Raw genomic sequence first — 121,896 nt, 5'->3', positions numbered from 1 at the left:
CAACGGTGACCGATTTATATACCAACGTCTCCAGAATGGGATTCTTACTGTGTAACACTTTAAAGATAAAAAAAACACATTCAAAAGTTTTTTTGTGAGTTTATTATCTCTCGTTATTAAAAGATAACATTACTAATTTTTTCTTATATTACTTAAAACTTTCGTATACAGGTGCATAATTTCAAGAATGATAACTTGTACTAAACAAAAATATCCTAAAAGCAAACAATCACGCAAGTTTAACAATCACGGTTATCTATAAAAAAACTGAATCGAGACCCACTTTTAGAAGGGGAGTAAACAGGTGAAGAAGTGAGTACGAACATATCTTTATTTACGTATCATTCTTGCATACATGTACTTCATGCAATTACATTATAATACAAACATAAAATCATATGCAAGACCATTCTTTTAAAGAATTATTGGAGACTGAATTAATTTCTATACACATCACAAATTTTCTATCATATACTATTATTGTATTAAGAAAGGTTAAAAAAAAGAACAATATGATGTGTAAAAACTGAGAAACTGGGCTTTTAATGGCCGAAAAACTGACATAAAACTGGACAATTACATTAACAAAACTGAAAGGCCAAAAAAACACCACTAACGTGTATCTAATAGAAATGGTTTTAGAAAAACAAATATTATAACAGATCAGTCTGTTATAAACTGATTAATACCAAACTCCCTTTAAAACATAATTGTCTACTATAGTCTTTCAATATTCCACATATAGTACCATACATAAATACACTCTTCGGCTATTTAACAGTAACATGGAAATAATTCCACGTATAACAACTCGGTGACCTTGACCTTGGGTTTAATGGGCTGAAAAACATTATATTTCTAAAAAGTCCTAAGCTTATTTCCTCCAAAGCCAATAGTTCCTGGTTCGACGTTAATTGTATTCACCGAATTCTCAATATATTTGATATTTGCTTAAACATGTATCTTTAAGCTTAGTAATACAATTAGACTTAGGCAAAGGAACATCCATGTATACAAACTCATTACAATCATACACATTCATAAGAGATGTCATTCTATAATGCCAGTTTCTATTACTGTTTAGATAACCGTACTTAAAACATTTATAACTCATCCTATTTTCTTGCATAAGTGAGTATCGAACCCATAAATTTGGAACACATTTCAACACGCAGATACTAATGTCAGTTTTCGCAGAAATACGCAGTGTAAGCTTGGAAAGCATTTCAAAAATAAAAATCATGCATTTTCAGCACGTTAGTTACATCGATTGCACGCGTTTTTTCTCCCGTAAATACTTTGGCGTATCCGTTCAAAAAGTAGGTTTTATGCAAGGAAGTGTTTTGTCAACATTATGATGAAAAAATGTCCAACTCGTGGATAGAAATACGTAAAGAAAGACAATTACCTAATATTCTCTATTTATCACCATATTTAATTCTTGGAATTGATGATTTTTATTCATTAACATGCAAAATATCATGTAGACATATCTTAAAAATGTACGGATGTAGGGAAATATATCTGCTTAGAAACGGCAACAACGTCTGAAATATGATGAATAAAATTTTCAAAATCGATAACATGCATATGAGGCAAATTACTGGAAGTTAAAACGTAATAACTAGAAAGATCATGTGTTCAAACATACCACTACACACTGTCAACCAGCTAAATAAATGCAATATTTTGTATTCTAATATGGCTAACAATGCTTTAATCATCACAACGATGTTATGTTGACATCACGCCAACGTGATATTTAGTACGCATCAAGAAATAGTCCTTTCAAATTTCACGAATTTTACTTAATAACATGTTTTAAACGAAATGTCACATTGCACAAATGTTTTGATTAATTTATACACTTACTAAAATGTTTTGATTAATTTATACACATACTAAATTAGTTATTCGCATTGCTGAATAATTCGCAATAATTTTCGCTCGGACTGAATTCTGCCGCAAGACGTATTACCGTTTCCGGTCCTGGCGTGTTTTAACAAATACCTTCTACTGGCGCCATGCTTGCGTGAAGAAACATTTCCATTTTTTAATATAAATTTTACAATATGAGAATCAAAATAATTTATAACAAAACAGTGCTTTGTCACTGTACACCCGGGAAGTTATTACGCCCGACGTTAACCGCTCATCGTGTATTAATAGAGATAAAGCACTATTTTGCTATAAATTATTTCTTAATTCTAATAAGATTGTCTCTGGTAAAACATACGAACGCCAGAATGACGTTACGTTAACGTGCGATCACGTCAGTGTTTTTGTTGCGACTGTATTTTATCTACTGTTTTAAATTAAGGGTATATTAGAATCTAAATAATGCATAGCAAAATCGTGTTTAAACATTATTTATACACTTGGTCGGTAATACATCGTACATTTAATTTCACTCGGGCTGCGCCATCGTGAAAATTATTACGCCTGACGCAGTACCACCCATCGTGTATAAATAATGTTAAAACACTCTTTTGCTATAAATTATTTCTAAATAACTATGTCCACTTCAGTCTTGAACAAGAGTTGTCACTATTGATGACAAATGCCCACAAAGCTCGCCCAAGAATGATACAGCTGTATGCGTAAAAAATCATACATCATTTTGTGACTTTGACCTAAGAGACCCGGGTCATAAGCGTGACAGACATTCTCAATATGGTTAACATTTGTTTAAAATTATTTTCATATCCCTTTATAAATGGCAGAGTTATGAACCAGATAAAAAAAACTTTTGCTTCTCAATGTGACCGTGACCTTGTAGCTACGGGTCTGGATCTTGCGCATGACACGTCGTCTCATTATGGTAAACATTTTTGCAAAGTTATATGAAAATCCATTCATGGAGTTACAGCCCGGACAAGAACTAGAGATGCTTTTGAGAAAAGCGCATGTCTCCCACAACTTCCCCTATAGATCCATAAATTAAAAGTGCTTTGGCGTATTTGGCTTGTTATCGAACTTGGCTAAGGTCTTATGCCCAAACACATTTTGTTCAAGTTTGGTGAAGACCGGATGAGAAATGTTCGACTTAGTGAGCGGACAAGAGTAAAAAGGCGGATTTTTCGGTAATTCAAGGGCCGTAACTCCGAAATGCCTGAACATATTTTACTAGTTATCACATCCGACCGAGGTCTCATAGTCAAAGACATTTTGTTCAAGTTTAGTGAAGATCGGATGAGAAATGTGCGACTTAGAGTTTGGACAAGAGTAAAATGGCTGATTTTTCAGTAATTCAAGGGTCGTAACTCCAAAATGCTAGGACCGATATGGCTAGTTATCGAACTTGGCCGATGTCTTATGGTCAAACAAGTTTTGTTTAAGTTTTGTGAAAATCGGATGAGAAATGTTTGACTTAGAGCGTGTACAAGCTTTGTGACACACACACACAGGCACACGGACTGGAGTAAATCAATATGTCTCACACAGCACTATGTTGTGGGAGACATAATTAACCGGACGCACGCACGCACGGAAGGACAGTGCGATTTTAATATGCCCACCTTTGGGGGCATAAAAATATATTTATTTATTGACAATGTTATGTACAAATCAGGCTTGTTTGATTTGAAACCTGTTGAGTGTGTGTTCTGTTCCATTCCTGTCATCATAAATTCTGTAAAGCCTACCTGTGTCAGTGTATTTGACACCAACACATTTTCCAGGACGATAAAATCCAGTATTGAAACAACTTGTCCCGGCACTGAGGGCAGGATTCAATCGGTAATACACACTTTCCCCTGCATTCGGGCAATACATGTCGTCATGTAGCAGGTTGTCATTAAACTGTTCCAGAGGAAACATTCTTCTATGTAGCTCCTTCCTGTCAACGCGACTGTTATTAGATCTTTTCCTCTCCTGCAATTATTTTATGAAAGGAATAAGTACAAAACACGGCTCACGTGACATATACCGCAGCCGATACATTTTACGCAATGTATTTTCGTCGCACAGACAAATTTATACGCCAAAAATTAACCAGTTAAAGTTAGTGTGTTTTAAATCATGCATTGCATTCAGATATGAAATACATCTAAGAGCAAGATTTGATGAATGTGACGCTTGGCTACAATACGAGTGCCTGTTGAAAAGATCGATGTTGAAGAGTAATTTTCCTATACACCAAATAAGCGTAGGAAACATTAGTGAGTTAATCAATGATGTTGTTTGAATCATCAATACTTGAACATTCTGTTTACGTATGACATTAGTTTACGTTTCTTAAGCTTTGTTCTAATGGTGACATATAGAGGCACATACTACGTTTTATCCTCATTTCTTTTGTTTATCACATAATAAATGTTTAACGTTCTTATTATTTTTTCCACATACGCCGTGTAGATAGCTCACAAGACGACTACGTCACGATGAAGCACATCAATAACATGTTTCGATAAATGCAGGATAACTTTATGTTTTTGCATAGGCAAATCGAATAAGCAAATTTTTCTTGCTTCTTAAATAGATTATGATATGTACAAACCATCTCTAGCTTAGGTTCCACCACCCTAGGGCGTCGTATGACGGTCCCCGTAAACAAAAGTGTTGAAACACTCTTTTGCTTTAAATTATTTCAGAACTAGAAGCTCATAAATTTTCCTTTAATAACCTTTCAAAATTATTTCTTCAACTGGTTATTGATGTTAAAATATCATCTATTCTTTCTTTTATTCTAATTCAGTTTTAATAGTACACGTGAAACACTGTCCATTTCTTTGATAATGTCACTTTTATTGCAGTGAAACGAAATTACAATCTTCAATAATAGTTGCCCTCTACATTTGACCATCCTTAGTGAAACACTGGCAAGGGAAAACCTAATTAGGTTATTACGATCAAAGAAGCTTGTATTTATACTCACTGATTCATTTCCAGCGTTTTCTTCATTTTCCACAGATTTGCGCTTCCTCCATTTTTCAATGTATTCATTAACTGTTAGCTGTTTAACAAGAAAAATAACAAAAAATCTAAACATGAATTTTATAAAGTCAACATTAAACAGTTTAGAAACACAGTTATGATTTACGGGTAGTTAAAACGTAAGACATTATGGTGATCTTTGCTTTAAGTCTAATAGACCATGATCCTGTTTGCGCCGCCGACCAGACAGAAAATAAACAAACTGAAATTAAGTGTTACATTTTATCTTGCTTTTTGTATTGTACATTTGTTGTTTTTGCTGTGTTTGTACACCGAGAAGTCTTAAACAATTGTCGTACAAATTTCCTTTACTAGAAAAGCATTATAGCCCTTCAATGTATTCCTACTAAAGGCGGATATGGTGAAAATGATAATTGCTTTTAGTCTCTAAAACATGTATGCCATTTGTAACACATTTTAAATTCCATTTCATATGCGGCTATTGTCTGATACTTGAAAAATCATACTGTTCGAAACACTACTTCCCTTCTTAAGACGTCCATTTGAAAACATTTTTGGTATGACAGGCGTGGACTGCTATTCATAGCAGAGAGCATTTCATCGAAAAAGGACATTTACTTAATAATTAAAATGCATGAACATTTGTTTTTATCCATAGTAGAGTCAAACTGAAAATAACTTAAATACCGGTCGGGTTATTTGATGAACGGGTATAGTAATGTATAACTTAAAAACTTATTCTAAATTCATTATTCCTCCAACTATGATTCGTGTAGGCTAGATTTAAACAGCGCTTTACCAAGCAGACATACTTTTTTGTAATGACGTAAAACAATACGTTTATGATGTGTCCTTACATTTAGATCTGTTCCCTGTGGCTTATCCACTTCAAATTCCCTTGGCTCGACATCTTCTTTCACTCCCTAGAATATATTTTTAAATATTGCTAATTTGCTTTTTTACTTCAAATATAAATAATAGAAATACGCGTTGAACTTTGTCAAATTCAGTCAAGTTTGTTGTTGATTCTATTTGGTAATATTTATGTTATACAGAATTAAATAAAAAACTGACACGTTCTATACGTCAACAGTTGTGAAAGGAGTAATTCAAACTACATGTAGATAAGACTAAGAGGTTATCATACAGGGCTGGTGCACTTTAAAGCGACATTGGCAGACTATGATTATTTAGAGCTATTACCCAGAGGAAATGTTATAAAAATGCTCTTACGATAAAATTTCTTTCCTCTGGTGTTCCTGTTGCCAGTGGGATAGGCGCCTCGCTATCATATACCTTTAAAATAAAGTTTTGTGAAAATGGTTATTTAACCAATTGTACTTGTAATACTTTTAACTGTTAAAACATAATAATAATTAAAATTAAGGTGAAAACGAGACTGTTCCGAGTTACCGCGAAAACAGAACATGCATGTATAAGTTCGCATGCTTATTCTTTAGATATTTGACAATGATTAAAGTCAATCGCTTATCCACGCTAATTTCAATACATTATTTAAGAAATTATTTGTAGCAAAAACGCGTTAAAATATAACATTTCACTGATTTTGTTTTCATTTTAATCAGTTTAATTTCGTATTAAAACTGTCTTACCACAATGTCTCTTTGTTCTCCTCGGGATGTTTCAGTCCGTGGTATCGGCGACTCTCTGTCATATATCTAGGAAGAAATAAGGAGAAATGACAAAAACAGGCGTAATGAGTACAAAATTACTTAAAATTGATTAAATATAAACAGCACGGCTAGTTTCTTAAGCTATTTTAACCCATGTTTTATGGATGGTAAAACAAGGCCAAACTATAATATGAGGATAAAAAAATGTTACTGAAATTTTTGTTTCTTTGTATTGTTACAACAATAAAACAATAATTTATATATTTTACCTGCTTTACTGTTTTTTCTGTGCAATTTGCGTTAGGTGTTAGATGCACAGGTGTTAGTGCTGGCATTGAAATTGGTGTCCAGTTGTATTTAATACCGTCTGACCTTTGACTTCCTAAAGAAAAGGATTTCTTTACAATGCTATAACACTCATTAAATCCATAACATGTAAAAGAGGTAAGCGGCGGAGATAATAAAACATGCTGTTGCGTAAGTTTAAGAATTGAAATAATATATAAAATCAGCTTATATGATGTAATTTACTTTTCGATCACTATTTGCAACTAAAGGGTGACATAAAAAGCTGGTTTCTGTTGCAAACTTGTTCGTACGCATGTAAAAAATGCTCGCACATAAATTGGTTAATATGTTCAATTTAATGTTTAATCATTGGGAGTGAAACGATTAACGGTTTGGAATGGAATAATGCCATTGCATCATTTTGGTATTACAGAATTGAATGTAGTTCTTTAACACAGGTAGTTTTGTATTCAACTTTGACAGTAACATAGATTTAAATACCAGTTATGTTCCGTTCAGTCACCGGATGCATACTAATTTCGCTCTCGACAAAAACTGTGTCTGAAAAATTAAGCAAAAATTACGTTTTAAATGCCAAACTAAAACATTACAGAAGCATTATTTTTTCATTTAAACTGTTTTAATTTCGACTTTGGTAGCAACTATAGACTATTCTCTCAAACTACGGGGGACTCCACGTCGTCATAATTACATGCAGATGGTATCTTGTGTGGTATAGCAAGAAAGTGTTATACCGGTAATGAAACTATGCAATTTAGGTGAGATTTCTGCATCCTCCGGTCATAATGGAAACTGTCGAGACCAGACACACAAGGAAAACGCGTGCCGACTTTAATTTCATGTACTAGATCTAAGTTTTCTTTCTTTTTTAAAAAAAATTTGTTATCGGTGATTTATTATGTTCATTTGACAATTCATTATTGTCAGACATTTTCATAAAACATTACGCTTCAGTTAGGGTTTGAAGATAAAACGTTTAAGTAAACTGTGTACTTACACCTAATTTCTTCTTCGCTGTTAGTACCGGCCTCCGCCACCTCTCCATATACTTCTTCCATATCTGCAAATGAGAGTAGCTGGTAACATTTGAGAAACAAATCTCCTCTGGTAGACATTATTAATGGGCAGAAGTGATGATAATAAATGTTTAATTTATACACATCTCAGCGGGCACTGAAATTGTAAATATCTTTGCCCAGTAATTCAGAACTTTACATTTCGATGTATTGCTTTAAATACACATAAGAAAAGAATCTAAAGTTTTGTACCAATTTGTTACTTTATCTCGCATCATGCGATTACATAGCGGATATTACATGCGTGTCTTCTTCATATCGAATATAAATTAAACTAGTTAAATAAAATGATAAAATGCGAGGCTCTGCCGAGCATTTTATCAATTTTATTTAACAAGTTTATCAATGTGAAAAGTTACAAATACAATATTCTTTTTATCACATGTTAGCTTTTCCTGCCGAAACATAAACAAAATCTGCTTCCTTCCACTATATAAATAAGTCAAATTGACCAACGTGCCCGATACTGTAAATAACGTCGACGTCAACGCTTTATTACACTAGCGTATTGTTGTTATGTAATGGCTTTATTACAATGCCGTGCCGTCAAACATGTGATAAAACTAAATACAACACACATTTCTTTATTAAACATTTTCTAGCATAAAACTGCTGATCTTGTATTTTTGAGGCCTGTTTTAACAGGAGAGAAAATGTGTGTTAAAAGAGAGATTCTCGCGCTCACGTGCTGTTATAACACCTATAGCAGAGCGTAAACGTATTACGGATAATTCAATTAAAAACGACGTCAACGTGAAAGTTAGCGCATGTTATTTTTCCTCGGGATCCGTTAGTACCCTTCTGCAGGTGTAACATCACGAAAAACATGCGTTATCCCTACATTCTTTTGATGTTTTTTTTTTTTTTAAACATATTTCATAAATGGTTATCTTCATAAATTTATTTAAAAAGATAATCTAATCTTTTGTATTTTTCTTCTTTTGTTTTTATACATAAAAAGATTAATAATTGGACTTTAAAGAACAATGAAATATTCAATTTTGAGGTTACCAGATAAAGCCTTAGTTGCAACAAACACATTATCGACCACGTCATCATGATGAATATCCTCTGTATCGCCTTCTACGTCTAAATGCGCCGTTTTTAAGAATTCCTTCTCTTCTGCTGTGAGAGATGCATAGGGAACCTTGATGATGAAATAAAATAGAAGAATTGAGTACTGTTATGAATTTCAACATCTAGTTATATCTTCAAAAGCATGTACAAAATAATCCAAGTTTTCAATTTGATTTAATGATGTTTCTTAAATTTCAGGGTTATTCCACATGATGTTTTCATCACTGTTGAGAACATTCGAGTAAACATTAAACAAAAGACAATTACCTTATCATCTACGGGTGTAGCAAAATTTGGCCTTTTAAAAAACTTTTGGTACGGTGTTGAAGGCCTGGTAGATCTGTGTATTCTGTTATTGTAACTGTAGTAAAATTCGGGTAACTGTGAAACCCAGTTCCTCTCATCGACCATCTTATGCCTGAAGTAATCAGTCATTGTTCTATTGAACCGTTCTACTCTTCCTTGAGACTGTGGATGGTAGGGTCTTCCATGCATCTGTATTGCTTCAAACTCCATCACAACATCAGCCAGATCAGAGTTTTTAAACTCTCTACCATTATCTAAACAAAATTGCTAGTATACATTTGATTTATACATTGCGAACTAGTTGTGTCAGACAGGCCGATTAAATGAACAATGTTATAAACTGTGTTTGTAAAACAGATATAAAACCTAATATATTCTGCTAAAGATACAGATGTTATTTCACAAGTAAAAAAGAACATGCAGAAAAAAAACGGATTGTACATTAGTAATGTGTGTTGTCAGATAACTTTTGTTTGATACTATGACGTAATAATTGCAACGTAAAGACCTTTTAGACTTGTTATATATGAATCAGACCATGTTATAACAAATCTAAAGTCACATACAGGCATAAACGTCATCTGTCTTTTAGGCGTATGGTCTTGTGGAATTACCAACCACCCAAGCTTCCTCAAACGAAAGGTTTCAACGACCTGAGTGATGTTTCGAACCAACAGAGAAACCGAGATGATAAATGCTTTTTATATAAATGAAAATTTATGTTATCGTTACCACAGTAGCATTTTCATTGCAAAGAGCTGTAGAGTTTGTATGGACACAAATAGTTTTATTTTGCCATAAAGTCATCCTAAACAGATGCTCATCTTGAATATTTAAGAAAAAAATATTTAATTAAAAGATATTCAAAAACTAGATGTGTGTCCATATGACACAGGCGCCTCCCCACCCCCTTCCCCCCACACACTGCAACATGGTTTTATGACTCATTTTAAATATTTTTTAAGATGTTTGCAAAACAAACTTTTAAGAACCGTATGTGTATTTTTCACTTAGTTAGCCATAACTCTAGCCTAGCTGAGTAAATACCTTAAAAGAACATTTCACAGGCTATAAAACAGTCCTCTAATGTTTTCTGAGTAAGTCTGGACAAGAAGTCTGGTTTTATTTAATGAAAAAAATTAAAAAACAAAATAAGTCAGGGGTCATAGCTCCTACACGACTTAATGAATCCGGACGCGAAACCCCAGGTGCACAACTACACATGCTGACCAACATTCCTGTAACCTTTGGTGACTCTAGGTCTTTAAAGTTGTGTGATTCTACGTCAAATGCTTTTGGAGCTAAACGTGACACAACACTACATTGACAATTTTTACAAAGTCAGGGGCCATAACTCCTACATAAGTTGGAAGGACGGACGGACGCACGGTCCGATGGACAAGATCTATATGCCCCCACCAATCATGGGGACGGGGGTGGGAGTGGGGCACAAAAATTCTTCATTTTGAAGCTCTCTATATAAATATGTTTAATGCGTGTTTACCTGACTGAACTATTCGAGGAGCTCCGTACATGTATATAAAGCTGATTACGGCCTTGGCAACTTCTTTTGATGTCTTGCTCTTCAAAGCTTTGCCAAACCCAAATCTCGAGTAGCAATCTACTATGTTTAAAACATAGTTGTAACCTCTACAGGCAGGCATCTTCTTCAAGTCAATTTGCCATCTGCTGTTTGGGTATGTCGCTGGTACAGGTCTTCTGGATCTTGTTGTCTTTGGTAAATCTGCAGCACAGTTACACTGGTGGCATTTTATCTGCAAAGAATATTTTATTTAAATGCATGAAACAGAAAAAAATGGCATTTATTCTTCAATGTACCCTTTACAGTTTTTGCATATGAATTATAAAATGACGTAAAGACTGGCATTCTGTGCTTATATTGTTTTACGCCTTTCTCTTCTGTATTTATTTCTAAACAGATGTTTTTGAATTATTATAAGTAAAAGAAACTATGCTACATATAAGCAATAATACGTGTTATTAGAAATGCGAGTTATCAAAAGTATCAGTTTTATGTAATTCAGGTGAGATTACCCAATAATAATTATAAGTATGTATCAAATTTCATAGTATTGTAACTTTAGTAACATAACTCCAGAGCGCCCAGTATTTAATGCCAATATACATTCTGACAAGGTATGTTGAACATTGCATATAAATGCTCAAGTTAAGGTAGTTCTGCACATTTGGATCAATACAAAAAAGATTGCAGCAAATAATCAAAACACTGATAATAAGAAAGCAGTTTCTCTAAATTCAGAATTTGTAAAAATGATGATACTGTCTTGTGAAAAAATATAAAACAATTTGCTGATAAAATGGCGGAGAAATTTTTTCTTTGATTCCGAATTGTACGGAACCCTTTTAGAGTGCTCCATACAACACAAACATTCAACATAAAGTGTGTCTTCAGAAGCATACGAAAATTACATTATTTTCTTCGAAACTGCATGGCTGATTAATAGTCTAAACAATAAAAACCATGATTTTGAAACAACAGAACCACGTGATGATGTAAAACCGTAGGTGGACAGACTAATTTCAGTTTGACCCATACTTTTTTGTCATTTTTATTTTCACAATACAACTGTTTATTCATAATGAAAATAGGAAAAAACATTTCTAGAAACAGTTTTTTTTCAAAATTCAACAATATGTTCTTTAAGTTATGTGTTTTTTCCTTTGAATAAAAGTTTACAAAAGTGAATGTGAAACCAGATTTATTGTAATAATATTTTATTACAAATATGACAATGAATGAAATAAGTTCTGATTAAATTAGTAAAAAGAATAAACCTTATTCGGTGGTCTTTATGCATAGATTCTACTTTGGTTGGAGTTAAAAAAAAAAAAAAACAACGAAAAATTATGAAAATGTTGAAAAATCATTTTAAGCAACTGTGGGTGTTTTCAAAACAAACTTTCACAAATACAAGCCTTGTGACCTATTGTTTTTATTTGTTCATTGTTTTCAGCACAAATTTTCCTGACATTTTACTGATATTAAGGCAGAATTGTATACTTCATGATACATACCTCCGTCTTGAAAATTGTCTTAACGTGTTCCCTCTGTATCGGAAATATATGCCTCCGCAAGCTTTCATATACGGCGTCAGGTTTCCTGTGGTCTATTTCGTGATTCTTCTGCAACAAACTTATCAACTGCGGTTTCCTAACACATTGCCTATGACTTTCAGTGTTGTCTTGGCTTTTTCGATAAAGTTTATTTTCATCTTTATCATAAAAATACTTCTCTAGGATTTGTTTTATTTTCCTTTCATTACAGTCTGTTAACTCTGACAGTTTCTTTGGTCCCCATTTGGGATTGCTGGATTTCTTTTGGGCTACTGTAGTAATTAGATCAAATTCAGCCCAGAACCATTCAGGGTTTAGGTCTTTTGTCACTGGTTTTCTTTTTTTTACTGTGAGCCGAAAGGTGTCGGGAGATTGATCCTCCATCTTTGATAATGAACATCAAAGCGTGCGGCTAATTATGACGTCAAAATATCATGACGTCAGTGTGTTTGCTTACGAATGACGTCAATTTCGCAAACATTTGGACGTTGCGTACGTTGTTGGGGACCATCGGGAATTTGTAAATTTCTTACAATTGACTGTTTCATGAAATTCGTTTTAGAAATATGGTTGTTTATATTCTTATATCATCAGAAAGGCAAAACAATCGCCCTGCTAGTAAATGTGATCACATTTACGTTAGATAATTAGTATAAATTTAATTCGACATAGAATAATAGAAAACATCAGAAAAACGTCATGTAAGATGTAACAGAATTTACCAGTGCGCATTATTTAACGTCTTGGTAACTTCATCAAATTATTTTTTTCTGCCAAATAAGAAGACTCGGTTACGTGACGTCCAAAACATATTACGTCATTTCAGTCATTTGCTGTTCAAGGCTTCCTGTAACAAACCGGAAGCAAAATACCTACCCAACTAACAACGTAAGATTTTATTTCTTTCCGCGACCGGATTTGTTAAAAGTTCGGTATTTTCTTTAACTATTGTAGACTTTCTATAATGCTTTTTTTTCTACAAAAAGTACATAAATTCAACCTTTGGAATAGTACGTTTTTGTCCCATTTTGACTTTGATTTTGGCGTTTGATATATGTGTATACTTTAATCTAGTCGCAATGTCACACGTGTCAAAAATGCCAAAAAAAAAAAAAAAAAAAAAAAAAAAAAGATAAAAAATAAAATTACCGTTACGTTTGAAAACTAAATAATGTATACGTGTTACAATTGTATCCGGACATTGCAATATATTTCACTGTCTGATAACTAATTTGATTTTAATTAAGATCAATTTTAAATTAGAATGAATGATTCACCGATACGTTCTTTCTCCACTATCGGAACGACATGATGTATGAAAACTGTAACCCAAACACCCCAAGTAATCCTTGTAACGCCAAAACGGTTAAATAGGTTACGCTAATGTACGCTAACAATGAGGGTAACGTCTTTACGATTATAGACTGGCCACCGTTGTGACTAACAATATAAATCGGCCGTCGTTGTGGAATCAGCCATCGTTGTGGAATTTAAAAATCGGCCTTCGTTATGTTTTCAATTCGGCCATCGTTGGGGAAATCGGCCACCGTTGTGGAATTTAAAAATCGGCCTTCGTTATGTTTTCAATTCGGCCATCGTTGGGGAAATCGGCCACCGTTGTGGGACTAGCCACCGATATGAGACCTACATATATATTTCGCTCCGTTACCCATTTCATGAATATCACTTATAGCAATATTTTAAAAATGTAATATAATGTTAAAATTTTAAGAAAAAAGTATTAACTATAACATTAAATATCATTCAGATTTTTTGAAAGGTAATTATCAAGAGATATAAAAAATATCAAAACCCGTGCTAAATATTTATTTAGTTCAGTCAGTTTCTTTTTTCTTTTTTTTATGGTTGGGTGTACTGACACAATTTTAGGTCATATGGCGACTTTCCAGCTTTGATGTTGGAGGAAGACCCCAGGTGCCATTCAGTGCATTATTCCATCACGAGCGGGCACCCTTCAACTTTACTTGTGTCAAGGCTCTCTCTATTCATATAAATCATCATAAATATTTATTTATTTCCATTTTTTTTTTTCATTAAATTTCGGATTTTTTTCAATTCGATTTCTTTTTATACGGACAGTTTTTTTTTCTATTTGGTCCACGTCATTCACAATATACTTGTATGAAGCTCCAAAAAATTCAAATAAATCGTCAGATTTATCTTTCTGAAATATCTATAACTTTGGGATTGTATGAAATTTAAGGAAATTATATTTCTGTTTATATAGATATTTTGTGAAATTCGATCAGTAGCATTCAAAATATACTTGCATAAAGATTGACGAAAGTCAAATAAAGTCAAATAAATCATCAGATTTATTGTCCTAAAACAGAAATTAAATCAGAATATTCATAATATTTCAGAGTATCTTAAATGCAAAGGAAATTTGGGAATTTCATTGAAAAATAAACGTAAACTAAATTGAAATTTAATTTCAAAATTTCATTTACATTATATTCACTTTGGTCTAAATACATTCAAAATTTACATGTTATGTGAATAATATTTAATCTTGTATAAAAGACCAAAATTCATGCAGTGTGTGTCTTTTTTCAACTGATAAACAGCATCATTTATAAATATAGTGAATATTTTGAAAATGATGCTATAAAATTATAAGATATATTTTTGAGGACATCTACATTAGTTGAAAAACATATCGATGTGAAATCTTTAGCCCTTTACAGCTACACATATAACGCAATCGGGTAAACATAACTCCAATTTAGTTCTCGAAAGCATTTAGAATACATTTGCCTGCCTAAAAGAAGCATGTTCCTGAAATGTGTGCAAATTTGAAAATAGAATATCTCTGTGAATTTCATTTTTGATGAATTGATTCAAACAATTAAAAATTAAACAAAGATCACGGACAAAGATTAAAGTCACACTTAGGAGTATCATACAGATTTATGTCTTAGGCGGACACATTTGCGTACACACTGTAACATTGGGGTAAAGTAATTTCCTTCAACTATTTAAGGATAATAATCAGAGACAAACACATAAGATAATATATTTGTAATTGTAAATATGTAACAATGCTACGGTTTTAGTGGTCATAAGTTCGTGTATATCTTCGTTTACTTGGACTTAACTCTGTTCTTGCTCTAATAATAATTTGTTTATTTGTAGTTAATATCTTAATGACCAAGTTTTTGTTATGATGTTTTGTCATTGTGTCTTGTCAATGCCATTTTGTAACATATGTCCGCTAAATTGGTGCTAGTTGGCATGTTTGCGTGTTAAACACTTAGCCTCACGTTAACACACTCGAATTTTCACAATCATGCATGCAATTTACGTCAGGATTTAATTGTTCTTATTGTGATGGTAGTTAAAATGAAATTAAAATTATTTTTGTCTAAATGGCAGATAAAATATGGTTTCTATAGTAAGATAAACCTTTGATAGATAATACAATTTGTAAAAAGTCTGATTTGTCACTGGAACAGAACAACAACATATGTTAGCAAATTATTTGATCGTTTGTTTTAGGATTTTTTTTTGATTGATGAATACAAACAAATACTATTTACTTTTCGGTACAATGTTTGTTGATTCATTGCTGTATCAATTAAGCATATATTTTATCGTGATAACCCACATTTGCTGAGATAACATGATAATCAACGATTTTGCCTTTCTGTCTAATATCTGTACACATGTCTCTGGATTTAGTTTGTAAATCCAGAAGTTTTATTTGATGTTATGACGATTTGGGTCTCATAGGGAAATAATTGCCCATTGCCTATTTCCTATTACATATCTTAAAATGAATTCTTAGTATGATTTCAAAGTTGATCTTTTCGATGGTGTGTTTTTTTTTTCTACCATGGGGTTTTGCTAACTGTTGAACATATGTGGGATGTTTTCTCGCACTTAAGGAATATTGGGAGCAATACCTTTTACACATTAAAATAATATATTTTATGACATTATTTCGTGTCGGATAAAACACTTTTGAAAAACATCCCGTATACGTTATATACCTTTAATTTCGTCAAAATAAATATTAAAGTATTATTTAAATAATGTCAAAATACGATTAGTAATAATATACGACAAATGCCTGCTCCCACCGCCCACAGCCCCTTCCTCACTTGATAATTATAACATGAACCTTGTACAGTTAAACCTTTAAAAGTTAAAACAAAGGTCATATAAATTAAAACTATGACTTAAAAATATCAATACTTACATTAAAAGTAAGATATGTGCAGGATTCTTACGATTAAATTACCAAAAACCACAATTAATTGCTTTCACACGCGATTTACATACTACATGCCCTCTTTTCTTTGAGACTGGAACCTTTTTATCACGCTGATTTTTTTTTTACTGGGAAAATATACTAACAAAAGTTAGCGTTTTAAGAAAAAGGCAGTTTGACACGCGATCAAGGTCATGTTCAATTTCAACTTTTTTCTCAATTGTAAGCAACCTTTAGGGAACCAATCAACAAAGACACACAAAGGAGTTTTTTTGTTATTTTGCTAGTGTTATTTAAAGGCGAAACTAAAAGTTTGATGGTTACTTTCGATTTTTTTACACAAGAGCTAACTACTCCTCGACATTATATTAAAGCTAAAAGTGTACGCTCTCACTTTTAAAGGAAATAATTAAAATAATAAGATTTATTTTCGTTGCTCTAATGTTAAATGGTCTAAAAAATACTCATGAAAGAAACATTTACCACTACTTAATAGTTCATATTTGTTTATTTTGCATGAACCGTTTGGACGCCAACGGTACGCTCGACGGTAAATTCACATTTCTACCGCTCACTGCCTTTGGTATGTGAGATCGAATCCCGTAAATCATTTTTTGTTGTTATTAGCAACATAACGTATTTTTTTTTTTTTTTTGTAATAAACACTGTTGGTAGTATTTTAGTAGCGAGTTAAAATACTTTGAACCAACTATCCGGGATATTTTCTTTCATAATTGTAAATTATTCTTTTATTGTATGTCTGTGATTCATTATAAAACGTGTTTTTGTCCTTCTATAGAAAAATGCCGATGATGTAGATTTCGTGTAAGCTTACAGTCACGGAGTACTATTTATTAATTGTAGAATTGACTACACTATATGGGCATGTAGCAATACTAGGCAACACGTGCGCAAGGTATAATTATTACAGGCTGACGTACTGATTTGTATAAAAACATATGCGCACGTATTTACATATAAATAAGACTAGTTATAAACAAGGGAATACCGGGTGCTTTTATTATCAGTAACTATAAAATGTACCTGTATCGAAGTATTAAATTTTAACTACCAAATTTCCAAAGTTGAGGAAAATCATGTATTACTTGATGTGTGTGTTAAAATATCTATTGTTATTTCAAACATAATGTTTTAAAAAACACATCTGCTAACGATATCCCATTTTCAGGAATTTTATTTAAGCAGTGTATTTCTTCTGTCTATGAAAATATTTTTCCATGTTAACTGCTGACAATGTTTAGCAGAAAAAAAAACGCATTTCAAAGGTATTCACAGTGGTCCTCACTCTCTTCATCATACAGGATAAGAAATAAGATTTTCACACATTTTCAATCCTAATATACAACAATCTTATCTGTACCCAAATTGAGACTAGTAGCCCCTTTTATAATTATCCAAAAATACTTCCTTTAATAATTTTGTAAGCAAAAGTCAAAACATTACAGTTTAGTTGATATTATATCTAATATTGAGTGCAAAACCAGGCAGGTCTACAAATAATCTAGTTAGGATTTCAGTGTTTACATATTGTTAATGAATCGCAGTTATTAGAGACTTTGTAAAATTAGTCAATTTTAACAGTCTTAAATAAAAGATAAGTCTACGGTTTATAGTAATTTCCTTATTGAATGAAACAATACAGATTATTCAAAATAATGCTAAGTGTTGTTTTCTCGCTGCACAGATATTTAAAACTCTTGTTTCACAGTTCTCGTGTAACAGTTCGCATGCTGAACAGGACGTAGTTTATTGTTTAATGGAATAATACCCTTGAGAAGAAAATTGATATGCTATAACAGTGGTGGGATATACGTATTTTTATAACTACGTATTGAAAACATAATAGAAATGAAGAAATTTGACATCTTCAATTGAAAATGACATGATAAAAAGGAACCAGGAAAGTAAGGGATCGGCTCATCGGATCGCTTGAATGGCATGAGCTTTGCCCAAGTTCATTGCCTGAATTCATTTGCCACAAACATTTTTTAAAAACTTTTAAGGTTCCTTAACATGAAAAGCTGTCTAGAAAAAAAATGATACTCATATGAATTTATGGCAATGTCCCCAGTAGGATCTAGCCCAAACGTAACGAGATAAGTAATGCCTCTTCAATGGGAAGTAGTTAATACTAAAAATAAAAATAATATTCATTAATTACTATTGTTGTTATTATGTATAGTACTTTTGATCCAGTCAGCAGTACACTTGATAATTAGAGCCATATATGCATCTAGAAATAGTGCTTTCAAGTTTAATCTTAAGTTTTATTTAATAGCATGTTTACAACGAAATATCACATCGCATGAGAGCTTTGATAAATTTACATGCATAATGTGTTGGCTATTTCGCCATTATTTTCGCACAAACTGAACTCGTACAAAACAAGTATTGCAATTGTTAGTCCTGGTTGGTATAAATAAAGGGGCGTGACGACCTACCATCTGGCGTCATGCATCCGCGTTCTATCGTATTTGATCTACATTTCATGCTGAAGGAGATATTAGAATGGAAGAAATTGATAGCAAACCCGTGTTTGAACACTATTTATACACTCGGGTTGTCATTGTGTCGTTTGATAAACAAAATACGAATTAAGCAAGTAAAACTGATACCTCCAGCAAACCAGAAAACGATAATACACTACGTTTCAATTAAATTGCTAGAAAACAAAAAGAAAAAACAAATTTTGAGGTTAAGTTATGAAACGGAAATAGTTAAATTCTCTAAATAGAAATAAACTTCGTAACATGAAAAGAAATTTTAATTCACAAAATTCAATATGAAAAATACTGAAAAACATATTATTAATAAGCTACACTAATAATATATTTAAAATGCGAAAATGGTATTCTCAAACACATGTCAATTTTATGTTTGTTTCAAACTTTTATTTCTGTATAATAAAATAACCAAATATTTGCATTTTGGTATTTATATTCAAACATAATGTTTACATTAAATGATTTATTTTTGTCACAAAATAAGTGCTCTTGTCCTTCACTTATGATAAGAAATACAGTTCATACAATTTGCATTACTTATGTTAGAGAAGTAGAGATATACTATAACGTGTTAGAGAACTAAATATTGATTTTTCGTTTTTTGTTTTTCCGTGGCAGAGAACACACTCACTAGAGAATTGTAACTACAATTTGTATCCTTGCTATCCTTGGCTCACAATTGAATATCTCAATTGAACCTTAAATTCATGTTCACTTCTGTATATCTCTTTGCCTTTTGGTCCACTATCCTATGATTTTTAGCCGATCCCATTTAATCTCACGAGCGCATCCCATGTTTTTCTAGGCTGCGATGTTGAAATAATTTGATAATCTAAATAGATCTGAAGAGCTTTCATTTATTCATATGAAGGTAAATGCAAAACATTCAGTTGATGATTTGTGATGAGATAAAATTTGATTTTGATGGAAAGATTTTTTACCTGTTAATTCAATTATTGAGCTACATGTATTGATATTATATCACTTAATATATACACAGTTATATGTCGTATCTTATACGATTCGTAAAATTCTGTTCATAAAACATGACCTCCGAAATTAAACAATTAGCTGGACATGCACATCATATTATCAAACAGTTCAAATATATGAAATGGCTGATACTTTACATGATGAACTATTTGTTTCAGTAGAACCTCTCATGTATTAACGTGAGAAATGTGGTGTACAAAGAAGTCAATTCACGTAATGTTAATGCACGATTTTAATTTTTGCAAATGCTTTTCGAGGGACGGACATATATTATCTTTGCGCAGACGGAAATCTGGAATATGTGTCGTTTCTTAAATAATTACCTCTTTTTATAGCATATAAACAAATCCACGAATGGATTGAACGCGTGTTATCTATGCGATTGTTTGTTTGTATATTTGTTTTCTTTGAACAACATTAGTGTTTTCGGGAAATATCAGTCTTTATCAAATGTCTCTCGAAATTCATAAAAAATGAAAGCTTTTTACTACTATAGTACTCGTCCTAACAATGTATTCATACTTAAAATAACCCGAATGTTTAGCCGTCATTCCTGAAATTGTGTTGCTGATGATCAAGATTTTTTAATGATGTTTTAAAGAACGAGAAAAAAATTATCTTTTTGATAGTCTTCTCGATTTCTCTATTTAGTCTCTGTTACAAACATTGCCAGGGGCTCCTGCAGACGTAAATATACCAAATTTAAAAAAATGTACATTGTCCCGACAACGTGATACACCAATAGAATAATAGAAGGCGTTTGAAAAAAAAAAAAAAAAAAAAAAAAAAAAAATAAAATATATATATATATATATATATATATATATATATATATATATATACATATATTAATGCTGCAGTTAGAAGAAGTCCTGCAGAAAAAAAATATATATAGTGAATATATCTTGTATCAATTATATTTGTGTAAATTATTAGTTATACCTCTCAGAAATTATGTGTATCATAGTTGGTAGTAATATGATATACCCGAATTATCAGCTAAAATAACACAAATACCAACTATTAAAGAAGATATCGTTGTTTATACGAAAAAGGCAATGATACAAGTCAAATAATTTGTTTGTTTGTTTGTTTGTTTTAGGTTTAACGCCGTTTTCCAACTGTATTTCAGTCATGTAACGGCGGACAGTTAAACTAACCAGTATTTGAATTTATCCGTAGAAATCATTCATCTTGATGACAGTGAACATATCTTTTGAAACATTTTGCAAATAGAATTGGTTTAGAAAACAAAATATGCCTATATTGTATTGGAAGACATATAGAGGTAAATAATTTGACTTCATTGTGTCTAAAATCATTAGTCCTCCACCTCTGATTCATGTGGGGAAGTTGGCTGTTACTTGAGGAAAACAGGTTTGTACTGGTACATAATCCAGGAATACTGGTTAGTTTAACTGTCCGCCGTTACATGACTGAAATACAGTTGGAAAACGGCGTTAAACCTAAAACAAACAAACAAACAAACAAACAAATTATTTGACTTGTATCGTTGCCTTTTTCGTATAAACAACGATATCTTCTTTAATAGTTGGTATTTGTGTTATTTTAGCTGATAATTCGGGTATATCATATTACTACCAACTATGATACACATAATTTCTGAGAGGTATAACTAATAATTTACACAAATATAATTGATACAAGATATATTCACTATATATATTTTTTTTCTGCAGGACATCTTCTAACTGCATATATATATATATATATATATATATATTTTTTTTTTTTTTTTTTTTTTTTTTTTTTTTTTTTTTTTTCAAACGCCTTCTATTATTCTATTGGTGTATCACGTTGTCGGGACAATGTAAAATTGTTTTAAATTTGGTATATTTACGTCTGCAGGAAACCCTGGCAATGTTTGTAACAGAGACTAAACAGAGAAATCGAGAAGACTATCAAAAAGATAATTTTTTCTCGTTCTTTAAAACATCATTAAAAATCTTGATCATCAGCAACACAATTTCAGGAATGACGGCTAATCATTCGGGTTATTTTAAATATGAATACATTGTTAGGACGAGTACTATAGTAGTAAAAAGCTTTCATTTTTTATGAATTTCGAGAGACATTTGATGAAGACTGATATTTCCCGAAAACACTAATGTTGTTCAAAGAAAACAAATATACAAACAAACAATCGCATAGATAACACGCGTTCAATCCATTCGTGGATTTGTTTATATGCTATAAAAAGAGGTAATTATTTTAAAAAACGACACATATTCCAGATTTCCGTCTGCGCAAAGATAAATATGTCCGTCCCTCGAAAAGCATTTGCAAAAATTAAAATCGTGCATTAACATTACGTGAATTGACTTCTTTGTACACCACATTTCTCACGTTAATACATGAGAGGTTCTACTGAAACAAATAGTTCATCATGTAAAGTATCAGCCATTTCATATATTTGAACTGTTTGATAATATGATGTGCATGTCCAGCTAATTGTTTAATTTCGGAGGTCATGTTTTATGAACAGAATTTTACGAATCGTATAAGATACGACATATAACTGTGTATATATTAAGTGATATAATATCAATACATGTAGCTCAATAATTGAATTAACAGGTAAAAAATCTTTCCATCAAAATCAAATTTTATCTCATCACAAATCATCAACTGAGTGTTTTGCATTTACCTTCATATGAAATAATGAAAGCTCTTCAGATCTATTTAGATTATCAAATTATTTCAACATCGCAGCCTAGAAAAACATGGGATGCGCTCGTGAGATTAAATGGGATCGGCTAAAAATCATAGGATAGAGGACCAAAAGGCAAAGAGATATACAGAAGTGAACATGAATTAAAGGTTCAATTGAGATATTCAATTGTGAGCCAAGGATAGCAAGGATACAAATTGTAGTTACAATTCTCTAGTGAGTGTGTTCTCTGCCACGGAAAAACAAAAAACGAAAAATCAATATTTAGTTCTCTAACACGTTATAGTATATCTCTACTTCTCTAACATAAGTAATGCAAATTGTATGAACTGTATTTCTTATCATAAGTGAAGGACAAGAGCACTTATTTTGTGACAAAAATAAATCATTTAATGTAAACATTATGTTTGAATATAAATACCAAAATGCAAATATTTGGTTATTTTATTATACAGAAATAAAAGTTTGAAACAAACATAAAATTGACATGTGTTTGAGAATACCATTTTCGCATTTAAATATATTATTAGTGTAGCTGATTAATAATATGTTTTTCAGTATTTTTATATTGAATTTCGTGAATTAAAATTTCTTTTCATGTTAAGAAATGTATTTCTGTTTTGAGAATTAAACTATTTCCGTTTCATAACTTAACCTCAAAATTTGTTTTTTCTTTTTGTTTTCTAGCAATTTAATTGAAACGTAGTGTATTATCGTTTTCTGGTTTGCTGGAGGTATCAGTTTTACTTGCTTAATTCGTATTTTGTTTATCAAACGACACAATGACAACCCGAGTGTATAAATAGTGTTCAAACACGGGTTTGCTATCAATTTCTTCCATTCTAATATCTCTTTCAGCATGAAATGTAGATCAATACGATAAACGCGGATGCATGACGCCAGATGGTAGGTCGTCACGCCCCTTTATTTTATACCACCAGGACTAACAATTGCAATACTTGTTTTGTACGAGTTCAGTTTGTGCGAAAATAATGGCGAAATAGCCAACACATTATGCATGTAAATTTATCAAAGCTCTCATGCGATGTGATATTTCGTTGTAAACATGCTATTAAATAAAACTTAAGATTAAACTTGAAAGCACTATTTCTAGATGCATATATGGCTCTAATTATCAAGTGTACTGCTGACTGGATCAAAAGTACTATACATAATAACAACAATAGTAATTAATGAATATTATTTTTATTTTTAGTATTAACTACTTCCCATTGAAGAGGCATTAACTTATCTCGTTACGTTTGACTAGATCCTACTGGTACATTGCCATAAATTCATATGAGTATCATTTATTTTCTAGACAGCTTTTTCATGTTAAGAAACCTTAAAAGTTTTTAAAAAATGTTTGTGGCAAATGAATTCAGGCAATGAACTTGGGCAAAGCTCATGCCATTCAAGCGATCCGATGAGCCGATCCCTTACTTTCCTGGTTCCTTTTTATCATGTCATTTTCAATTGAAGATGTCAAATTTCTTCATTTCTATTATGTTTTCAATACGTAGTTATAAAAATACGTATATCCCACCACTGTTATAGCATATCAATTTTCTTCTCAAGGGTATTATTCCATTAAACAATAAACTACGTCCTGTTCAGCATGCGAACTGTTACACGAGAACTGTGAAACAAGAGTTTTAAATATCTGTGCAGCGAGAAAACAACACTTAGCATTATTTTGAATAATCTGTATTGTTTCATTCAATAAGGAAATTACTATAAACCGTAGACTTATCTTTTATTTAAGACTGTTAAAATTGACTAATTTTACAAAGTCTCTAATAACTGCGATTCATTAACAATATGTAAACACTGAAATCCTAACTAGATTATTTGTAGACCCGCCTGGTTTTGCACTCAATATTAGATATAATATCAACTAAACTGTAATGTTTTGACTTTTGCTTACAAAAGTATTAAAGGAAGTATTTTTGGATAATTATAAAAGGGGCTACTAGTCTCAATTTGGGTACAGATAAGATTGTTGTATATTAGGATTGAAAATGTGTGAAAATCTTATTTCTTATCCTGTATGATGAAGAGAGTGAGGACCACTGTGAATACCTTTGAAATGCGTTTTTTTTTCTGCTAAACATTGTCAGCAGTTAACATGGAAAAATATTTTCATAGACAGAAGAAATACACTGCTTAAATAAAATTCCTGAAAATGGGATATCGTTAGCAGATGTGTTTTTTAAAACATTATGTTTGAAATAACAATAGATATTTTAACACACACATCAAGTAATACATGATTTTCCTCAACTTTGGAAATTTGGTAGTTAAAATTTAATACTTCGATACAGGTACATTTTATAGTTACTGATAATAAAAGCACCCGGTATTCCCTTGTTTATAACTAGTCTTATTTATATGTAAATACGTGCGCATATGTTTTTATACAAATCAGTACGTCAGCCTGTAATAATTATACCTTGCGCACGTGTTGCCTAGTATTGCTACATGCCCATATAGTGTAGTCAATTCTACAATTAATAAATAGTACTCCGTGACTGTAAGCTTACACGAAATCTACATCATCGGCATTTTTCTATAGAAGGACAAAAACACGTTTTATAATGAATCACAGACATACAATAAAAGAATAATTTACAATTATGAAAGAAAATATCCCGGATAGTTGGTTCAAAGTATTTTAACTCGCTACTAAAATACTACCAACAGTTTTTATTAAAAAAAAAAAAAAAAAAACGTTTTTGCTAAAAACAACAAAAAATATTTACGGATTCGATTCACATACCAAAAGGGCAGTGAGCGGTAGAAATTAATTTCCGTCAGCGCCCTTTGGGTCCAAAGGGTTCATGCAAAATAAAAAAAAATTTAATATTAAGTGGGGTAAATGTTTCTTCATGATTTTTTTTAGCCCTTTAACATAAATAGCCCCCGGGTTTTTTTTTTTGCCCGCCGGTATTTGAAAATTTCAGCCCATATTTACCGTTTTACAAAAAATAAATTTTCCCAAATTTTTTCTTTAAAACCCCCATTTTAAAAAGAAATTTTTAATGATATCTTACTATTTTTTTTGTTAATCAGTACAGAAAATTACTTTTGCCATGGCAAAAGGGGTTTTGCCATGGAAAATCTGTCTTTTCCCATGGCAAAAAAAATTCATGATTTTGCCATGGAAAAATTTGCCGGGAAATTTTTTTTTTCATTTTTTTAAAAAAAGTGTTTTAAACTTTTTTCCAAAGAATGTTTTGGGTAGAAATATGTTGTTTAAAATTCGATAACTCATTTTCTTTTTTGCCATGGAAAAAAAGGCCAGGAAATTTTTCCCATAAAATTCTGCCAGGCAATTTCCCTGGAAATTTTGCAGGGAAATTTTCCCATGGAAAATTCGCATGGAAAAATTTTTACCTGGTGTTTGCATGGCAAGATTTTGCCATGGAAATTTAAATTTATTTCTCAAAAATTTTAAAGGAAGTTTGTTTTTTTTGTGACATGAAATAAAATACTGACAAACAGAGAAGATTTTAATTTTTGTGTTGGACATTTAAATCCAGCACAAACTTGACATGGGGTTGTTTCACCTTACTGGGAAAAATTCTGATTGATTTTCAGTGGAAAAAAAGTATTTTTTTTACCCCTTTGTTTTTTTTGAAAAAAAATTGTGAAATTTTAATTGTAATATCATAAAAAACGAAATCTTGACAAATTTTTTTTTCTGTTTAAACAATACATAATTTCTCGATTTACTTAAAAAAGTAATTTTCTTCGTTTAATATGAAATACGATATTAATTTATTATCCAGATCTAATCTTTGATTTTATTTGACTCGGGATTTTTTTAGGCTTGGATAATCTAACCCCGCACAAGAAATGAAAAAATCCGAATAGAAATTTTAGCGCTTTAAAGTTTTCTTAATCTTTTCTAAATTTAATTGCGAACATGGGGTATTTAAGTTTTCCGGAAATGTTGTGAATCCTTTTTATAATAACAAAAAAAAAAAAAATTGTATCAATGTTTGTGCAACATGCTATGTTATATTGAGCTTTTTGCAATACCCTAAAATCACCCCCCGGGCTTATAATGCGTTTTTGTCGCCGTCATGCCCCGCATTATTTTTACGTCACTGTCGTACTTTTAAATTCAGGATACCTATCGAGGCAGATAGCGCATTTTTTGGGAAATTTTAAGTTCGGGCAAGCGAATTTTTAATGCATCGGGCAATTTGTTTATTTATATGAAATTATTTTAAATACGTACTTAAACACAGGACTTTTTTTTGGGAGGATAACCTTAAATTGTTGTTTATGAATGGAAGGGGAAACCTTATTTTACAATCGACTATGTCCTACACGTTTCGCGGGGAAATTGTATTTAATTGGTTTTAGCATGACCAAGTTATTATTTTATTATCTCTTATTATTTTTATTTTTCATCATCACATCATCATTTTTATCTCACATCATGAAAAACCGGGTAAAAGGGCGCTTCACTAAAAAAAACCAGCCACACATGGCGAGAAATTTGAATATTATACTTTTGAGTTTGAAATTATTAAAATTTCGTCTCTTTTTTAAAGTTTTCTCAAAAATTTTTGCATGCCCCAGTATTTTCTTTAAACATGCCCGTTAGGGGTACGTTGGCAAATGATTCTGACTCATCGATGTTTTTTTGAATAATAAAAAACATTTTCAGTCTTCTTTGTTTAGTATGGAAATAAATGGGGGCGTGTTGAATGTGCTATTAACGAATGTAAAGGGTCATATAATGCCCATATTTTTTTTTTCAGGTATCAGAACATATGTTTTTACGTCAATTTTATAGAATAAAAAAGTATTTTCCACAAACACGGTCCCAAACTTTTTGATTTTTCACTGAGGAAGACGTATCCGCTTTAAAATAGGGCCCAAAAAAACGTAATTACTTTGCAAAATTTACTTTCGCCTAGCTTTAAATGTCGCAAGTACATTTTAAACCCAAAGAATGAATTAAATGTTGCATCCCCCTTTTTGCAAACGTTTTCCCGCAAAATCATCTCCACTAAAGTTGCATTTTTGACTTTAAAAATTTTTGAAAGAATTGTAACGAAATATCGTAATATGAATTTTTTATGTCGAAAATGCCAGAAAACTAAGACTGTATTTAAATAAATTTTTAAATAGTTGATCTTCAATAAAAAAAATTTGGGGTTTAGCTTTAAGCCCAAGGGAATTAACTTCATTACATGTATATTTTCTAAAGACAGCTCTTAACATGTTAATTATCTAAATTTTACTTCCTTGTACATATTGAAAGACAGGACCTTGCCACCTTCCCTTTATATTGGCTGTTTTGATAAAAGGTCCCAAGAAAAAGGTAAAATTTATTTTGAAATGGGGAAGTTTTTGTGACGGGGAGATTTTTAAATTTCCCCTTGGGTGATAGGGGGAGGGAAATGTCTGCATTTGAGGCGTGTGTGGGGAGGGGGAAAGGTGGGGAAAGGAATGAAGGGGAATAATGAAATATTGTTATTAATAAAAGATACAGGAATCTAAAATATATAAAAAAAGAAATTTTTAAGAAACAAAATTGATTTGTGGGGGGGTTTTTAGATGACTAAGGACTTTGGAAAGTAATTGATAATGTGATACTAGGAGGAAATTTCCCAAGAAACTAAAATTTTGTAAAATATAAGGCCCCCTGCTGTTTTGAAATATGCAAAGAGGACAACACGATTTTCGCTTGGGGGAATCGCCTTATGACTTTACTAAAATTTCAAACACAAAATTTAAAACCCCTTATCACTTTGCGGAAATCATTCGTTTTCCACATTCACTGGTACACAAATACTTCATGGACAGATTAAGTCCATTTGGAAAAAAGGCACGGGGCTTTCAAGTCGGTGCGTTTACCTTCTTGCTATAAATCATTTGCCATTTTTTCTATCAAATATTGGGTTGGATCTCTCGGGCAAGGCCTTTCTTAACGCATTATCATACTTTTTTCGTAGATATAGGTTAAAAGTGATCGAGACGTGATTTCGTGCGTTCGAATTAACATGTCGGGGGCGGCGTTAAAATGTCATTGCTCTCATGTTGGATGTTGTGCGATTGAACTAAGATGTCGCGCTCAAATAAAATGTCTTTTACTGTCGAGATAGTTTTTCGCAATCGTATATAATATCTACAGAAAAAACATGCGTGAAAAATTGAATTTGTAAAAACCCCAGGACAAAAATGCCCCAAAAACCCGTTGCGAAATGCCGCGTGGGGACTTTTCTGTTTCGGGGTTTGACAATACCGTGTCACATACGCTGCCCATATAGTATTTTTTTTATAATACCGAAAAAAAATTTTTTGTACAAGATTTTTTTTAAAAAAATGTTTTTTAAATTAAATTTTAATTTTAAAAACATTTTTAAAAAAAATTTTTTAGCGCGGTTTTCCCTGTGTACACACAAAAAAGTGACTATTTACAAATTATTGGGTAAAGGGGGGAAATCTTTGGGCAAAACGATTATTAATACATTTATTCGTACAATAAGTGTTCCTGAAGTAGCAAAGAAGTTCGATAATAGATCCTCGTTTTTCCTTTTTTTTTTTTTCGCACATTTGCCGAAATCGGGGCCCCAAATGGCATTCAGTTGTGAAATGAATTTTACATAAAAGTAATTTTTTCATGCAGTATTGCAGATTTCGGTTGTTTTACTTGAAGTGAGTGCTTTTTCTGGGGCCCCGCTTTTAAAATGCAGAGAAATGGGGGTCCCTGATTCATTGACTTGCTTTCACGCATACAAAGGGTATTCAACACCCTTTTTTTTTTCGTTTTCTCGAAGAAAAAGTATGGATATGTTGGGGAAAAATGGGTCTACGCAGAGTGAACATCTAAAACTGTAAAAAATTGTTTAAAGTACTGTTTTATATTAACAAAGACCCCAATTTCTTTTTGGAATAGCCATGAAGCTAATTTGCCCTTATATGAGATTCAAATATCACGGTACATGACCTAACGGCATTTTCCCTTTTTGGTCACGTGTTAAAAAAGGTTGAAAGTTTTCGATAGTCAAAATTTTAGTTCTCGGGTAATGGGGTTTTTTTCATTGAAGAAAAAAAAAAGTAAAATAAAAATGTTCACATCTCGAATGGACATAATATGCCACGAAGAAAAATTCTCGCGCCCCCCGAGGTAAAATTTTCTGCCTTTCGAAAATAAATGTCGTGCCCTCGAGTTAGATATCATGCGTGGAAGTAAACGCATGAATACTTTTTTCCTTTTTTTAACCGGGAGTTATAATGGCCTAGATCTCACTTATGTTTCACAACGGGAAAGTCTTGCATTAAAAACCAAAATTTTTTTGGGTATGGGTGTTTTTTACCAAAAATTTGGTAACTATGCAAACCCCGGGGGAGTTTTGATTTTAACGGGCATCCCCTTTTTAAAGTGTGGCAAAAGCCCTTCCCCCTAAGAAAACCTACATAAAATTATCATCTATTCGAATTGTTTTGTCTTTAAAAAGTTTTTCATTAAAGAAAATTTTCATACAGTTACTTTGTTAAAGAAATGTGTTTAATTAAACATACTTATTTAAAAGTCTGCTTATTCTTATTTTTCGTCAGAAAAAACAAGTTTTTTCCAGTTTTTTCCACACTCAACAAATATAAAACTTGCCCTTCGTTTAAAATTCATATTTTTTTCATAAAATCTATTTTTCCCCCCAAACTTAAATGGGTTTTATATAACAATTTTTTTTTCCGACTTGAATGACAGGGGGTCGCGGCTCTTTCACTGGGGTTGCTTTTTTAAAAAGGAATCCGGATAAATATACCGGGGGCGGAGCTTTTTTTGTAAAAAAAAAAAAATAAACATTTCACGTGTATCTAGTATCTAAAATCAAAAGAAATATGATCTATTATTTGGAAACTTAAGGACTTTCCCCTTTTTAAAAGGATGAAAGCGTAGTTAAAAAAATTTAAATTCGTAAAATATAATCAACTCAAGGACTATAACTTTAAAAATAAAAAGGAAAATGCCTATATAAAAATTTTCTATTTTTTTTTTTTTTGTTTTCATCGGATCTTCTCATATCGAAAATGTCCCCGGGCCGCAAAAAAGTCATTTCCGTGTTTTAGAAAAATTTGTGATAAACTTAATTCCGAAAAAAAATAGAACAGATAAAAATGTAAGGTAAACCCCCTCCCCCTCCCCCCCTCCCTTTTTTAAAAAATGTTACTTTGCTTGACCTTTTGGGGGGGGAAAAATTTTTTGGTTTTGGGGGGCCCCAAAATTAAAATTTTAAAATTTCGAAAAAAAACAGAAATAAAAATTATTTTTTGTATTATTGTTTTTTTTGAATACAATAAATTTGCCCCCTTTGGATTTTTTTTGGGATAAAAAACCCATAGGCTGAACTTTTTTTAAAAACATTTTGTTTTCAAGTTCGACATTTACACTTGATTGTAACTGCGAACTTTGTAATTTTTGGGATATCCTTGGAAAAAAACCCACGGATTTTTTCCGTCAAAAAAGACGGAAATAAGCTTTTATCCTAAATTACATTCAGACGGCGAACAAGTTGTCTTTTTGTCATAAGTTTTCGTTTTTGTCACTTTCTATAAAAAAAATTTTTTAATTGCATTTATTTTACCCCAAATAAAATTTTATAAGCCTTTTTCCTATTTTAGGGCTAATATTTTAACCCAAAAAATGGAAAAGTTCGAAAAATGTTCCCGACGGCGTGTCCTCAGAAAAAATTTTTTTTATATTCGATTAAAAATTTTTTTCAAGCTTAAAAAGAATTTAGTTATACCTTCTTTAACGCTTTTTTACAAAAATTTAAATTTTTTTTTAAAAAAGATTAGCATTATCCCCCCTAACAATCTGCAGATGTCGAGGGACAAAACAAAAACTAATATTTTTTTTCCATAGAAATTTTTATATTTCCCAAAATGTGTAGCTTTTAAGCCTTATTGATTAAATCCTTTTTTGTAGGAAAAAAAGGTTTTTTCGGGCTTTTTTTTTTTTACATCATGAAACCCTGTTTAGCCAAACCCCCTTGGGGTTCGTTGAAAATTGCCATTTTTTTTAAATATTTCCATGTAGTTTACAAATTATGAACTTTTTTAAAGCTTAAAATATTGAAATAAAAAGGAATTATTAAAACATCTCCCCTAAATTACCCCGCATGTGACAATTCCTTCGATGTCGTTGCCCCTTAAAGTGGCATTATGCGCTCTAATACTGCACATAGTGTGTTTTGGTGAGTGTTCTATAAAAGCAATTTTTAGTTTCTGTGCAATTAGTTGTTAAATTTTGATAATGCCGCTTAGTATTTGAAGATAAAAATCGCGATAAAAAAATAGATATTTTTTTAATCTTCTCGCAAGACCTCCCTTACCTGAAAAGGGAAATTTCTGAAAATAAAGGAAAGCAACTCCCGCTTTTCGTTTGGGGGTTTTTTTTAAAAAAACGTCCCGCCAAAATAAGAAAGTCATATCTCGAAACTTATTATTTTATCTGGGAACAGAAAGTTTTTGGGATGTTGGGTTTAAAAACTATATTTTCCTCCACCCTTTTTTACATACCATCATTTAAACTTGATTTTTACTTGAAAAAAATATTAATTCCACTTTTAACTTTTAATCTTTAAACTTGAATCCCTTTTCGTGGCGCATTGAATGTGTGTGTCTGGTTAAAAGTTGTGGTCGTTTTACTTTTGGGGTTCGCTTAATCCGTTGCGCGTTTTCAGGGCAACCCATTCAAATGTTAAAATACATGGTTCTTTCATTGTCGACCGTGTAAATTTTCTCTGCGTGTCCCCGTTATTGCGGTGCGCCCTCAAAAAAATACTTCGACATGCGACAATTCCCCACATTTTCCAATAAGTCAGTTCGTTTTTTCTTTCGGGGTTTTGGGAACACTCAATTTTTTTCGAAATTTTTTGCCAAACCCTAGCGCGCAAGGGGAATTTTTAAAAGTTAAAATCGGTGCCGTTTTTACTTTGTTGTCCGGCCCCCGGGCAATTTCGTGGTCGTTTCGGTGTCGCGTGATTGTATGTGTCGCCCTTTTATGGGCATTAAAGTATTCCCCAATACGCGATAGAAATTAATATTGCTGTGCAGGGGTGGGTTTAAAACCTTTACCCCGCCCTTTATTATGAATTCGAGACTTACTCTTTCCCATTATTTTTATAAAAATCCTCCCTAATAATATATAATATTATTTTTATATATAATAATTATATTATAGAAAATTAACATTTATACAATTTCAACAAATCGAACACCCTAATCCAGTAAACCTATAAAATATTTCAAAATAAAAGATCTCCTCTAAATTTAAGTTTAAAAACATAAAGCAACTTTTTAAACAAGCATTAAATCTTGCTTTTTTAAATTTTTTTAAATATTAAAAGGAAAATTCTCACATTTTCCGATCAATTTATACTTCATTTATTAGTGAAATACCTTGTTATCATACGTTATCCAGTTAACCGTTGTAGATAAATTTATTAAAAAGCTTTTTTAAGCAAATTATGGTCACCGCTTTCCCGAAATAATAACAAGGAATCATTAAAATTTTTGTATGTTTAAAATTTTGTAGGGAAAAAAAATTGTTCATATTCATTTTTTTTTTAGTGATTTCCCCCAATAAATGGGGGGGGAAGACGAACTTTCCCTTCACGGGTTAAATAACTATCTATATTTTTTAAATCGGACAAAAATTCGTTCCAAAAACCCCAAAAACAATGCCAAGATCATTCTCGTTAAAACTTTCGCACAATACTATACTTAATTTACCCATAATTGCCACCCCCTTTATAAGGTTTTCTATTTCAGCCAAACGGTTAAAGACAAAAAGTAAATCCACCTCTCATGTATAAAAGGTTATTAAAACCCTTTTAGTCGGGAAAGTAAAGGAATTAAGTCTGTGTATTGTCTTTTCTACTCAGCAAGTTTATTTATTTAAATGTTTTTCGCAATCAATTATTTAGGGTAATCGAAATGAAAAAGAAATGTTTTTAAATGTCAACTATCATTCAAAAGTTCACAACAATTTAAATATTTTTTGCTTACGAAAATTTTTTGGGGGTTTTTTTGGGTAAAGCTATTTTACCTAACAAAGAAAAAAATTTCCTCAATAGGGGTTTAATAATTTTATCAATGGAGCTGTGGGGAATATTTTGTAAAAAAATACAACCTGACAAAAACAATTTTTCCCAACCATAAAAAAAGGTTTATATGAAAGTTTGTCAAGTTAAATTTTTCTTCAAAAATATTTTAATGAGAGCAAAGGTTCAAAAAAAGAACAACAATAAAAAAAGAAGTAAAAACAATGTACAATCGTTTGGGGAGGGAAAACATTTCATATTTTTGTTTTTAAACTTATACAGTAAATTACCGTATTCGGATTAAACTTAACTCAAAAAATAAAACGTACAAAAAATCAGTAAATATTCTCAGTAAAAACGAAGGTATTTAAATACCTACAAAAGAACAAAAGGGGCCTCCATCGTTCTAAAAATAAAAATTTTTATTTTTTTTTAATCCTAAAACCCGGTTTTTATTTTTCAAATGTTACTAATTTGTGACTTCATTTATAACTCATCAAAATGAAAGGGACCCCGACGAATTTATAATGTACATTATTTCTACAAAAGGTAATCTGTTTTTTTCCATTTTAAATATATTTCCCGCCGTTTCTTGCAATAAAAAAACGCTGGGAAAATGCTTCGACTATCACTTCGTTTTTTCTTTTTTTTTATAATTATTATATTATTATTTTGTCATTAGGGCAGATTCCGTAGAAGTTACATTAAACATTGCATAAAATTCATTCCTTGATTTAACCCATATTGCAAGCGAAATCATTGCAAATTTTTATGAATAAAAGCAATTCTATTTTTCCCCTTTTTTTTTTACCCTCTGCAATTAACGTATTTAAAACAACACAGAATGGGAAATAGAGATAATCTCGCGTTAAAGCGCCCAGGGCAAAAATACCCCCCCCGCGTCACAGCTACTGTTATTTGTGTCACTTTTTTAAACGGATAATTAGTGAGAAGGACTTAGGGGTTTTTGCATTTTGTTTCTCAAAAATACGATTTCTGAACATGCACTTAAATTTTTGGGGGACTTTTTCCGACATTTTTGATGTATGTAGAGAATATAAAAAATATTACACAAAAATTGAATTTCTTAACTTTACAAAGACTAAGAAGGGAGGGGGCGACTTAATTAAGGGTGGAAATGCCAGTCACAAACCCGAAAACATCGATATTTTCCAACGGGAAATTAAGTGTGGAAAATTTCTTCTTTTTTAAAAAAAAAAAAAAAAAAAAACTGAAAAAATTTTTTTGGGGGTCTCATTTTTACTTTTTTTGTCTTTCAAACCCAAAAATTTTGTCTTTTAAAAAAGTTTTTGGGCGGCTGTTTCTAAATATTGTCGCACATAAAAGCGAGGTTATGACGTTAAGTTAGTCAAATTTTTTTTTTGTTTCAGGGGTTGCTTAAAAAAATAATTATTCCTCTTCCCCAAAACATAAAACCCTGTTAAAATTTTTTTTGCATTTGACTTGCGTATTTTTAATAATATATTGACGAAAATAAAGAAAAACCGAATAAATGTGAAAAAATACTTTACTCATGAAGTAAACCTTCTGAAATTTTGTAGTCAAAACTATTTGCACTCTCTCTATGAACCTCGGGGAATGTTTTTTTTGTTAGCCGACATCCATTCAATAGTAGTGGCCCGGGGTCCTAACCCACTTAGTCTAATGTTCGGTTACTGTCCCCCAGACAACCCGTCATGCAGGCTAAGCTAGTAATCCTTATAGATCGAACTTTCTTTTTATTACAAAAGGAATAAAAACATGAAAAGAAAAAAACAATTATTTTATTTTTTTTAAAGTTTGGGCCCGAATTAATTTATATTTATGGGACCTATGGTGGGATAAACACCCCGGACGAAAAGCATCACTAGAAAACCCACCAAAAAACCATACGATGGGGATCCAAACATCAGACGTCTACACAAACGTAAAAAACAACGGAAACAGGGAAATTTTTTAAATAAAAATTTTTTTTCGCAATTTAGGGACGGGGCCTTCCCTGTAAAACATTTATTTAAAATAATTATTTTGAAATTTCTATCGTTAAAACCAAACGTAGTTGCTAGATCATTTTTATAAAATAATAACTTTAAAATAATAAAATCACAGAAAAACGGTTGAATTTTTTTAAATTCAAACGCAAAATTTCATACAGGCGATCGAAATTCTTTTTATACATATTAAAGTTAATTTAAACGGCATAATCATTAAAAAAAGACTTTTGGCTATAAAGTGCAAAAAAAAAAAAAATCTGAAAAAAAAATTAAGAAAAAAAAAGACAGCATTTTAAAAAAAATAGAGTAAAACGGTAGTGGTATAATTTTCAAAGTTTGAGAAAATAGAATAAGCATATTTATCGAATTTTTCTATGACACATTTTGCATAGGGGTGGCGTGTAAAATATAAATAAACCGTGTACGTCAACAAACGTACGATATAATGTTATGTTTTATTGGTTTTAAAGTTTTAAAATTTTTTAAAGTTTTTGTTTAAAAAAAAAAGAATGGGGTATATGTATTGAATAGAGTGATAGTATTTTATTTACTTGGGATTTTTCCCCTTTGGGTATCAGAGTGTAAGTAAGGAACGCGCTGACTAAATTTAATAAATTTTTAAAAATAAATCTCAAATTTTTTTATTTTTTTGGCAAATTTTGCATAATTTGGGGGGTGGGGGGGGGGGGGGTTATAACATTTCAAACATTACAATAAATAAAACTCAGCCAAAAACCAGCATTTCCAAAAATTTAACACCGGGGGTTTGAATTTGGCCCCCTTTTAATTTTAAAAAATACGAATCTAAATTTTTTGAATCAAACCAGGCGCCCCACCCGATCTGGGAAAGGGTCAAAATTCATATTTCGCTGGCCACATTGATTTTTTTATGGAAACAGTCCCCAATACCAGCGCAGCTAAACAAATAAAAAAAGAAAAAAAACAAAAAAAAAGTATTACAAAGAGCAGACTTGTTTACAGGGATGAAAAAAAAATGTTTTCATACTCCCGATTATTTTTTAAAGGTCTCACAGAAAAAAGATGTTTTTTAAAAATTCTTTAACCCCCGGGAAAGACGATCGCTATTAAAAAAATGCACCTCGTATTCAATTTAAATTTCCCGGGCCTCAGCCTGTCCTGACGGTTACCGGGGCCCCCAGCCATTTCCATTCAGTAAGCATAAATTTTTGATCTTTAAAAATTCCAATCAAAAATTTTTGGGTGTGTTTTTTTTTTCTGTCCGTGCAATAAAAACGTGCAACCTCAAACATTTTTGACACTGACCTTTAAGTCTTTTTATCAAAGGTTTAATAATATTTTTGTGGTTATTTTCTTTTCTCCCCCCTACAAGGGAAAAGGGGGTCACGTACGCAGAAAACGCGTTTTAAGAGCATTCATTAATAAAAATTTCGCTCAAACGTTCAATTTCGATAGGAATAAACTTAAGGAGGGGTTTTCTTTTATAAGGGTAAAACAAATTAGTTGAACCCCCTCTTTTTGTTTTCGTGAAAATTTAAGTTTTAACAGGGAAAATCTCGTTTCGTTGTCTCTGTCCCTTTAAATTCAATTTTTATCCGGTTTGAAGACATGACCCTCCGAAGGGTTTTTTATATTGAAAAAGAAGGAAAATACGGAATTTTCACTTTTTTAAGTATTTTGTTTTATTGAATCCGTAGAGGGCAGCATAATCATAATTTTACGTATGCACGTGCTTTCTAATAAAATTAAAATTATATGTCCGGGGGGTCGTGTTTCCCTGGTAACGCATTTTCTCTCAGTTTCAAAAAATTTGAAAAAAAAATAGGGTTTTTGACGGGTTCATCCCTTCGTTAAAGACCAACATAGAAAAAATTTTTTGGGGAATAATTTTGCAAAATGCAACACTATACATGTACCCATTTTTCTTTAAAATTTAAAGTAGCCGGCAACAGAGATGTTTAAAATGGTTTATATCTTGCTTTTTGTCGTAATTTCTTATAAAATAATATTGAATAAGATTATCTTTCTAGCTGATGTAGCTTTAAAACTTTATTATTTCTAACGTAAGTCTATTTTCGTGTTATCTGCATTTATTCAAACAAATTTCTAAGCTTAGAATACTTACAGCAGTACCCCTCGTCTGGTATTTTTCATGAAAAATCGTTCAGCATGCTACTTTTATTCTCATGGAAAATTGTTGAAATGGAAAATAAAAAGCCGAAGCTGTGTTTCTTAAATAGACTAGTGTCAACGCTTTAAATTTTTAAACATTTAGATACATAGGTCACGGGCTTCGTTTCCATGGTAACATCAATTTTCAATTCAAGAAACCACAATTTTCTACAGAAATTTGAACAATTTTAGATCTTAGTTTTAGTATATAAGTAACAAATTATCAACGGAACCTGTAAAATAGTATTACAAATCAAACTGCGAGATTTTTTATTTGAAAATGGCCGTAACAAGTAACCTTTCACCCAACTATATTCCAAATAACATTGGTTACCATCATCCATTTTCTTACATTCCGCATAACGTTTCTTTAATAACTACATAAAAGAAGCAAAATATTGATTATTATTCAGAGCAAAAGACTCATAAAAAAAATTTCAGCAAATAATGGTTATTTGAAAATAGTTTGAATAAAGAAAATGCACAGAATTCCGTACTTTCAAGATAAAAGCTATTAATTTTGCGCGGTAACTGACACGTAACGTCATGACGTCAATGATGTCATTTTAAGGCAACATTGTTTTGAAGCGTTTCTGCGGCAATTTATTCATTTTTTCTGCATTATTAAACATAAAGCGTCAGATCGAAGACAGGTCTATGATTTGTTTTCAGAAGAATGACTATACAAACACATTTAGTTTGTCGTAAAACGTCGTCGTAAATCGTCAAGCTAGCTTCCGGTTGGACATGCGCACATACAAATATAAAGGTAACCTACCTCCTTAACTCGAATCTTAGAGCATTTTTAATGAGATATTAATGTAAATAGTACACAAAATCATACAAAAACAGTCGATTTGCAATAAATTACCTGTAAAATTTCATACAGTGCATTCGTAAATAGATATTTTGTTTTATCAGAAAATGTATTTAAACCTCTGCGACCATTAAATTCCGACTTTCGGTCAGATAATGCAAGAAAACAGAATAGAAAAATATTAAATAATAAGAAAATGGCATCAGTTTAAAAAAAGGCCAACATACTTAGAGTGGCTAAGTAATACTAATAGTATATAGAATGACACATTTATCGATACAACATATGAGTCGCGCCATGAGAAAACCAACTTAGTGCATTACCAACTTTTAGTAACATCGGTCTATCGGAAAATCGATAAAGTTGCCTGTATAAAGAAGGAAAAAAAAACTTATAAAATGAGATATTTTCCGCAAATAATCAAAAAATCGATTCCCCTAAAAATGTAGAAAAGTTATTCAATTTTCGTTATGTGTAATTTATTTTAAATTTTATAATGGTTTGTTTGGTCCTTTTTGCATTTTAACATGTACAGTGAACATTTCTTAAAAATTCCGGCTTCTTCCGCCGTTATCCGTAAGTACTCGGAAGCTGTTACGGAAAATATTGTCATCTGCTGGACTGACTTTGTCGTGTATGAATTGTAGACAGCTTCACATTGAAAAAAATCTGAGATTGTAATCAGACAGTAAAACAAATTAAAACATATTAGCCTACACTGTAGTAAAGAATTTAAAAAATATACCCTGGACACTGCAGTAATCTGTATAACAAACAATTCATCAAGTTCTGGTTGAGGATCACCTCTGACCTTTAACCCTATATCTCCGGTCAGCTGTCCATGGCTGAAGGTCACATTGCCGCTATGGTCTACAATATCATTGCTTTTATCACTCTGTACCTCCCATGATACAACAGTTTCACCGATGCTGCCTCCTGTACGCTCCATCTGTTGAAAAGTTTATCAGTATTTTAATTTAATTCAATAAAACTGTATTCAGTCCTTTTTTTTTTGTTGGATCTAATTTAAACTGTAAGTCAAGGTAGGGGCCAATTGTAAGACTGTCAGTATTTCTGTATTTATAACCAGTTCTTACTTGCTTATAAACTTCCATAATCTCAAACTGCCAAAAACCAGAATGTCCTGGATGTATAAAATATCACAAAGGTCATGAATCTTTGTTTTTGCAAAAGGAAAAATTGTGGTATTGTGAAACATTTTATTAATGGAAAATTTAAGATCACAAAACAATACTAAACTAATTGCTGGTTTTTTAAGTTTCAATGGTGACAAAAATGCAAAATGAAACGACACAAGCAGAACTGGTATACTCCCAAAATAGGTTTTTTTTTAAATGACACCAGCTTACCTGTAGAACAACTATATTGTAACTGCTGTCCCCCATTTCCTGTGCCTGAATTTGTCTGGAGTCCTCCTTAAACTGAAACACCCCAAAGGCTCCGTCCGAGTGTTCAATTACAACAGTTACTTCAGACCCGATCCCCAGTGCCGCACCACCCGAGGGATTTAACAGTGTGACAGTAAAAAATTTCTCATCTTCAGGTATGTTATTATCAATAATTGTGATGTCAATGTAAGCATATCTCTCACTATCTCTCATAGTGATGCGGCCAACAGCAGCCTGAAATTTATAGGGAAATGAAATACAATTGAACCAGTCCATAAAAACCTCTCAAAAATAAAAGACAAAGTGTATGTTAACTGTTGGCAAAATTATACTGTTTGTAGGTTAACCTTTTTTTATACAAGCAGTTTTTATCAAGTGGTGAACATTCAAACAGGTTTCACAGTAACAACTACTTGACAGTGCAACTATTATCTACTACAGTGAGACCATTCAACTACCCTTCAGATCAACATGAATATATTAACTCCCTCTTCTGAAGTATAACGTATGCTCCGAAATTTGTACATAAAAAGACACTGATTTTGAAATCTAATTCATGTAACAATTAATTTCTTGTTTTGTTGTTGTTGTTGTTTTAAATTTTGTAAGAGCAAATCTTTTATCATTTTCTTTATCTACAGCAACTGATTTCCGAAGATTTAGGCTTAATGATGTCTAAAGATTAAATCATTTCTGCTGTATGTAAATACAAGGTAGACTCTGCCATTTTTTGTCTTTTATATTGCATGTGAACTTCAAATTCTAAAAGAATTTATAATTTACAAAAGGGATAGGAGTTACAAGCAGTGTTACAAGTTTTCAAGCAGTGTCACACTTGTAACATTTGAGTCACACTTGTTCACAATTCTCTCACAGCTGTAACAATTCCCTCAACCATTGTACCACTTCCCCGGACTGGAAGCATTTTTTCTTTTAGTCACTTTTGATATTATTCCAACATTATCAGATTTAAAATATTTAGAGTTCCTTCTACCTTTTTACAGACATTTTAAAAACTTTCAACATTTTTCATATAAAATGTACAACATGTACATAGTGACCAGAATCTTCACCATCAAGAATGTTACTTTTGCATAGAAAACATTAGAGAAACAATAAAGTGTTGTTCACATCCATGTAAAATTAAAACTTTCTTAAGAATACACCCCATGCAGTATCTTGCTTTAAAACATATTTGTTACTAAGCAACAGTTACAGTATATAAAAACAACCTAAAAATTAAAAAAAAAGTTCCCTTGGATCTACCACCACAAAGAGTATACTGTTACACTGGAGTACCCCTTAATCTACCACCATTGGCATTCCCCTTAATCACTATAGTATAGTGGACGCAACTTGACCCCGATGGTTGACCTTTGCATTATAATACATAATGAGGCACAACCTATTATTGAAAAGAAGTGTAGGTAAAACACCAGCTGCACGAGAAAAAGGAATTATAAATTTGTGTAAATATAAATTATGTATTGGAAGGTTTTAACTGATCAAATGTAAGTATATATACTTTGATACTGCACTGTATACAAACTAATTCCATATAAATATACACGGCTACCCTAAGCACCCTTGATTTCTATAATGAAATAATCGATATGAATAATCAGCCTAAGGTCAACCATCGCGGTCAAGTTGCGACTACTATACTTCTCTCAATCTACCACCAAGAAAGAATATTCTGTTATAAATATAAAATGAATGGAAAAAAAAACAAACTTACCTCTGTCTGTTTAAATGTTTGAGAGTATAAAGAATATATAACTTCTAATATAAAGTTGGCACACTCTTAGTTCCCAATGCTAGCACTTGCAGTTTCGTAAACAATAAAGAAAATTGGATAATATGATCCAGACGGTAGATTCTTTTTGTGATATAAATATCAAAGGACCTCCTTAAATTTTAAATGTTGAAATTTTCAAGTATGAAAAGCATCATGGGTGGCCTTGGGTCTAGAGGTAGCATACTTGACTGTGAAACCAGAGGTCCAGGACTAAAATCCCTGTCTAGTCAATGGACATTTCTGAGAATTTGCTTCTTCTTAGGAAAGACGGCTTCATATTTTTAGGTGCTATAAACCAGGCACCTTAAAGAACCAGGCTGTCTATTCACAAAGAGCTGGGCTAAATAAGCCAGAAAGGCAAGTATTAAAAGATATCTGCCTCTTTGTTCTATGAGTTTTCTCATGCTCTGCCCTTCTGGCCAGATCATTCTGTGGAACAGGTAAAGGATGAATTTGGCACCCTTAGTGGCTGCCTGGTGACCATCCATCTTTGATTGTGTTTATCATGAAAAAAGTGCTCAAACTGCATCTGGTATAATGATAATTACAACTCCACATTACATAATTATCTCATTATTTGAAGGCACTGCTTTTCATCAATGATTGACAGCAATAAATAACATATAAATAAATAAAATAAAAAAAAAATGATTGAAAAAAGTGTAACCTAATTTTAATAACACCCTGTATTTAAGTGAAAACTACCTTTCTTAATTTTTACCGCATTTTAGAATTTTTTTTATGCCTTTAAGCTTCTTTCAATACAAATTTGATTTGTAAACCAGATGTGTATGTTAATCATGTCTTAATTTCATTCAGTGTTCATTGTGAGTTCAGGGAGTTGAATTTCCCTCTATACAAAAGTTGTTGATTTTATTTAAATCACGACATTGTACAACTGATGAAAGGATTTGAAAATTCATTTTCCTTTCTTATTTATTAGGGAAAGAGATTAATTTAAATCTGTACCAATGGATGAATATTTTGATGAAATATTTTGACTCGAGTTCATGCCGTAAGTTTACTATTTCATGTGGGAGAAAATATATCTTATTTAGTGGAGCAGACTGGTCTGTTTTCCTGTAAATAATGAATAATATGTGTGGTCTTTATTTCTTGTGGATTATTTGTACAATTTCATCATATTTTGGATTATCCAATACAGAGTCAACATGTGAATTAAATATTGATAACTGTAACTACAAATTAACTCTGTTGCCTAGCAACGAAAATTGTCAAAGTAAATCAAGGTTACAGTCAAGGTCAAAAAGGTCAGAGGAAAATGGATATGAAATCAGTGATATGGTAGATAAAATGTCTACACTGGAGTCTGAATTTGAAAAATTGGAAAACAAACTTGTGAAGGAGATGAAAGATCTATCTAAACGGGTTCTACGTGGTGCAAGAAGAATAGAATCATTGGTAGAGAGTGTCACATCGAAAGGCCATGAAAAGAAGAAAAACCGTTGTCCAGAAGGATTTGTGAGCTATGATGATTGGACAGATTGCTACATGTTCTCAACTTTCAATACCACATGGTATGATGCTAGGGAATACTGCACAGCCATGGGCAGTGGTTTGGTGGCACTAGGATCTCTCAAAGAACATTTCCTCGTTTCATTTCAAATTCAAAATAATCCAGGTTTGTATTTTAATTCAGTTGTTAAGGGTTACATAAATTTTGGTGAACTACAAATTTTTCATTTATGTACTGTAACTATCTTGTAATGAACTTTTGATTGTTAACTGGAACTACCTTACTCTAAGTAGCAGACGACTTGCACGCATGAGTTATTTCTTGTTGTCTTTAAATACTACAATTATCAAATAGCTCTACCTATTCTTTGAATAGTCATAATCTGATATTTTTATATGAATGTTCTGCTCAAATTTGCTTGATAGTATCTTTCTAAATTTGGTCAGAAGTATTTTTCTATGTTTCAAGTTTCACTGAAATGTATGCAGTACTTCTGGAATAATGCGTTGGACAAGTAAAATTTATGTAAAAAGGAAGATAATTTGAAAATTATTAAATATAGTTGTTATAGTGTTATCCAATGCAAAGCAGTTTCCCTTAATGTCTTCCATCTTTCTATATAGTTTAAATGATTTTCAGTTATGACCAAGACATTTTAATTAAATACCGGTAAAGGGAGATAATAAAAAAGAAAGCATGATAAGAGTTATAGTTCTTGTATACTGCATTTCCTCTGCTGTTTGTGAAAGTTCAACAAAACTCATTTTGGAGTTATTATGTGAACAACAAAAGCTGTCACAGGAGACAGCACGCTCGACTATTTCAATGCTGGATAGTGAAACGGGCACATCTGAGTAAGCTGGAGCTGTCAGTGGAGTATTTAATGACTCCAATGGTGGATGAAGATATTGCACAATAGCTTGAGTCTGTGTCAAAAATATTAAGTTATAAGAGAGATAAAGATAAAGTGTATCAAAACACTATATAAGTATAATTCTAAGCAAAAAGGAGGGATAATTCATAAAATATTGGTGCAAAAGTTATACACCTTGTGTCATATGATGTGAGTGATGATGTGGAACAACTACTTCAAGTTTGAATCAAATCCATTTAGTAATTACTAAGATATAGTGAAAATGCATCAAAATTCACCTTAAATTCTAAGTAAAAAGGGGCATAATTCATAAAAAGTTGGTGCCAGAGTTATGCACCTTTGGTCATATGATGTGGGTGTTAAGGTGGAACAACTATTTTAAGTTTGAATCAAATCCATTTAGTAATACCTGAGATAGAGTGAAAGTGCACCAAAACATTAACCTGAAATTCTAAGTAAAAAGGGGAGATAATTCATCAAATATTTGTGCAAGAGTTATGGCTCTTGTGTCATATGATGTGAGTGATGATGTTGAACAACTATTTTAAGTTTGAATCAAACCAATTTAGTAATAACTGAGATAGAGTGAAAGTGCATCAAAACTTTAACCTGAAATTCTAAGTAAAAGTGGGGGATAATTCATTAAATATTGGTACCAGAATTATGGACCTTGTGTCATATGATGTGGGAGATGATATTGAACAACTGTTTTAAGTCTGAGTCAAACCAATATAGTAATATTATAACTGAGATAGAGTGAAAGTGCATCAAAACTTTAACCTGAAATTCTTAGTAAAAAGGGGGGATAATTCATAAAATATTGGTATGAGAGTTATGGCCCTTGTGCCATATGATGTGGGTGATGATGAGGAATAACTATTTTAAGTCTGAAACAAATCCATCAAGTAATTACAGAGATAATGAGAAACAAGAGTGCCAGAATGTCACAATATACGCCCGTCACAGCAAATTTCTTTACACTAGCACCTGTATTTGCAAATGGAATTTTAATTTTGTAGTAATTATTGTAATTTTTTTGTTTTTCTAAATCCACATAAAAACTCCTTACCAGGTAGAGATACCTTAAAATACACCTAAAATTTGAAAGTAGCATCTATGTTGTACCACAGAAAAGTGGTCTTGGTTTTTCCCTACGACTAGTAATGAAAAAGTTACAAGCTATTTATAGTAACAACAAAGGGAAGTAATTCTAAAGAAGGGACCTGCGCATGACACTTCGTCTCATGATGGTGTACAATTGTGCCAAGTTACATCAACATCCCTCCATGCATGAAGAAGAAATGCTTCGGACAAAGTCATTCTTGTATCTGACCTTTGGCCTCTAAGTGTGACCTTGACCTTGACCTTAGACCTAGGGACCTGGTTTTTGCGCAATACACTCCATCTCGTGGTGGTGAACATTTGTGCCAAGTTATATTAAAACCCTCCATGCATGTAGAAGAAATGCTCCGGACAAAGTTTTCATTCTTGTATCCTTTGACCTCTAAGTGTGACCTTGACCTTAGACCTAGGGACCTGGTTCTTGCGCATGACACTCCATCTCATGATGGTGAACAATTGTGCCAAGTTAAATCAAAATCTCTCCATGCATGAAGAAGATATGCTCCAGAAAAAGTCATTCTTTAATTTGACCTTTGATCTCTAAGTGCGACCTTGACCTTAGATCCAGGGACCTGGTTCTTGCGCATGACACTCCGTCTCATGATGGTGAACAACTGTGCCAAGTTTCATCAAAATCCCTCCATGCATGAAGAAGATATGCTCCGGACAAAGTCATTCTTGAATTTGACCTTTGACCTCAAAGTGTGACCTTGACCTTAGACCTAGGGACCTGGTTCTTGCGCATGACACTCCGTCTCATGATGGTGAACAACTGTGCCAAGTTTCATCAAAATCCCTCCATGCATGAAGAAGATATCGCCCGCCAGGGACGTTCCCATAATACGTCCCGTTTTTCAAACGGGCGTATAAAAAGAGAAAGTGTAAAAAAAACTTTAACCAAGGTGGGGACGCGGAAGGACGCGGACGCTGGGTTGAGTAGGATACCTCTCCATATACTTCGTATAGTCGAGCTAAAAATGACACAAGTAAATTTAGGACAGAACAGGTCAGGACAGAGTGATTACGATAGGGCTCCTGCCTATGGGTTGGGCCCTAAAAGCAAAACTAAAAACAGGAAAATTATATTAAATGTACATCAAAAATGCTTATGAAAATAATATATACATGTATATATTTCTTTTGTATTTATTCTTATCATACAGAGATTCGTAATGCCAAGGGCTGGTGGACAAGTGGAACATACATGACCAAAATAAAGAAATGGATGTGGATGAACACTGACAGTCCGGCACCTATCAATTACTCGAAATGGGCAGTACACGAACCGAACGATCAACTGGACACCAATCTGCAGTGCATTATGATGTATAAACTGGATGGCCTACTCTGGCATGATCAAATATGTACAGATAAATATAACTTTATATGTGAGAAACCTGTTGCATAATAACACACTGACAATGAGAAGTCCTTTGCATTATATCATGAAAGAATCATTGCATAATGTAACTTTATATGGGGGAAACCTGTTGAGAAACATGTTGCATAACAAAACATTGTGAGTGAAAAATTCTTTGCATGTTCCTCCAGAAAATTATTGCACAATCCATCTTTTTTGTATGTGAGAAATGTATTGCACACAAAACAAATCGTGTATAAAGTCTTTTTGAAACCAACACTTCATAGATGAAATTACTGCCAATTATAACTCTATATGTTAAATAGGTATAACATGATGCAACTGTGACTGAAAAGTTTTCCATCTCATAAAATTGGGTTATTATAATACTATCTTGATCTGGGATGCTGTATTCGGCTTGACTGGATTTTGCCAGGACAGATCATGAGAGATGCACAAGCGCTAAGTGTGATCTGACCTGGCAAAATCTGCGAGAGATGAATACAAAGTCCCAGATCTAGCTAAGCTGTTATAATGACCCATTTATTGTATACCTCTACCTTTTTGTTTGTTATTTTGTTATCAAACAAAATCTTCAATGTTTATCAATGTTATTTTAACTGAGTGTACAAGTCGACCACGTTTTTTGAGCCGTGACTAATTTATGCAGGACAGTTGATTCGCCAAAAAAGGGTAGGAGCATATAATTATGTAATACAATTAGTAATGTGGTATAAGTTATCGATGAATGTAAACAAATGCATGGCCCAAAGGATATGGCGTTGGCTTAACAAACTTACTTTTCGAGGTTCGAGCCTTGGTAAGTTCACATTCTAAATTTTTGTCGAGCCCGCTGACGGTGAGCTCAACTTAGTCATCACTTTTGGCGGGTCGGTATATGTGCATGCGTCTGTGCATGTGTCTGTCTGATTTTGTCTGGACCATAATTTTGACATGCATGGACCAATCTTGTTTATATTTGGCATGAATGCTTACCTCAATGAGAAGGAGTGTCAAGTGCAAACCCCATGTTTCTATCTTTAAGGTCAAGGTCAAAGTTGGAGGTCAAAGATCAAACTAAGTTTGTCCGGAGCATTTCTTCTTCATGCAGGTGGGATTTTGATGTAACTTGACAAGAATGTTCACCATTATGATACGGAGTGTCATGCACAAAAAACAGGTCCCTAGGTCTAAGGTCAAGGTCATGCTTGACAGCTGGCAGGCTCGACATTCTGCCCGTGGGCATACTTGTTTTTAACCATTTGTTTCAATAAACACTGCATGAGAAAGTTGTGCAGTTCACTGACTAAAACAGCTGAAGGGTCGTCAGCAGACACAGCAAGTGAAGTTGAAATTATGCGACATGAATTAAATTGAAATAAAAGTAGCAAAATATATTTAAAGTATGGAAAGAATGAAAAAAAATAAGTCAAACATTATTATCAAAATATACAAAATGGTTTTTAAAAAGAGTCTTCAAAGATTCTTGACTAAGATAAAATAAAAATAATCTGTATACTAGAGAAAAAATACGGCTGTAATCTGGGCCTGAACTCGCACCTCACGGTTTGTAATCATTACGCTCTACCAATTGCGCCAGTGATATAATCAAGTTCATGGTAAATAAAACATACATACCAACTTACTCTATAGAGATTTTTCAGCCAGGTATGGACCGAATATTGATATAACCCAATTGAAAAAGTGTATCATTCCGTCACGGCTCAAAACATGCGGTTGAACTTTAGTTTTTGTGTGTGCAATTTATAGAACTGTGTCATGCATATTAAATGAAAGTAGTCCAGCAACATACGATGCAAAAGGTACAATACCGATTTTTTTCAGACTGTTCGTATTTACTTGTGAAATACAAGCCGTATTTTTGACAGAATTCATACAAGTATACAATAAAAAGAAATTCATGATCTGTATATAAAATCTGTGTTGCATAATATAATGCTACAATTTACAGGTTGTACACAAACACTCCAACCGTGGACATACAAAATTTAAAGTCTACGCCTATTTGAATTCATTGACAACTTTTCGCCTTTGGCAAGAAGTAAGCTGCTTCACAAGAATACAATTTCATGGATTTCAAATTTTAGAAGACCATAGCTGTGTACTGGGTGTTAATTCTAGCCTAAGGTATGAAACAAGATTAGCAAGCTGTCACAAAATGCGAGCATCAAAGCAAATTACTTGACTTTTAAAACACTCTACTTATTTACCAGACAACTTTTCACTTACTGAAGGGCCATAACTCAAGAGTGACAAGAGTATCTGCCTGGTTATCCAATCTGGAGAAGATAATATGCCTATAAACATTCTGACTAAGTTTGGTAAACATTGGATAAGAATTGCTTGATTTATTTAGTGGACACTGTCAATTTTCATAGTTTAAAGTAATTAAAGGTTCATCACTCACTGTGAGTATCGGACTATTTATCGAATTTGTCTGAGATATTATGCCCATAAACATCTTGACCAAATTTGGTGAACATTAGATAAGAACTTCTTAAGTTAGAGAGCAGAGGCTCAAGGGTCATAACTCTAGACATTCAGACAATCCTGTGGTTGTCAAACTTGGCTGAGATATTATGCCTACTGATATCGAGACCAAGTTTAGTGAACATTGGATAAGAACCTCTAAAGTTAGAGAGTGGACATTGTCAACTTTAGCAATTTTGAGTAATTCAAGGGCCATAACTCCAGAGCCACTGGGACAATCCAGCTGATATTCGAGTTGGCCAATACATTATGACCATAAACATTGTGACCAAGTCTGGTGAACACTGGATAAGAACAGCTTCTGTTAGAGAGCAGAAAACTTTAGTGAAAGCTGGTGCATACCGCAGCAGAATTCCCATAATACGTTCTGTTTCACAGGCCTATAAAAACCCATTAAATATATGAATATTAATCCCTCTCATTTAATAAGAATTTCATAGTACAGTGAAACTCCCTCACTCTAGCATCCATGTCTTAAAATAACAAGAGCACCCCCTTGCGAGTGCAGATGCTCATCTGATTTTTTTGTCTCTGTATAATAGAATATTGTCCTACCAATGATTTTCAAGTCCAAAAGGGGCCATAATTCTTGCAAAAAGCAATGCAGAGTTACGGTACTTGCTGTGCAGAATCAGCTTTTAATGCGCATAACTGTTCCAAGTTTTAAAGCAATAGCTTTGACTGTAAAGGAAAAAAGTTGACCTAAACATAAAACTTAACTAGGAAATCTGATATTTTCTAAGTCCAAAAGGGGCCATAATTCTTGCAAAAAGCAGGATGGAGTTATGTTTCTTGCTGTACAGAGTTAGCTTTTGATGGTGAACAAGTGTTGCAAGTTTCAAAGCAATAGCTCCAACAGTTTAGAAGAAAAGCTGACCTAAACATAAAACTTAACAAGGCAACGCCAATGCCAACTCCGACGCCAATCAAGTGATGACAATAACTCATCACTTTTTTTCAAAAAATCAGATGAGCTAAAACTAATTGTAACAAAGTAAATGTATGCTCACAGAATAATCTGGAGGTGTTTTTCCAAAGCTTTTAGCAGTACCATCAGTTGTCTTCCACTCAACAGTTACCTCCCCTTGATAGCCCTGTGCTCTCACCACTAGGAGGCGAACTATCCCAGCCTCCTCGGCTACTCTTACCTATATACAAAAGGGAGATAAAATTTTAAAAATTAATTCACTGATTTTATTTAATAAACTAATGTCTGTCTGTTGGTTATTGTTATTTTTCGGCTTATCACTAACTACCACTTCAACAAGCACCGATTTTACTCGTTCTACAGAAGTAACTGGCTACATTTTCTTTCATGAATCAGAAACGGATGCCAAATTTCTGATATAGATCCTTAAAACAAATTGTCTTTAGACATAACCGCCTGCCACTGGACCCTATTTACATAATGATAGGAGTTTATACATATATTTGAGATGTATAAAGATTGTGTAATAAATACTAGCACATTAAATTTTCTTTGTCTTCTGCAAAATTCAAAAACTTTGAAATAGTAAGATGTTACCTTTCCATAAATTTGCCTTATATTAATGAAGTGAATATGTAATGGCAAATGCATGTTTGGTTAAATTCTAAATATAGTTAAAATACACATTTTCATTAGATACATCAGGTTACTCAACTTATAGTGGCAGACCTGTAATGACAATGTGATTACGTATTTTTGTTCGACGTTTCGGCATTTTCCCCGACTCATAATGTAGCATTTATAAGCACCCAGTTTTTCTTTCATACTTGAGAGTGCCGAAATAACAAACTGAGAACATGTAAGCAAATGGAAATTTCTGTCTGTCATTTACAAGTCCACTAACTTAACGTCAAAATCAACATTCAGATAAACAAGAAATAACACTCACGGTAGGTCGTTCCTGCGCTGGTGGTATGAAGGGATCTTCTGGCCTTGGAGGTATCAGAGATGTCGAGAACTGCAACAATCCATTTAGGAAGTCATTTTCTCTCATCGTGACCACTGAGCTGCGCAAGGTCGTGTCAATGCTGGCCCCACTTATGTTTGTAGTACCCACAGTGCCATCTTCTGTGGTAACATTAACAAGTCTTATCTCAAACACCTCTTCAGGTTCTGGGATTCCATCAGCCTTAAGCTGCACACTGAATGTCTACAATGAAAACAGATGTAAAATGACTGCCTATAATAAAAAACATGTATCAACAGTCTCTTTCATATGCTTTCATTTTCTTTTTCATTACTTACAGAGAAGAAAAGTAGAATCAAATAGTTACTACGTTCCTTCAAAAAAAAAGACTGGAAATTTAAACCTGTATCTACATCATTACATCATGTGAACAGACCGTTCATGTAACCATCTGCTAAACCACGGTAACTCCAAAATACCTTGTGCCAGACCAGCAATCTTCTGTGCATTCCACAGATAAAAGAACTTCTGTGTTGTTTTTTTTATTTAGTTGGGTTTAGAGGCACACCAACATATTTAGGTCTTAGCCTGCTAAATTTTTAAAATTTACTGGTCCATCATTCAATTTGGGCAGTACCACTTATTATTCAAATGGGTGTTCAATGAAAATTTACTGACTGAATAGCGAACAGTGTAGACCATGATCAGCCTGCGTCGCAAAGGCAGACTCACATGCCGCCAGCAGGCTAGGTGGGGGAAGACCTAAGGTGCTTTACCAAGCATCATTTCAGGCATAGGCAGGTACCAGGGCAGAACCACTGACCTCCTGTGTGCCAGCCAGATAGCTTCCTCACATGGAGAAATCTACACTTCTAGCAAGGTTTCTAACCCACATCAATAAGGGGCAAGCGATCTGAAGTCAGCGACCTTAACCACTTGGCCACGGCAGCCCCTTCAGATGACAGAACTGGTATATTATAACATAAACACCAATTAAAAGCATGTAATAACTGCTTACATGTTGTTTTTTTTTTACTTGAAATCTGACCAAATCAATGACTGTTTTGTCATCAATCAGAAAGGGGTCACTGAAAGTTCTTACCTCTGATCTATCACCTGCTTCAAACACAACTTGTCCTGTATATTCTACAAAGTCTTCCGATGCTAGAGTGAACTGACCAGAAAACAACTGATAAACTGCCCATGTTACGATCACCTGACCATCATCTCCACGCTGTCGAGCTATTGTGCACGTGATGCTCGTGCTTTCTGTAGCTGGCAGTGCAGGCTGACATTGTTGAGGAAAAGAAAACAACCCATTGGCATTGTCACTTTTCAACACTGAAAATAAAAACTCTGGCCTAGAAACTTTTGCACAAAATGTTAGGATTTTGTCAGGAACAGCTATTTTGTGGGGATAATGATTTGTGGATTGACACAACAACAAAAAAAGTGTCCCCAGGAATAGTAATGGTTTCACAGTATATTGAAACACACAAATCTTTAACCATTAGATGTTTCTGCTGAAATTATTTCATTTGATACACATTATCACTTTAATGTATTAAAATATACAATACACTACAAAAATTTTATCAAGCATTAGACAACTTAGCTTTAACAAAACAGAAGACCAACACTGATACCTTCACAGTCCAAAAGTACCATGAAAGTCTACAAACCTGTTACAGTGGCTAGATTGTCACTGAGAGAAAGTGAAGCTCCACCCTTTGCTGCAAGCAGACGAACAGTAAATCTCTCGTCACTTTCCTCCTCGCTGTCCTGTATAGATTGTATATCTATATTTCCGTTTTGGGAAGCGGTGGGGTATGTGATATACCCCGAGATAGGGGTGATGTCAAGACCAGCTGGCATCATGTATAACTCTAGAATCTCACTGAAAAATTTTTTTTATAATGTTGTTTATCAAAACAAGTTATAATAAATATACAGAACATCCAGTCTATAAATATTTATTGCTTACATTTGTTTTAACTTCTCTCTTGTCTTTAACATTTCCTAAAATCATTATAACTGTTTTACATTTTTACGATATATCATCATAAGAACTGAAATTATAAAATCATATACATTTCAGTGATAAGAATGTACAGGTTTAGATTAAATATATAACTTTTAAACTGTTGTATCAAATACTGGTAACTCTTTCTGGCAAAATCGTAAAAAATAAATCTTAAACAGAAAATTTGTTAATTCTCTCTTGTCAAATCAACATGTAACAAGAGCAGCTGTCAGTGGACAGTGCGCTCGACTATTCTCAGTGCTTGATAGTATAATATAAGCAATGAGTAAAACTTTAACATAACAATAAGCATATTCTAAGTCGAAAAGGGGCCATTATTCAGTCAAAATACTTGATAGAGTTGCCTCATCCTTTTTACAGACTGGGGTCATGATGGTAAACAAGTATGCAAAATATGAAAGCAATATCTCAATGGACTTTGAAAATATTTGGGGTGGTACACAAACTTTAACATTTGTGTGATGCTACGCTAACGCTAACGCCGACGCCGGGGCGAGTAGGATAGCTCCCCTAATCTTCGAATAGTCAAGCTAAAAACAACTGCATCTTACGCATCAGTAAATTTCCTGTTGTAGACTCTCACATCCTGTAAATAGCCGCTAAACTGATCGCTTCCTGGGTACTTGGCTCCGACCGTTAAACTACCAAAGTTATCTATGATGGTCTGAAAAGTGGCAAGAGGTCGAGAGCCTATGATAATTGCGTCTATAAAGAAGTTGATTGTTTCCTGATCCACTGTCACAGCAACATGATGCCACATAGTGTCCTCTATGTTACGCTGATATGTCACATATTCAAATGCATTCTCCTAAAAGGGGAAAAAAATCATGTCAAGAAAAGATAACTCTTAAAAGATTTATAAATTTTGATTACTTTGATAGTTTCCCTTAGTCAACAAAAAAAAAATACTGTACTTGTTTTGAATAAATGTATTTATATTTTTCCATTACGTTATGCCTTAAAGCAGAAAATAAATTGGCTAATATGTTGAAAGACATAACAGTTAAAGAAAAAATGAGCCGCACCATGAGAAAACCAACATAGTGCATTTGCGACCAGCATGGATCCAGACCAGTCTGCGCATCCGCGCAGTCTGGTCAGGATCCATTCTGTTTGTGTTCAAAGCCTATTGCAATTGAAGAAACCCTTAGCGAACAGCATAGATCCTGACCAGACTGGGCGGATGCGCAGGCTGGTCTGGATCCATGGTGGTCGCAAATGAACTATGTTGGTTTTCTCAAGGTGCAGCTCAAAAATGTTACACTTGCCGTGAAATTAACATGCACATTTTATCAAAATAAATATTGTATCAAATTTTTGCAAAACACAAGTGAAAATAGTGACAAGAGTGCAATATGTAACAAAATTCACAGCATGTTATCTGGAATACAGAAAACTATCAGTATCCTAGGTGTTAGACAAAACACACAACATGCATGTGAATAACTTGTAATTTTCATATTTACTGTTACTTTCTACAAGAACACAATTATTTTTCATTAAGAAAGCATACAGGACACTGGTGCACTACAATTCCATGTAATTATTAGCTATGTAAATGAACAGTGATCAAAAGCTGTTAATAATAAGTCACATACATGCACATGCAAGTTTAAAAAGTCAAGTGTTACAGACAAGCATTTGATCACATACTCTACACAACAACAACAACAACAACATGATAAAACAAACCTGTATTCCCTGTAAAAATAAAGTTTCAAATATTGAGGAAATTCATATATATAAATATTTGATCTAAGCTTCACAGTCAATTTAACCATTCAAATAAAGAAAGCAATTTTTTTAACTTTAGTCAGTTACCAGAAACGGCTGCCCATATAATAATTTCTACACAGTGTATCTTTCAGTTGTCACTATATCCCAACACTGAAATGATTTGAAATTTCAGATTTTTTTTCAAGGACAATCTAAAAAATTGCCATTTGGATTCCAGTTATTCAGTATTTCCTTTACTCTAACCAGTGTTCCTGGAGTATGTAATAGTAAAGGTAAAGGTAAATGTCTTGTTTATTAAAGTGTCAACCCTATTGAAAGGGCCAGCCAATTTGGCTTAAGAGATATTGTTTCTGAAACCATTTGTCCGTTACCTCCACCTTTATGGTGTGTACTAATTACCTCCCAACTCTAACCACTATATGTCAGGTGGGTAGAAGTCAGTAACCATTCATTTTACTTATTTGCAGCTCACGAACCGGCCTTTTGGGAACAAGTTCTACAACAAACATGCCCTGGACGAACGCTCCCCATAGGGCTCAAACCTTCAACCTCCCAATCCCAAGGCAGTCACCTTAACCACTGGGCCACGGTGACCTGTTCTCCATAAGTAACTGCCAACTTATCAATACTTATTTATTTGGATTTTATGGCACACCAACACAGTATAGGTTATATGGCGCCAAACACGACTACAAATTTTGGTTTCACATCTCATATACATCGAAATAAAAACATGAGGTATGGAATCAAAATTTGCATACCTGCTGGAATCACAGAGTTACAGCAAAACCAAGTGTTAAGACCCTATAAAATTGTCGCCTCTTACGTTCATGCAAGGGTAAGGCAGTGGTTCCAATTCTTTTCATACATAGATCGTCCATTAATTGGAGAAAACGGATAAATGATTTCAGAAACAATGTCTTCTATCAAAGCATCACAGAGACTACAATGGTCTTTAACCTGTTAGCAGCAAGAGATTTTGCCTTTGAGACCAGTGCAGACCAAGATCATGTGCAGGCTGATCAGTGTCTGCACGGTTCAGTATTCTGTCAGAAAATTTTCAGTGAACACCCTTTTAAGTAATAAGTGGTTCTACCAGCTGGTTACTACCAGTATTCTGTCAGAAAATTTTCAGTGAACACCCTTAAAAGTAATAAGTGGTTCTACCAGCTGGTTACTACCCAAACTGAATGATCCAGTCCAGTTTAGTAATTTTGCAGGGTAAAGGTTAAATAAAGCCAGTCTGGTACATTTACCGTATGTCTGCAAATAAGAGCCACCGTCACATTTTAGCTCAGCAACAAAAATATCACAGGAAAATAAAGTCTAACTCTGGTTTTGATTTTGAAATCCTGTATATTTCAACTGGGCAACCAAGTAACTGCTAAAGAAACAAAGAAAATATCTGACAAAAAAAGATGTTACATTTAAAAATGATAATCTAAGGAAATTGTAATAATTAAATTTGTTATTTAATAGAGAAGTCATTTTGGGTCATATTATGTTTTATCATATTTTGTGTAACATATATTCTATATAATGTAAAAGCGTGATTGTGGAACATTGCTTTGTATACAAACATGTTTATAAACACACTCTACAGATCTGACATTTGATGCAAAAACAGGAATTATAGACACATTTAGAAAAAAATAAGAATAAAGAAAAAATACATTGACACACAATAACTGAACTTGAAGTTTATCTGAAATGGTCATTGCCTTGTGACAAGAGGATATCAGTTTTTCATTTTTCCATGTGACATTGTACCCTAAAATACCTGATTACAGTCCACCTAAAAGGGCTTTTAAACAAGGAGTATATTTCAGTTTTTTTTTCACTTCTCCCTTTTGCAATGTACCTTTTAGGACCTTAAACAAAAGGTATTTCAGTTTTTCATTTTTCCCTTTTACAATGTGCCTTTTAGGACCTTAAACAAAGAGTATTTCAGTTTTTCATTTTTCCCTTTTACAATGTACCTTTTAGGACCTTAAACAAAGAGTATTTCAGTTTTTCATTTTTCCCTTTTACAATGTACCTTTTAGGACCTTAAACAAAGAGTATTTCATTTTTCCCTTCTACAATGTACCTTTTAGGACCTTAAACAAAGAGTATTTCAGTTTTTCATTTTTCCCTTCTACAATGTACCTTTTTACTGTGTACCCTAAAGGACCCTTAAGGTCCATCTGCATGTTCGGATCAAAATTTTTCCTACAAGGTAGAACTTGATTAAACTTTATTTTTCAAAACTTTGGAACATACTAAGAAAATTCAGCAAATAAAAAAGATAGGGTCGTGTACTTGATTTTTGGCTAGACTGATTTGAAAAATTTGAACCTCACGCAATTTCTCATAACGGGTGTCTATGAGAAAATCGCAACTTTCATAACAATTTCGCGAATGAATTTTTTTTCCACAATATAGATTTTAATGAAACTTTTCACAGTGGTAAATAAACATATGGCCTATGATATGGTGAAATAAAATAATGCTTTTACAAAATTATCACTTACATTTGACCCTGTGATGGAATATCCAAAAGTAAGGTTAGTCTGTAGACTGTTGGTGGCCATTCTGAGGGTATAGAAGTGCCGGGAACCATCTGGGTTTGTCTTAGCCATGATGTAGCCATTTGTTAAAGAAAAGGGCTGGACCCAGGCACTGATACTAAATCCATCCACTATTTCTTCCATTGGTGGTTGCAAAAAGTTGTGAATGAGAATTAAGGCCGCTGAAATATTCAAAATACAAAAATAAATCATTTTACTTGGTATGAATGTAAAAGGTATGTAGTCCTTAACCCTTATCATGCTGGACATGATTGATTCTGCAACCAGTGTAGATCATGATCAGCCTGCACATTCATGCAGTCTGATCTAGATCTGCACTGTTCACTATTCAGTCAGTATCTGTTTGTTAAGCACCCCTTTTAACACTTAATGGTACTGTCCAAATTGAAAGATGGACAAGTTCATTATAGAAATTTAGCAGGGCAAGGGTTAATGTTTCTACACATTTTGTCATTTCTCCATTTTTGATCTCAGATCTCAGTTGTTCTTGTTCAGAACTTCAAAAAATATGTTAACAGTACTAGTTGTTAACCTTTATCCTGCTAAATTTCTAAAATGGACTGGTCCATCATTCAATTTGGGCAATACCATTTATTATTCCAAGGGGTGTTCACTGAAAATTTACTGACTGAATAGCGAGCAGTGCAGACCATGATCAGTCTGCACTGGTCAAAAAGGCAGAATCACTTGCCGCCAGCAGGCTGATGGTTAACGACTACAGTAACTGTTGTTGAATGGATAAGAAATGACAAATAACATCACAAGGTTGCTTCTGTGACAAAAAATCACCATAATGTCACACGATATAGCTTAAGTGAGATATTCAACCATTTGCTGATCTAAATCCCTGGCTGGCGTCTCTAGACAGGCACACATTCAACCACTAGGGGACATCTCAATGACCTGCAGTACATTTGTACTTGTCTCTATATTTCTATGATAAGTCTGTGTACACAATGTCTCAAATACCAACCTTTTAGCAAACACTCATTATTTTTACATATCATAAACACATCTTGCTTATTCAAGAAGTTTTTAAAAGATAATTTTAGTAATTTTAACACATACATCATACAGTTTTCTAAACTTGTGCATCCAGGTTGAGAGTGAGTGTTTAAAATATAAACTTTTAATCACCAATAGATGGCCATAACTACAGATTATATTTTTATAGTCATAACTCTGGTTGCCTTGATAGTTAAACCATCAGCATATAACTCTCAGAGAAAAATCTATATGCAGGAAAATTCAGTCTGTTTTTCTGAGTTTTCATAAATAAAATTCTCTGGTCTCTGAAGGCTGGGTACCAGCATGTTACTTGAAGGACTGGTACCCTGTCTTATATAACTGAACTTAAAACAGCATTATAGTAGACTGAATGTTCCCCAACACTATTTACCTGAGTTTCCTTTGAATGAGACAACATTTGTTCCAGTTCCTTAACTCTAAGCCTAGGTACCAGCATTAAGTCTGAAAGAATGGTTCCCTCTGTTCTCAAGCTGGACCTAAACAGCATTAAAGTAGACTAAATGCATGGTCCCCAGCACAATTTACCTGAGTTTCCTGAGAATGAGACAACATGTGTTCCAGTTCCTGGTCTCCGAAGACTGGGTACCAGCATTAAGCTGGATGGGATGGTTCCCAGGAAAATAAGGTCATAAACTTTTGGCAATCCCCCAGCAACCCTGTCAGAATATGCTTCCCACATCACCTGAAATGAAAATTAAATTCTCAGATTTTTACATGAAGAATGGATTCATCAGTATCACAAGTACCATACTTTCATCCTTACCCTGCTAAATTTCTAAAATAGACAGTTCCATCATTCAATTTGGGCAATACTATTTACTATTTGAAGGGGTGTTCACTGAAACTTTACTAACTGAATAGCAAACAATGTGGACCAAGATCAGCCGGCAAGGCAGACCAAGATCAGCCTGCAAGGATGTGCAGGCAGATCTTGGTCTGCAATGGTCGCAAAGGCAGAATCATGTAAGACATAATTCATATAAAGTAAAAACATTATGACCCACTCAACTTACACTCGGTGAATATTTTTGAACAAGAGGGCAAAGATGGCCCTAGGTCGCTCACCTGAGAAACACAACATAACAGTGTAAACATGTTTGACCTAGTGATTTCATGGAAACAAATATGCTGGCCAATTTTCATTAGGATTGGACCAAAAATGTGGTCTCTTGAGTTTAAACAAGTATTTTCTTTGACCTAGTTTTTGATCCCAGATGACCCATATTCAAATCTGAATTAGATTTTATCAAGGCAATCATTCTGACCAAACTTCATGAAGATCAACTGAAAAATACAGCCTCTATATCGCATACACAAAGTTTTTAGTTGATTTTACCTAGTGACCTATTTTTTAACCCAAGATGACCCATATTCAAACTCAACCTAGATTTTATCAAGGCAATCATTCTGACCAAATTTTATGAAGATCAATTGAAAAATAATGCTTCTATCGCATACACAATGTTTTTCTTTGATATGACCTGGTGATCTAGTTTTTGACCCCAGATGACCCATATTCAAACTTGACCTAGATTTCAACAAGGCAATCAGTCTGACCATATTTCATGAAGATCATTGAAAAATACAGCCTCTATTGCATACACAAGGTTCTTCTTTGATTTGACCTAGTGACCTATTTTTTGAACCCAGATGACCCATATTAGAACTCGACCTAGATTTCATCAAGGCAATCATTCTGAGCAAAATTTCATGAAGATTAAATGAAAAATACAGCCTCTATCGCATACACAAGGTTGTTTTTTTATTTTACCTTGTGAACTAGTTTTTCACCCCAGATGACCCATATTCAAAATCGACCTAGACTTTATCAAGGCAATCATTCTGACCAAATTTCATGAAGATCAATTGAAAAATACAGCCTCTATACACAAGCTAAATGTTGACAGACAGACAGACAGCTGCTGGACATCGAGCGATCACAAAAACTCACCTGAGCAGGTGAGCTAAAAACGGATCTGCCTTGCATGGAAACTGATACAAAAAAGTATTGAAAAAATGGGGAAATATATCAACCATTGCAAAAAGAAAATGGTAGGAAAATTTGGAAAGTAACTGAATATAAAGATGCATGTACAAACCTCCACAGTACCAAAGATTCCCATCCGTCGCTCCACTTTCAAACTGACCTGGGTAGTGCTTGCCATACCAGGGTAGTAATCTTCTGCTATACTCACTGCCTGTGATTCTACCGGGAAACCAAACTTCCCGTTTGGGCTGTCACTGGCCAGTATTGTAATAGTCGCTGATGTGTCAACATCAGCGATCCTTGCAAGTGAAACGTCTGTCCTACCATCAAACACTGAAAATTGAAAATACTGAATTCAATAATCAGCTCATAGTTTCTTCAAGGAAAAGTATAAATTCAACAAATGTCAAATAAAAATGTTTTTCTGTCTACCTAATCATTTTATTCTGTTCATTCTTTCAATGTTTTAGGAGAATTTTTTATTAATGGGAAGACTCAAGTTACCATAGCTTTTCTTAGAGTTTCAAGTCCTAACAAGGGCTTCCACCATATTTTACTGATTAAAGAGATGCTTCCCACTCCCCACCCACCATGCATTAATTCAAACTCTAAAAGGTTAACTCGACTGAACAACCATCCTAGGGCCTTACAACTGATGCCTTTTCAAACTGAAACATCTAGTGAACAATTAAAACAAGTAAGAATCATTAAAGAGTCATTACTGTTGTTGTGAATAGTCTTATATTTGTATTTAACTATTTGGGGAAGTATTTTAAACATTCTACCATATAAACTAAATTTGAATTTTAACGACAGGTAATTTTTTGTCTCACAAAAATATCTGACTTTACGGTAATATAGTAAGTAAATACAAACCCTCTACTCTGGTTATCAATATGGTGTACGTTCTTTCATTTTCTGGTTCATCATCATCGCGTGGACTAAGGGAGATATACTTTGTTCTCTCCCCTTTTTCAAACCGTTCACTCAGACCCTCGGCAACCACAAAATCTCCACCATTGTACGCTTTCTCATTTGTGAGCGTATGGAATAGTTCATAGAAAACTTCAACACCACCAAATGTTCCTCCATCTCTTGTTATACTAAAAATAAAGTAAAATTAAATCATCATATAATAATAATATTATTATAGGAGTTATTAGAAAAAAGAGATACCTTTTCCATTACCCTTACAGAAGAAAAAGGCCTGCTGCGTACTCTTGCTGTGTACATACAGCGTATATGATGCGTACATGATGTGTACTGAAATCAAGGGCTTTAAATAGTACGCAGGATATACACCGCACATACACCGATAGTACGTTTGTAGTACACTTTTGACATGCAAATGAGCTCTGCCGCGTACTACTTGCTGCGTACATGCTGTGGACTACATAGTACACAGGATGTACGCTGGAGGAATTTAGTATGCGGGAAATAGTACGCAGCATGTACGTGGCACATACACTTTTCACATGCAAATGAGCCTGCGGTGTACTACCCCTGCGACGTACATGCTGTGTACTCCTGCGGCGTACATGCTGTGTACTCCTGCGGCGTACATTATGTGTACTCCTGGCCCGAGTCCTGCGGCGTACATGCTGTGTACTCCTGCTGCATACATGCTGTGTACTCTTGTGGCGAAACTGCTGTGATAATGTAAATTCCTTACCCCACCAACTTTCTTATGCAAATGCTGATCATTTGGACAGAAAAAAACAGAAAAAAGATAAGTGACATGCATCAATAAGTATTTACCCTTACCAAAATAATGTAGATTGATGTTATCAAATAAATTAGTATGCTTTTCTTCATCCACTTTTCAATGAAATAAATCAATTTTTGTAGCATGTAATTTGGTATACATCTGAAGAAAATGGCGTAACTGCATCAAGGGGAAACAACTTTAATGCAACTAAATATAAGTGTTATAAATTTCGAAGTATCTGCGGTGTACATGCAGTGTACTATTTTCTTGTACAAGTCCCTCCTGCGTACATGCAGTGTACTCCTTAAATTTTCAGAGTCTGTGCTGCGTACTTGAAGTGTACTAGTGACCTCCTGCGTACATGCTGTGTACTCATCGAAATAGTACGCGGCATGTACGCGGCATGCAGTGTATGTAAAATGTACTCCTCTGGCGTACTACTGTGTTCGCGGCATATACACAGCAAATACGCAGCATGTACGCCACAGAGGCTTGCTTCTGTAAGGGTATGGATGGCACCTTTTTTTGTTTCCAAAAACCTGAGTTTTCAGACCTGAAAGAGTTGTTTAAATCTAACCCATGGTTCCCTGAATTCTCTGACTTAGGACATAAGTGAAAATGGTTTTCATTAAAAAAAAAAAGAAAAAAAAAAAAGATAATTATGTATTTGCAACTGAAATCTAGAGCAAAATTGTAAGAATGACTATTAAAACATAAAATCTTCAACAGTTAAAACACATAATATTATTAACTTAGTACTAAGAAGGCACAAATAGAATAAAAGTCTAACACAACTTTCAGTGAAGCACAAGTGTTCAAATGGCAATTAAACTGTAGTACCTCCTTTAGGCACAATTTTGACATTTCAAAAAACTCACGCATAATTTACACTGCTGCCTTCTTCCACTTCCTGTGAGAATGGAGCAGCAAAATGGAAGATACCGTAAGCTTCATCATTATCTAGAATTGTTATGTTGACTTGATTTGTACTGTTGAAGACCACATCACCTGTAAAATATATCAAGTATGCAATTCTTTTTTTTCTAAGTTTACCACATTTTTTTTTAAATGAGGTTTAAACGGCTATTCGAAAGAAATCTAGACACTTGTATGTTGCTTATATGTCACTTATATGTGGCTTATATGTAACTTATATGTGGCTTATATGTCACTTACATGTGGATTATAAGTCACTTACATTTGGATTATATGTCACTTACATGCAGCATTTATGTCACTTATATATGACTTACATGTCAGTTTATGTCACCTACATGTGGCTTATATGTCATTTATATGTGGCTAATATGTCACTTACATGTAGATTATATGTCACTTATATTTGGCTTATATGTAACTTATATGGGACTTATATGTCACATATATAAAGCATTTAATTATGTCATTTATATGTGGCTTGTATGTCACTTATATGTGGCTTATGCTACATGTATAACATAAAAGTCACTTACATATGGCTTATTAGTCACATATGTTGAGTTTATAAGTTACTTACAGGATTATATCTTACATATATTTCACATACATTTAACCTGCACTACATGACAAAGGACACAGATCTATGCTTTCTTGAGATTTTTAGATACCTGTCCATCACCGCATTTTAATGTTGCTTGAACTCAACGATGACTATGCTGTGGTCTGAGAAGTATGTAGACAGGCATGAAGTTCTTTGTAATGACTTTAGGTAAAATATTTTCTGAGCTACGCGCGACAAAACATTAAAATGACAATTTTTTCCTAGGTCAGGGGCCATAACTCCTACAATACTGAATGAATCTGGACGCGAAACCCCAGGTGCAAAACTACACATGCTGACCAACATTCCTGTAAAGTTTTGTGACTCTTCGTCAAATACTTTTGGAGCTAGGCGCGACACAACACTAAAATGACCAATTTTTACAGTCAGGGGCCATAACTCCTACATGACTGAATGAATCCGGACGCGAAATCTCAGGTGCAAAACTACACATGCTGACCAACATTCCTGTAAAGTTTTGTAACTCTACTTCAAATACTTTTGGAACTAGGCGCGACACAACATTCTCGGAAGGACGGACGGCTGGAAGGACGGACGGACAAGGGCAAATCTATATGCCCCCCCCAAAGTGGGGGCATAAAAAAATGACTAGTCTAAGAGCGACTAAACAAACTTTTGTTACAATCAACATTAAGTAAATACAATAGTACTGAGGATAATGAACACACATTAAGTTCAGGAAACAAAAACCCGTTAATTTTTCAATGTAAATATTCTACTCTTCTGTATTGACAGTACATACCTATGATATCATAGACTTGCAGGTAAAACGTCTCAGGTCCTTCTGCAACAGAATCATCCAGGACGCGTATTAGTATTTCTTTTTGAGCCTCTCCAGTATTAAAGGTGACTTGCCCTGCTATTTTGGGTTCATAGTCTCCGGACATACTACTGGCAGTACCATCAATAGTCTGGTATTTCAGGGTGACAGCATCGTCTGTAGGTCCATCACGGCGAACAAAAATGGACGTCTGTGACGGTTCCTCCACTTCGTATGCTAGCTCTGAAAAGCGCATCAAATATTTGTTATATATTCCACATGGATTTTTTAAATGCCTGTCACACATTCCCTATAAACTGCATAAATGTCTGTAAATATTCCACATAAAATGTTAAAATAGCAGCAGTAACAAATTCCACATAAACTGTTTAAATATCTGTCACATATTCCATGTGCATGGTTTAAATATTTGTTATACATTCCGCATTAAACTGTTTAAATGTCTGCAATACAATACAGTGAAGTGTTTGTAATATCTTATATATAAAACACCTTTTAACCAAACACCTACTGATCAAAGGATGTGATGTTACAAATGGCATCCTGACAATCCTTATATGTACATGTTTTTGAACAGCAATCAAACAACAATACCTGTAAATGAATGTTGCAGAAAAACATTTAAGGTAAAAACATCAAATTCTCTCCCTTGTTTTATCGAAATTACCTACCTTGAAAATATACAGGATAGTCATTTTCTCTGATGATGACAGTACATGTAGAATTCTGACCAATTAAAGCTCCTCCGGTGGCCTCACTCAAGGTCAAGGTGAAACTTTCAGCTGGCTCAGTTATCTAGGGGAAAAGAAGAGAAGATGCAAGTTATGTTAAATACAGCAGTTCATAATGATAATGTAAATTAAACTGAAATTTCTGAATTTGGGCTAGCACATATAAAACAACTGCAAAGGATGTACAAAAAAATGTTCATTTTTTATTTTTAATACATAACTATTGTGTGAAACCTTATAACTTGAAACTAAAACGACTATTCAACAGCCTTGTCAATTGAATGAATACATCATGGCCCTATATCGCTCACCTGTTATCATTGCACTTGAGGACATTAAGGTCCTCAGAAAAAATATCAAAGTCCAAAGCACAGGAAAAACAAAGGGAAAAAATTTAACCAAAAAGAAAAAAAATTTACTAAAAATAAGCTATTTATAGTAACGTAAAAGGGAAGTAATTAAAAAAAAAATAATGTAAGTAAACAGAGAAGGATCTGCCAAATAAATCTGTTGACATAAATGAAATTTCAGATCAGTATCTTCATTAGTTATGGAGATATACCCATTTTAATTTGAAACAAGAAACGCGTCAATGCCACGAAACCAGGTTTTCAACACTTTTCATAAGAATAAACAAGAGTGCCAGAATGTCACAATATACGCCCGTCACAGAAAATTTCTTTACTCTAGCACCTGTATTTGCAGATGTAATTTTAATTTTGTGGTTGTTTAGTAATCATTGTAATTCTTTTGTTTTTCTAAGTCCACAAAAAAACCCCTTACCAGGTAGAGATACCTTAAAATACACCTAAAATTAGAAAGTAACAACTATGTTGTACCACAGAAAAGTGGTCTTGGTTTTTCCCTACGGTCAATTATAAAAAAAGTTACAATTTAAGTTATTTATAGAAACAACTAAGGGAAGTTAATCTTAAAAAAAAAAAAAAAAAAAATACAAAAAAAAAAATTGTAAGTCCACACAGAAATCCTTACCAGGTAGAGATTGGTCAAAATACACCTCAAAATTGGATGTAACATGCATGTTGTACTACAGAAAAGTGGTCTCGATTTTTCCCTACGTCTAGTAATGAAAAAGTTACAATATAAGCTATTTATAGTAACAACAAAGGGAAGTAATTCTAAAGAATGGAACTGCGCAAGACACTTCGTCTCATGATGGTGTATAATTGTGCCAAGTTACATCAAAATCCCTCTATGCATGAAGAAGATATGCTCCGGACAAACTTTTCATTCTTGTATCCTTTGACCTCTGTGACCTTGACCTTAGACCTAGGGACCTTGTTCTTGCGCATGACACTCCGTCTCATGATGGTGAACAATTGTGCCAACTTTCATCAAAATCCCTCCATGCATGTAGAAGATATGCTAACCCTAACCCTAACCTAACCCTATTTTTAGTAACAATGACCTTGACCTTGATCCCAGAAACCCCAAAATCAATCCCAAGCTACAACTTTATGTAAGTTTTCTATACACCAAGTTTCATCATGATAGCTCATTCCTAAGTTAAGTTATTGACCGGAAACCCTTTTTCTATTTTAAGTAACAGTGACTTTGACCTTGACCCCAGAAACCCCAAAATCAATCCCAGCCTTTGTCTTGATATAAGCTACATACATACCAAGTTTTATTCAAATATCTTTACCGAAACGAAAGTTATTGACCGGAAACCCTTTTTCTATTTTAAGTAACAGTGACCTTGACCTTGACCCCAGAAACCCCAAAATCAATCCCAGACTTTGTCTTGATATAAGCTACATACATACCAAGTTTTATTCAAATATCTTTACCGAAACAAAAGTTATTGACTGGAAACCCTTTTTCTATTTTAAGTAACAGTGACCTTGACCTTGACCCCAGAAACCCCAAAATCAATCCCAGCCTTTGTCTTGATATAAGCTACATACGTACCAAGTTTTATTCAAATATCTTTACCGAAACAAAAGTTATTGACCGAAACCCTTTTTCTATTTTAAGTAACAGTGACCTTGACCTTGACCCCAGAAACCCCAAAATCAATCCCAGCCTTTGTCTTGATATAAGCTACATACATACCAAGTTTTATTCAAATATCTTTACCGAAACAAAAGTTATTGACCGGAAACACCAGTTTGACGCCGCCGCCGCCGCCGCCGCCGCCCGCCCGCCCGACTGACATCTACCCCAATCTAATAACTCAGGTTTTCGTTGAAAACCTGGTTAATAAAGGGAGGTAATTTGACATAAAATCAGTCCATAGTTATCTACCCTGATTGTCTCAGTCCAACTAATAACAATAATGAAATTTCAAATAAGTCCTATAAGTACTTACTGATATAAATCCATTTTGATTACAATCAGAGGAGGTAATCAGATATAAAATAACTCTGGAACCTATGATTGGATCTGATTTGTCATGGAATCCAAGATTTATTGTTGTTGTAGACATTTTGGAAGTTTGTATCAAATAAAACCATAAATGAAGTCTCTATATGGCTGCAAATGCCAAAATAGCCAATTTTGGACCTTTAAGGGGCCATAACTCTGGAACCCATGATGGAATCTGGCCAGTTGAAGAAAGGAAGCAAGATCTCGTGGTGATACAAGTTGTGTGCAAGTTTGGTTAAAATCAAATCATAAATGAAGCTGCTGTTGTGCAGACAAGTCAAAATAGCTAATTTTGGCCCTTTCAGGGGCCATAACTCTGGAACCCATTATGGGATCTGGCCAGATCAAGACAGGAACTGAGATCTTATGGTAACACAAGTTTTGTGCAAGTTTGATTAAATTCAAATCATAAATGAAGCTGCTATTGTGCAGACAAGGTCAAAATAGCTAATTTTGGCCCTTTCAGGGGCCATAACTCTGGAACCCATAAGGGAATCTCGCCAGTTCAAGAAAGGAACCAAGATCTTATGGTGATACAAGTTGTGTGCAAATTTGGTTAAAATAAAATCATAAATGAAGCTGCTATTGTGCAGACAAGGTCAAAATAGCTAATTCTGGCCCTTTCAGGGGCCATAACTCTGGAAACCATAATGGAATCTGGCCAGTTCAAGAAAGAAACCAAGATCTTGTAGTGATACAAGTTGTGTGCCAGTTTGGTAAAAATCAAATCATAAATAAAGCTGCTGTTGTGCAGACAAGGTCAAAATAGCTAATTTTGGCCCTTTCAGGGGCCATAACTCTGGAACCCATAATGGGATCTGGCCAGTTCAAGAAAGGAACCGTGATCTTATGGTGATACAAGTTGTGTGCAAGTTTGGTTAAAATAAAATCATAAATGAAACCACTATCATGCAGACAAGGAATTGTTGATGCACGGACGCACGCACGGACGATGGACGAAGTGTGATCACAAAAGCTCACCTTGTCACTATGTGACAGGTGAGCTAAAAAGGGGCATAATTTTGCAAAAATGCAAAACAGGGTTATGGAACCTGCACAGTGTTAATCAGCTCATGACAGTGGACAAGTGTGTGAAGTTTCAATCCATTCTCATTGGTGGGTATTGAGATATCAGCTTACAAACCAAATCATAAATAAAGCTGCTGTTGTGCAGACAAGGTCAAAATAGCTAATTTTGGCCCTTTCAGGGGCCATAACTCTGGAACCCATAATGGAATCTGGCCAGTTCAAGAAAGGAACCGTTCAAGAAATGAAACCACTATCGTGCAGACAAGGAATTGTTGACGCACGGACGCACGCACGGACGACGGACGAAGGGAGATTACAAAAGCTCACCTTGTCACTATGTGACAGGTGAGCTAAAAAGGGGCATAATTTTGCAAAAATGCAAAACAGGGTTATGGAACCTGCACAGTGTTTATCCGCTCATGACAGTGGACAAGTGTGTGAAGTTTCAATCCATTCTCATTGGTGGGTACTGAGATATCAGCTTACATAGAAACTAGAAATGTGTCCATGGGACACAGATGCCCCCACTACATGACATTAAAATGACAATTTTTTCCCAGGTCAGGGGCCAAAAACTCTAGGTCAAATACTTTTGGAGCTACGCACGACGCAACATTAAAATGACCCATTTTTAACTAAGTCAGTGGCTATAACTCCTACATGACTGAATGAATCCGGACGCGAAACCCCAGGTGCACAACTGCATATGCTGACCAACATTCCTGTAAACTTTGATGATTCTAGGTCAAATACTTTTGGAGCTATGTGCGACACAACATTAAAATGACCAATTTTTTACTAAGTCAGGGGCCATAACTCTTACATGACTGGATGAATCCGGACGCGAAACCCCAGGTGCACAACTGCACATGCTGACCAACATTCCTGTAAAGTTTTGTGACTCTAGGTCATATACTTTTGGAGCTAGGCGCGACACAACATTAAAATGACCAATTTTTACAAAGTCAGGGGCCATAACTTCTACATGACTGAATGAATCCGGACGCGAAACCCCAGGTGCACAACTACACATGCTGACCAACATTCCTGTAAAGTTTTGTGACTCTACGTCAAATACTTTTAGAGCTACGCATGACACAATATTTTTGGAAGGACGGACAGACGGACGGAAGGACGGACGGACAAGAGCAAATCTATATGACCCCGCCAAAGTGGGGGCATAAAAATTAAACAAAAACTGCTAAGTCAAAAAAAGGGGCATAATTTTGTAAAAATGTAAAGTAGAGTTATGGGACCTGCACAGTGCATGTTAGATCATGACAATGAATAAGTGTGTGAAGTTTCAATCCATTCCCATTAGTGGATACTGAGATACTAGCTTACATACAAAAACTTAACCAAAAACTGCGAAGTCGAAAAAGGGGCATAATTTAGAAAACTAGAAATGTGTCCATGGGACACAGATGCCCCCACTACATGACATTAGTCAGGGGCCAGAACTCCTACAATACTGAATGAATCCGGATGCGAAACCCCAGGTGCACAACTACACATGCTGACCAACATTCCTGTAAACTTTGGTGATTCTAGGTCAAATACTTTTGGGGCTATGCGCGACACAACATTAAAATGACCAATTTTTTACTAGTCAGGGGCCATAACTCCTACATGACTGGATGAATCCGGACGCGAAACCCCAGGTGCACAACTACACATGCTCACCAACATGCCTGTAAAGTTTTGTGACTCTAGGTCATATACTTTTGGAGCTAGGCACGACACAACATTAAAATGACCAATTTTTACAAAGTCAGCAGCAATAACTGCTACATGACTGAATGAATCCGGACGCGAAACCCCAGGTGCACAACTTCACATGCTGACCAACATTCATGTAAACTTTGGTGATTCTAGGTCAAATACTTTTGGAGCTATGCGCGACACAACATTAAAATGACCAATTTTTTACTAAGTCAGGAGCCATAACTCCTACATGTCTGGATTAATCCGGACGCGAAACCCCAGGTGCATTGCAATGGTTTTTAAGGCTAAGACCATATTTAGAAGTTATATATAAGCATCTTAAGTTTAAACCCCCAACTGCCATATAAAAGCCACAAGATGGTGCTGGGGCAGGTTTTTATATAAATTATGCATGTTTCACATCAGAGAGCCCTTTTTCAAAATTTTAAATAAACCACTGAATAAAAAGTTATGAAAAATTGCATAAATACACACTGAAATATTCTTTATCAATTGGTGTTTTTATTTTTTAAAACAAAAAATGCTGAAGTGTAGTTTCAAAAAATTATTTAAACCTAACTGCCAAAAATTTGAATTTGCCGGGAGGAGCTAATGAGGTCATGAACCCTGGAGAAACAGAATGTAAACAATTCCCACGTGGTTAATTTTATCAACAAACTTGATCGTCAGAAGGCTTCATATGTATCAATGGAATTAACACCTAGAGTGCATTGCAAAACTTCTCCAGAAAGTAATTTTGAATTTTTAAACCAAATAGAATATCATAGTCATTTCTACAGTTATATTTTTATATGTCATATCATAAAAAATGTTTTAAAGAAATAGGGAACTACTAATAACAGACATACGGTGATAAATATTATTTCAAATAGCTTATCATTTTTATTAGTCCTTATTACAGCAGCACTTGCTAATTTGTGTGTATTGTTCTGCATCCCAGACTTTAATAGTTTATTATTTCTACATTTATTGCTAGGTTATCTCAATTAATGGACCAGCCAGTAATGACAGAATTTTAGTTAAATGAATGTTTGATTTTGAGTTTCATTGTTAAATTTACATAAGATTAAAAATCAGGAATGCTAGTCTTGACTCAATTTTTCATAGGACTGATACTGATATGGATGCACAATATGGATAATAATAGTTTTTAACCATCAAAACATGCAAACTAGTTCAAATTTCTTCTTCAACTGACCATTGTTTACATTTGCCTGTGAATCATTTAAAGTGAGCTATTTTTAGCTAACAGACAGCCTAGAGTAGCGTTGTTATTTGATAGGCTCCTCCTACAAAACTTACTGCCAGGGTAGTAAATGTTGGGGCTTTAAAAGTCTAATCTCTGATTTGTAATATTCCTGCTTTAAGTTTATAACAAAATTGTTTAAAGATAATCAAATGTTAAGAAATTCACAACTTTCCATGCTACACATGAACTTACACAATTAGAGCCATAAAGGGAGATAATAAAAAATGGTAGAATCAGCATTATTTTCTACTTTGTTATTCAATAATCGCAAACCTTCTGTAAATATATGAGAAAACAATTACTGAAAATAGGACTTAACAAGAAACAGACATATTTATGTTTGCAACAAATTGCGTAGCAGCCACATTTCAAACACAGGCATTAGGAGTCTTTGAATTGTGAAAGTCCTTCCTATTTAATCAAATCAAATCAAATCAAAATTTATTTATTGTCTGAGATATTTTAACAAGTTAACATAAGCTATGTATAGCTTTATACTGACCTATGTCTCCAAACTTCCTGTCCACCTGTATATTGACCGTGCCTGTGGCTTCATTCACTCTAACATTGAGAGAATCACTACCAAATTGGACAACTCCATGTGGATTGTTGCTACCTTCTATTGTAATACTGGCTGTTCGTAATAATGGATCAAATGTAGCTGCACCACTGATCCCTACACCTGTAACATAACATTCATTAACAAATATATATTATACTTTTGAAAAATACTCTATATTTGGTGTTTGATTACTTAAGTACATGCCTAATGTCCCGTTTATTTGACTTTACCATTCAATGTTGTTACAAAAGAGTAACTTCTTACAATTTGTATGCAGATTTTCAACATCATAGATGTCTTTTAAAAAGATGTAACAGCAAAATGAATTCTAAGTGATTTGGAGTTTTAATTTTAGGTATCAAATGTAAATGAATTCTGATCAAGGCATCAAAATTTAATGTTAATGAATGCAAATGTTAATGAGTTCCATAAATTGTGACCAAGGCATCAAATGTTAATGAATTCTGGTGCAGACATTAAATATCAATAAACTCAGGCTCATACATCAAAATGTTAATGAAACTGAGCACAGACATCAAAATTTAATGTTAATGAATTCAGGCCAAGACTTCAAATGTTAAAGAATTACAGCCAAGACACACATATGCACTGACCTGTTGTTCTGATAGTTGTTAGAAATAACTGGTATTCCTCATTCAGCTCTGGTATGTTATCTCTTAGTACATCCAGAACTACAGTTTTCCTATTCTCACCCTGCAAATAAAAACATTTGAATGCCATTGTGCAAAAAATAAAAATTTGGGCTTTGTGACCAGCAATGATCCAGATCTGTGTGCTTCCATACTGTTTATTTATCCCTACATCAATACTGTTCTTTCATTAGCGTCAGAACTTTTATGCAACTTATAAGAAAACAGTGTTGATCCAGATCAGACTGCACAGATTTGAAGGCTGATTTGGATCCATACTGGGTGCAAAGTGGTGCTAATTTTTTTTAAGACAATACATAACCATAACCAGTCATAATGTCATCATGCAACAAATAACAAATCTAAATCGAAAACAAAATCTTGTTATTAAAATAAGAATAAACTGTCTGTGTGCGTCATTCACCCAGAAAATGTTGACTGTAAAAACTTGTCCAGGTAGTAATCATTTATACATAGGTTAGTCGAAATCCCAATAGCAGTTTCAGAGAAGTAATCCAGTCAAACTTCTCAGACTCAGGACGGACTGATGGACAGACAAAACAAAATCAATATATTTCTCCATATATCTGGGAAGGTCTAATTTTGCATGCCTGTGATAAAAATGTTCACAACTTACAGGCAGAAATTCTAGGGAACCTTCATAGACTTGGAAACTCTGTGAGGGGTTTAGACCCCCAAGACCTTGTATCTCCCAGTTCACTGTCACTGTGCCAAACTGAGAGGGAGACCGCAGTACATCCACACTCACTGTGTCACCTGTAAGACATAATTCATTCTACGTACATAGAAGACTGGTTTTCAGTAAGATAGCTTTCACAGGGCATGAATTATCTCCCCTGGTCATATTTATTCATCAATACTTTTTTCTAAACATTTTAAACAGTTTTGGTCACACACTCACATGACCTGTAGAGCATGTTTTTGCTTCACATTAAGATGGGTACAACCATATTATGATATTTTCAAATAATTAAAAGTTACATTCATCAGTTTATGAGACACAGATCAATAACTCATACTGTTAAAGAATTTGAAAATTAGCATATACCATTTAGCTACAACCATTAGCTATTTGACAGACAGTATTTGGCATTTAGCATATTAAAAGTATATGTCATATAGTATTAAGTATTTGGCATTTAACATTTGACAGTTAGTATAGGGCACCTGCCTTTTATTTCCATAACTGTGTAAATAATATTTATGACAAGTTTATATCAATCAAACTCATTTTTCACTACTGTAGCATGGAAAGATTTACTTTTTTTCATTTTTTAAACAGAAATTTTCCACCTACATTGGGACATGATCATATGTTTTACAGCTGGGAACAGGTATACTTTACAGACATATTTTATGAAAGGAAAAATTCACCTTCTTCCGCAAGCAGCGATGTTGTACTAAGGGAGATCACTCCTGCAATATTATCATTTTCCAAAATCACAACAGTGGCATTGTCGTATTTAATAGTTGCTCCCCCTTGAACGTTACTCAATCGTACCACAATATTTTTGGCAAGTTCTGGTTGTGTGTCATCGAGCACTGTTACGCTGATTACTAGAAAGTATAATTATGAGTACTGATAAAAATGAAGATGTAAATCTATGAAAAAGAGCGGAAATTACAACACCTGGTTTGGAAATTCGCTGTATTCAGGAAAATATCATTTTTTAAAAGTTGCTTTGCTTTTCATAATCAAGTGTGTAAACAACTCATTTTGGAACTGGAAAAATTAAATGCTGCCATTTCTACTTGAAAGTAAAAGATTGAAAATAATTAAGTAAAGTTTGAAGAAAACTCTTTCATTCAATGCACATTCATTCTTAGACTAATAGTATTATATTTAAGATATGCCAATTTTCATACATTACTGTGAAATAATTCTGTTTTGTGGTATAAATTTTAGAGATCATACCAAAATGGCTACTTCACTCGAGATATAAATTCATTGATTTCCACTTATCAAGACATAAGAATGTGAACTTTGATCGTTCTTTGGGATTACATTTTGTGTATTGACGCAACCACACAATCCACAAAAATAAGTACCCCAGGAAAATTAATGATTTCACATTATTTTATCTATATTGTAACAGTGATTTCTTAGGATAAATGTTTCAAAACTGAACCTATACTATGAAACACAAATACCGTAGTGCGATAAAAACTTATTGTTTGTATATATATACTAACATTTTCTAGTATCTCCAGGGAGGAAAGAGAGAGTTGCTCCGTCAGCTCTGAAGTCAACATTGTATATTGCCGTGCTGGCAGCTAGATCTACTGACCAGTCAATAGACACTTCCCCAATAGTTCCACCTGTATAAATATTTTCAAAGTAACTGTATTTTGCAATATAACTCATCATAGGAAGTACAGGTAAACAGTTCTGCAGAGAGCATAATTAATGAAAACACCAAAACATCAATGACATAATTATACCAAATGTGAATTTAAACCGGTAGTTTGTGAAGAATTAAGTGAAATACTCTCAATCTAAAATAAAATGTATATGCATATAAAGATATCCAAAACATTTTAATATCAAAATTTGTCTCAGTAAACCTAATTCAGAAATTATATGTATCAGTTTTACGCAAGTTATGTGTACAACACCAACCTTGTCTTTCCACAATAAGTTCTACAGCCAGGTTTTCTTTCTCTTCAACTTGTATCACATGACCATTTTCTGATGACAGTGGACTATTGCTATACACTGTAAAAGCTCCATATGTATCATCATTCGCCAGAATAGTAACCGTAGCATTTCTCGTCTCGCCTAGATACGGCGTGTTTTTTGCTGAGGGAGGTTCACCAGAAACATCAACTCTAGTCAACACGACGACAAATTTTTCATCGAGTTCAGGTATACTGTCAGCCTTGATTGTAACTGGGATTTCACCGCTAGTTTCACCTTGTTCTATAAGAACGTAACCACTGGTAACAACTGTGTAATCATCTCCTGGGGTCGCATCCACTCCAGTTAGCTCCCCTGCCTAAAATGAATATGAGCCGTGCCATGAGAAAACCAACATAGTGGGTATGCGACCAGCAAGGATCCAGACCAGCCTGCGCATCCGCGCAGTCTGGTCAGGATCCATGCTGTTCGCTTTCAAAGCCTATTACAATTAGAGAACCCGTTAGCGAACAGCATGGATCCTGACCAGACTGCGCGGATGCGCAGGCTGGTCTGGATCCTTGCTGGTCGCATACCCACTATGTTGGTTTTCTCATGGCACGGCTCATATTATTTTAATGATTACTCAAAATTATAACCTAAACTCAACAGTCAAAAACCTCTATGTTATTAGTGTTTGCAATATTTGGTGAATATCATTACTATCGGGAGTTGAACTAAAATCTCTCTTCCATAACTTGGTTCTGGTTACCTAGAGACACTCATTTCATGAGTGTTGATAAACAGGAAATGTGAGTTCATAAACCCTGTGAAGGTTAACATGTTTTGTTCTAGTTCATCATTAAATGAGCCGTGCCATGAGAAAACCAACATAGTGGGTTTGCGACCAGCATGGATCCAGACCAGCCTGCGCATCCGCGCAGTCTGGTCAGGATCCATGCTGTTCGCTAACAGTTTCTCCAATTCCAATAGGCTTTAAAAGCGAACAGCATGGAACCTGACCAGACTGCGCGGATGCGCAGGCTGGTCTGGATCCATGCTGGTCGCAAACCCACTATGTTGGTTTTCTCATGGCATGGCTCAAATGTTTTTTTCACCCAGATATATACAGCTTCCCCACAGGAAATTGATGACAAATAAGTCTAAGACATATTAAAAACTTTGAAGAAATTGTCTGAAAAAGATTCATTTTTGCTACAACTTTGGATCAAATTGTGACAAAAAGTTTATACCAGTGGTTCCATCTATCCCCATTGTAATAATCCAAGTACAATGAAATACTTATTTTACATCTTAACGAAAACAAATGCGGCAAAATTACCATTGGAATTTGACATTAAACAGGATATAAACAGGGAAATTACATCAAAAGACTATTATTACCAACCTTGATTATGTCTTTCTCATAGTACTGAAAGCTAGAGGACATTATCTGCAGAGAGCCAGTGGTGTCATGCAGTGTACATGATCTTGTGTTGTCAAAGAAGTATACCTCAAAGGCACTGCAGGAAATCTTCCTCAAACATGCAACAGCACACACCTGTATAAAAAAGATAGTAATAAACATAACTACTTAAACATGTCAGTCAAAAGCAGAAAACTTATATCAGAGAAATTCTAAACTGGCAACTTTTTGCATTGCATCTGAAAATCTAGTTGCCAGCCTTGTTCTTATTGTCAAAGAGTTTTTCGCTTGAAGTAAGTATAATATGACATTATTGTGATGAATATTAATTTCTCTTTCAGTAACCAAACATTATTGTGATGAATATTAATTTCTCTTTCAGTAACCAAATCTTTGTTTTAAATTGAGTATCAAATTTCTACCAGACATTTTACAGCACAGCTCAGCATAGACATAAATAACCACAGCAACTGACTCAGAGAATTTTGGTCAATTTACAGGAGAAAATGGTTTTAATGTCAAAATTTTGGTACAAGGAACTTCCCAAGCACTTTCTTGAGCCGCGCCATGAGAAAACCAACAAACTGCGTTTGAGACCAGCATGGATCCAGACCAGCCTGCATATCCCCACAGTCTGTTTAAGATCCATGCTGTTCGCTAACAGTTTCTCTAATTGCAAAACGCTTTGAAAGCGAACAGCATGGATCCTGACCAGAATGTGCGAATCTCGATCGACTCAAAAGCACTATGTTGGTTTTCTCATGGCACGACTCATTTTATTTCTCAATCTCAGGCAAAACTACTTCCATGATTTGAAAATGGGCCAAGAACTGTTGTGTGTGGTAAATAACAGCAAATCTAGTCCCTGTGCACCCACACAAATTATAATTATCTCCCTTGAATGTGGTCATGATTTTAGGACTTTGATGCCCATATGGACCAAGTTTAGTTAATAAATAAATCGAAAGCTTTAGAGTTATGTACCTTTACAGGATCTTCCGTAGGAAGAACAGGAATATCCTCGCCTTGAGTACCTCGCCCACCAAACCGCGGACTATGAAAGAAATTTAGTACACCATCTCCAGTTTCAAGTACATCATCCTGTACATACATAACTTTAGCAGTCATGTAGTATACACGCAGTTGTCCAAAACTACCGCCCCTGAAATTTAAGATTTCAACTCATTACAGTAAAATATATATGACTTGGGAATAAAAAAAACTGATTAATGTTTGTTGATTTATTGTTTCACTAATAGTTTAAATACAGTCAAAGGTTGAAACAAATTAAAGCTAGGGTCAACAAAACAGTAATTTCGGAAAATGCCTTATCAAAATGAGATACTGTATCCTGCTTTGTTTACTATATTAAATTTCGAAGGCTTAGAGCGAAACTGGTCTATCTGTATATAGAAACAGAAGCAGATAGACCAGTTTCGCTCTAAGCCCCCCGATTTATGTCCATGCCTCAAAAACAATATAGCACTGAAAGTTTGTAGTCTTAGGCAAAACAAACATTTTTCCGGGGGTATGAATTTGTGGATTTCAATTTCTGAATATAAAATGATTAGGAATTTTACTTCTTTATTGGGATTGAATTTAGTGGATTGACTCACCCATGAATACATGTATTAGTCTTCCACAAACAGAAATGATTTTACAGAACCTTGATGGAAAATACCTTGTTTCTAGCCTATCAGTAGGACAGGAAGTTTAACTCTGAAATTCTTTGTTAGAAGAATTCCCACATATTGTATGTAAATTAAAAATACAGTACAGGTAAACTTACGTTCTTGAGAGTAGAAGTGTCTCCTGAGAATCAGTGGACTGTTCCTCTACTGAGTACCGTGTTTGTGCAAACTCTACGACACCATGTGGGTTATCATTGGACTGGATTGACAAGGTAAACACGTCCCGTGTCCCAATTCTACCAGCTGTTACTGATGTCAGCTTTATCTTGAAATCCTGCCCATAGTAAATAATAAGTAACTTTATGCTAGAACACTTTCTTCCAGCTTCAGAGTACAATAATATAAAATACCACATAAATTAAACAAAATGCCATTTTGGTACAAAAAAATCCCAACAGAATTTCTTTAACACAGTCTATGACTGGTCATTTGGCGCTTTCTCCAAAGGTCAACCAGAAACAATTTTAAGTTCAATTTTCACTGCAAGCATATCCAATAGAGACTCCTTAAATCTTTTCACCATCTGAAAATTGACATTTCATCTTAGTAATTTTATCATGTTTTTTGTTCTTAATGTCCAAACTACACAATTATAGGCCATAATATTATGGTGACTTTCCAGATTTTATTGTGGAGGAAGACACTTTTTTTGGGGGTTTAACGTCGCACCAACACAATTATAGGTCATATGGCGACTTTTCAGCTTTGGTGGTGGAGGAAGACCCCAGGTGCCCCTCCGTGCATTATTCCATCAACAGTGGGCACCTGGGTAGAACCACCAACTTTCTGTAAGCCAGCTGGATGGCTTCCTCACGTGAAGAATTCAATGCCCCAAGTGCGGCTTGAACCCACATCGATGAGGGGCAAGTGATTTAAGTCAGCGACCTTAGCCATATGACCTATAATTGTGTCGGTGCAACGTTAAACCCAACAAAAAACAAGAGTGCCAGAATGTCACAATATATGCCCGTCACAGCAAATTTCTTTACTCTAGCACCTGTATTTGCAGATGGAATTTTAATTTTGTGCTTGTTTAGTAATCATTGTAATTCTTTTGTTTTTCTAAGTCCACAAAAAAGCTCCTTACCAGGTAGAGATACCTTAAAATACACCTAAAATTAGAAAGTAACATCTATGTTGTACTACAGAAAAGTGGTCTTGGTTTTTCCCTACAGTCAATTATAAAAAAGTTACAATATAAGTTATTTATAGTAACAACTAAGGGAAGTTAATCTTTATAAAAAAAAAAAAAAATCCAAAAAAAAATTGTAAGTCCACACAAAAATCTTTACCAGGTAGAGATTGGTCAAAATACACCTCAAAATTGGATGTAACATGCATGTTGTACTACAGAAAAGTGGTCTCAATTTTTCCCTAAGTCTAGTAATGAAGAAGTTACAATATAAGCTATTTATAGTAACAACAAAGGGAAGTAATTCTAAAGAAGGGAACTATGCATGACACTTCGTCTCATGATGGTGTATAATTGTGCCAAGTTATATCAAAATCCCTCCATGCATGAAGAAGAGATGCTTCGGACAGTCATTCTTGTATCTGACCTTTGGCCTCTAAGTGTGACCTTGACCTTAGACCTAGGGACCTGGTTCTTGCGCATGACACTCCGTCTTGTGGTGGTGAACATTTGTGCCAAGTTATATCAAAATCCCTCTATGCATGAAGAAGAAATGCCCCGGACAAAGTTTTCATTCTTGTATCCTTTGACCTCTAAGTGTGACCTTGACCTTAGACCTAGGGACCTGGTTCTTAAGCATGACACTCCACCTTGTGGTGGTGAACATTTGTGCCAAGTTATATCAAAATCCCTCCATGCATAAAGAAGAAATGCTCTGGACAAAGTTTTCATGACTTGTATCCTTTGACCTCTAAGTGTGACCTTGACCTTAGACCTAGGGACCTGGTTCTTGCGCATGACACTCCGTCTTATTATGATGAACAATTGTGCCAACTTTCATCAAAATCCCTTCATGCATGAAGAAGATATGCTCCGGGCAAAGTCATTCTTGAATTTGACCTTTGACCTCTAAGTGTGACCTTGACCTTGGACCTAGGGACCTGGTTCTTGTGCACGACACTCCGTCTCATGATGGTGAACAACTGTGCCAAGTTTCATCAAAATCCCTCCATGCATGTAGAAGATATGCTCCAGACAAGGTCTGTGGACGCCGCCCAGCCGCCCATCCGCCCGCCAGGGGCGTTCCCATAATACGTCCCGTTTTTCAAACGGGCGTATAAAAACAACAAGGTGTCCCTCCGTGCATTATTTGATCAAGGGTTGGTACCTTGGCAGAACCACCGACTAATGATGGCTTCCTTATTTGAAAAATTCAAGGCACCAATTGAGGTTTGAACATACATCTATGAGTGATTTGAAGTCAGTTACCTTAACAACTTGGACACAGTGGTCCCAATTTTATCATGATCAATCTATCAAGTACATAAGAATAAATGGCAAATAAATTTTAAAAAAGTTTTACATCAGAATAACTCATTTCTTCTAAAATTTAATATAGATTTTATAAAATTGTGTAAAAGATATTTCACTGACCTCCTGACCTTCAGGAAAGTCGTCTGGCAGAACAGAGATCTGAATCTTCTTGCTGGCCTCATTGCTCACATAGAATATAGTACCAGACGTTGGTGTGATATCATCTATTACTGTGCTACCTGTAATGTGGGAGTTAAGTACCTTTAAGTGGCAATAATTACAGTTGAACATGGTTCGCTCCAACTCAATGGAACTAGCAAACTTTGATCGAGTTATTGGTAGTTCAAACCATCAAACAAACTACATTATAAAGAAATTTTGCCTGGACCTGATGATGAGTTCAAGCAAAGTGTGATGTTTGAATAATCGAGTGAACAAAGTTTGACTGTATGTCCTATGACTAAGAAATAAAAAGAGACTAAAATCATGACAGGAAATAAATCTGGATCATTCAGAAGCTTTACTGGTTTCTGTAACTGTATACAGTTGAACCTGACTAAGCAGCCAGTCTTAAGTAGCATTTAGTAATAACAGAGCGAGCAAAAGTGCATCAAAACTGTAACCAGAAATTATAGGGGGAATAATTCAAGAAATATTGGTTTGAGAGTTACAACCCTTGTGTTATATGTGGTTGACAATGAGGAACAACTATCTTAAGGCTGAATTGGTCAATCAGGAATTACAAAGACAAGTTTGAAAGTGCACCAAAATTTTAACTAGAAATTACATGTAAAATGGAAGCATAACTCATAAAATATTGGTGTGAGAGTTACAGCCCATGAGTCACATGATATGGGTGATGATGAGGAGATGTTATTTTAAGTCTGAAGCATATTCAAGTAATAACAGAAAAAAAGTGAAAATCAAAATCAAGGTGCAGATGTGGATGTGAGCACTAATACATCAAATTGGCTCATCTGAATTTTTGCAAAAACAGTTGCCATTTGAGCCAGATACCCGAATCCACACCAATAACCAGTGTAAAATTCAAATAGTCTGCTACTTACCATCAAATGTGGCCTCCCAGTTTAATGTAATCACCCCTGATGTTCCACCAGTCCTCTGTACAGTTATTTCCACATCTAGTATTTCATTCTCCAGTTCTTCCACTGATATACCTTCCACAGAGAATTCTAGAAGCATACCAACAAATAGTTAGTAATAGTCAGCAGTATTTTATCAATGTAGAATGACTTCTCTTTGTTTTACATTAGTACCAACCAATAGTTAGTAATAGTCAGCAGTAAGTCATAACAGCTTCTTTTACAAGAGCTGTAATATTATTTTTGTTTGTTTGTTTGTTTGTTTTTTTTGGAGGGATGGTGATGGGTTAACATCTTATATTTATTTATAGGTTATATGACAACTTCCCATCTTTGACAGTAGAGGCTGACCCCAGTTACCCCTCTGTGCATTATTTCACCACTGGCTGGCACCTGGGTAGAACCACAGACCTTCTGTAAGTAAGTTAGTAGGCTTCCTCACATGAAGAATTCAATGTCTCGAGTGAAGCTCTAACTCACATTGGTGAGGATCAAGTGATTCAAAGTCAGAGACCATAACCACTTGACCATGATTCATCAATGCTACACAACTTCTCTATGTTTTACTTTAGCACACAGGTGAAGTTTTCTGAAACTTACACTTTAAAGTATATGATTTTGAAGCAAGCTTTTGTTGCTTCTGTCAGACACTGTAAAATTATTAAATTTCAAGGTATAAAATTACATTGTTTTGCCCAAAAGGGCTATTTCATGGTGATATAAATTTGTGAATTTTGACTATTGAACATAAAATCTTTGCTCTCTTCAGATTAAATTTTGCAAATTGACTCAACTAAGAAATCCACAAAAATTAATTCCCAACAAAAATGAATTATTTCACAGAACATTATTACAGGACTGGTGTCTTCATAGGTTGTGGTAATTATGTCTCCCACCACACAGTGGTGTGGGAGACATATTGATTTACTCCAATCTGTGTGTGTGTCTGTCTGTCACAAAGCTTGTCTGCACTCTAAGTCGAACATTTCTCATCCAATCCTCACCAAACTTGAAAAAAATGTGTTTGACCATAAGACCTCGGCCAAGTTCGATACCTAGTCAGATCAGCCCAGGCACTTTTGAATTATGGCCCTTGAATTACTGATTGGATCCACTCATCCAGACCATCTATGGATCCACTCGTTTAGTCCATCTAGAGAAACTAGACGTTTTTCATAGGAACCATTCCTCTGAACAATCCAGACAAACAAGGCAGTTGTGGGAGACATGCGCTTTTCTCAAAAGCATCTCTAGTTTATTAGTAGGATCAATTCAAACAGTTGTCAAGAGCATCTGACTTTCAGTTGTATCAACCTAAAGGACAAAGTTCACTTAAGCCTTATTATGGCCTATGCAATTTTAAACATTTTCAAATTGGCTAACATTTGAAAAACTATATATTGTTTGCTACCAGATGTTTATCTACTGTAATGAATTAAGTTTTTTATAAACAGACTTATTATTTTGTTCAACACATATCACTGAATATTGCTGAAATCACAGATATTTAAGAAAATGAGCATTTTTTGCCATATTTAGGTCACATAAGAACATTTTTAGTAGTGAGCACACTCAAGGACCACAAAAATATTTTGACCATAGGTCCAGCTCCTTTCACAGAATTTAATATGGTCATTTTTTGATTATGGTCGACAGCTGTGCTCGTAGTGAAAATTTCAGATTTGTTTAAAAATTCTGCTAAAAACTGAAGGTTTCCCATACCCATAATGGTAAACGTATTTTCAGTTATGTCAAATATTTTCTTCTATAACGAATATATTGTAAATTATATTGTGCAATTTGAATACTTCTTGATGAGAGTAAACTTGTTTTTACTTCATTTAGAAACTTTCAGATTTTAGGCCATTTTGAGGCAAAAGTGAACCTTCTCCTTTCAAATGTGCACAATTTCAGAAAAATACTCTACCAAACCTAATGGTCAAAAACCATCTAAATGTTAAGCATTATGATTTATTTCATACTGATCAATTTTTGGAACCAAACATGAACTACCTCTGTATCTTTAATGACATCTTAAGTCAAAACAAAACTGGTATTGAAATTTTTTAGTGTACATGGTAACTGTAAAGATAATGCAGAATTAAACTTAAATAAAATCCTATTAACGGATGTATATGGTACAGAGAAATCATACCAAAAACTCCATTAGGATCATCTGACTCATCAATAGTAACAGTGGCACTGGTCACTGTGCCAAGTACCCCACCTCCGAACACCTGGTCTAACCGAACTGTAAATGTCTCTGAAAATTCTGGTACTGTATCATCTAAGATACGTAGCGGTACAGCTGCTGACTTCTGATCCCTCTCTAGTACTACTTGTGAAGACAAGAGAACATAATCCAGACCTTCTCTTGCCGTTCCATCAGTTACAGTTACTGAGACGGCGACCTGTAATGTCAAATAAATGTACACTGGCATTTTAAGTGATATTGAAATTTGACTTTACAGTAAACCTAAAGGATAGTTTCATCTTTTTAAAAAAATGACAGCTTTATCTCATATTGTAAAATGCTTAACAAATAAAATATGTTTCAATAACATTTCATCACACGGTTTGACTTACCTGACCAAAACCTTCACCATACCATATTACAAATAGTTATGGATCTGTTTGGTTTTCAGGTACAGGCTGCAACAAGGGAGACAACACCAGCTCAAAATTGGCACATAATTACCTGCCCATAAGATTCATATTATTTCATCAGACAATTTGACTTACCTGACCAAAAGCTCCACCAAACCGTGTTACAAACAGGAATGGATCTGTCTGGTTTTCAGGTACTGGTTGTGACAAGGGAGATAACACCAGTTCACCATTAGCATTGTCATTCAAGTTTATAATTATCTGCCCGTAGGATTCTGATTCTGACCCAAGACTTGGAGAAGTATCAACTGAAAAAGAATAAATTAAAAAATAATGATGTTTTAACCTTTAGCCTGCTAGCGGCATGTGATTCTGCCTTTGCGACCAGTGCAGACCAAGATTAGCCTGCATAGACCATGGTCTGTCTATTTGCTATTCAGTCAGTAAAGTTTTATTAAACACCCCTTCAAATAATAAATGGTACTATCCAAACCATTATAGAAATTTAGCAGGCTAAAGGTTAAAAATATGTGCATTTGCTGTGTCATGTTCTTCTTTCTATTTACAATTTAGATGACTTTCCAGGCTGTCAGAAAAACAAGAACTGAGCCGTGCCATGAGAAAACCAACATAGTGCATTTGCGACCAGCGTGGATCAAGACCAGCCTGCGCATCCGTGCAATCTGGTCAGGATCCATGCAGTTTGCTAACAGTTTCTCTGATTGTAATAGGCTTTGAAAGCGAACAGCATGGATCCAGACCAGACTGCGCGGATGCAAAGGCTGGTCTGGATCCATGCTGGTCACAAATGCACTATGTTGGTTTTCTCAATTTACCTTACATTATGTGATAAAAAAGAAAAGATATATTGCAATATCTGTATTTGTTGTTCTGTCTCATAATGCTATATAAAGGTTTTTACCTTCTTGGGAAACATTTTTTTAATTGTTTTTTCTCTTATTATTTAGGAGTAGTCTATAGGGGCAACTGATTGTGCTTATCACACATGCTTATGCCCTAATACCTAAAGTGTTGGTAATCAGTTGAAATTTTCATGCTGATAAATCAGTACAAAAACTGTATAGTTTTTTGCTTTATCATAAGCAATAGAAGATATATCAACTACAGCCAATACTGGACCCAACACCAAACCTGCTAGTTTTCAGAATTTTAATAGGACTGAAGGATTTCTCACAGTTCTTACTGCTTAGAAAGAATTTCACATAAAATTGGCAATATTGTCTGCCTTTAAACTGCCAAACTGTCACAATATATGCCTGTCACAGCAAATTGACTTCTGATTTTTAAAATGATTTACTTATTGTGCAGACAAGTTGTCAATTTCCCCAATTTTGACTAATTCAAGGGCCATTACTAGTGAGTAGGTTATAGGAAAAAGATGTTTCCTTTTGTGAAGAAAGCATCAAACTTTGTATGTAACTATTTTGAAGTATGCTGAATCCAAAAAAAGGAGGAGACACGCAGTTCGCTAACCTCAATTAGCTTAAAATGAGGCCCCAAAAAGGGACCTATATTATATTTATTTTAATCATATATTTTTGAAAGCAATGTCCAAAAGGTTAATTTAAAACCAAAATAAGTAACTATTATTTACATAATATTTATTTAGTTACATTTTATACACATTTGATATATAGGACACTAACAAATGACATAGATGAGGCCCTAAAAGGGGGAAAATTGTTTAAAAATTTCATTTACAGGATGTCTTTATTTTTAAGTGTGAATATTATATCACTCAGGTAAACAAAACTAATTTTAATATTTAATAATATCAAAATATTATTTAAACATTCTTTACATTTTGAGGTTCATTAAGGGTATTTTATAAAACAAGTTCACATATACGTAGTACTACATACTGTAATTCATATAATCGATTTTACAGTACTTATACTTACATGGGGTACCGATAGTTTGATTTCCCTATGCATATTATTAAGCATTCAAAAGAGCAGCTATAGAAGGGGTTATTTTGTATTTTTCTTGTAATTCAATATCTAATTTAAACGTATTATACAAAACATAATGTATATGTTTTTCAAGACAATTAATGACTTCAAGCTAAAGCATACGATCATCCTAATGCTTTCTTTACAACAAAAGAAAATGGAATGTGAACTAAATGTATTGTGGTATTTATTATTAATATATAATAGATTAACCTTTGTACGGTTTGAACCAACGACCTTCCTATTGATCTGACAACACCTTTACCACTAGACGGTCTCTCTCACTGAACCCCTCCACAGAGCTTATAACTATAAACATTTCTAAAGTGCAGTGCTTTACTGCAGACACCTCAAGAACGCAAATAGTTACATATAAAAATAGTTTAAGATGAAAATATGATACAGAAATAAAGAGGGTCATACCAAATAGAGTTAGATGTAAAATTTTTAAGGTAAAGATTAATCGATTTTTTATAAACAATGTCTCCTTAAAACATACTAGCCGTCCTAGTTTATAATCATAGCTGATATGTGCTCTTTGTCCAATACAGTGTTAGGAATACCTCTCAGTAGCGCAGTTATAAGTCCTAGAATAATTGCTTGTTTAGGGTAATGTCCCAAGCATTTTTTGTGAACTTACAAAAGTTGAAATCAGGTTACCCTAAACAAACAGCTTTTAATTTTAGGCGTAACAACCCTATCAATATTTAACTAAAACTGTAATAGGTTTGCCAGTATTTTACTCTCTAGCACATATGTCTTCAAAATGTCTAAATACACAGGATTGACGTGATACATTTATATCTGCCTTTGTATGTATTCTTGTAGTTACATTGATGAGTTTCCTTCAACTTATAGCTGCAGCTAATTATGAAGTGTATTACATAATTAAAGCAAAGTACCAGTTCTCTTGACTTTTTCTAGTTGACAGGATTAGCAATGTCAATGTATGCTATAAATGCCTGTCTACAACCTGCTTGATACAATGATATTTGCTACATACGTGAACATCTCTCAGGGGGTGCTTTCAATACGTCTAATTGCTTAAGAAAATATATTTTCTGGCTTCATTTTGAATTTTTGATATTTCTGCAAACGTATTGAGACAGTATCACAACCAGATAATGCATTATAAAGAATGTTAGCTTTAAGTCTACGTTCTTTCTTGTGTCTTTTCCTGTTGGATTTTTTTCCTTGTTTTTATGCCAAAAAGACGGCTTACTACGGAATTAGTCAGCATGTACCAGAACTGTTTGAAGCGGCCAAATGAAGCTACAGCTAACAACTAGCAAACTGTTTTACTATAGAAAGTAACAGTGTGTATCAGTGTTGGTTGCTCGTAACATTATGCCTTTGTGGTTTTGTTTTTATGCATTTACGGCAAACAAATGTGTACCATTTCGAATACCAGTTAGTGCACCACATGTTGTGACTTCAAACTTTTGGAGCAGTACATGGTCATGTTATGAACAAAGGTATCAAGCTGTAAGTCAGTAAATGGTGCCAGATAAAATTCTAGTTCCTAAAGGAAATAGACAGCATGAAAACATCTAAATTACCTGATGTTCACAATATGAAGCCATGTTTGTGGAGAGACATTAAGGTATGGACATACTAAATAGTTGGCCTTCTTTATTCTAGATAAAGTTGACAAATTTCAAATGGCTACAGCACAGAGCAGGACCCGTTTTAAATGTCTGTAGCTTACATTTTTACATTTTCTTAAAGAATATTGTCAGTGCTGAAACAAACATCAAATGGGAGTCATGTACTTCAGTCAAACAAACCAACTACAATATCAACTAAAAATGATACCCCAAATTGTATGACCTACATTTCCGTAATAAATTTGTCATGCTATCATATTGTTGCAAAAATGCTTCCTACATGTCAAGGATAGATCTGTTATGTGATTTCAGCAAACAAAATGTAAAAAAGGAAGGAAAAAAGCTCTACAGAGCAAAGAAGGGGACTCTTTGAATGCGCCATTTTGCAACTACCATGCTTTTTTCCGTGTCAGTTTTCTGTTTAGTGTCTGTATACTGTTGAATCTGGATTGACCAGTAATGACACTTGACTTTCATTACTATGTACACTTCATAGAACCAATTGAATGCCAGTGCAATAACACATTCATGTATAAGAAATATAAATTTGTCAAACAAATGTATTAGAGAAGTACTGAGAAACCTGTTACAATTCTTAGATATCTATTGAATGGGTGTAAATATCAGTTTCTTTTATTTTATGGGTCTTTGGATGAGTCATTTGATTTGAAAACATGATTATGTCATATTATACTGTTATGTAACATACAAAAATGATCCATTGAAGGACCTCTCTTTTTATATAAATCTATTGCCCTAATAAAAAAATACAGATATATAGGTTAACTCATGGACGTAAACATGTGAATATTTTTTACTTTTTTGATATTTTATACATTTGATCCATGAATTCTGTTTTTTTACTTATGTTAAGTTCAGAAATATGATATTTTAACGATTGAAATAAATTAATATGCCCTTAAAATGTGATTTTTAACAATTCATCTTTAAGAACCTCATATTATTTTTCTTGAGTCATGTATATTGAGTGTGTATAAAATATAATTGAATAAATTTTGTGTCAAGGGTTATAATTGGTTAAGGTTATGAATTAACATTTTTGAAATTGTTGTAGATATATTTAATTGAAATAAATTAAAGGTAGTTCCCCTTTGGGGCCTTATGTTTTGGTCTATTCAAGCCAACAAATCGTATATGTAGTCCATTTCTGATCCAGTATACTTTATAACACTTTATAATACAACTTTCATTCTTTCTTCATAAGAAACATCTTTTCACACGCAGTTTTGAAATTAAACATACAGTAAAATCTGATTGCTTCCCTTTTTAGTATGTATCTTGAGAAATAAAAGTATTTTCTGGTAAACTTTGTATATTGTCAATACCAAATGGTTGTTTGGCTATGCTAGTCATATGTTATCCATGTTTAGATCATATGAAACATTACTTAATAGATAAATTTCAATTTAAAGGAAAAAATATTATTATTTTCAAGACATTTTTACCTTCCTTTTTTAAACTGATTTAAAAGGAGGTTCCAGGGCAGATATAGCGTGTCTCCTCCTCTTGTAGGATTTGGGATACCTTAAAGTAATTTCATGCAAAATTTGGTGCTTTCTTCACAAAGGGGAACATCTTTGCCATTTTTTGTTCCATATCTTACTCGCTATACTTCATAGTGACTGGCTTGTTACCAAAATATAAATGGTCTCAGATATTAAGCCCATCAAAATTGTGACCATGTTTGATCAAAAAATTAATTAAAAGGCTGCTCAATTTAAAGAAAGACCACTATCAATTTTCTTAATTTTGAGCAATTCATGAACCATAACTTCAGAAAGACTTGAAGGATCCAGCTGATTATCAAACATAGATAAAATTAGATATCATGCACCAAATTTACTGAAGACTGGATATGAACTACATTAATTGACAAGTAAAAGAATGGATACTGTCAACTTGGCAATATTAGTAATCAAGGGGCATAACTCGAGAGCCAATGTGCAAATTAAACCTATTATTGAATTTGATTGTGACCAAGTCTGGTGAAAAAACTGGATAAGAACTCTTATGTTAGCAAGCGGACAACATTAGTGGATGCTGCCAATCCGCCACCACAGGTGTTCCCAAAATACATTCTGTTTCAAGGGTGTATAAAAATTAAGCTTACTGTTTGTGAACAATGTTTGGTTACCAGGACTGGACAACTACAGTTAAATGATTTTATAGTTAATGTGAAATCATTAATATTCGTGGGAGACTAATTTTCGTGGATTTCGTGGTTGAGTCAATCTACGAAATTTAATCCCAACGAACAAGTAAAATTCCCATTCATTTTATGTTCAAAAGTTATAATCCACGAATTTATATCCCCACGAAATTGCCATTTTGAACAAAACCACAAAATTTCATGCCCACGAAATTAAATGATTTTACAGTATACCATTTGGCAGTTGCAGCTCAACACATTTTGGAACTAATATGATAATTAGTATCTTTTTGATCAAAGATTCCTGCCATGTAAACTTTTACTCAAGTATGTTTCTGCCTTTAAAAAATGTTATTGAAATATTATTTAAACTAAATCAAATCTGACCATAATTTCCGCTACTGTGTTATTCACGTTTCACTGCATAACAAATTATTTGTGAATATTTTATTTCAGCTATATACATGAAGAACAAGTGCATACCAATTAAAAACATGATGCACACGGATGAAAAGATTTGTGGATTGTGCATATTATTCATTAAATGAAAGGGATACTTAAAATCACTGCACTACACACCCACATAAAATATATCTGATGATACAGTAGTCATACAACAATCTGATCAACAAATTTAAATTACCGTACTATGGTAATTTAGTGTATCTACAATAAAAAACTTATTTAAAGTCTACAATAGCTTGACATACTTTTATTCTAATTACCATACTTTGATATAAAATGCACAAAATAAACCAAGAGTTGTCACAAGAGAAAGCAGACATAACTATTTCAGTGCTTGATTGTAAAATAGAATTACCAATGAGTGTTTAATGACTCAAATGTACTATATTGGATGATTAAAATGTATTTAAAAATAACATAGGTGGAGTAAAAGTATATAAAAACATTAACAAAGTATAAAATGGACATAATTCATGAAATATATCTGCATGAGTAATGCATAATTATGTCATATGTGACTAACCATAATGTGGAACAAGAGCTCGTCGAACATGAAATGCCCCCCTTGATGCATTCAGTAATGGGAAACATTAGTCAGTTACTTCCCCTGATTATGTCCAAGATGTAGATAGGTCCTTCCTCGGTTTTTATCGTTGACTTCTTTGTAATTTTCAAAAGCAATATCTATACTAAATTTCATTGGATTGGAAAATGATTAAGGACAGGTTTTCTCTTACTGGCCCTCTGTTAAATTTAGGCAGGATTAATTATTTTATTTAGAAACCTACTCATAAAAAGCATATTTATTTTGACCAACCGCAACATCTTGGATAAAGGTAATAACGAAAAAGTCAGAGGAATCCAACTGAAAGGGACCAATGTAATAGTTGGTTATCCTTGGGCTTTATCATACAACAATTCAAGGGAAGTAACAAGCTAATGTTTCTCATTGCACAAGGAACAGAAATTGTATGCTCACTGTAAACAAAAGTTCTACCATTCTGGTTCAATCTGACCTTGACCTTTAACCTATTAACCTAACAAGAGATCACAGAGTGATCTTGGTGCTCACCACTGAGCCATTTTTGAATGTTTCAAATTTCAAGACTAGCTCAAGGTCAAACTTCAGTCAGTATAAAACACTGTGCATGTGGTCCAAATTTGAAAGCTGTGGCTTCAGAAATGTGAAAGTAGGTCACTAGATCAATTTCAAGGTCAAAGTTCATTTCGGTACATAAAACTATGCATGTGGTCCAAATCTGAAGGCTGTAGCTTGAGAAATGTGAAAGTAGGTCACTATGTCAAAATCAAGGTCAAATTTCATTTTGGAACACAAAACTATGCATGTGGTCCAAATTTGAAGCCTGTACCTTCAAAAACGTGAAAGTAGGTCATTAGGTCAATAACAAGGTCAAAGTTTGTTTCGGTACACAAACCTATGCAAGTGATCCAAATCTGAAGGCTGTAGCTACAGAAATGTGAAAGTAGGTCACTAGGTCAAGATCAAGGTCAACTCATGTCAAGGTTCATCTTGCCACTCAAAACAATACATGTGATCCAAATTTGAATGATATAGGTTACGGAATGAAGATTCTAAGTTTTTCCCTAATGCGGCCATATTTGACCCTAGAGGGATAATTTGGACAATCTTAGTAGAGGACCACTAGATGTCATATACCAAATATCAAAGCCCTTGGACCTGTGGTTTTGGACAAGAGGCTTTTCGAAGTTTTTTCCTATATAAGTCTATATAAACCATGTGACCCCCAGGGTGGGGCCATATTTGACCCAAGGAAATAATCTGAACAGTCTTGGTAGAGGACCACTAGATTTTGCTACATACCAAATATCAACACCCTAGGCCCTGTGGTTTTGGACAAGAAGATCAGAAACCGTTTAACTGTTCCTGGCCAATGTGACCTTGACCTTTGACCTAATGATCTCAAAATCAATACAGGTCATCTGCTGGTCATCACCAACTTCAATATCAATTTTCCTGATACTAGGCCCAAGCGTTCTGGAGTTATTGCTCCGAAACCATTTTACTGTTCCTGGTCACTGTGACCTTGACCTTTGACATACTGACCTCAAAATCAATAGGGGTCATCTGCTGGTGATGACCAACCTCCCTATCAACTTTCATGATCCTAGGCCCAAGGGTTCTTGAGTTATCATCCGGAAACCGTTTTACTAATCAGGGTCACTGTGACCTTGACCTTTGACATACAGATCTCAAAATCAATAGGGGTCATCTGCTGGTGATGACCAACCTCCCTATCAACTTTCATTATCCTAGGCCCAAGCGTTCTTGAGTTATCATCCGGAAACAGATTGGTCTACATTCCGACATACCGACCGACCGACCGACATCTGCAAAACAATATACCCCTCCTTCTTCGAAGGGGGGCATAATAACTATTTTAATTTGAATAAAAGACAAAAAGAGCACAAAGCGACATAGTTTATATAATAATTGTGCAAGAGCTATGAAACAAAATGCCATTTTGGTAAAAAAAAAAACCCAACAGAATTTCTTTAACACAGTCTATGACTGGTCATTTGGCGCTTTCTCCAAAGGTCAACCAGAAACAATTTTAAGTTCCATTTTCACTGCAAGCATATCCAATAGAGACTCCTTAAATCTTTTCACCATCTGAAAATTGACATTTCATCTTAGTAATTTTATCATGTTTTTTGTTCTTAATGTCCAAACTACACAATTATAGTGACTTTCCAGATTTTATTGTGGAGGAAGACACTTTTTTTGGGGGTTTAACGTTGCACCAACACAATTATAGGTCATATGGCGACTTTTCAGCTTTGGTGGTGGAGAAAGACCCCAGGTGCCCCTCCGTGCATTATTCCATCAACAGTGGGCACCTGGGTAGAACCACCAACTTTCTGTAAGCCAACTGGATGGCTTCCTCACATGAAGAATTCAATGCCCCAAGTGAGGCTTGAACCCACATCGATGAGGGGCAAGTGATTTAAGTCAGTGACCTTAGCCATATGACATATAATTGTGTCGGTGCGATGTTAAACCCAACAAAAAACAAGAGCTGTTGGATGACAGCGCGCTCGACTATTCGAAGAATTGATTGAAGAATGGGGTCAAAATACTTCCATAGATTTTCAGACAAAACAAAAAAATGGATTAAACAACAAGAGCTGTCTCCATAGGATGACACATGCCCCCGATGGCACTTTGAATGAATAGTTATGGCCGATGTTAGAGTTTAGGACCTTTGACCTACGGAGCTGGGTCTTGCGCGCGACACGTCGTCTTACTGTGTCACACACTCATGCGTAGTTATTTTAAAATCTATGCATGAATGACAATGATATGGACCGGACACGCCCATCAATGCACTATCATGAAAAAGTGTGACCTTGACCTTTGAGCTACGGACCTGGGTCTTGCGCGCGACACGTCGTCTTACTGTGGTACACATTCATGCCAAGTTATTTGAAAATCCATCCATCGATGACAAAGATATGGAACGGACAGGCCCATCAATGCACTATCCTTTAACGTCTAAGTGTGACCTTGACCTTTGAGCTACGGACCTGGGTCTTGCGCGCAACACGTCGTCTTACTGTGGTACACATTCACGCCAAGTTATTTGAAAATCCATCCATCGATGACAAAGATATGGACCGGACACGCCCATCAATGCACTATCCTTTAATGTCTAAGTGTGACCTTGACCTTTGAGCTACGGGCCTGGGTCTTGCGCGCGACACGTCGTCTTACTGTGGTACACATTCATGCCAAGTTATTTGAAAATCCATCCATCGATGACAAAGATATGGACCGGACACGAAAATTGCGGACAGACTGACAGACCGACAGACCGAACGACGGTTCAAAAACTATATGCCTCCCTTCGGGGGCATAAAATATGTTCCTGTATTTGTGGATTTCGATTAGTCTTGCACTAAATGGCAATGTGTGACCATGATGGCAAATATGTTAAGTTATATGTTAAGCAAAATATGGACTTGTATGAAAAATTTACTGATTTCCAAGTCCAAAAAGGGCCATAATTCAGTCAAAATAGTTGACAGAGTTATGTACTCTTGCCTACAGATGGAAATCATGTTGATAAACTAGTGTTAAAAGTTTCAAAGCCACATTCAAATAGTTTTGACAAAACGCTGACTTGTAAAAAAACTGAACAAATTTTGAAGTCCAAAAAGGGCCATAATTCAGCCAAAATAGTTGTCAGAGTTATGTACTCTTGCCTACAGATGGAAATCATAATGATAAACAAGTGTTTAAAGTTTAAAAGCCATATGTCAAATAGTCTTGACAAAACATGGACATATACAAAACAGAACCAATTTCCATGTTCAAAAAGGGCCATAATTCAGCCAAAACAAGAGCACCGCCTTGCGGGTGCTGACGCTCATCTGATTTTTTTTGTATAATAGAAATATTGTCCTACCCATGATTTTCTAAGTCTAAAAAGGGCCATCATTCTTTCAAAAAGCAGGATAGAGTTATGTTTCTTGATGTACAGTGTCCACTTATGATGGTGAAAAACTGTTGCAAGTTTTAAAGCAATAGCTTTGATAGTTTATGAGAAAAGTTGACTTAAACATAATACTCAACCAAGAAAATGATTTTCTAAGTCCAAAAGGGGCAATAATTATTGCAAAAAGCAGGATGGAGTTATGTTGCTTGCTGTACAGGGTCAGCTTATGATGGTGAACAAGTGATGCAAGTTTCAAAGCAATAGCTTTGATAGTTTAAGAGAAAAAGTTGACCTAAACATAAAACTTAACCAAGAAATCCGATATTTTCTAAGTCCAAAAGGGGCCATAAATCTTGCAAAAAGCAGGATGGAGTTACGTTTCTTGCTGTACAAGGTCAGCTTATGATGGGGAACAAGTGTTGCAAGTTTCAAAGCAATAGCTTTGATAGTTTAAGAGAAAAAGTTGACCTAAACATAAAACTTAACCAAGAAATCTGATATTTTCTAAGTCCAAAAGGGGCCATAAATCTTGCAAAAAGCAGGATGGAGTTATGTTTCTTGCTGTACAGGGTCAGCTTATGATGGTAAACAAGTGTTGCAAGTTTTAAAGCAATAGCTTTGATAGTTTAGGATAAAAGCTGACCTAAACATAAAACTTAACCAAGAAAACTGATTTTCTAAGTCCAAAAGGGGCAATAATTCTTGCAAAAAGCAAGATGGAGTTATGTTTCTTAATATACAGGGTCTGCTTATGATGGTGAACAAGTATTCCAAGTTTCAAAGCAATAGCTTTGATAGTTTAGGAGAAAAGTTGACCTAAACATAAAACTTAACCAAGAAATCTGATATTTTCTAAGTACAAAAGGGGCCATAAATCTTGCAAAAAGCAAGATGGAGTTATGTTTCTTGCTATACAGGGTCAGCTTATGATGGTGAACAAGTATTCCAAGTTTCAAAGCAATAGCTTTGATAGTTTAGGAGAAAAGCTGACCTAAACATAAAACTTAACCAGGCAACGCCGACGCCGACGCCGACAACCGCTCAAGTGATGACAATAACTCATCATTTTTTTTCAAAAAATCAGATGAGCTAAAAATGACAGAGTTATGTACTCTTGCCTATTGATAGAGACTATTATACTGAACAAGTTATAAAAGTTTCAAAGCCATATGTCAAACACTTTACACAAAATATAAACTGGTACGAAAAATTTAACCAAGATTTCTAAGTCAAAAGGGGTCATAATTCAGCCAAAACGCTTGATGGAGTTATGTACTCTTGCCTACAACTGGACATTGTGATGGTAAACAAGTGTTGAAAGTTTCAAAGCTTTATCTCAAAAGACTTTGTCAAAATGTAGACTGGTACGAAAAACTTAACCAAGATTTCTAAGTCAAAAAGGGGCCATAATTCAACCAAAATGCTTGATGGAGCTATGTACTCTTGCCTACAACTGGACATGGTGATGGTAAACAAGTGTTGAAAGTTTCAAAGCTTTAACTCAAAAGACTTTGTCAAAATGTGGACTGGTACGAAAAACTTAACCAGAGTGTGACGTCGACGCCGTGGTGAGTAGGATAGCTCTACTTATTCTTTGAATAGTCGAGCTAAAAACAAGGTGTCCCACCATGCATTATTTGATCAAGGGTTGGTACCTTGGCAGAACCACTGACTACTGATGGCTTCCTTATTTGAAAAATTCAAGGCACCAATTGAGGTTTGAACATACATCTATGGGTGATTTGAAGTCAGTTACCTTAACAACTTGGACACAGTGGCCCCAATTTTATCATGATCAATCTATCAAGAACATAAGAATAAATGGCAAATAAATTTAAAAAAAGTTTTACATCAGAATAGCTCATTTCTTCTAAAATTTAATATGGATTTTATAAAACTGTGTAAAAAAGATATTTCACTGACCTCTTGACCTTCAGGATGGTCGTCTGGCAGAACAGAGATCTGGAACTTCTTGCTGGCCTCATTGCTCACATAGAATATAGTACCAGACGTTGGTGTGATATCATCTACTACTGTGCTACCTGTAATGTGGGAGTTAAGTACCTTTAAGTGGCAATAATTACAGTCGAACATGGTTCGCTCCAACTTCCAACTCAATGGAACTAGCAAACTTTGATCGAGTTATTGGTAGTTCAAACCATCAAACAAACTACATTATAAAGGAATTTGCCTGAACCGAACAATGAGTTCGAGCAAAGTGTGGTGTTTAAATAATCGAGTGAACAAAGTTTGACTGTATGTCCTATAACTAAGAAATAAAAAGAGACTAAAATCATGACAGGAAATAAATCTGGATCATTCAGAAGCTTTACTGGTTTCTGTAACTGTATACAGTTGAACCTGACTAAGCAGCCACTTGTCTTAAGTAGCCAGTCATCTTACTTCACAAATGAGCTGCGCCATGAGAAAACCAACATAGTGCGTTTGCGACCAGCATGGATCCAGACCAGCCTGTGCATCTGCGCAGTCTGGTCAGGATCCATGCTGATCACTAACAGTTTCTCTAACTGGAATAGGCTTTGAAAGCGAACAGCATGGATCCTGACCAGACTGCCCAGATGTGCAGGCTGGTCTGGATCCATGCTGGTCGCAAAGCACTATGTTGGTTTTCACATGGCATAGCCCAAATGAACATTTCTGTTTCAATATCATTCTGTCTTAAAGCAGCCACCTGCCTTAATCAGCCAAATTATGTCTCTCTCTTGATTCCCTTAATACAAGTTTGACTGTACAAAATGTGCATCAACTTTATAATACATTAAGTAGGAATTAGTTATCTCTTAATGACAATAATTATGTGCTATGGCTAACAAAAGTATGAATATGCATTTCTTGCACACCCCGAGGCAACTATATAGTATTTTCAACCAAACATACTCTGCTTAAAACAAAAACTAGAAAATGATTGGAAATTCATAAAAAACAAGAGCTGTCACTAATGGTGACAAATGCCCCCGCAGCACCTTGACCTTTGCCCTGGTGACCTTGACCTTTGACCTGGTGACCCCAAAGTCAATAGGAGTCGTTTACTCAGTAAGTACTATCAGCATGTGAAGTTTGAAGGTCCTCTGTGCAGTGGTTCACGAGTAAAGTGCCTTCATGCAAAAAGTTAACATTGGCCCCTGTGACCTTGATCTTTGACCTGGTGACCCCAAAGTCAGTAGGGGTTGTGTACTCCATAAGTACTATCAGCATGTGAAGTTTGAAGGTCCTGGGTGCAGTGGTTCGCAGGTAAAGTGCCTTCAAGCAAAAAGTTAACATTGGCCCCTGTGACCTTGACCTTTGACCTGGTGACCCCGAAGTCAGTAGGGGTCGTGTACTCAATAAGTACTATCAGCAGGTGAAGTTTGAAGGTCCTGGGTGCAGTGGTTCGCGAGTAAAGTGCCTTCATGCAAAAAGTTAACATTGGCCCCTGTGACCTTGACCTTTGACCTGGTGACCCCAAAGTCAGTAGGGGTCGTGTACTCAATAAGTACTATCAGCAAGTGAAGTTTGAAGGTCCTAGGTGCAGTGGTTCGCGAGTAAAGTGCCTTCATGCAAAAAGTTAACCTTGACCTTTGACCTGGTGACCCCGATGTCAGTAGGAATCATAAACTCAATAAGTTCTATCAGCATGTGAAGTTTGAAGGTCCTGGGTGCAGTCGTTCGTGAGTAAAGTGCCTTCATGCAAAAGTTAACGTTGGCCTTCATGCAAAAAGTTAACGTTGTGATGAACGAACGGATGGACAGTTGAAAACTAATATGCCTCCCTTCGGGGGCATAAAAATCATATAATTTAATATCATAGTTGCATTTTATCTTAATCTAAAAGTAGGAGAAAAAGTACTAGGTTTTTTTTAAGAAATCACCTTGATCTGCAGTTTAAGGGATTTTAGTAAAATGTCAAAAAAGCAGGAAAGAAAGCCTGCATTTATAGATATATAATTAAATTCTTATGCTACTATAAGAACAAGACCTGTTAGAGACAGCATGCTTGCTTATTTCAATGCTTGACAGTGAAATCTGGCACATATGAGGAAGGCAGAGCTAGCACAGGATTGATTAATACTCCTGGATGTTTATTCTGTAGTCAAACCTATCGAGTAATAACAGAGACTGAGTAGAACTGCATCATAACTATAACCAGAAATTCTAAGTAAAAAAGGGAAATAATTCATGAAATATTGGTGTGAGAGTTACAACCCTTCTGTTACATGTGGGTGACAATGAGGAACAACTATCTTAAGGTTGAATCGGTCAATTAGGAATTACAAAGACAAGTTTGAAAGTGCACCAAAATTTTAACTAGAAATTACATGTAAAATGGAAGCATAACTCATAAAATATTGGCGTGAGAGTTACAGTCCATGAGTCACATGATATGGGTGATGATGAGGAGAGGTTATTTTAAGTCTGAAGCATATTCAAGTAATAACAGAGAAAAAGTGAAAATCAAAATCAAGGTGCAGATGTGGATGTGAGCACTAATACATCAAATTGGCTCATCTGAATTTTTGCAAAAGCAGTTGCCATTTGAGCCAGATACCCCAATCCACACCAATAACCAGTGTAAAATTCAAATAGTCTGCTACTTACCATCAAATGTGGCCTCCCAGTTTAATGTAATCACCCCTGATGTTCCACCAGTCCTCTGTACAGTTATTTCCACATCTAGTATTTCATTCTCAGGTTCCTCCACAGATATACCTTCCACAGAGAATTCTAGAAGCATACCAACAAATAGTTAGTAATAGTCAGCAGTATTTTATCAATGTAGAATGACTTCTCTTTGTTTTACATTAGTAACAACCAATAGTTAGTAATAGTCAGCAGTAAGTCATAACAGCTTCTTTTACAAGAGCTGCAATATCATTGTGGTTCTTTTTTTTTTTTTTTTTTTTTTTTTTGAGGGATGGTGATGGGTTAACATCTTACGACACATTTATAGGTTATATGACAACTTCCCATCTTTGATAGTAGAGGCTGACCCCAGTTACCCCTCTGTGCATTATTTCACCACTGGCTGGCACCTGGGTAGAACCACAGACCTTCTGTAAGTAAGTTAGATGACTTCCTCACATGAAGAATTCAATGTCTCGAGTGAAGCTCTAATTCACATTGGTGAGGATCAAGTGATTCAATGTCAGAGAACATAACCACTTGACCATGATTCATCAATGCTACACAACTTCTCTATGTTTTACTTTAGCTACACAACTTCTCTATGTTTTACTTTAGCTACACAACTTCTCTATGTTTTACTTTAGCACACAGGTGAAGTTTCTGAAACTTACACTTTAAAGTATATGATTTTGAAGCAAGCTTTTGTTGCTTCTGTCAGACACTGTAAAATTATTAAATTTCAAGGTATAAAATTACATTGTTTTGCCCAAAAGGGCTATTTCATGGTGATATAAATTTGTGAATTTTGACTATTGAACATAAAATGTTGAATGAAATTTTACTGCTCTCTTCAGATTAAATTTTACAAATTGACTCAACTAAGAAATCCACAAAAATTAGTTCCCCACAAAAATGAATTATTTCACAGAACATTATTACTGGACTGGTGTCTTCATAGGTTGTGGTAATTATGTCTCCCACCACAGTGGTGTGGGAGACATACTGATTTACTCCAGTCTGTGTGCGTGTCTGTGTGTGTGTCTGTCTGTCTGTCGAACATTTCTCATCCGATCTTCACCAAACTTGAATAAAATGTGTTTGACCATAAGACCTCGGCCAAGTTCGATACCTAGCCAGATCCGCCCAGGCACTTTTGATTTATGGCCCTTGAATTACTGATTGGATCCACTCGTCCAGACCATCTATGGATCCACTCATTTAGTCCATCTAGAGAAACTAGACGTTTTTCATAGGAACCACTCGTCTGAACAATCCAGACAAACAAGGCAGTTGTGGGAGACATGCGCTTTTCTCAAAAGCATCTCTAGTTTATTAGTAAGATCAATTCAAACAGTTGTCAAGAGCATCAGACTTTCAGCTGTATCGACCTAAATTTCAAATGTGCACAATTTCAGAAAGATACTTTACCAAACCTAATGGTCAAAAACCATCTAAATGTTAAGCATTATGATTTATTTCATACTGATCAATTTTTGGAACCAAACATGAACTACCTCTGTATCTTTAATGAAATCTTAAGTCCAAACAAAACTGGTATTGAAATTTTTTAGTGTACATGGTAACAGTAAAGATAATGCAGAATTAAACTTAAAACTAAATGCCCACGGGCAACATGTCGAGCCCGCCAGCTGTCAAAAGGACTAGGAGTTGCACATGACACCCTGTCTCATTGCAGCAAACATTTATGCCAAATAAAAAATGATTGCACAAGTTACAATATAAGTTATTTACAGTAACAACAAAGTAAATCTTTAAAAAAATCTAAGTCCACACAAAAATTCTTACCAGTAGAGATAGGTCAAAATACACCTCAAAATGGCATGTAACGTGCATATTGTACTACAGAAAAGTGGTCTTGACTTTTCCCTACGACCAGTAATAAAAAAGTTACAATATAAGCTATTTATAGTAACAACGAAGGGAAGTAATTCTAGGTTTTTGCACATGACACTGTGTCTCATGATGGTGAACAACTGTGCCAAGTTACATCAAAATCCCTCCATGCATGAACAAGAGCGGGGCAATATACACCCGAAGGCTTACATCATAGGATGGGAGCAAAATTTTAAGAACTTGACTGTTGTTGCCCCAAAGGACTGGAACAACAAAAGGAAAACTTCAAAAAACAAATCTAAGTCCACAAAAAAAATATTCAAAGTCTACAAAAAAATCCTTATCAGGTACAGGTATGTAAAAATACACCTTAAAATTGGAGGTACCATCCATGTTGTACCACAGAAAAGTGGTCTTGGTTTTTCCCTACGGCCAATAATAAAAAAAGTTTCAAAATAAGCTATTTATAGTAACATAAAAGGGAAGTAATTAAAAAAAAAAATTATTGTAAGTACAAAAAAGAGATCTGCCAAATAAAAACAAGAGCACTGCAATGCAGAGCAATATTCACAAAGCAAAGTCATATATGACCTTTGACCCTTAAGTGTGACCTTGACTTTGAAGCGAGTCATCCGGAACATGCACTCTGCATATCGTTACAATACGGTGAACATTTCTGCCAAGTTTCTTTGAAATCCTTCCAGCAGTTCAAGAGTTACAGAGCGGACACGAAACAAACTGATATGACTTTTGACCCCTAAGTGTGACCTTGACCTGAAAGCAAGTCATCCGGAACATGCGCTCTGCACGTCGTCTTGATGTGGTGAACATTTGTGTCAAGTTCCTTTGAAATCCTTCAAGGGGTTAAAGAGTTACAGAGCGGACACGAAACAAACTGATATGACCTTTGACTCCTAAGTGTGACCTTGACCTTCAAGAGAGACATCCAAAACATGCACTCTGCACATTGTCTTGGTGTGGTGAACATTTGTGTAAAATTTCCTTGAAATCCTTCAAGGGGTTCAAGAGTTACAGAGCGGACACGAAATTGCTAACGGACAGACGGACGGACAGACAGACAGACACCAGCGTCATAACATAATACGTCCCTTCGGACATATAAAAAGAAATGCTCTGGACAGACATTCTTGTATCTGACCTTTAACCTCTAAGTGTGACCTTGACCTTAGACCTAGGGTCCTGGTTCTTGCACATGACACTCTGTCACATGGTTGTGAACATCTGTGCCAAGTTACATCAAAATCCCTCCATGCATGAAGAAGAAATTCTCCGGACAGTCATTACTGAATTTAACCTTTGACCTCCAAGTGTGACCTTGACCTTTGAGATAGGAACCTGCGGTTAGCTTATGACACTCCATCTCACAGAGGTTAACATTCATGCCAAATATAAACAAGATTACTCCATGCATGTCAAAGTTATGGTCCAGACAAACAAATCCAGACAGACGCACGCACGGACGCATGCACATACACCGAACAACCATTTGGACAACTATGTCTTCGCTTCCGCAAGCGGGCTCGACAAAAAATCCTATGAACCGATGTGTATGGTACAGAGAAATCATACCAAAAACTCCATTAGGATCATCTGACTCATCAATAATAACAGTGGCACTGGTCACTGTGCCAAGTACCCCACCTCCGAACACCTGGTCTAACCGGACTGTAAATGTCTCTGAAAATTCTGGTACTGTATCATCTAAGATACGTAATGGTACAGCAGCTGACTTCTGACCCCTCTCTAGTACTACTTGTGAAGACAAGAGAACATAATCCAGACCTTCTCTTGCCGTTCCATCAGTTACAGTTACTGAGACGGCGACCTGTAATGTCAAATAAATGTACACTGTCATTTTAAGTGATATTGAAATTTGACTTTATAGTAAACCTAAATGATAGTTTCAATTCATCTTTTCAAAAAATGACAGCTTTATCTCATATTGTAAAATGCTTAACAAATAAAATATGTTTCAATAACATTTCATCACATGGTTTGACTTACCTGACCAAAACCTCCGCCATACAGTATTACAAATAGTTATGGATCTGTTTGGTTTTCAAGTACTGGTTGCAACAAGGGAGACAACACCAGCTCAAAACTGGCACATAATTACCTGCCCATAAGATTCACATCATTTCATCAGACAATTTGACTTACCTGACCAAAAGTTCCACCAAACCGTGTTACAAACAGGAATGGATCTGTCTGGTTTTCAGGTACTGGTTGTGACAAGGGAGATAACACCAGTTCACCATTAGCATTGTCATTCAAGTTTATAATTATCTGCCCATAGGATTCTGATTCTGACCCAAGACTTGGAGAAGTATCAACTGAAAAAGAATAAATGAAAAAATAACGATGCTTTAACTTTTAGCCTGTTATCGGCATGTGATTCTGCCTTTGCAACCAGTGCGGACAAAGATTAGCCTGCATGGACCATGGTCTGTCTATTTGCTATTCAGTCAGTAACGTTTTACTGAACACCCCTTCAAATAATAAATGGTACTATCCAAACTGAATGGACCATTCCATTATAGAAATTTAGCAGGCTAAAGGTTAAAACAAGAGGGCCATGATGGCCCTATATCGCTCACCTGTTATCATTGCACTTGAGGACAAGGTCCTCAGAAAAAATATCTAAGTCCAAAGGACAGGAACAACAAAGGAAAGAAATTTAACCAAAAAGAAAAACAAAATTCTTACAAGGTACAGATATGTCAAAATACACCTAAAAATTGGAGGTACCATCCATGTTGTACCACAGAAAAGTGGTCTCGGTTTCTCCCTACGGCCAATAATAAAAAAGTTACTAAAAATAGGCTATTTATAGTAACGTAAAAGGGAAGTAATTCAAAAGAAAATTATTGTAAGTTAACAAAAGAAGGATCTGCCAAATAAATCTGCTAACATAAATGAAATTTCAGATCAGTATCTTCATTAGTTATGGAGATATAGGAGAGATCGTGTTTGTATACAAATTCTATTTTTAGAACTGATAAGACAGTGATCGGGTGGGCAGAAGCCGACCGTCCATGTTTTTTGTAAACAGTGATGTTTTTCTAACGGTCTAAACTTTCTTAAAACACAAATTACATAAATAATTTTTTGATCAATGGAAAGGTTATAAAACAAGCAATTTATTGATTACTCTTAATTGTTATTTCGAAATAAAATGGATTAATTATGAACGCTTAACTTACACTGTTTTTCTAAAGGTTGTGAAAATCACTACGCCGCTTTTAAAATTATATGTCATTTAAAACGGTTATTCATTGAAAAAAGATATTTGGAAACAAAAATATGAAGATTGTTAGTATTTCAAATCTTTTTGAATTTTGAAAATCCATAAATGAGCAAAAAAGTTATTAAGAATTAAAAATTCTGATTCAATACGCAAACGGTGTTAAAATCATTTGTTTTGCCAACCACCAGATAAACAGATGTTAACGCGTGACGTCACGGCGATCTCTCCTATACCCATTTTAATTTGAAATAAAGGGAGGTAATTTGACATAAAATCAGTCCATAGTTATCTACCCTGATTGGCTCGGTCCAACTAATGACAATAAGGAAATTTCAAATAAGGGCTCACCAAATTAAAAAGTTGTTCATCGGATTTGCCGCTCGTATATTTTCAGAAATACAAAAAAAATAATTTTTTTTTGTTTTTGGCTTGCGCTCGCCCCATTGAAAAAAATCAGTCCAAAATTTTTTGGTGCGCTACTTTTTACGGACGTAAAAATGTATAAATGGTTTTAATTTCAGTCCCAGATTGTTCTCAAATGGATTTTTATCAAAATAAATACATACTTCGCACACATCGTCTATGATAAATCAAAGAATTATAAAATACAGCTCTTTGGATAAATCATAACACTTACATTTAGTTGCATTAAAGTTATTTCCCCTTTATGCAGTTACGCCATTTTCTTCAAATGTTTACCAAAAAATCGATTTATTTCAATGAAAACTGGATGAAGAAAAACATACTAATTTGTTTGATAACATCAATCTACATTATTTTGGTAAGGGTAAATACTTATAGATGCATGTCACTTATCTGTTTTCTGTTTTCCCTGTCCAAATTATCAGCATTTGCAGGCCGCATTTGCATACGAAAGTTGGTGGGGTAAGGAATTTACATTACGAGTTGTTTTCAGAACAGTTTCGATTTTCAAATTTTCCAATCATTTAGTAGACTATTGTTAATGCACGTTAATCTCCATTTCAGACCTTAATTGAGACTTTGTTTCAACAAATTTAATGTGTTATGGAAGTTTAAATTTAGAAAAAGGGCTGTACATAAGACACTGATAATGCTCGACTTTTCTGAATCAGAGCTTTGCCAGTAAAAGGGGCATAATAGTCAGAAGCTTTGAAAGTAACAGAGCTATTGGTCATTATATGAAACTTAATTAAAAATATTCTATGTTAAAAAGGGGCATAACTCTGTCTAGATTCAGACTAAGAGTATGGTTTCTCCTGGTTTAGACTTTGACAGTAATTCTAAGTTTCTAATCAAAAGCTTTAATATCTAGAGACATTTGATGTATCAAAAACTTTGTAAAGTCAGCTAAAAATGCTACATTTTCATGGCAGTAAATATTCAAGTCACATATGTATGTGATAAGTATGGTGTTAGGGGATGCATTGTTGTTTGTATTACATATTTTCTAAGAGCATTGCCAAAAGCATGCATTATTTGATTACAGTGTACTGTATGACAATGTTATTACCCTTTTTTCACGAGTTCGCTTTGTTGTGCCTCTGCAGGTCAGATTTTCTCAATCCCTGGGGACTTACTTTTTAATTTGAAAGGGTTGTACATTCTATTTTAAGGTTTTTATCAGTCAATCGACAGCCAAATGAAGACAATTTTATTTCTTCGCTCTTCGCTCGCTCCTGATTTTCTCAAAAACCCCAAAAAAATATTTAAATTATTTTTTCGCTCGCCGCCTCAATTTTTTCAGAAAAAAATCTGATGAACAACTTATCAATTTGGTGTGGCCTAAGTCCTGTAAGTTCTTACTGATATAAATCCATTTTGACTACAATCAGGGGAGGTAATCAGATATAAAATAACTCTGGAAACTACGATTGGATCTGATTTGTCATGGAATCCAAGATTTATTGTTGTTGAAGATATTTTGGAAGTTTGTATCAAATAAAACCATAAATGAAGTCTCTACATGGCTGCAAAGCCAAATTAGCCAATTTTGGACATTTAAGGGGCCATAACTCTGGAACCCATGATGGAATCTGGCCAGTTTAAGAAAGGAACCAAGATCTTGTGGTGATACAAGTTGTGTGCAAGTTTGGTTAAAATCAAATCATAAATGAAGTTGTTATTGTGCAGACAAGGTCAAAATAGCTAATTTTGGCCCTTTCAGGGGCCATAACTCTGAAACCCATTAGGGGATCTGGCCGGTTCAACAAAGAAACTGAGATCTTATGGCAACACAAGTTTTGTGCAAGTTTGATTAAATTCAAATCATAAACGAAGCTGCTATTGTGCAGACAAGGTCAAAATAGCTAATTCTGGTCATTTCAGGGGCCATAACTCTGGAACCCATAATGGAATCTGGCCAGTTCAAGAAAGGAACCAAGATCTTATGGTGATACAAGTTGTGTGCCAGTTTGGTAAAAATCAAATCATAAATAAAGCTGCTATTGTGCAGACAAGGTCAAAATAGCTGATTTTGGCCCTTTCAGGGGCCATAACTCTGGAACCCATGATGGGATCTGGCCAGTTCAAAAAAGGAACTGAGATCTTGTGGTGATACAAGTTGTGTGCAAGTTTGGTTTAAATAAAATCATAAATGAAACCACTATCATGCAGACAAGAAATTGTTGACGGACGGACGGATGCACGCACGGACACACGACGGACGACGGACACAGGGTGATCACAAAAGCTCACCTTGTCACTTTGTGACAGGTGAGCTAAATATGTGCATCTGCTGTGTCATGTTCTTCTTTCTATTTACAATTTAGACGATTTTCCAGGCTGCCAGAAAAACAAGAACTGAGCCATGCCATGAGAAAACCAATATAGTGCATTTGCGACCAGCATGGCTCAGGACCAGCCTGCACATCCGTGCAATCTGGTCAGGATCCATGCAGTTTGCTAACAGTTTCTCTGATTGTAATAGGCTTTGAAAGCGAACAGCATGGATCCAGACCAGACTACGTGGATGCGCAGGCTGGTCTGGATCCATGCTGGCCCCAAATGCACTATGTTGGTTTTCTCAATTTACCTTACATTATGTGATAGAAAAGATATATTGCAATATTTGTATTTGTTGTTCTGTCTCATAATGCTATATAAAGGTTTTTACCTTCTAGGGAGACATTTTTTAAATTGTTTTTTTCTGTTATTATTTAGGAGTGGTCTATAGGGGCAACTGATTGTGCTTATCACACATACTTATGCCCCAATACCTAAAGCGTTGGTAATCAGTTGAAATTTTCATGCTGATAAATCAGTACAAAGACTGTATATATAGTTTTTCGCTTTATCATAATCAATAGAAGCTACCGGTATATCAATTACAGCCAAATTACTGGGCCCAACACCAAACCTGCTAGTTTTAAGAATTTTAATAGGACTGAAGGATTTCTCACAGTTCTTATTGCTTAGAAATAATTTCACATAAAACTGGCAATATTGTCTGCCTTTAAACTGCCAAACTGTCACAATATATGCCTGTCACAGCAAACTGACTTCTGATTTTTAAAATGCTTTACTTATTGCACAAACAAGTTGTCAATTTCCCCAATTTTGACTAATTCAAGGGCCATTACTTCATAGTGACAGGCTGGTTACCAAAATATAAATGGTCTCAGATATTAAGCCCATCAAAATTGTGACCATGTTTGGTAAAAAAATTAATTAAAAGGCTGCTCAATTTAAAGAAAGGCCACTGTCAATTTTCTTAATTTTGAGCAATTCATGAACCATAACTTCAGAAAGACTTGAAGGATCAAGCTGACTATCAAACATAGCTTAGATATCATACACCCAAGTTTACTGAAGACTGGATATGAACTACTCATTGACTCATTGACAAGTAAAAGAATGGATACTGTCAACTTTGTAATATTTGTAATCAAGGGGCATAAGCCAATGTGCAAATTAAACCTGTTATTGAATTTGATTGTGACCAAGTCTGGTGAAAATTGGATAAGACCTTTCATGTTGGCAAGCGGACAACATTAGTGGATGCTGCCAATCTGCCACCACAGGTGTTCCCAAAATACATTCTGTTTCAAGGGTGTATAAAAATTAAGCTTACTGTTTGTGAACAATGTTTGGTTACCAGGACTGGACAACTACAGTTAAAGGTCCATTACTAAGGGAAAGTGAGTTGGCAATTTTTTTCATAGCCAGTGCATAGACTTCTGCAAGACACTAAATAATGAAGATTGGCAGGTCAAAATTTACAGAAGGTCTTTGGAACTCAAAGAAATGTATGTGTATTATGTTGAAATTTCAATGAATCGACAGAATGACCTCCCAGGTCTTTTTAACTTTCTTCATACTTCATAGAAAAATAATTGTACATATACTGCGATTTATTTCGAATTTCTACATACCAACTTTCATTTTCCAATAAAATGAAATAGTTTCTGTGCTTTTTAAAAGAAATTAAAATGTTCACTTTCCTTAGTATTGGACCTTTAAATGATTTTATAGTTACTGTGAAATCATTAATATTCGTGGGGGACTAATTTTCGTGGATTTCGTGGTTGAGTCAATCTACGAAATTTAATCCCAACGAACAAGTAAAATTCCCATTCATTTTATGTTCAAAAGTTGAAATCCACGAATTTATATCCCCACGAAATTGCCATTTTGACCAAAACCACGAAATTTCATGCCCACGAAATCAAATGATTTTACAGTATACCATTTGGCAGTTGCAGCTCAACACATTTTGGAACTAATATAATAATTATTTCATATTACTCGAAATAAAATAAGAACATGTACCATCCTATGTCTTTTATTTTCCTCATTGTTATACTGTTAAATATTTTAAGATCATATAACACATTATGACGAACAAATGACTTGAAGTTCTTGATTTCTAAATTAATATATTCTACATCTGCTAAGGTAAATGCATCAACAGATCTGAGAAAACATTGAAAAGTTAAGTTGGCATGTTTTTGGCCGCTCTATCTTCAAGCGAGAGGAGACCAGGCGCAAGCATGAGACAACACGCGATGCGATGACCCCTAAAAACCGCAGACGGCACCCAGCACACGGACCACACCCGAATGTATGACAGTAGACCTCAGCTAACCACGGCTCCGCACCAAAACGATGCCACGAAGCAAGTCAAGGGCTACCGCCAAACACTCAGTGCTAGAAAGCTGTTTAATATATGTCTGTGCTAAAAACAAGAACGACAATATTGGCATTATTGTCCACGAAAACGGCACGCGTTAAATATTTATGAGACAGCCCAATGCTTCAGCCAGTAAAACTAAAAAACGGACCTACTGGGCCTACCACACAAAACACCAACTGATGCACTCCAGACACTTCACCTTGCAAGACGCAACGCAACATACCAACTTTATAGTGAAGCATTACAGACAACGGACAGACAACGGAATGCAACCAGGGCCTCACCAGTACCATTGTGATGCATTACAGACATTTCATATCGCAAGAAACAACGCAACATAGGCATCACCAACACTACAGTGAAGCACTACGGACAACGGAATGCAACCTGAGCTCACCAGTACCATAGTGATGCATTACAGACACTTCTTTTCGCAAAACAATCTAGGCATCGCCAGTGATGCACCACAGACGAAGTGTTTTCACTTAGCAAAAACGCAACACAACATATGCTTCACTAATACTGTAGTTATTCACTACAGAAGCTTCACTACGCAAAAGGCAAAGCAACCTAGGCATCACCAGAGCCTATAGTGGTACACTACAACCACTTTACAAGCAAGCAACGCAACGCAATGCAATCTAGGATTCGCCAGTACTATAAGGACGAAATCCTAGTGACCCGAAGCAACTTCAGGTCAAACAACCTTAAATAGCAAAGTGCATCTTTTGCAATGAACAACCTTTGGTGTACTGTTTAAGACAACAATGTCTTTGTGATAGGCCCCGATAAAGGCATACATAGTTTCACAAAGCTGAGCGGACCATGTCCATAACTGAAAGACGACAACGCTAATTACACTGAACTGTTCCGAATAAAATTCACCACACCAAACGCATAGATATATCTCTAGTTCAGCGTCTACCGTATAAATCGCCACAAAACAATGAAAAAACACCCAACCGGTTATTGTTTAGCAATCTAATTAACTCGGTATCTCGCCTGATCCCCTATTCAACATTATTTGAGCGACAATCCTAACATTTAAGGTATACACTGTAATTACAGATTCATAAAAGTTACTTAACAGAAATAACTGTCAGTGAGCCTTATCATATATAAATAAGCTAAGATATAAATGAAAATAATTAAGCTAATGTAATACACAAGTTCATGTAATTTCTTTTCCTATATATTCTTTTTAAAGAGAATATCTTAAACATTAATTCAATTTCCGATATCCTAAAAAAGCACACAGTTCCAGTTAAAACATTCCAACGAATGCTGTTATTTATGAACACAATACACCTGAATTCCATAAATCGGGAACGATCCAAAAGTTCATTTCCAGGAAGTATATACGGTACTTTGAAGTTCCTTCGACTTGGCTTCTACAACAGAACATTCATTCGTAACTTCTTTGAGTATGATTATAATTGGGATATCGGAGACTTCACAGTGTTGCACTACCAGCTCACTGACAGCTTCAGTAAATGCCATATAAGAAATCTGTACCCTGAAAGTATAATACAAAAAGCAGCAAATCTGATACAAATTTCTCCTGAATGTCAGGTCTTTAACCAAAAACTAGGTAACCATAAAAATTACTACATTAGCAACTATAGGGGTGTGGCGGGAGGGTAAGTTTATCTTTACCGAACGACGTGTAGAAGAACAGTGAGAAATCTGTCAGTCAGTTTATAATAACGGTCTTTTCGCCCTTTCAGATGCAATGTGAGAAATCTGCACGGGCTTTTTGCTTTTATATTGAACAACTGGCTGTGTTCTCGGCTCGCTGAACATGCACATCAGTACTGTATTGATAAAACGAGAACCAGTTCAACTGAATGATAAAGGCCGATTAATCCCGATTCCTTAGCAACTAACAAACTTATTTCTCAAGAAATAAATGAAATTATTTTAAAGAAATAATTTATATTATTTCATATTACTCGAAATAAAATAAGAACATGTACCATCCTATGTCTTTTATTTTCCTCATTGTTATACTGTTAAATATTTTAAGATCATATAACACATTATGACGAACAAATGACTTGAAGTTCTTGATTTCTAAATTAATATATTCTACATCTGCTAAGGTAAATGCATCAACAGATCTGAGAAAACATTGAAAAGTTAAGTTGGCATGTTTTTGGCCGCTCTATCTTCAAGCGAGAGGAGACCAGGCGCAAGCATGAGACAACACGCGATGCGATGACCCCTAAAAACCGCAGACGGCACCCAGCACACGGACCACACCCGAATGTATGACAGTAGACCTCAGCTAACCACGGCTCCGCACCAAAACGATGCCACGAAGCAAGTCAAGGGCTACCGCCAAACACTCAGTGCTAGAAAGCTGTTTAATAAGCACCAGGCGTCCCGTCTCCTCTCGATTTATTGATTTTTTCCGCCACAATAAATTTTGCAAAAATTTATCCCCCAAAAATCAACACAAAGAAAGATTCGACATTTACAAGTTTCTATTAAGCATCTCTGTAGCCGAGACAAATCTCAAGCAAAATGCAATGAATCCGCGCGAAAGAAATTATAGCGTATGCATAAAATATAGGTAAACATTCAATCCACACGGCCAGCCGATCACTCGAGTCGAAAATATCACGCGGTGCTACCGAAAAATACTGTAATATTTCTAACACGAATGGGCAGTTCATCCGTCTGCCAAACCTAATAGAAGCCTTAATTAAGGGACAATTTTGATTAGTCTGTAACCCTGCCTGAACGGAAACTGACGGAACAGTACGTACAGGACAAACTTAGTGTATTGATGCACTTATCTCCAATAGCATAAATCTAGAACCCCATTTTACCGGAAAAAGGTTGCTGTGGCATAACAAAATATAATGTGATTTGGTTTAACCGTAAAATTCTTGGGCAAAATAGGCCTTAACAAAGTAATTCGATGTTCGGCTATTTGTGACGTTAAAACTTTGAAGGGTATAGTCATGAAAAGTTTGTTTTATCTCTTGCACATTTTGCGTGAAAACACGGTAAACGTCAATCGTGTAAAGTACATACATAGTTTCAAATCACCGGTAAATTCATAATTTTAGATATTACTTAATATTCTTACCTAAATCAATCAACTTTTGACACGTACAAGTTTAAGTTGAATTCGTGTCCAAATCGTGAAATAATTTGCATAATTTTAAACCTCTAGCATGTAAAGCGTCGGTAGCAATGAACATTTTTTTTTTTTTTTTTTTGGAAATTGCTTAAACTATTTCAAATGGTCTTTCGAATGTTTGACTCGGGTGGGGATATTGCCCATAAGAAAAAGAGGATCTTAATATTTCCTAGAATCGTGTTAAATTAGTTGAACTATGGGCAAACTAGACTGGTTTCTTTTTGTATTTTCAACAAAATAAGATGCTCTTTCTGATTTGTCTTAGAATTTATTAAACGTATAACCAAATACTGTCCGTAAAAGTCAGGTCAGCCTGTTCCCTAAATAGCGGACCCGGCCGACGCTTGAAGCCACCAATACACTTAATCTGAATAAGCGCCCTGCCAAAGTAGGCCGATGTGAAAACAACTGTAAACAAACTTTATTTGTAGTTATAATAAATCTGTAATAAAATAGGTATATATCTACCGCCGCAAAAGTGGATTTGATTCTGTATGACAACCCTGTAATAGATTACTTATTAATAACAACGAAAAAACACACTCATATACTAGTGAAAATAATGCAAATGATAAATCGGCAACGTTAAACTATGATAAAGTGTGTTGAGAACTCTTACACTAAACCATACGTCATGAATAAAGTGACGTATTCACTAAGTATAGGCTATACTTTTACCGGTTATAATTGACGGAATATTTCAAATGCTTTTAAAAGCAGTGCTACACATTATCAGAGAATCGGTAGAGATTTCCGACCAGTTCTAAACAAAAAAACTATAAAAATAAAATGTGTACTTTATACGTCTTTGTTCTAAATAAAGAATGTCTTAAATTTTTCAATCCGAAGGCGAAGCAGGGCATCTCAAATGCCATTAAAACGACAAGGCACATGATTGGTTTTGAATAAAATATTTAAATGAAGGCACCAGACATATATCGCCACTGAATTTGATTTCTTCATTCGACAGGCCGGTACCCTAGATAAATGGGGAATAATATAATAGTTCTAGAACAATTCTATCGGAAGTTATGCCGTATTTATGACACGTGTCCGGCAACTTTGCGTGACACCAATGACCTTTATTCAAAACATTCACCCTAAACATTTACCAAAAAAAAAAAACAAAAAAAAAAAACAAAAAAAAAAAAACAACTGTTCGCCCTGTTTGGGAATCCAAAAATAGTCCTAAAAAACGGGTATACAGATTGTAATATAGCAAGAATCCTAGTAACATTGTTAAATTTAAACAAATCTCAACCCTTATGTTGTAATAGGCTTGCTAAGCCAACAGAATGAGTCGGATGAAGCAGAGACGAAACAGTCTACACACATATGTGTTTTTTGGGTTTTTTTTTTTTTTTTGGCTTTTAAATAAACAGACTTCCTATATTTTTTTAATTTACTTTCTGAAGTGTAGTGGTCAGAATTCGGACCACCATCTATAGGCCTACAAATCAAGCTCTGAACCCCAAAATCATTAGTGCCTACGTTTTTTCGTCTGCCAGCTGCTATCAAATTCTTAAATACATTTAAAGCCGCCCGTATAACGAGTTTGTGTCGTAAAACCACCACCAATAAAATCGTCTAGATAGTTCTGTTGTTTGCCCGGATTCATGTATGATTTCAACACAGAATTCTTAAATGGCCACCACGACCTGACCTAGTAACCTTCATTTTTTTTTTTTTTTTTTTTTCTTAACCAAGAAAACTTCATGAAAATCATTCTTAAATTACAGGTAATATACAGCTATGATGGATAATTAAGGCCTTTCCTAAAATAAATGAGTTTATAGCTTCATCTGCAAACTTATTCAATCAATCTCTTATCATCATAGTTTTAAGAACATAGCATAGAATGACTACTTTACACTGAAGAAACCAAATGTGTTCGAAATCAAGTTTAACTTAATACACTAATTTCTGTACATATTGTTACATTAATTAAATAAAGTGTTAAGACATTAAACACCTTGCCTTGGCCTAATCTATGTCACCGTCAACTTGTTACTAAATATTTGTATATTTCAATCTTTTCATGCAAATCATGTAAAATTACCGTCATGGAAATACAAAAGAATACAGGTATTTTGTGGCGCATCTTTAAATCCTAGTAAATTTCGCAATGTTATCGATTCCCCAAAAGGAAGTGCTGTATCAAAATAAAACGTTCTGTGTCAGTCCAGTGCCTGTGTTAGCAGAGAAGACTATTAAACGTACTAAACGGTATGCGTTTGCGTTTTTTTTTTTTTTTTTTTTTTTTTTTTTTTTTTTTATGTCAAGTCACTTGACCTAGATCTTGACTTATTTTAGAAATTTGACAGCTGTTATTCTGGGTCGATATAGCCTACTTTGACCGGCGAATTTGCTAAGTTAACTATATCGATATTTTTTTTTTTTTTTTTTTTTTTTTTAAAGAGCTTAGATTGATTTAAGTATTGGAGCTCTTGGGACGAAATTTCATTTGATCTCCGGGCGCGACCCAAATCTTGACCAGTAAAAGGTCTCTGAAATGCTCTACTTGCAAATTATCCCGGGATTTGAGTTTTGATACTTTACTGAAAGGTTATACTGACTACAGGACACTCCCGAATGTGGAGCGAAGTATGTGCTACATATGAGAAATTTGAATATTAATGAAGTAATTGCACGTGCAGTGACGTGTACTCGCCCGAACCGTTTCCGCCGCGTCGTAACCTGCATACATCGCTGCCACAAGTCTATTATGTTTTAGGACCAGGATGCGGGCGATATTGCCCGACGCAACCGAAACTGCCCACCGTGCACACGCCATGCTAAAACTTGTACATGTAACAAAGCATTTTCTGAACTTAGATATATCGACGCATAAATAATGAACGCTTTAGACCACTGCATATAGAATTAATCTTGCCTGGGTGTTTATAATCTGACTGTCGGTAGACAATTTAAAATGTCTTTCTTACTAAAAACGTTTTGATAACTAAATTGCCCCCTTTGACCAATAACGCCAGATTGATATATTCATCTCTGAAAATCTGCTCAAGGGAGAAATGCAGATGTGCCGCCAATAAGACACTGGTAAGGCTTACTGAAGGTATGATTTGATTTGCGCATCTTGCCACAGACTGTAACCTTTTGTTCAATATTAGACCTGCTGGCCATACAGACGAGCTACTATAAATGACCTATACACTTACATCGCCACACTCTCCTTGAATTTTTACCTCTAACAATGACATAGTCTTGTGAAATACCCGAACCATGTAAAATACTTATAAATCAATAATATTATTATTACACCCACCAGCATCATCTTGCAACTGTCTGTTTCTTCCTTTTCAATAACGTTTGCACCATTACTGATCCCTCGTGCTCCCAAGGTCATGTGGAGGTATCTGATTCCGCACCTCTTCCCAGCCGGCCTTTTGTTTCTCTCCCCTCGTCCTATGGTGATATTCCTGTTGTTTACGATTTTGTTCGTCTTACTGATGAAAAGCTCTTGCCTGTGACCTTCGTACTTCCTTTCCCAGCCTTGCCGTTTAGGTCTAACACGTTCATGCGGCATCTCAATTTTAAGATTACATGTACTTCAAGTTTATCTTTACCGAACGATGTGTAGAAGAACAGTGAGAAATCTGTCAGTCAGTTTATAATAACGGTCTTTTCGCCCTTTCAGATGCAATGTGAGAAATCTGCACGGGCTTTTTGCTTTTATATTGAACAACTGGCTGTGTTCTCGGCTCGCTGAACATGCACATCAGTACTGTATTGATAAAACGAGAACCAGTTCAACTGAATGATAAAGGCCGATTAATCCCGATTCCTTAGCAACTAACAAACTTATTTCTCAAGAAATAAATGAAATTATTTTAAAGAAATAATTTATATTAGTATCTTTCTGATCAAAGATTCCTGCCATTAAAACTTTTACTCAAGTATGTTTCTGCCTTTAAAAAATGTTATTGAAATATTATTTAAACTAAATCAAATCTGACCATAATTTCCGCTACTGTGTTATTCATGTTTCACTGCATAACAAATTATTTGTGAATATTTTATTTCAGCTATATACATGAAGAACAAGTGCATACCAATTAAAAACATGATGCACACGGATGAATAGATTTGTGGATTGTGCATATTATTCTAGGATGAAATTTCAAAACAACAACATACCGATTTTTCAATCCTTTACTTATTATAAATTTGTAAAAGTTTTCACAAAGCTTCAAATAATTAGCTTCTTAGAAACATAATATATTGTTTTCAATTTTTTATAAAGATTAAAGAGATATGGAGCATACTTGGTCATGTCAGCTTTTGCTAGAGCCGTAAAGTCTCGCGCTGGGAAGCGACCGAGGGCATATTTTTAAAACTTATTTTCCTAACCTTATTGCGCTGTAAACAAATATCCAGTATACCAAGGTACCCCTTTAGTACCTTTAAACCAATGGCACTCCTTAGTACCATAATGTATCCAAATAAACCATATACGGTTACCAGGTACCCTATCTGTACCTAATAATAGTACCTTTGTACCATATTAAACCATAAACCATATACGGTTACCAAGTACCCTATTTGTACCAAATATTAGTACACCCTTGTACCATATTAAACCGGTAAACATATAACCCGGTACCTTATTTGTACCAAATAATTGTACACCGTTGTACCATGTTAAACCGATAAGCCAAATCGCCAGGTACCCTATTTGTACCAAATATAATAGTACACCATTGTACCATATTAAACCGGTAAATCGTATAGCCAGGTACCCTATTTGTACCAAATAATGGTACACCGTTGTACCATATTAAACCGATAAACCAAATAGCCAGGTACCCTATTTGTACCAATAACCATTAGCGCAAAATGCTTACATTAAATCTCCATGTTAACTTAACGATAAAATCATTTGCAAATTTAGACACAGCTGAGTATAAAAACTGCTAGAACGCTATATATTTCAAGGGGCTCATCTAAACATATCTGAATCCTTTTATGTGACTCAGTGCGACGGTAGGAAACAAGAGCTGTCAAAGCAGACAGCGCGCTCGACTATTTAGATGCTGGATAGTGAAACTGGGCACATATGAGGAAGCTTGAGCTGCCACTGAGTGTTTAATGACGCCAATGTGGATGAATCCATTTCTAATCACAAAGATACGGTGAAAATACATCAAAATTAAACTGAAAATGCAAGTAAAAGGGGGGGGGGGGTGCATAATTCATGAGATATTGGCGCAAGGGTTATTTGGTGTGCATGATATGGAATAATAATTTTAAGTTTGAACCAAATTCGTTTGGTAATAACAGAGTGAAAGTGCATCAATTCTTCCTGGAATTTTTAGTAAATATGGACATAATTCATAAAATATTTGTGCTAGAGTTATGATCCTTGGGTGATGATGTGCAACAATTATTTTAAGTTTGAATTAATTTTAAGTTTGAATTAAATCCATTTTGTAATAAATGAGAGAGTGAAAGTGCACCTATATGTTAACCTGAAAATTCCAATTAAAAGGGGGATGATTCATAAAGTATTGGTGCAAAACTTATGGATCTTGTATCATATGATGTGTGTGATGATGAGGAACAATTATTTAAAGTTTGAATCATATCCTTTCTGTAATGATAGATATATAGTGAAAATGCATCAAAATTAACCTAAAATTCTAAGTAAATTGGGGGTATAATTCATGAAATATTGGAACCAGAGTTATGGATCTTGTGTCATAATGTGGATGATGATGTGGAACAACTATGTTAAGTATGAATCAAATCAATTGAGTAATAACTGAGACAGAGTGAAAGTGCACAAAACTTTAACCTAAAATTTTAAGTAAAAAGGGGAGATAATTAATAATATATTGATGCGAGAGTTATCGACCTTGTGCCATAAGATGTAGATGTTCATGAGGAATAACTATTCTAACTTTGAAACAAATTCGTCAAGTAATTACAAAGATAAAGACAAAGTGCATCAAAACTTTAACCAAGATGCGGTCGCGGAGGGACGCCGGTGTAATGAGTATTTCGACCCCCATAGAATAATTATTCTGTAGAAAATGTAACTTTCCTGTAAAATATTGACTCCCCTTATAAAAAAACTGACTCCCTTTGAAAACTCTATAGAATAACGACCCCCTGGTCATTATTCTATAGAAAAACTGACCCCTCCAAGTAAAATACTGACTCCCTAAAGATGACTCCCTTCGAATCTCATAGAATAGCGATCCCGGTTATTATTCTATAGAAAAAGTGACTCCTTCCAAGTAAAATACTCACTGCCGAAATTACTACATTCGAATTCTCATACAATATCGATTCCCGGACATTATTCTATTTAGAAAAGTTACTCTTTCCATGTAAAACACCGGCTCCTAAAACGACTTTCGACGATAATATCTATTAAAAAGTGATCCCCACCAAACCTAACGGACAATTTTACTAGATCTACAACTCTAATACCCTCCATTGCCAATAGTTAACATTTTGATTGTACTACTACCACTACTACTGGTGCCGCTACTTCTATTGCTATTACTACATGTACTTCTTCTTCTTCTACTACTACTACTACTACTTCTACTACTACTACTACTACTTCTACTACTACTACTACAACTGCTACTACTGATACTACTATACCTGCTTCCACTAATACGTCTTGTACATCTACCTCTTCTTCTCCTGCTGCTGTTGTTGCTGTCACTTATTCCTCTGCTGCTGCTGCTGCTGCTGCTGCTGCTACTGCAACTGCCACTACCACTGCCACTACTACTACTACTACTACTACTACTACTACTACTACTACTTTCTATTGTTGCCGCTACCATACTTTACTGCCACTGCTAAGTATTGCAACTTCTATTAATACTAAGTTCTATGCTAGCAGTTTCTTGTGCAGTTTTCTTCTGAAAAATTACTTCATACCGAAGTTTGCAGGGATTATTGACACTGGTGTGTTTTGTGAACGTATTGTGAATTGTTATTTTCCTGAAAAAATGTATACACGAAGATACAGCGTCTAGAAATAGAATCCCTTTTCCCGTTGCGGAATGCTCTGATTTCTGAGTCAAGTGATGGTATCTGGGGCTAATGGTCAAACGGAAGGACGGACGGACGGACAAGGGCAAATCTATATGCCCCCTCTCCCGAGTGGGGGCATAAAATGCAGCAATTAGGCCTAAGATACATGAGTTACCACTACATTTGACCAAATGACCGGGGGTCGTTTTTTATGGGAGTCAATATTCTGTGTGAGGTTCAGTTTACTTCACGTGGGGGAGTCATAGTACTATGATCTGGAGGTCATAATACTATGACCGGGGGGGTCACTTTTTCTATAGAATAATGACCGTGGGGGTCATTATTCTATGGGGGTCGAAATACTTCATTACACCGGCGCTGGCATCCGATCGAGTAGAAATTCGATCGAGTAGAACAGCTCTCCACACTTCATATAGTCGAGCTAAAATGTGTATATAGCATTGCTTAAATCTGGCTTATATTGCAAAATAAAGCCAAAAATCACGAAATGAACTGTTACGTATGTAGTGGAACAAATAGAATAAGCTCATTTCAGTTTTTCAAAAATAATGTTTACTCGAAACGCCAGTTTAAGCACGGTTGAATATTGATTTGTGCAGCAATTAGTTACAACTATAAAATCGATTTGTTAGCACTTTTTCAAGGAACAATTCATAAAATCCTTTAAAATATCATAAGAATTGCATTTTGTGAAAGTTATCTTTTTGTTAACTAGTCTGTTCTGAACTTTTTCTAGTGTATCTAGTTTTGTAAGGTATCTAAGTATAGTATTAAACTATGCTTCAAACTAAACAAATTAGGTATTCTGCTAAGGATTTTTAGGAATAGTGAGTGTTTTTTTTTTTCATTTATCATAATTTCCTCATGTCCGAAACATTATACGGTAGAACATCATACTCAGCGTTATTAAAGAGTTTCAAATCTTTACCACGTCACTTTTAAACAAAGCTAAGTCAAGCATCAGAAAATCTAAATGTGTTCTTTTCTATAGGGAAACCTTGCACTGGCGGCGACGTAGCTACATGTGAGACTGTACATGGACCCCGATGCAAGAACCTTAATCTCTATTGGCATTGTGTAGACAATGTTTGCCACTGCTCAAGACACCAATAAAATAAAGATTATCGTTAAATAGCCTTTGTCTGTGTTTATTAATTCTTATAAAGTGCGCCATTT

The 121,896-nt window shown here is 34.6% G+C and overlaps 4 protein-coding genes and 1 long non-coding RNA gene across 5 annotated transcripts; 1 reads left to right on the top strand and 4 right to left on the bottom strand.

The window, feature by feature from the left end:
* Window positions 1-3,567: 3,567 nt before the first annotated feature.
* Window positions 3,568-41,206, bottom strand: LOC123565776 (uncharacterized). Its single transcript, XM_053550341.1, has 14 exons — window positions 41,156-41,206; window positions 40,243-40,515; window positions 39,618-39,821; window positions 10,803-11,073; window positions 9,260-9,552; window positions 8,927-9,062; window positions 7,837-7,899; window positions 7,320-7,379; window positions 6,800-6,912; window positions 6,510-6,575; window positions 6,130-6,192; window positions 5,709-5,819; window positions 4,877-4,954; window positions 3,568-3,873 (listed from the first exon to the last, which is right to left on the bottom strand). Exons 1-14 carry the CDS (start codon window positions 41,204-41,206, stop codon window positions 3,568-3,570), a joined length of 2,088 nt encoding a protein of 695 aa, XP_053406316.1.
* Window positions 41,207-42,889: 1,683 nt separating this feature from the next.
* Window positions 42,890-50,641, top strand: LOC123523027 (C-type lectin domain family 4 member G-like). Its single transcript, XM_045300612.2, has 2 exons — window positions 42,890-43,721; window positions 46,716-50,641. Exons 1-2 carry the CDS (start codon window positions 43,169-43,171, stop codon window positions 46,958-46,960), a joined length of 798 nt encoding a protein of 265 aa, XP_045156547.2. The 5' UTR covers window positions 42,890-43,168; the 3' UTR covers window positions 46,961-50,641.
* Window positions 50,404-66,124, bottom strand: LOC128558948 (adhesion G-protein coupled receptor V1-like). Its single transcript, XM_053549404.1, has 12 exons — window positions 65,407-66,124; window positions 64,697-64,957; window positions 63,272-63,401; window positions 61,562-61,788; window positions 60,798-61,018; window positions 59,224-59,380; window positions 57,613-57,830; window positions 53,914-54,170; window positions 53,001-53,215; window positions 52,421-52,659; window positions 51,301-51,561; window positions 50,404-50,571 (listed from the first exon to the last, which is right to left on the bottom strand). The coding sequence occupies exons 2-12, from the start codon at window positions 64,839-64,841 to the stop codon at window positions 50,404-50,406; spliced, it is 2,238 nt and encodes a 745-aa protein (XP_053405379.1). The 5' UTR covers window positions 64,842-64,957; window positions 65,407-66,124.
* A 6,203-nt stretch (window positions 66,125-72,327) lies between these two features.
* On the bottom strand, window positions 72,328-97,767 carry LOC128559149 (adhesion G-protein coupled receptor V1-like). Its single transcript, XM_053550340.1, has 10 exons — window positions 97,597-97,767; window positions 78,923-79,098; window positions 78,118-78,295; window positions 77,116-77,268; window positions 75,711-76,086; window positions 75,284-75,409; window positions 74,465-74,647; window positions 73,707-73,846; window positions 73,034-73,133; window positions 72,328-72,539 (listed from the first exon to the last, which is right to left on the bottom strand). The coding sequence occupies exons 1-10, from the start codon at window positions 97,765-97,767 to the stop codon at window positions 72,328-72,330; spliced, it is 1,815 nt and encodes a 604-aa protein (XP_053406315.1).
* Window positions 97,768-100,270: 2,503 nt separating this feature from the next.
* On the bottom strand, window positions 100,271-104,590 carry LOC128558949 (uncharacterized). Its single transcript, XR_008371978.1, has 3 exons — window positions 104,332-104,590; window positions 103,741-103,996; window positions 100,271-100,395 (listed from the first exon to the last, which is right to left on the bottom strand). It is a non-coding gene; the product is annotated as an uncharacterized LOC128558949 (long non-coding RNA).
* Window positions 104,591-121,896: the final 17,306 nt, after the last annotated feature.

The sequence above is a fragment of the Mercenaria mercenaria genome, chromosome 8, assembly GCF_021730395.1.
Source record: "Mercenaria mercenaria strain notata chromosome 8, MADL_Memer_1, whole genome shotgun sequence".
In the NCBI taxonomy this organism is placed as follows: Eukaryota; Metazoa; Mollusca; class Bivalvia; order Venerida; family Veneridae; genus Mercenaria; species Mercenaria mercenaria.
This window is presented reverse-complemented; position numbering and strand designations above follow the sequence as displayed.

What these genes read in the sequence shown, in the direction of transcription:
- LOC123565776 (XM_053550341.1), bottom strand. Translation starts at nt 41,206, where the DNA reads ATGCTTCCAGTCCGGGGAAGTGGTACAATGGTTGAGGGAATTGTTACA. An exon ending in AGATTACTGCAGTGTCCAGG is followed by an intron (nt 11,074 to 39,617) that starts GTATATTTTTTA and finishes TATTCTTTGCAG; the next exon opens with ATAAAATGCCACCAGTGTAA. An exon ending in CAGAGGAAAGAAATTTTATC is followed by an intron (nt 5,820 to 6,129) that starts GTAAGAGCATTT and finishes AATATATTCTAG; the next exon opens with GGAGTGAAAGAAGATGTCGA.
- LOC123523027 (XM_045300612.2), top strand. Translation starts at nt 43,169, where the DNA reads ATGAATAATATGTGTGGTCTTTATTTCTTGTGGATTATTTGTACAATT. An exon ending in TCAAATTCAAAATAATCCAG is followed by an intron (nt 43,722 to 46,715) that starts GTTTGTATTTTA and finishes CTTATCATACAG; the next exon opens with AGATTCGTAATGCCAAGGGC.
- LOC128558948 (XM_053549404.1), bottom strand. Translation starts at nt 64,841, where the DNA reads ATGTCCGGAGACTATGAACCCAAAATAGCAGGGCAAGTCACCTTTAAT. An exon ending in GCAAGTCTATGATATCATAG is followed by an intron (nt 63,402 to 64,696) that starts GTATGTACTGTC and finishes TATATTTTACAG; the next exon opens with GTGATGTGGTCTTCAACAGT. An exon ending in GAATCTTTGGTACTGTGGAG is followed by an intron (nt 59,381 to 60,797) that starts GTTTGTACATGC and finishes TTTTCATTTCAG; the next exon opens with GTGATGTGGGAAGCATATTC.
- LOC128559149 (XM_053550340.1), bottom strand. Translation starts at nt 97,767, where the DNA reads ATGTTCGACTGTAATTATTGCCACTTAAAGGTACTTAACTCCCACATT. An exon ending in ACTTATTGTGGAAAGACAAG is followed by an intron (nt 75,410 to 75,710) that starts GTTGGTGTTGTA and finishes ATATTTATACAG; the next exon opens with GTGGAACTATTGGGGAAGTG. An exon ending in CCCTGGAGATACTAGAAAAT is followed by an intron (nt 74,648 to 75,283) that starts GTTAGTATATAT and finishes TATACTTTCTAG; the next exon opens with TAATCAGCGTAACAGTGCTC.